Source organism: Dendrobates tinctorius, unplaced genomic scaffold (genome assembly GCF_039654945.1).
Source record: "Dendrobates tinctorius isolate UK_male_01 unplaced genomic scaffold, ASM3965494v1 ptg000258l, whole genome shotgun sequence".
In the NCBI taxonomy this organism is placed as follows: domain Eukaryota; kingdom Metazoa; phylum Chordata; class Amphibia; order Anura; family Dendrobatidae; genus Dendrobates; species Dendrobates tinctorius.
This window is the reverse complement of record NW_027361925.1, coordinates 534,954-671,643: the sequence shown is the minus strand read 5'-3', so window position 1 is coordinate 671,643 and position 136,690 is coordinate 534,954. Positions and strand designations below refer to the sequence as shown.

Below are 136,690 nucleotides of genomic sequence, written 5' to 3'. Positions count from 1 at the left end.
CTCTTGCGACTTTTCAAATTTGTGAACCTGAGCCTATGGCCCTGATTGATCAATGCTTTCACACTAGTATTCTGCTGTAAAAAGCTTTGAAAAGTCACATCATTTTGGCACAACTGGTGGCTGAGCTGGAATTAGGTGACTTCTGGCATTCTTACGCCATTTCTGCCCAACTCTGATAAAGTGGAATTTGGATGGGGTATGCTGACTGCCGCTCAACAAATTCATGACAAGTGGCAGCGTTGACTGGAGAAGGATTTATGGCTAAGCACACACAGAGGTGGAACCAAGTCTTCGTACACTCCTGACTCAAATGTCTCCCCATAAATCAGAAGCATCTGACTCCAGCACGCCCCTTCATCAAGACCGGTGTGAACAACTTGATGTTTCTAAACGCCAAGTGTTCTTGTTACAATGCACATTGACAGTGTGCTCTGCTGCCAACTCATTACTTCTGATCAGAGCCGGTGAGAGAGTGCACTGTCACTGTGCATATTGCACAGTGGCAAGAATCTACTGAGCATATGCTGGAATTGACAACCGATGCATGCTCACGAGAGCAGGGACTAGACCAGCCCCTGAAATGGAAGTCACTAGTGACACTTCATTTCAGGGTGAGGCCAGTGGCTGCAGCAGTGAACGCAAACTAGGCCCCCTGATGACACTTTTTGATGTAGAGCGAATTTTATGAACCAGGAAAGAATTTAGTGCAAAAGTGGCAATAAACAAGACAAAGAAAAGTGACTTTAACCCCTTCATAACATATGGCGTACATGTACATCATATGTCGTGCCCCTGATTTTCCCTGCACATGACGGGTGATTTAATCATCCCGATTACCGCCTGTGATTACCATCCTCCTGTGAACGCCGGCCTGTGACCGACGTTCATAGATCATGATATCAGCTACACAGAGCGGGACTGAAGAATGTACAGATGATCGCAACTTCAAGTCCCCTTAAGGGATTAAATACAGTAAAAAGTGAAAAAAAAGTTTTTAAAAATATAAATAAAAAAGTTAAAATTTCCTCTTTTAAAACTAAAACAATGTTAAAAAATAAAAAATACACATTTGGTATAAAAATATATAAAAAAATTAACCTGATCGGTAACTGGCATAAAAAGAGAAAATCAAAACACTAGAATTACTTTTTTTGGTCGCCGCAACTTTGAAATAAAATGCAATAACGGGCGATCAAAACATCGTATCTAGCCCAACATGGTATAAATAAAAACATCAGCTTTTTTTTCATCACTTAAATAAAAAAAATAAATGAATGAACATGTTTGGTATCTGCACACTCACACCGACCCGGGGAATAATTGTCGGCTCAGTTGCCGCATACTGAACATGGCAAATTAAAAACTATTGTGAAATCGCACTTTTTTTTGTAATTTCTCTGCACTTGGGAGTTTTTTTCCCATCTTCCAGTACACTATGTGGTGTAATGAATGGTGTCATTTAAAAGTGCAACTCGTGCCGCCAAAAACAAGACCTCACATGGATATATGGGTGAAAAAACAAAAAAAGTTATGGCTCTTGGAAGAAGGGGAGGAAAATTCGAACACGGAAAATTGCCTTGTCATGTAAAGGTTAAAAGCCCCGCAAAGAATGACAGGGACTTCCTGCAATTCATATGTGGAGAGCTGGCAGAAATCACTGTAACAGATCAGCTGCGTGTGAACAAGCCCTAAAGCTTTACCTACAATTTAAATAATGGAAGATGTGTGGAGAGAGCTGCGTACGTCACACAGGGGGAAACACAGGTATCACACCGGGGGGCTCAGGGGACGGTCTCATACTGAGGGGAATATATCCGCAGCACAGACCGGAATCGCTGCAGGCATGGGGTTGCACAGGGTGAGACGGAAGGAAGAGTCCATGGAGTCAGAAGTCACAGGACAGAGACATCTCTGATCTGCAGACGGGGAGATGGGAGCACGAACATCCCTATGTATCAGTCTGGGGTCCAACACAGAATGGGGGAGCCAGCAAATAGCGTGCGAGGGGACGGAGGTTAGAGACAGCATCACGCAGACCCAGGGCATCAGAGTTGTCAGATCTGGGCGCTGTATCCAGTCAGAGTTGTCAGATCTGGGCGCTGTATCCAGTCAAAGTTGTCAGATCTCGGCTCTATATCTGGCCAGAGTTGTCAGATCTGTGACATGTATCCGGTCAGAGTTGTCAGATTTTGGTGCTGTATCTGGTCAGAGTTGTCAGATCTGTGCGCTGTATCCGGTCAGAGTTGTCAGATTTTGGCGCTGTATCTGGTTAGAGTTGTCAGATCTGTGCGCTGTATCCGGTCAGTTGTCAGATCTGTGCGCTGTATCCAGTCAGAGTTGTCACATTTTGGCGCTGTATCTGGTCAGAGTTGTCAGATCTGGGCATTGTATCCGGTCAGAGTTGTCAGATCTGGGCATTGTATCCGGTCAGAGTTGTCAGATCTGCGAGCTGTATCCGGTTAGAGTTGTCAGATCTGTGCGTTGTATCTGGTCAGGGTTGTCAGATCTGTGCACTGTATCCTGTCAGATGTGTACTGTATCCGGTCAGAGTTGTCAGATCTGGGCCCTGTATCCAGTCAGAGTTGTCAGATTTTGGCGCTGTATCTGGTCAGAGTTGTCAGATCTGTGTGCTGTATCAAGTTAGAGTTGTTAGATGTGTGCGCTGTATCCGGTCAGGGTTGTCAGATCTGTGCGCTGTATCCGGTCAGCGTTCAGATTTGTGCTCTGTATCCAGTCAAAGTTGGCAGATCTGGGCCCTGTATCCAGTCAAGAGTTGCCAGATTTTGGCGCTGTATTTGGTCAGAGTTGTCAGATCTGGGCATTGTATCTGGTCAGAGTTGTCAGATTTTGGCGCTGTATCCGGTCATTTGTCAGATCTGGGCATTGTATCCGGTCAGAGTTGTCAGATCTGTGAGCTGTATCCGGTCAGAGTTGTCAGATCTGTGCGCTGTCGGTCTCTAGCACAGCACCATGTCTGCCTGTGAATATAAAGGATGGATAATCTGCAAATGATGGAAAAATGGAAAGAACATTTCCAAAACATCTCATTTTATTCAGTATTGAGCGAGAACACGCAAAGATCCCAGCACCTCACGAGCGAGGAGATTCCGGCACCTCCAGCCTCGGCTGCTATAAGTGAGGTCATTAATGGTCGTCTGAGGAAGGTTCTGCCGCTGATCATCGATAGGAGACCAGTGTTGAGACTCTGCAGCAATGGGAGCACGTATAAGCTATGCCGGCAGCTCACAGTAACATGAGCAATTTGCGGCTTGGTGTTAGGGTATGTGCACATGTTGAGTATTTGCTTGCAGAAATTTATGCTACGTTTCTGCATCTCTTAGCAGGAAAAACGCTGAGGCAAAAATGCACATTTTTGTTCAACAATGATTGCACACATTGTCACCAGCCTATGTAGGAGCATTAACAGAATGAACCTACATAGGCTGTAACCAGACAGAAACTGTTAATTTTAAAGAAAAAAAACATGAAATAAGAAATTGTGTTGGTTCCCACATAACTTTAATAACCAGCAGAGGGAAAGCCAACGGCTGATGTTAATATTCTGGGAAGGAGACAATAGCTATAACGGTTCCCAGGCTTTTAAACCCAGCTTACAGCTCTTTGCTTAGCCTTTACTCGATAGTTTACAGGGGGACCACAGAAAAAAATTGACATAGGGTCCCCCTATGAAATCTAACCAGAAAAGGTTAGGCAGACAGCTGTGGGCTGATATTAATAAACTAGGAAGGGGCCATGGATATTAGCCCCCTCCTAGACTAAAATCATCAGATCCCAGCCGCCCCAGAAAAGGTACATCTATTACCTTCGCCAAATCTGGTGCTTAGCCTCGCTCTTCCCACTTGCCCTGTAGCAGTGGCAAGTGTGGTTCATATTTGTGGGGTGGATGTTACCTTTGTATTGTCAGAAGAGAAAAGGGGGAGACAGGGCGCTTCCAATGCGTAGGTCTGTATGGAAAGTAGATGAGTGCACAGCAAGTGTTAGGCTCACCTGCGCTGCTGTGGTAGAATTCAAGGTATCTTGCCAACGCGTTTCCTGAGCCAGTCCCAGCTCACTTCATCAGGGCATGTTACAGAAGTTCATTGCAGGGGTATATATACACATAAAAAAAAAAAAAGGGGGAGGCGCCAAGAATAGTGAGGTGACACGTCAGCATGGATACATATACATGAATCATACAAAACAATAAAACTTTATTACAACCATATTAAAAACGATGTTTACAATGCCATAAAAAGAGTGTTGGTATAAAAAACGTGATTAAAAAATAAAAAGACACGGGGGGATCACGAGGTAAAAGATTAAAAAATGGCTCTCGAGTCCTGGGGTGGATTAGAACTTGCCTCAGAGGATATAACTCATAGTATTAGTCCACTATGCTACATGTGAAACTGGAAAGTAAGGAGAAAATGGTTAAAATCATGTGTAAATAGCTAAAACTAGTCTCAAATATCTTTTTTCTAGGTGGAGAAAAGAGAAGAACAACAAGAAGAAACTCTCTGGAATAGGTGATATAAAAATGGCTAAAAATTGAGTGTTAAGACATAATAAAAATTAAAAAAAAAAAATTTAAAGACAAAAAAAATAAAAAAAAAAGATTCATGGGTGAAAAAAAATGCAAAATTTTTTTTTTTTCTTTAAAAAACGAAGATGATATAAAGGAATTGAAAGGATAAGATATTAAAACACAGAGTCAAAATAAAATCAATAAAAAACATCATTGATGATATTAAGACCATTGGACTCAATAGATTTGAGTTTGTAGATCCAAAAAACTTCCTTTCTGCATAGTGATTGAAACCTATTGGGGATGTGGTCTGGTATGTGATCAATGGGATAAATGGTGGCTTTACTGAAATCTCTGGAATGTGTGGTGTCAAAGTGTCGTGAAAGTCCATATTTTTGGAAGCCTATTTTGATATTGTGACGGTGTGAATTCATGCGACAATGTAGTGCTTGTGTAGTGCGACCTCCATACAATCTGGGACAAGGACAGGAAATGACATATATAACATGAGAGGAATGACAAGTGAGGTGGAATTTGAGGGGAAATTTTTCAAGTGTAATGGGGTGGACAAACACAGACGTGCAGTGTGAAATGGTATGACAGCAAGCACAATTAGGACGGTGACACTTATAAATCCTTGGTGATGAAATGGTATGGGTAGAAGTCTACTTGGAGCCAGAATATTCTTTAATGACCTGGCCTTTCGGAAGGTGATAGCAGGTTTGTCTGGAAGGACCCCATTAAGTATCGGGTCCTTCTTAATGATGGGCCATAAATTATTTAGAACATCTCTTATCCTGTTCTATTGTGAACTGAATGTTGTAATAAAATCTGTTCTACAGAGTTCAGCATCATCTTTCTTTTGTTTAGCCAGAGATTTGCTGAGGAGAATATTCTGGTTAAAATTTTTAAAAACATTATCACATGTAGAACTAATGAGTTTTTTGGGATACCTCTGAGCAAGGAACCTTTCCCTCAGGACCTCGGATTGTGTGTTAAAATCCTCATCATTAGTGCAGTTCTTTCTTATCCTTTGGAACTGATTGTGAGGAATATTAAAAAGCCATTTTTTGTAGTGTCCACTGTCCACTCTTAAAATGTACCGTATATACTCGAGTATAAGCCGACCCGAGTATAAGCCGACCCCCCTAATTTTGCCACAAAAAACTGGGAGAACTTATTGACTCGAGTATAACCCTAGGGTGGGAAATGCTCCATAGATTATTCCCCCATATGGTGTCCTCAGAAGAAGCTCCATAGATTGTTCTCCCATATACTGCCCCCATAAGAAGCTCCATAGATTGTTCCCCCATATACTGCCCCCATAAGAAGCTCCATAGATTGTTCCCCCATATGCTGCCCCCATAAGAAGCTCCATAAAGTGTTACCCCATATGCTGACCCCAGAAGAAGCTCCATAGATTATTCCCCCATGTGCTGCTGCTGCATGTAAAAATAAAAAAAATGACATACTCACCTCTCCGTCGCTGGGTGTCAGATTCTCACCTGTCCTGCGTCCATGGCTGCTCACCGCTATCTGCCACGTCATCAGTCAGTGACGTTCAGACTGCAGGGGGCGCAGCGCGCACTAACCACGTCACCGCACCCTCTGCTGTCTGAAGTCACTGACCGATGACAGACAGCAGCAAGCAGCCATGGACGCAGGACAGGTGAGTATCGCTATACTTACCCGTCCTGATGCTGTCTTGAGCCCCCAGCTTCTCCGCGCTCTCTCTTCCTGCCTTCAGCGGTCCTGTGGTACCGCTCATTAAAACTCATGAATATGCGCATATTCATGAGTTTTAATGAGCGGCACCACGTGACCGCTGAAGGCAGGAAGAGAGAGCACGGGGAGAAGCTGGGGGCTCAAGACACAGCGTCAGGACGGCTAAGTATAACCTGACACATCCGCCCCCTCCGACCCCCTTTGTATATGACTCGAATATAAGACGAGAGGGGTTACTTTCAGCCCAATTTTTTGGGCTGAAAATCTCGACTTATATTCGAGTATATACGGTACATAACTATTAGAATCCACCTCTTTAAAAAACGTTTTACTGCAAATCTTGGAATCCCTGATGAAAAAATGTGATGTCTAAAAAATCCATGGACTGATTATTAACATGTGGGGTAAAAGTCAAGCCCCATGGATTATTCTGGATGGAACAAATAAGAGCACCCACATCTAAAACGTCATTGTCCCAGATTAAGAACAGGTCATCAATGTATCTTCTGTATAAAATGATGCCTTTATTAAAAGTCTCATTGGTGATAAAATTTTGTTCAAAGACCCCCATAAAAAGACTGGCATCCGTAGGTGCTACTCGTGATCCCATAGCGGTCCCACGTGTCTGGTGATTAAATTCCCCCAGAAAAGTAAAAAAGTTATTATGCAAAATAAAATCCATCCCTTTGTAGATAAAAGCTTTTTGTGCAACAGATAAGCGAATGTCTGATAAAATGAACCTGTTAAAACATTCAAGACCCAACTCATGTTCAATGTTTGTATATAAAGCAGATACATCAAATGAAATAAAATAATAAGAGTCTTTCCATAACACATCATGAACCAGATTAATCAATTCAGTGGAGTCCTTCAAGTGGCTGGGTAACAAGAGAACATGATGTTACATTATTCGGTCAATAAAAAAAGGACAAGTTACTTGTAAGGGACCCTATGCCAGAAATTATGGGTCTACCTGGGGGGTTGGTTGTAGATTTATGTATTTTAGGAAGATGATAAATGAAGGGAGTAGATGGATTTTTATTGACCAGAAATTTCTTCTCTTGATCATTGATGGTTCCTTCAGTAAAAGCTTCATTGATTAAAAGGTTATAAGCAATGGTGGCAGAAGGGATGGGATTGTGGGGGAGTTTTTCATAAAAATTGGTGTCAGATAAAATCCTGTAAGATTCCTGTACATAGTCTTTCCTGTCCTGTATTACAATACCACCGCCTTTATCAGCAGATTTGATGATAATATTGCAGTTTTTCTCAAGCTTAGTCAATGCTGCCTGCTCCCTATTAGAAAGATTTTTGTTGATAGAGGTATGCTCCTTATCTAGATCTTTTAACTGGTCTAGAAGTAGATCAGAGAAAGTTTCTAGATGGTGGCCTTTACTTTCCACAGGGTAAAAGGTGGATTTGCCTTTCACATCCAAGTGGAAGGAGGAATCAGTAGAATTAACCCCATTAGTGGGAGGAAGAGATTTTTTTTTATCTCAAAGTGTCTGAGGAGTGTGATTTTCCTGATAAATCTTTGGGTGTCCAAAAACAAATCCAATCCATCACTCCTGGACGTGGGGCAAAAAGACAAACCTTTATTCAGTAGACTGATTTCTTCAGAGGAAAGAACATGGGAGGAAAGGTTGAAGATATTAGATTTAGATTGTGTTAATGATCGTTTTTGCCTTTTTTTCTCAATTCCCTTTCCTCTGCATCCTCTGAAGGATTTTTTCGGTTTTGTTGGACCCTTTGAAAAAAATGGGTTATGTTGTTCTTTTTGGGTGTTTTCTGTGCAGGATTCAGTGCTGCAGGTAAAAAAGAGACAGCAACTGAAGATCCTGCAGTGGAGTTGTCTATTACAATTTTTTCAGGAATGGTAGAAGGTAAGGTCTCATCAGTGGGATGGATAGAGAGATCCAAGAGGTCTGGAGTGTCAGGAAAAACTTCAGGTTCCTGACAATCAAGGACTGTTAGAGCAGATATGGTAGGGGTAGGAGAGGAACAGGGAGAATTAAAGAAGGGGAGTGGGAAGGAAGCAGATTTCCTTCTATCATTGATAAGGTTCACCACTTCAGTAGTGCTGGTTAGATCCATAGTTGGGAAAAAAACATTATTAGAGGCAGTTTCTTGAAAGGAACTAATATTTGCACTCATTAAATTTTTTATACCAACACTCTTTTTATGGCATTTTAAACATCGTTTTTAATATGGTTGTAATAAAGTTTTATTGTTTTGTATGATTCATGTATATGAATCCATGCTGACGTGTCACCTCCCTATTCTTGGCGCCTCCCCCTTTTTTTTTTTTTTAATGTGTATATATACCCCTGCAATGAACCTTTGTATTGTCAGGTGACATCAAGCCCACAGGTTAGTAATGGAGAGGCGTCCATTACTAACCCCATAGTGATAGTGTTTAAAAAAAAAAAAAAAGGACACCAAGAATAACATCCTTCATTTGAAATAATGAGACTCCTTTATTGAATCTAAATTAAACCATACTCACCGAACGCCTAATCTGCCAAAGCCAGCATCTCCTGCAACAAAAATAAAATAAACCACAAGATTCCTCACCTGTCCGCAGAGAAGATAATCCATAATGTCCCATGATGATCCTGATTACTTTGACAGCAGTCACTGATGTGACTTCTCTCAAAGACAGCCAGCTATACACTGACAGGAGGTAACTGATCCCACAGTGCACTGAGCTACTGTGGGAAAGTTGTCATGCAGCGGTGGCACCATGAGAACCGGAGCTGATGAACTCCATTGAACTCCCTTACTGCATCAATACTGCGTGGGAATGTTCTCACACAGCAGTGCTATAAGTGAGAGCACCGGAGCTGATGAACTCAGGCGAACTCTCACGGCGGCTCAGTGATACACTGCGGGAGTGATACACTGACAATTTCACAATTTTCCAAATTTGACTTTTTATGCCTTTAAATCACAGAGATATGTCACACAAAATACTTAATGAGTAACATTTCCCACACGTTTACATCAGCACAATTTTGGAACCCAATTTTTTTTTTTTTTTTTTTAGGAAGTTAGGGTTAAAAGTTGAACAGCGATTTCTCATTTTTACAACACCAATTTTTTAGGTACCACATCACATTTAAAGCCACTTTGAGGGGTCTATATGAGCGAAAACACCAAACGTGACACCATTCTAAAAACTGCACCCCACAATGTACTCAAAACCACATTCAAGAAGTTTATTAACCCTTCAGGTGCTTCACAGGAATTTTTGGAATGTTAAAAAAAATAAGCATTTAATTTTTTTCACAAAAAAATTACTTCAGATCCAATTTTTTTATTTTACCAAGGGTAACAGGAGAAATTGGACCCCAAAAGTTGTTGTGCAATTTGTGCTGAGTACACTGATACCCCATACGTGAGGGTAAACCACTGTTTGGGCGCATGGCAGAGCACGAAAGGAGCGCCGTTTAACTTTTTCAACACAAAATTGCCTGGAATTGAGATCGGACGCCATGTCGCATTTTGAGAGCCCCTGATGTGCCTGATTAGTGAAAACCCCCAAGTGACCCCATTTTGGAAACTAGACCCCCTAAGGAACTTATCTAGATGTGTGGTGAGCACTTTGAACCCTCAAGTGCTTCACAAAACTTTATAAAGTAGAGATGTAAAAATAAAAAAATCATTTTTTCCACAAAAATGTTTTTGCCACCAATTTTTCATTTTACCCAAGGTCACAGGAGAAATTGGACCCCAATGGTTGTTGTGCAATTTCTCTTGATACCCCATATGTGGTGGAATACTACTTTTGAGGCACAGTGCAAATCTCAGAAGGGAAGAAGCGCCATATTGGAGTTGATTTTGCTGGAATGGATTGAGAGTGCCATATCACATTGGCAGAACCCCTGAGGTGCCAGAACAGAAACCCTCATATGTGAACTCATTTTACAGACTATATTCCCCAATTAATTCACTTAGTGATGGAGTGATCATATTGATGCCACATGTGCGTCACAGAATTTGAGCGGAGAAGAATAAATTACATTTTACCACTGAAATGTTGTTTTAGCCCCAAGTTTTTAATTTTTCTAACGGCTAACAGGAATTTTTTTTTTTTACAACAATCTGAGGTCCATTTTTTCCTGAGTGCGCCAATACCCTACATGTAATCGGGAAATATTTTTCAGGTACAGTCCAAAGCTCAGAAGGCAAGGAGCGCCAGATTTTACTGTTATGGATTGCAGATGCCATGACCCACTGGGAGAGCCCATGAGGTGCCAGAACAGCAGAACCCCCATAAGTGACCCCATTTTTTGATCTACACCTCTGACACCACAGATGTGTTAAAGAGTTTTATACAATTGGGCAGTGAGGGCAAAATAACTACATTTGTATCACAAAATTTTGTTTTAGCCAAAGATTTTACAATTTCACACAAAAAGTGGGTAAAAATGGCAAAAAAATTTGTCCCACAAATTCTACTGAATGTGGCAATACCCAATATGTGGCTGTACAGTACTACTTACCCATGAAGGGAGGCTCAGAGCGTTATTTGCCTATTCAAGTGAATGGGTCTGTGCACGTCAGTGTGTTTCCACGGACCGTGTGTCTGTGGGCTAAACACACTGACATATCCGTTTTTTAATGTCAGCACGGGCCACAAAACATCCAGCACACGTGCACACGCATAACACACATGGATGTCATCCATGTGACACGCATTGGCGCCGGGGAAGAAGCGTTAAAGTAAGCGCTGTTTCCCGGCGCCAGATGCGAAACACAGCTCTCATCATTCTCCCCTGCTCTGTCGGCGATCAGCGCGAGCAGGGGAGAATGATGATCGTTACATTTAAGTAATAAAAGATACAGCAGGCGGCGGCTGATGGGACTATTACTCCCATCAACCTACACCTGCTGCTGCTAATAACAGTGACAGGAGGAGCGGCTCATGAGAGTATTAGCTGGCAACCGCCCTATAAATAAATAAATGAGAACGGCGTGGGTTCCCCTGTGTTTTCTATAACCAGCCAGGCAAAACTCACAGCTGGGGGCTGCAACCATCAGCTGACAGCTTCAGCAAGGCTGGTTATCAATAATAGAGGGGTCCCCATGCTGTTTTTTTTAAATTAATTAAAAAAAAAAAAACGGAGTGGGGTCCCCATCGCATTTTTGACAACCAGTCTTGCTAAAGCTCACAACTGGGGGCTGGTATTCTCAGGCTGGAAAGGGGCCATGGATATTAGCCCCTTCAGCCTAGAAATAGCAGACTGCAATTGCCCAGAAAAAAAGCACATCTATTAGATGCACCAATTCTGGTGCTTTGCCTCGCTCTTTCCTCTTGCCCTGGTGGTGGCAAGTGGGGTTCATATTTGTAGGGCTGATGTCACCTTTGTATGTATTGAGAAGCATCTATAAGACACATCCATGACTAATCCTATAGTTACATGGTAAATAAAAACACAGCATGAATAAAGTCTTTTATTAGAAATAAAACAAAACACACTTTCCTTTTTTATTTAAACATAAAAAACACAGTTATACTCACCCAACACCTATTCCACCGAAGCCCTCGTTCTCCTGTAATACAAAAAAACAAAAACAAAAACACACTATAACATACCTAAGAAAAAGATCCACTGATACATACCAATATATGTCAATTAGCAAAAAGTGCCTATCATAAGGGACAAAATGCAAAAATCACTTGGACACTCCAAAAACACATAAGTACTCAGTTGCTCTTTGTAGGATTTATGTCCACAATTTAATAAAAATTGATTTATTAATCCAAATAAATAACATGTAGTAGACAGACTCAATAGAACAAAGCATATTACAAAAGCTCATGTGCTAGGAACAAAACAGCACTGTTATAACAGCATGGGAGCAACAGGCAAATGTCTATAAATTTTCTACTACCACAACTAATGTGCACAAAGTGCTAAGTGCATACAAGGTGCAAAAAGGGAAAGCGGGCTAATAACAATCCTCCACTATTCTTAATTTAGTTAGCGTTACCGACCCAATCCCAATGGAAACCAGATAGAGAGGTATACATGTCTTACCCATAATAAAGCTGCCAGTGTGTATGTCCTATAGCAGCCCCGACGCGCGTTTTGCGTGGGCTTCCTGGGCGGGGGCTCTGCATGTGTGTGGACAACTGACGTCTCTTATGACTGAGGAGCAGCTGTTTGTAATCAGCGCCATAATTGGCGCATGCGCATAACGTCACTGGCCCGTCTAGTGTGTCAAACTCCTGCGGCTCACGTGACTAAGAGGAGGAGGGAAATCCCTCCTGACGAGATCAACATCTATAGTCGGCGCCATGATCAGCACACACATACCACGTCATCAGCCCATCTAGTGTGTTCACTACTCTCGCCCACGTGACGTCACCCACAGTCAGTGACGCTGCGTTCCCAGCAACTTATTCCCCAGTGGTTCTCAGCCTGCATAGTCGCATTTTGCCACCGTCCAGGTTGAAAACTAATTATCCCCCAGAGATGGATTACGGCATGTGACAGAACGACAGACAGGTATGGTATATTGTGGTTTGAGTTTTTATCACAGGAGAATGAGGGCTTCGGTGAAATAAGCAATTGGTGAGTATAACTGTGTTTGTTATTTTTAACCCTTTAACGACAGCTGATACACCTTTTAATGGCAGCAGTTAAGGGTACTTATGCCTCAATGCTGCTTTTTAACAGCGCTGAGAAATAAGTGTATAGTGCCCCCCCCAGGTCAGAGTTTCTCCGGGGTCTCAGCTAGAGAACATGATTCGGGTCAGTTTTTACCGACCCCAGTGTTGCGGTTGCCATTATTAATGGAATAACACACATCAGAGGAGAGAGAAATGGGGTCCCTTGAGACCCCCTATCCCCCTGGTACCTCCGGAGTCCCTGCATCCCCCCTGTAAAATCCCCCGGGCCGCCGGCGTCTGCCTCTGGGAAGAAAATGGCGGGCACATGCGCAGTGCGCCAGCCAAGATCTGCTGGCTGTCAGCCAGCAATAGGACAGTTTTCCTATTGGTTCATTTTGATCACTGTGAGAATCTATCACAGTGATCAAAATAAAAAAAATAGTACGTCAAACACCCCTTTATCACCCCCATAGGCAGGGAAAAATAATAAAATAAAAATGTACCGTATTTATTTCCATTAGGGTTAGGGTTGTGGTTAGGATTATGGTTAGGGTTGGGATTAGGGGTGTGTTGGGACTAGGTTTGAGGTTAGGGTTGGGATTAGGGTTAGAATTGGGGGGTTCCAAATGCGACATGGTGCCACCATTGATTCCAGCCAATTATGCGTTCAAAAAGTCAAACAGTGCTCCCTCCATTCTGAGCCCTGCCATGCACCCAAACAGTGGTTTACCCCACATACGGGGCATTGACTTAGGAGAAATTACACAACAAATTTTGTGTTTCATTTCCTCCTGATATCCTTGTGAAAAAAACAAAAATGGTTCCAAAGTAAATGTCTTGTTAAATAAAGTAAAATGTTTAATTTTTCCTTCCACATTGCTTTAGTTCTCGTGAAGCAGCTGAAGGGGGAATAAACTTCTTGAATGTGGTTTTGAGCACCTTGAGGGGTACAGTTTTTAGAATGGTGTAACTTTTGGGTATTTTCTGTTATACTGACCCCCCAAACTCACTTCAAATGTGAGGTGGTCCCTTAAAAAAAAAATGGCTTTGTAAATTTTGTTGGTCAACTTTTAACCCTTTTAATGTCATAACCAAAATAAATTGTTTCCAAAATTGTGCTTATGTAAAGATGAAACGTGGGAAATATTAAGTATTTTGTGTGCCATATCTCTGATTTAAGGGCACAAAAATTTAAAGTTTGAAAATTGGAAAATTTTCAAAATTTTTTCCAAATTTCCTTTTTTTTTCCATAAACGCAAGTCATATCGAAGAAAATGTACCACTGTTATGACGTACAATATGTCTCAGAATCAGTGGGATCCATTGAAGCGTTCCAGATTTATAACCTCAAAGTGACACTGGTCAGAATTGTAAAAACTGGCTGTTAGCTCCGTACAAGGCAAGGCGGAATTCCCTGGAGTGGACCCTCTGGACCGTGGCACCGAGGGGCCCCGGACGAGCAACCAGGTGTGGCCGACCCCTATACAGGGACCGTTAGGCGCAGGTCCAGGGGTTCGAGTGCCACGGTAGCCGGGACCAAGAGGGGCAGCTCGGAATGGATCACTGAGCTGCAGACGAGAAGAACTGCGTAAGGACGGCTGGAAGAGACACCGGTGGACTAAACTAGAACAGGACAGCAGGTTGAAACCCGGGTAGGCAAGGCATGAGACAGACAGCAGGTATGGACTCGGGAAGGCAGGGCTGGAGCAGGTACGGAGACAGGACTGGAACAGGCACGGACACAGGACTGGAGCAGGTACGGACACAGGACTGGAGCAGGTACGGACACAGGACTGGAGCAGGTACGGACACAGGACTGGAGCAGGTACGGACACAGGACTGGAGCAGGTACGGACACAGGTAGCAGGACTGGAGCAGGTACGGACACAGGTAGCAGGACTGGAGCAGGTACGAAACACAGGTAGCAGGACTGGAGCAGGTACGAAACACAGGTAGCAGGACTGGAGCAGGTACGAAACACAGGTAGCAGGACTGGAGCAGGTACGAAACACAGGTAGCAGGACTGGAGCAGGTACGAAACACAGGTAGCAGGACTGGAGCAGGTACGAAACACAGATAGCAGGACTGGAGCAGGTACGAAACACAGATAGCAGGACTGGAGCAGGTACGAAACACAGATTAAGGCAAGGAGCCTGATGCCAGGCGAGAGCACGGAGCCTAAAGCGCTGCGTGAGAACAACAACGGTCAGGCGCCTCCACTAAGGGAGGGCGGCCTGATATAGCTGCCGCTGTGCCCCCATTGGTCCGGCGGCGCTATCGGGGCAGGGCACCGCCGGAGACCAGATCAGATCAGATGTGGAGAGCCGGCCGCGGCCTACGGCGCATGCGCGAGGCCTGCGGTGGCGTCACCAGCCGCGGGCCGGACAGAGGGACTCCGACGCCGTAGGGAGCGCGGCTGCCGAGCGAGGTGAGTATGGCCGCGCGCGCTGGGACACCTGGCGGGGAGCGTGACTTGGGGCCCAGGGGCCGTGACAGCAAGGCCAGGGACCGTGACATTTGCCTTAACTCGGGTTTTTAGGTTTGGCAGCTGTCACACGCTCCAAGACTTCTTATTGCAAAAACGCATCACCACATTTTGAGAGCTATAACTTTTCCATACTTTGATCCACAGAGTCATGTGAGGTCTTGTTTTTTTGCGCAATGAGCTGACATTTTTATTGGTACCATTTTTGGGCACATGACATTTTTCGATTGCTTTCTAGGAGGAAGAATGAACAAAAACCAGCAATTCATGAATTGTTTTTTTTTCCTACGGTCCGCGTGTGGTAAAACTGATAAAGCGGTTTTATTTTTTGGGTCAGTACAATTACAGCGATACCTATTTTTTTTATGTTTTGGCGCTTTTATATAACAACCTATTTTATAGAAAAAAATAATTATTTTTGCATCGCTTTATTCTGCGAGCTATAACTTTTGCGAGACAAGATGACGTTTTCAGCGGTACCATGTTTATTTATATCCGTCTTTTTGATCGCGTTATTCCACTTTTTGTTCGGCGGTATGATGATAAAGCATTGTTTTTTGCCTTGTTTTATATTTTTTTATTGTGTTCACTAAAGGGGTTAACTAGTGGGACAGTTTTATAGGTCAGGTCGTTGTGGATGCGGCGATACCAAATATGTGTATTTTTATTGTTTAGATTTTTTTCCATTCAAATATTTAGTGATAGAATATTGACTTTTAAAAAAAATATTTTTACAATTATTTAAACTTTTTTTTTTTTACTTAGTCCCACTATGGGACACTCATTCTGTGCAGGCTGATCGTTTCTATAGTATGTAGATGAAGCAGCATCTGCATGCCATATAAGCTGTCAGCGCTGCACTGACAGAGAAAGACTTGCTGATTATGCACTGCACATGATCAACAAGTTTCCTCGTTCTGGTCGACATCGGGTCACCATGGCAAAGATCAGGATCCCGTGTAGTGACACGGGCAAAGGGACTGTCAGCCCTCTGCCGGCTTCCAGAATGATGCGATCGTATTCGAGCGCAGTGTTTCGGGGGTTAAAGTGTCAGGAGCAGTCACTGCTCTTGGCACCTAGTGCCAGATGTCAGCTGTCAGAATCAATTGACATCCAGTGGCAAACGCCCACACACCCCCCGTGTGTGCGTAAGATCACGATGACGTAATAGTCCATACCTGTTCAAATAGGCCCAGGGACGGATCATTACGTCCGACGTCAGAAAGGGGTTAAATACTACACTGCATTATGCCACCAAATCCCAGAATCAGGAGTCAGACCAATCTCTGGGTATCAATGCATCCAAGCCAGAAGCAGGAGTCATCACGGAGGACTGCCCTCCAATCCAGCCTCCATCTGGAGACCATGAAGACAGCACCATGAAAAGGCCTTCATGAGGAAACATCACACCGGTCCTCCTCCCAGGATCATGGTGTGAGGTGGCGTACAGTCCAGTAGTAGGGCACCGACACACCTCATCCCAGGTACACGGGCAGCGAGCCATTGATTTGGTGGTGGACTCAGTAGTGCGGACATGTCACCAAAGTGTCTCAGGAGCCGTTTTTCATCACGACATTGCCAGGCCACATGTCCCTCATATTGCTGCGAGCGGCCCGTGGGGCCTAATCATGTTACCACACCCAGCAGCATCTCCGGACTCTCTCAGTGGAGCACATTGAGGACGTCACTGATTACACAGGAGCTACCGGCAGCATCTCCAGACTCATCTCCATGGTGCACATCGTGGACGTTGTTAGTTGGTGATTACGCAGGATCTTGGCAGCGGATCTTGATGATTTCCATCCTCAGTCGGCCATTAATGACCTCAGTGATAGTAGGAGGTGCCAGAGGAATCCAGATATGCAGAGAGGTAGTTTCCATTTTCCTATCAGTACTGTCCCCTGTGATCTCCAGCCCTCCTGCAATGCTCAGCGCTGTACCGGCAGCACGATACATGCAGGACTCCACACCGGCGCCGCTCACTCAGGTCCGATTCCTCCCTCACACACAGGCGCCTCCAGTTCTGTCCCTCGGAGCTCTTCATGCCGCTGACCCCCGTGCTCCCGGACAGCTACAGTTCTGGGGAGTCCCGGCTTTACCTCCCACCACAGCCAGGACAGAGCCGGAACCGTTTCCTGTAGGAGGCCGCGCACAGTCAGCTGACGCCCCTCCTGGTACTGAGTCACCTTTTAACCGTAGCAGGACGCCATTATTTCGAAGACCAAAACGTTTCTGACAAGTAAACATCACACAGAGGTCATAGAGACACAGTGACAGATGAGCCCTCTAGCGAGAGCCCTGGCAGCCGCTGCGGTGACGTAACCATGGGCGGAGCCTGGCAGCCTGACAGGGCTCAGCGTCTGGTTGGTGCGCGCAGATCACGTGCTGTCGTATCTTGCTCCTGCTGAGTGAGGTAAGCCTATGTGTGGGTATTATCCGCCCGGCCGTGGTGTAGCGCAGTGTGGTGCGTGCAGGGGGCGCTCTTCTCGCTGCGGGCAGTGCATACAGGCACAGTGTACGGGCAGGTGCAGGACTATGGCAGCTTCCTCCCCGGACTCCTCGTCTTCCTCCTGTCTCTGCAGGTCCGCGACATGATGAGTTACTGATCGGTCAGAACAGTGTCCTACAAGCCTTCAGGTAAGTGATGGACACCGAGAACTCTCCATGTCACCCAGCTTCCAAGCCCCAGATCTGCCCTGCTGGGGTTCCCACCAGCTCTCAGCACGCGGGGCTACCATGGGGCACAGGTTCCTGTTACCCCATCCTTAAAGGGGTTGTCCATTACAAAGGGAACCCCACGTTATGTCCTATATTCCCCAGTGTCACGAAACAATACTGACCTCAGGGAGACCAGTCAAAGAAAACACTGCGGCAGCCGGCAAAGGTGCTCAATCAGTGAAATCCTAGGTGCAATGCTCCCTGGGAAATACGAATATGCAAATAAAGTCCATGGTGCCTCATTTAAGAGTCTCAAACACGGGACTAGCCAGATCTTCCTCCAGGGAAGGACCCAGCCAAGGAGTGGCTCCTTTCGGAAACCACCATTACCACCATATTAAGTGGCCCTTTAAGTCAATATCCAGCTCTTTACGAGTTTACAGATATGACAAGGGAAATACCAAGGCCAGGTATCCATCCACAGACAGCTGTTTCGGGGTGTTGCCCCTCATCAGTGTGGAGTAGGATTCTGGCTAGGTGGGAGCAATGCCTAGTAGACCAACTTCATTGCTCCCACCTAGCCAGAATCCTACTCCACACTGATGAGGGGCAACACCCCGAAACAGCTGTCTGTGGATGGATACCTGGCCTTGGTATTTCCCTTGTCATATCTGTAAACTCGTAAAGAGCTGGATATTGACTTAAAGGGCCACTTAATATGGTGGTTTCCGAAAGGAGCCACTCCTTGGCTGGGTCCTTCCCTGGAGGAAGATCTGGCTAGTCCCGTGTTTCAGACTCTTACATGAGGCTCCACGGACTATATTTCCCAGTGTGGAATACTCCTGCCCCGGCGCCGGTCACCGGGGCACTGCCGAGCCCTGCAGCCTATTATTGGGCCGCAGCAGCCTGTGATCATCTGCAGTGCCCCGGTGACCTCCGGGGGGGGCGAGCACAGGTGTTTGTGTGGTGCACTGCTGTCTGAGAAGTGGAGTCGGAGCGGGTGGCTTGGCTTCCAGACTCCACAGCCCAGACCCGGTGACCTTCCCTCTCCATATGCCTGGGGCACATAGGAGCTCTCCTTATACACCGTGAGGCTTGGCCATATAACATGGTGCCCGGTGAAGGGATGGAGGCAGTGGAGACCTTGCCATCCTCACCATCTGTGTCCAATATGTGGGGTGGCAGAGGGACCTTGTGCCCGCTTGCTCTGGGTCTTTAGTGTGTGGTGATCACTCCTCCTCTTTGTATCTTTAGCAGGATATTTTAGACAGGGGTACCAGGGTGGTCTTCCGGTGGTAGAGACCGGCATTTATCCTGTAGACAAGCCATAGATTCCACCTGTGTGTGTCACAGGCCTCCGCATCGCCGCCACCGGCCTCTGCACAGGAAAGTGTGATTTGTATGGCGCCAACATGTTCTGCAGCACGGTACAATTAGCGGAGACATGCACAGACAATAGGAAGTGGCATGTATCTCACCAGGAGCGGTGGGGTCCGGCTGCAGTCTATGAGGAATTGGGGTTACGCAGTAGGTAGACATCCCAATGTTTCCTGGAATGTTTTTGCTCTATCAGGGTATGTTCCCACAGTCAGTATTAGGTAGCACTGCCGGCCTTTGATCGCGTCCTATACATTGTACGGGAGACTTTATCTTTCGGAGACTGAGCGTGTCCGCAGATAAATAGACATGCCGTGGTCTGGAGAGACGCCACGTGTGTGTGTGTAACCGGAGGCGTCCCTGCACGCGTGATGGAGATGGGAATTCATGAAAAATCCGCAACGTGTGCACATACCCTAAGGCTGCTTCTGCCCCATACCCCTCTGCTGTCCGGTGTAAATCAGGATTCCCAGGATCAGCTTCCCTGCAGCTTATTGCTTGTATAGCAGTGCCGCCATCATAGCAGCCCGTGCCTGTACACTTATTTCATCTCCTTCTGTCCTTGCGTGTGTCTTGTATTGCTCATGTTTATTGTACTTGTCTATATTTGCCCCTTTCACATGTAAAGCGCCGTGGAATAAATGGCACTATAAAAATGTATAATAATAATAATTTTTATAGGAAATGCTTGTCAATTAATTTTTTTTTTTATAAACTCAATCTGCAAACATTACAAAATAATCTTTTAGACTTGATGGGGCCGCTGTACTTAGAAAATCATGTCAGAATGGCTGTATATAGGTTCTTAATGCTAAAAATAACCACCATATGCAAATTGCCTCTTCAGAGACAAAGAGCACTTGAACTCTATAGCGCCACCTGTTGGTAGTAGCGATCCTATAAGTTACAATCGACCCTTTAACGCGTCTTGTAATATGACTTGGGATAAAAGCCAAATCAGAATCTCAATTTGCAGCCACGGTGTTTCGGGCTATTGGCTCTCGTCAGTGCAAAGTATGAGATCTGATTTGGCTAGGTGAGAGGCTCTGGACTGAGGTCTAAAGTAAAATAATGCCCATACGCTCTGTAGTGTCAGAACAACCTGTCTGCTGTGTGTTTAGTGTTTGAGCTTTCTGCCGACGTCTGGAAGACACTCACTAGTTTATAGAAAAGCCAAAGACTACGCTTCAAAATCTCTGTAAGATGCCGTGACGTGCGCTCAGTTCATCAGGATAATACAGCCGTCCTGGGGAGGGTTTTCACGGGAAGTACAGCAGCCTCATTAGGTCTACTTCATACTGCTTACAGTATGTATTGTGAGATCTCGTGACTATCCGATGAATGTAACATAAAATATAACCTACTATTGTGTAGAACCACAGATTCCAGACATCCCCACGTTCTGCCTGATTTACCATCCTATGAATTCTCACCTGGGCTCATGGGACTCAGCGCTCCCGAGTTAGTCCGGTCCTTCGAGGGCCTTCCCATCAATAACTACTCCCAGACCACTATGTTTCTGCGATCCTTACTACCTTGGTAAGAATACCCTACAGTCTAAGGTACATGTGGTAGTCTCTAATCAATATCTATTTAAAGGAATTCTATCATTCGGTGTTTGCTCCCCACCTGAGAGCAGTGGAATGTAGGGGCAGAGACCCTGATTCCAGCGATGTGTCACTTACTGGTTTGCTGGCTGCAATTTTGATAATACACCTACCGTATTTTATCTGCGGCACATGTAGCAGTTCTCTGAATGCTGAGTTGAGTATATCCCCGCCCACATCACTGTTTGGCAGCTTTCTGGGTACACTGTGCATAGGCAGGAAGCTGCCAATCAGTGGTGTCAGTGGAGTTATACAGGGTTCACAGATATGGAGGTCTACTTGACAGCAGGTTTTCTAGTCCTCAAGTCTCCTGCTGATAAAATTGATTTTATCAAAACTGCAGAAAGCAGCCCAGTAAGTGACAAATCACAGGAATCAAGGACTCTGTCTCTACTCACCAGTTGGTAAAAACCTGGTACCACATTCCCTTAAAGCTTTAGTAAGACTTCTCTCCCCCTTGCGTCCCTCACACAAGGCTTCTTATTTTTTAGTATCCTCAAGCACTTGGTGTACTTCAGGCTGCTGGGCGTTAGATTGGAAGACGGAAGGACTGAGGCCCCCTGCGCTGATTTTGTAGGGTGAACGATTGATCCTGACTCACAATACCAGGGCTCGTGTCTCTGCTGACATTTAGCCTTTTCTTTCTGGAGAGCCGTGTGCGTCAGCGATCTAGGACTCTGCAGGAAGCGGCTCTTCCTTCCTCTATGCACGGTCACTTCTGTGGTTTCTCCGCATTAATTCTTCCCTGGAATCAGCGGCATCATCTCATAAGGAGGGAGGTCGTTCTGCTGAGACTGGAGATGGCACCTTTACATAGCGTGACTGCATGTGGACAACAGGACTGTGCTCTGCACACCGCTATGCCCACACCATGGACTGCGCTTCAGGTGGCGCCCTGTCTGCAGGTGGCGCCCTGTCTGCAGGTGGCGCCCTGTCTGCAGGTGGCGCCCTGTCTGCGGCTGGCACCCTGTGCAGTTAGCATCCTCTCTTGTCTCTTTGCGTTTCTTGTTTTTTGAACAATGTAAATCTTCATTTTAGGTTCTTACTGCGATGGACAACAAGGGATTTCGCCGCTCCAGCCTGAACAGCTTTCACAGCAGTACGAGCGATGACGATATGGTAGAGATTGCAGACGCCACCTTGGATTTTACTATGTCTGATGATGTTCCTCCTATTGACCGAGAGATGGCGGAAGGTAAAAGTTGTGTGAGAACTGTAAAATGATAGGACAGGCACAATATCTTATCACCAGCATACACTTACCAGTGCAGCGCCTCCACATGGCCGCCTGTGTAATAACACTATTGATCTTTCCTCTGATGTGTAATCTAGCAATGATGGTCGGTGTAGTGTGTAGATGTCGTCTAGAGTTCTAGTCAACGATGAAGTACGGTAGTTGGGAATAGTGATGGGTGAAACCCTGGATATTTGGGTACAGTGGGCTCGAACCAACAGTTTAAAAAAAAAAAAAGTTTGGTTTGAGTACCAGAACAGTACCCAGATCCTTCAGATTAATAGGGGTCCCAACATTGTTTGCCATACTGTCATCTACATGACAATGCCAACGTGGCATACACTGGCACTGATCAGCAGTAAGATCATAACCACCAGTCAGACAGCCACTTTTCCCACGCTGTCAGATGACCGTGTGAGGCTGAAGCTGTGACTGGCGGTAAAAAGGTTATCTCCAGTCACAAGCTTTGGCTGACGGATGTACTACTCCCATCAGCCTACGCCTGCTGTCGCTGATAACAGTGAGAGCAGGTGCTGCTGATGGGACTATTCATCAGCCTGTGCTATAAATAAATAACAATTTTAAGGCTGTGTGCCCACGATGCGTTTTGTTAAGCGTTTCCGCAGCGTTTGAGCCGGCTCAGACGCTGCAGAAATGCTTAAAAGATGCATCAAATTAATTAGCATGCGTTTTTGGCTTTTTGTGCCGATGCATGCGTTTTTAACCGCTCAGGAATCGCTTGGCGGCTAAAAACGCAGCATGCTCATTAATTCCCACATTGCTGAGCGTTTTTAGCCATCCCCAATGATCCCAGAAATCACGTGTCAAAAACGCGTCATAAATCGCGCGGAAAAAGACGCGCGTTTTCTGGGAAGGGGATCCTTTTCCTGAGCGTTTAAAAACGCTAGCGTGGGCACATAGCCTAACTGTCTTGGGGGTTCTCCTCTATAATTTAACCCCTTTCTGTCATGTGACGTATTATCCCATCCATGTGCCCTGGGACTTAATTCCCAGGGACAGGATAGTACGTCACATCGATCAGCGGCGCCCCCGTGGTGAGCGCCACTGATCGCGGCCGGGTGTCAGCTGATTATCACAGCTGACACCCGCCACAATGTGTCAGGGGCAGTCACGGACCGCCCCGACACGTTAACCCCTTGCACACCGCAATCAAATACGATCGCGGTGTACCGGGGGTTAAAGGGAAGCATCGGCAGGGAGGGGGCTCTCTCTATGCTTCCCTGAGCCCCCCACAGCAGCGCAATGTGCAGCGCTGCTGCGGGGGGCAAGTCCCCGGATCCAAGATGGCGACGGGGACCTTCGGGGGCCTGCAGGGAGCTGGCTTCCTCAGTGCCTGCAAAGCGCAGGCAAGGATGAAACCTGCACACTGCCTGTGACAGATTGCTGATCTGTGATGTGACAGATCAGCGATCTGTCACAGGACAGTGATGTCCCACCTGAGACAATGTAATAAAGTTAAAAAAAAGTGTAAAAATAATTTTTAAAAAATCGCTAAATAAATTAAAAAAAAAAAAATTCCCTAATTCATTTTTTGGAAATAAAAAAACCAAAACAATAAAAGTACACATATTTGGTATCGCCGCGTCCGTAACGACCCACCCTATAACACTGTCCCATTAGTTAACCCCTTTAGTGAACTCCTTAAAAAATAAAAATAAAAAACGAAGCAAAAAATGATTTATTATCATACCGCCAAACAAAAAGTGCAATAACACGCAATCAAAAATACGCATATAAATATGCATGGTACCGCTGAAAACGTCATCTTGTCCCGCAAAAAAACAGCCACCATACAGCATCATCAGCAAAAAAATAAAAAAGTTATAGCTCGCAGAATAAAGTGATGCAAAAATAATTATTTTTTTTATAAAATTGTTTTCATTGCATAAAAGCGCCAAAACATAAAAAAAAGACCTAAATGAGGTATCGCTGTAACCGTACTGACCCGAAGAATAAAACCGCCTCATCAATTTTACCACAGGCGGAACGGTGTAAACGCACCTCCCAAAAGAAATTCATGAAACGCTGGTTTTTGTTCATTCTGCATCCCAAAAATCGGAATAAAAAGCGATCAAAAGATGTCACGTGCCCGAACATGATACCAATAAAAGCGTCAACTCGTCCCACAAAAAATAAGACCTCACATGACTCGGTGGGTCAAAATATGGAAAAATTATAGCTCTCAATATGTGGTGATGCAAAAACTATTTTTACAATAAAAAGCGTCTTTTAGCGTATGACAGCTGCCAAACATAAAAACCCGCTATAAATTGTAAATCAAACCCCCCCGTTATCACCCCCTTAGTTAGGGAAAAAAAATAAAATGAAAAAAATGTATTTATTTCCATTTTCCCGTTAGGGCTAGGGTTAGGGCTGAGATTAGGGTTATGGTTGGAGTTAGAATTGGGAGTTTCCACTGTTTGGGCACATCAGGTGCTCTCCAATGCAACATGGCGTCTGATCTCAATTCCAGCCAATTCTGCTTAGAAAAAGTCAAATGGTGCTCCTTCCCTTCCAAGCTCTCCCATGCGCCCAAACAGTGTTTTACCCCCACATGTAGGGTGTCAGCGTACTCAGGACAAATTGCAAAACAACTTTTGGGGTCCAATTTCTCCTGTTACCCTTAGGAAAATAAAAAATTGGGGGCAAAAATATCATTTTTGTGGAAAAAAATGATTTTTTTATTTTCACGCCCGAGCGTTATAAACTTCTGTGAAGCACTTGGGGGGGGTTCAAAGTGCTCACCACACATCTAGATAAGTTCCTTGGGGGGGTCTAGTTTCCTAAATGGGGTCACTTGGGCGTTTGAATAGTTTAGGCACATCAGAGGCTCTCCAAACGCGACATGACACCCGCAGACCATTCCATCAAAGTCCGCATTCCAAAACGTCACTACTTCCCTTCCGAGCCCCGACGTGTGCCCATACAGTAGTTTTCTCCCACATATGAGGTATCGGTGTACTCAGGACAAATTGGACAACAACTTTTGGGGTCCAATTTCTCCTTGTACCCTTGGGAAAATTTAAAAAAAAAATGGCGACTAAAAGATCATGTTTGTTGAAAAAATACGATTTTTTTTATTTTCACGCCCGGTCGTTATAAACTTCTGTGAAGCACTGGGGGGTTCAAAGTGCTCACCACACATCTAGATAAGTTCCTTGGGGGGTCTAGTTTCCAAAATGGGGTCATTTGTGGGGGGTTTCCACTGTTTTGGTACATCAGGGGTTTTCCAATCGCGACATGGTGTCCGATCTCAATTCCAGCCAAAAAAGTCAAATGGCTCTGCTTCCCTTCTGAGCTCTGCCATGCGCCCAAATAGTGGTTTACCCCCAGATGTGGGGTATCAGCGTACTCAGGACAAATTGCACAATAACTTTTAGGGTCCTGTTACCCTTGGGAAAATAAAAATTGGGGGTGAAAAGATCACTTTTGTGGAAAAAATATGATTTTTTAATTGTACCGCTGTACGTTATAAACTTCTGTGAAGCCCTTGTGGGTTCAAAGTTCTCACCACATATCTAGATAAGTTCCTTGGGGGTTCTAGTTTCCAAAATGGGGTCGCTTGTGGGAGGTTTCCATTGTTTAGGTACATCAGGGGCTCTCCAAATGTGACCTGGCGTCAGATCTGAATTCTAGCCAATTTTGCATTGAAAAAGTCAAACGGCGCTCCTTCCCTTCTGAGCTCTGCCATGCGCCGAAACAGTGGTTCCCCCCACATATCAGGTGTCAGCGTACTCAGGACAAACTGCACAATAACTTTTGCAGTCTAACTTCTCCTGTTACCCTTGGTAAAATAAAAAAAAATTGAACCTGAAGTATTTTTTTTGTGAAAAAAAGTTAAATGTTCATTTTTTTAAAATATTCAAAAAATTCCTGTGAAGCACCTGAAGGGTTAATAAACTTCTTGAAAGTGGTTTTGAGCACCTTAAGGGGTGCAGTTTTTAGAATGGTGTCACTTTTGGGTCACTTTTGGGTATTTTCTATCATATAGACCCCGCAAAGTGGCTTCAAATGTGATGTGGTCCGTAAAAATAAAATGGTGTTGCAAAAATGCGAAATCACTGGTCAACTTTTAACCCTTATAACTTCCTAAGAAAAAAAAAATTTGGGTTCCAAAATTGTGCTGATGTAAAGTAAACATGTGGGAAATGTTACTTATTAAGTTTTTTGTGTGCCATATCTCTGATTTAAGGGCATAAAAATTCAAAGTTGGAAAATTGAGAAATTTTAAAAATTTTTGCCAAATTTCCGTTTTTTTCACAAACGCAAGTTATATGAATGAAATTTTACCACTAGCATGAAGTCTAATATGTCACGAGAAAACAATGTCAGAATCACCGGGATCCATGGAAGCGTTCCAGAGTTATTACCTTATAAAGGGACATTGGTCAGAATTGTAAAAATTGGCCCGGTCATGAACGTGCAAACCACCCTTGGGGGTTAAGGGGTTAATAATCAGTAAGGCAAAACTGACATCTGTGGGCTGCAACCTTCAGGTGTCAGCTTCATCATGGCTGGTTATCAAGAATAGAGGGGTCCCCACCTCATTTTTTTAAATTATTTAACACCCTTTTTGAGGTTATAACTCTGGAACTTCAATAGATGCCACTGATTCTGAGATTTTTTTTTTCGTGACATATTGTACTTTATGATCGTGTTAACATTTATTCGATCTGACTTACATTTGTGAAAATAACAGAAATTTGAAGAAAATTTGGAAAATGTCGCAATTTTCAAAGTTTGAATTCTTATGCCCTTACATCACAGCGTTATGCCACACAAAATAGTTAATAAATAACATTTCTCACATGTCTACTTTACATCAGCACAGTTTTGGAGCCAAAATTTTTTTTTGTTGTTATAAGGCGATTTCTAATTTTCCCAGCAAAATTTACAAAACCATTTTTGTAAATGAAGTCATGTCATCCCCTGAGGAAGAAGTATTAGAAACTTCGAAACGCGTTGGGAAATAAACGTTTTAACCCCTTTATGGTGTATTACTGAACTTTGTCAAGCAGCGCACAGTAAGTCCGAAAAATATCTTATCCATAAGGATTCACATCAGAAATAAATGTATTAGTCCATGGATGAGAGTGCTAGACTCTGAAACAGTCTTTCATTACACAGACCAGGTATGTCAGGGCAGGTTTCGTATCCCCCTTCTGTAATACACTTAGCACCTTTTTTGCATCCTTCCTCTCTTTTCAGTTTGAGGGACCTCACCGGGAAAATGTTGGCCTGGTACAACATGGCCACTTTCAGTTCCAGAAGTATTGGGACCTGCTCCTTCCTCAGTATTAGGGCCTTGATCACTACCTCCTGGAACTGAAGGTACGATGTAGCGGTCTGGCCTGCACATCACAACAGCAGGAATGCATTGTGCATTGCCATCTGTGTGATGTGCACGGCCAACTTCTTGTACCACACCTTGGCCTTTCTCAGGGCATTGTACAGCTGGAGGACTTGATCTGAGAGATCAACTCCCAACATGTTCTTGTTGTACCCAGGGAACAGTCCGGTTTGCAGACCTGTGTAGAGGTACCTACTATGGTATGTTTTACTTTCCCTAACTAATATAATCCTATCAACTAAACTAAATGATTTCTTTACTTGATTCTCTTCACAAAAATCAAACAAGCAACCGTAGGCCGGTCAGTGATGTTTGTCACTGACCAGCACTTGACAGCTGTAAAATACGCACACGGATGTGGTGCAAAAAGGTGATAAAAAAATATGGGGGAAAAAAAAGCAAAAACGAGCATGGGTGCTAATCAGTGGTGTATGTCTGATCAGTGGCTGTAGGACGCATACTTGGAGTGGTGCAAAGTGGTAGATGGGGGGGGGGGGGGGGGGGATAGTTGGTGAAAAAAAACCAAAAAAAATTGTGGAAACAAGCTAGCACGTGTGCGGATCAGTGACTTTCATCACTGATCAACGCTCAGCAGCTGCAGGACGCACGCATGGAGGTGGGGTAAAGAGGGAGTGATGGTGGGAGAAAAATGAAACCAGTGAGCACGGGCATTAATTAGTGAACTGCGTCACTTATCAATGCTTGGCGGCTGCCAGATTCACGAAAAAGAAAAAAAAATGCCAAAAAACTAGTGATCAAGTACTGATCAGTGCTCCACAACAGGGTGGGGTTAGGGTGGATTAAGGAAAGATCAGGCAGAGATCAGAAACTCTTCTTTCTTCTTCAGCAGAAGCGCAGGCAAGCAGCAGCGGTTTCAGCATGGCACACAGACGGACAGAGTGACCACTCCGTACAATTCCAAAGCTAGACTGACAGCTAGACAGGGTGGTCACTTGCAGGTCACAGCATGTCTGTGCGCTCTGATTGGTGCAATCGACTGTGACAATCAGAGCTGGCCCTGGTGACGTCGTGGTTGCACCGATCCTGCCTGAAGCGCTAACAAACGCTGCGATTGGCTGTTTAATCCTGAACAGCCAATCACAGCAATCGTAGTTGGGGTGCGCCATGTTCCCTGCTGTGAGAAACAGCAAAGACAGTCATGCGATCCCCGCGCAATTGACATGATGTATCGGTCAGGAAGTTCTTCCCGATCATAACGTACATATACTGCAAATGTCAGGAAGAAATAATTTAAAGAAATGGCTTGTGGCTTCCCCCCCCCCCCCCCCCCCTATTTTTGAAAAGCTTAAGCAGACAGCTATTGTCCCCCTAACTCCTTTAGCTTAAAAATAGCCCGCAGCCGCCCCAGAAAAGGCACAGCTATTACATGCGCCAATTCCCACTTGCCCTGTAGCGGTGGCCAGTTGGTATTATTTGTTGGGTTGATGTCCCCTTTGTATTGTCTGGTGACCTCAAGCCCATGGGTTAGTAATGGAGAGGCTTCTGTAAGGCATCTATCTAATCTAATACTAATCCTATAGTTATATGGTAAATAAAGACACAGCCAGAATAAAGTCCTTTATTAAAAATAAAACAAAACACAGTTACTTTTTTAATTAAAAATAAAAAACAAAGTTATACTTCCATTGAAGCCCTTGTCTCCTGTAAAAATATAAAAAATAAAAACCCACTATATCCCTCACCTGTCTGACCTGTTATCAGCGACAGCAGACATAGGCTGATGAGCGTAGTATTCCTATCATCCAACACCTGTAACCAGCAGTAAACTTTTAACCGCCGGTGAAATCTGCGGGCTCACGCTGTCTTCTGACAGCGTGAGAACTGCAGCGCTTTGACCGGTGGTAATAATCTTACCGCCGATCAGATTTGCCGGTGTTTCTCGCACTGTCATGCAGATGATACCAGTGTTTGGGGTGATGAACCTGAACAGTAACAGACATTCTGGTGAAGTCTGTGTTTGGGTCCGTGCCCGAACAGTGGGTGTTTGGTACAGACCCTGAACTTTACTGTTAAATTCACAACTAGAGATTGGCGAATCCGATCTGTCACAACTTCTTACTAATGCGAAGTCAGTTGGCTGAACGTTGTTTGTTAATTTGTTGGGGATTTAAACATTCGCCTTCAGGAGAAAGTGCTGGACGCCCTCCATACGCTAAAATATACTTATTCGTCCATTTGGTTTTCAGCAATTTAAATTTTTTTTTTTTTTTTTTTTACAGGTTTAACAAAAATCTCAGTAATAGAATGCAGTGAGGAGCCCTGATGTGAATACTCCTAAAAGCATCTACAAAAATAATACCATGGGCATTAAAGTGGCACCAAAGGTGTCATTTAAAGGGTTAAATAACTTTGGGCCACTGACCTCACAATGCAGACACACAGATAGTGATGCCCCACATCAAATTCAGGTCACTCCAGCCTGGCCCAATTGGTTTCTGGGCATCAAAGTGGGCAAATGGCCCACTGGTTTGTTTTAAGGGTTAAAGGGGTTGTCGGGTCTTAAGCTACAAGTCTACAGTGTGACTCTGTGACTGCAGACTTGTGAATCCTCATCACGCATACTGCTCACAGTGAGCATTCTCCAGTGTCGGCGGTGACTTGCTTACTTACGGCCACATTCTGACATGACGTGTCCAGCCTCGCTCTACACACTTGCGTTGAGCGAGACCCTGGCCATGCATGTGGCATGTATGCAAATCACATACTTGCGGTCACACGCCCACTGCTCCTGGCGCCAGCATCAGAAAATGCTATTGTGAGCAGTGCGCATGATGTGAGGTTTCACAAGTTTGCAGTCGTATAGACTCTATACTATACTATAGTGTGACTGCAGACTTGTAGCTTAAAGCACCGCTCCACCGTGGCGTCTTCACCGTTTGTTAGCGCAACTTCGGTCCCCCTGCGTCATTTTGTGAGCGCAGCTTCTGACAGGCCGTAAGCTGAGTATCAGGCAGGGGGCTTACATTTGAAGCACCAGTCAAGCAGTGCAACAAAAAAAGACAAAAATGTTGGAGTGGTGTTCGAACACTAGACAACCCCTTTAACCCTGAAAACAAACCAATAGCTTATTCAAATGAGTACAAAGTTGCAACTTGCTCTCTCTGATGCATGTTTTTGATCAGTAACCTCTCCATCAACCTTAAAAACAAACCTGATTTTGATGTGGGTAATTCCTGTTTTGTGCTGTAAGATCAGTGGCTTAAGGTCATTTAACCCCTGAAAAACACCAGTTGCTTATTAAAATCTGTGATAATTGGCTATTTGCCTGTCTTGATGCCCAGCGCACATTTGTGCCTGGCTGGAGTGACCTGAATTTGATGCGGACCATCGCTATCTATGTAATCGTGCTGTAAAATCAGTGTCCCAAAGTCACTTAACCCTTTCACTAACGCCCTTTGTTCATACTCTGATGCCAGTTTTATTATTTTTGTAGCTGCTTTTAGGTGTATTCACATCAGGGCGCCTCGCTGCATTGTATTTCATTAGATTTTTGTTAAACCTGTATAATAAAAAAAAAACAAAAAAAAAAAACAGAAAAAATGTCGAATAAGAAACCAACATCAGCATTGTTCTGTGGAAACATATATCATTGATTGTTCAGCCCAGTAAGGAGTGGCTTCCCTGCCTACCTGGTTGGCTTCCCTGCTCGCCCTTTTGGGTTGTCCTAGATTAGGCCCAGCTTGATTAAGTGTGATGTTGAGTTGATATGAACATGAGACTCTCCTGTGCCCCCTGGTAGTAAACTCTTCAGAAAGCAGAACCGGACACGACACCATCGGATCTTTATTCAAGTATTTTGTTATTGGGAATGTGTTTCTGCAGCGCTCCACTCCCTTCCTCAGCTATAACATGTGCACATGTCAACTGCTATTCAAAGGGAAGACCTTATCAGACAATAACCTATTTAAATCAATTTTTGTTGTACATGTATTTAATTTTTTAGCAATTGGCTTTATCCTCTAACTTCTTATTGGTTCAAGAAATACACTTGTACATAGTCAAAGGTCACACTGACCCTGTGTTGTACTGAAGCATCTGAGTATGTGCAGAGATCATTGTGAAGGGAGGAGGAGGTGAGCTGTGTTCTCGCATACTGTGACTGATGGACCCTGTGTTATCAGTTGTGTACACAGGTGTCACCTGTCATTGTGAGGGGAGGAGGAGGTAAGCTGCCACATCGCCTACTGTGACTGATGGACCCTGTGTTATCAGCTGTGTACATAGGTGTCACCTGTCATTGTGAGGGGAGGAGCTGATGTGGTGGTGGGGGGGGGTAATGAGCATGCTCACACCACACTAATGGCCGTTTGGATGGGGCCCTACCATAACTTGTTATTGGTGGACCTTGTGCTATGTGTATATGTATTCTTGTTCATTGTGATTCTGTCTGATGATGAGAATGCTGAAAAGTCTTCGGTACAGAAGTATGAGCTTAGTATAAACCGAGTAGGAAGCTGCAAGAATTGTAGCTTTTTCATAGTGATATATAGTATGGAGACCCCCAGTTTGTGCTCTGTGGCATGAGCTGGGGAAGCATTGGCTGTGACCAGTTACACACTCAGGACAGTGACGGCTATGGCAGATGTCAGATGCTGGTGTTTGTAGCCTGACATGAAGCATCTTCTCCTGATGTGCCAAGTCCCCCCATACAGGGTCGGGGCCATTTTCCAGCATTGTTTGAATTGGGCTAGTTTTTGTAAAGCCACTGTTTTGTCAGCTCTGCTGTACTGTCAACTCTGCAGTTCTCTGAATGCTGAGCTCTGTATTACTCCACCCACACCTCTGATGGGGCATAAGCAGAAAGCTGCCAATCTCTGATGGGGGTGGGGTTTTTACTGGATGTCACTTTAATAACTTTACTGCCCATCATAAAATATACCTGTGCACCTTTCCTATTAATAAGTGCTTTATATTTTAACAGTTTCAAAACACAAGTCATAAGTAACAACGTTAACATTACAATAATTAAAGCAATATAAAACAACCCTGCTCATGAGAGCTTACAATCTACAATGAGGTGGGGGGGAAACAAAGTACAGGTGTATATTTACACTGATGGTCCAGCCATCTTGAGGGAGTGGGTGATACATAGAGATAGTTAGTGAATATGATGGGTCGCTCTGAACAAATGTGTTTTGAGGGAGCGCCTTACACTGTGCAAATTGTGGCTATTCCTAATTTCTTGGGGTAGAGCATTCCAGAGGATTGGTGCAGTGCGGGAGAAGTCTTGGAGTCGGGAGTGGGAGGTATGGATTAGTGCAGAGGTTAGTCAAAAGTCGTTTACAGAGCGCAGCAGTCGGTTAGGCTGATAGACAGAAATGAGGGAGGAGATGTAGGGGGTGCTGCAGGTATGGATTAGAGAGAGCTGGAGAGCTTTGTGGGTGAGAACAAGTATTTTGAATTGGATCCTATAATGAATGGGCAGCCAGTGTAGCTACTGGCGAAGAGCGGACGCGTCCGAGTACCGATTAGCCAGATGGGTGACCCTGGCTGCTGCCTTAAGGATGGACTGGAGAGGGGAAAGTCGTGTAACGGGGAGGCCAATTAATAGAGCGTTGCAGTAGTCCAGGCGGGACTGGATCAGGGCGACAGTGAGGTTTTTCGTTATTTCCATGGTGAGAAAAGGGTGGATTCTATAGATGTTCTTTAGATGTAAGCGGCAAGAGCGTGCAAGAGATTGTATATGGGATGTGAAGGAGAGATTGGTTTCAAACATAACACCTAGGCAGTGTGCCTGCTGCCGAGGTGTTATTATGGTGCCACCCACGGAGAGGGAAATGTCAGATTTAGGGTTAGTAGACGGCAGGAGCAGATGAAGTTTAGTTTTTGAGAGGTTAAGTTTCAAAGAGAGCGGACATGATGTTGGAGACTGCGGACAGACAGTCACTGGCGTTCTGTAGTACCGCGGGGCTAAGGTCGGGGGATGACGTGTATAGTTGTGTGTCATCAGCATAAAGATGGTACTGAAAGCCAAATCTGCTGATGGTCTGTCCAATTGGGGCCGTGTAGCGAGAGAAGAGAAGGGGGCCAAGGACTGAGCCCCTGAGGTACCCCGACAGCGAGAGGAAGAGGAGATGACGTAGAGCCAGCGAACAAAGCACTGAAGAAGAGGTCAGAAAGATAGGAAGAGAACCAGGAGAGAGTGGTGTCCTTAATGCCTAGTGACTAGCGCCTAGAGAGTAGGAGATGGTGGTCAACAGTGTTGAAAGCTGCAGAAAGGTCGAGAAGAATGAGCAGAGAGTGGTCACCGTTACATTTTGCTGTCCGAAGGTCATTGGTAACTTTGAGTTCAGTTTCAGTCGAATGTAGGGGGCGGAAGTCGGACTGTGAAGGGTCTAGGATGAAGTGAGTGGAGAAGTAATGGGTAAGGCGGGAGTAGACTAGGCACTCCAAGAGTTTATAGATAAAGTGTAGATTGGAGACTGGTCTGTAGTTGTTTGTGCAGGATGGGTCGAGAGCGGGTTTCTTTAGTAATGGAGTAACAATAGTGTTTGAAGGAGGATGGGAAAATGCTTGAGGAGAGGGAGAGATTAAAGATTGTAGTTAGGTAAGTTGTGATAACTGGAGAGAGAGAGACTGGAGGAGATGTGATGGATTGGAGTCAGTAGTGCATGTAGTCGGACGAGAAGAAGAGAGGAGTCTGGAGACTTCATCTGTGATGGGATCAAATGTGGAAAGTGAGCCATGGGAAATGCAGGGAGGGATGGGAGTCACAGCACTTGGTGGTTGGGAGAGAATATCCGTCAGAAAATCATCTATTTTCTCTATAAAGTGGGAGGCCAGGTCATCCGCTCAAATGTCTGTGATAGGGGCGTGTGCTTTTGGCCTGAGGAGGGAGTGAAAGGTGTCAAAAAGTTTCTTGGTTTTGTTGGTTAGTGAGGAGATCAGGGTGGTGAACTAGGTCAGTTTGGTGAGGTGAAGGGCAGAGTTATAGGTTCTTAACATAGATGTAAATACTTATGTCTCCAAAAAAATTGAGAAAAGTATTCAAGGAGTGATACCTTTATTGGCTAACCCTATGGTGAAGAACAAAGCCCCCTGTATCTGCGGGTCGGGTGACCTTTCAGTGACCTAGGTCACCCGACCCGGAGGGGGGCTTTAAAGTCATGACGCCACATAGGCGTCACTGGTCAGATTGGCACCAGTTTTCATGACGCCTATGTGGCGTCATTGGCAGTGAAGGGGTTAATCCAATTGTATTCTACTGCCTCAGGACTCATTCACATGGCTATGTGTAAACACGTATGGGATAAATGGGACAGAGGTATCTGTCTTAACATCAGTGTGTCAGTCAGCAAAACTTAAGGACGTTGCATCGTGATTTATTTTTTTTTGGGGGGGGGGGCACTAAACTTTATCAGCGTGCACAAGAGACAAAAAAAAAATGCAGCAAAACCTGCTTTTTTTATAAGCAGCTTTTTTTATTGCCAAGAGAGCATCAAAAGCGTAATGTGTGAACATACCTTTACACTGTAACTAAACCTGTCAGTCAGTTTGGCTGCAGGGAATGACCCCCAGGAGGGCGGTTCTCTGTGCTCCTGGGAACCTGCTGCCAGTAACGCCATTGTTTGGTTGGGAGCTGTGCTCTCGGCCCGCTCTCATCACTCGGGATTTGCATGTATAATTAGCTTTGTTTCATGTCTATTTTCTTTTGCTGATATATGGAACCAATAAAATATGACCAGTGTGAATTGCTCTTTGAAGATGGCTCTTAGGAGACAGCGATCCTGTGAGCTCATCATCTAACCTGTGTACAGTTGGGTACCTGTTTAATAAAAATGCCTTAAAAACATTTTCTCCCTCATTATTCCGGCATTTGGCAAATATTAATAATTATGGTAATCCTAATTGACCTAAACCTGGAGAGGTTTATTCTGATTTCATTTCAGATATTGAGAAAGACATGCAAATGTGTCGTTATATACAACCCCTGGCAAAAATTATGGAATCGCCGGCCTTGGAGGATGTTCATTCAGTTTTAGTAGAAAAAAAGCAGATCACAGACATGGCACAAAACTAAAGTCAATTCAAATGGCAAATTTCTGGCTTTAAGAAACACTAAAAGAAATCAAGAACAATAAAATGTGTTAGTCAGTAATGGTTACTCTTTTAAACCAAGCATAGGGGAAAAATTATGGAATCACTCAATTCTGAGGAAAAATTATGGAATCATGAAGAACAAACCAACAGAAAACTCTCCAACACATCACTAGTATTTTGTTGCACCACCTCTGGATTTTATAACAGCTTGCAGTCTGAGGCATAGACCTAATGAGTGTCAAACAGTACTCTTCATCAATCTGGCTCCAACTTTCTCTGATTGCTGTTGCCAGATCAGCTTTGCAGGTTGGAGTCTTGTCATGGACCATTTTCTGCAACTTCTACCACAGATTTTCAATTGGATTGAGATCCGGACTATTTGCAGGCCATGCCATTGACCTTATGTGTCTGTTTTCACAGTTTTTGCTCTATGGCAGGATGCAATATCATCTTGAAAAATGATTTCGTCATCCCCAAACATCCTTTCAATTGATGGGATAAGAAAAGTGTCCAAAATATCAACATAAACTTGTGCATTTATTGAAGATGTAATGACAGCCGTCTCCCCAGTGCCTTTACCTGACATGCAGCCTCATATCATCAATGACTGTGGAAATTTGCATGTTCTCTTTAGGCAGTCATCTTTATAAATCTCATTGGAATGGCACAAAACAAAAGTTCCGGCATCATCACCTTGCCCAATGCAGATTCGCGATTCATCACTGAATATGACTTTCATCCAGTCATCCACAGTCCAGGATTGCTTTTCCTTAGCCCATTGTAACCTTGTTTTTTTCTGTATAGGTGTTAATTATGGCTTTCGTTTAGCTTTTCTGTATATAAATACCATTTAGTTTAGCCGGTTTCTTACAGTTCAGTCACAGACGTTGACTCCAGTTTCCTCCCATTCATTCGTCATTTGTTTTGTTGTACGTTTCCTGTTTTGGAGACATATTGCTTTAAGTTTCCGGTCTTGACGCGTTGATGTCTTCCTTGGTCTGTTTGCCTTTAACAACCTTCCCATGTTGTTTGTATTTGGTCCAGATTTTAGACACAGCTGACTGTGAGGGTATGTGCACACGGTGCGGATTCTGCTGCACATCCGCAGCGTTTCTGCAGCTGCGGGTCCGCAGCAGATTTAGGTGCATTTTACAGTACCATTGTTTTCAATGGTAAACTGGAAAACGCTGTGCACATGCTGTGGATTTTTCTGCGCGGTTTTGCTGCGGTTTACAATCCGCAGCATGTCAATTCTTTAGTGCAGAAACGCTGCAGTTTCACACCTCATCCATTATGAGGTGCAAAACCGCAGGTCTTTAGTCCTGCGGATTTATCTGCGGTTTTTACTACAAAATCCGCAGAGCCAAAAAACTCCATGTGCACATAGCCTGAACAACCAACATCTTTTGCAACATTGTGTGATGATTTACCCTCTTTTAAGAGTTTGATAATCCTCTCCTTTGTTTCAATTGACATCTCTCGTGTTGGAGCCATGATTCCTGTCAGTCCACTTGGTGAAACAGCTCTCCAAGGTGTGCTCACTTCTTTTTAGATGAAGACTAACGAGCAGATCTAATTTGATGCATGTGTTAGTTTTGGGAATTAAAATTTTCAGGGTGATTCCATAATTTTTTCCTGAGAATTGAATGATTCCATAATTTTTTTTTTCCTATGCTTGGTTTAAAAAAGTAACCATTACTGTCTACCACATTTTTTGTTCTCGATTTCTTTTAGGGTGAGTGCACACAGTGCGGAATCACCTGCGGATTTATTCCGTGCGTATTTTCAGGTAAAACCGCAGGTAAAATGACCTGCAGTTTTCCCCTGCGGTTTGACACCTGGATAATGGAACAGGTGGCAAACCACTGTAGAATCCGCAGAAAGAATTGACATGGTGCGGATTTAAAACCGCAGCAAATCCGTGTAGAAAAATCCACAGCATGTGCACTGCAGTTTTGAAATCCCATTGGCTAACATGGTACTGTATATTGCTTGCGCATCTGCTGCAGATCCGCAGCGCCAAATCCACTGAGGATCCGCAGCAGAATCCGCAGCGTGTGCACATACCTTTAGTGTTTCTTAAAGCCAGAAAGTTGCCATTTGTAATGACTTTAGTTTTGTGCCATGTCTGTGATCTGCTTTTTTTCTACAAAATTAAACAACTGAATGCACATCCTCCAAGGCCGGTGATTCCATAAGTTGGCAGGAACTGCAGGGTGAAATATTCCTGTGGATTCCTATTTTTTGTTCAGCGGATTTGATGCAAGTTCTCGTGGAGAGAGAGGGAAAAAAAGCGAAAAATAAAACAAGTGACATGCTGCGGAAAATAAACCGCAGCGAATCTGTGCAGAATTTTCCGCAGCATTTGCACAGCGGATTTGGTTTTCCATAGGATTACATGGTACTGTAAGCCGCATGGAAACTGCTGCGGATCCGCAGGACCAAATCCGCTGCAGATCGCAGCAAAAACCGCAACGTGTGCACACACCAACGCTCTCCAAATAACACTCAGAAAGTCTCTATTTGTTAACAGGAATCAGATCAAATTGAGTAACTTGGATATAATAACATAAACCCAAGTATAAGTTAGTAGGTTCCTCAAGGAAAGACAGAGTATGAGCCAGGATCTGAGGATCATCCATAGTCATCAACTGCACCATCACGTGACACAGGCGCCATGGAGGTATTAGACCTCCCAACTGAAAGCCTAGATGTTGGCAAACAATCGGGAACATTTGTTCCTCTTGCTCCTGATATCTGCAGGTAAAGCAAATGTGAGTTATATTGGAGTAGAAAATAAGTAGCAGAAATAAGAAATTCTTGTAGATCCCAATCGCTGAGAACCAGGTGTAACTCCAGGTCCACTCACAAATGTAGTAAGGCTGATAATATGGAGCGTGCGCGGGATATAGCCTGGAACCGTGAGGGATGATAAACCGAGGCACAGGGAAAAACGCGCTCATGAAATATTGGGAGAAGGTTAGACTCGGGTGCTGGGTTTTGCTTTGTCTTCCCAAAGTCATTCGTAGTAATCTCAAGAGGTGCTCAGGATGCCAGGATCCAAGTGCCAGCCGAGGAATGTCTGTAGTGCCCGGGTGTAACTGGCACCGAATCTCAGCGTGGACTGTGGCTATTTGTACAACGTTAGACACCACTGCCGCGATTTGACCACTTTTGATGGTGGCCACTTTTGATGGTGTCCTCTTTGCCTCTCCTGGAACCTGCATCAAATTGTGCAGGGTTTTTCGGAGTGAAATATTTTAACTCTTTAAATAATGCTGACTTGTAGGTAGATTATTACCTAGAGCCACAAAGTATAATTGCAGGGATAGGAAGAGAATAATCAAGCTGCTGTGCTGAGCGCAGAGCGTCTCCAGGTATATGGCACTGATAGCTGAAACCAGCAGAAAATGAATAATTAGTCAAGCAAAGCGAGAAGGAGGAGAGGGCGAGAAGTAACCTTTAGTCAGACGGGAAGTGGCAGCCATCCGAACCATGGATACACACGGCCCAGGTGAGACTTGTAAAGAATCTACTGATCAGAACATAGAGAAGACCAAATGTATGTGTAAAAGAGAGCGTGCATGCTCAGTTACCGGGTGGACGAGGCGAGGGCTTGTCTGATTCTTATGTATTTAATTCTTAGATGCATACATTATAAAATAATGATTTGATACATATTTCTATCCTATTGGCTGTTTATGCATCTTTCTGTATAGACTATGTAGTGAGGGTGCAGGCGTTGCAGGGTCCTAGGAGACCCAGACAGCTCTGCTATACGAACAAAAAGACTGTGTATTATCTGTAACTGAGGCAAATGTGGGCTTAGTAACAGGGGGAATCTGGTACAAGAATAAATGGAGTTAAATCCCCCACCTTATTGGGGGGCACTATATGTAAATGAAAAATAAATAAAATAAATTGGAAAAAAGTCACTTTTAGTCCAAATTGCTGCTGCTGGCTCCTTGGCTCCACCCGAGTTTGTTCTTTGCATTTTTCATTATTTGCATATAAATACTCGACTATGCACCCTGTGATTTCCATCATTCCACAACTTTTCCTTCTTGGTGAAGCAATGTCCGTGTTGTGTTTATTACTGATGGTGGTTATTTCTGGGATTTGTATTACAAGCTGCTGCTTCCATAAGGTTACAGGGTACAAATATCGACAATGACAGCAAGGATCAGTTTCTGGTGAACAATGTGGCTCCTTTACTCTGTATATACTGGCTTGCAAAGTATTCACCCCCTTGGCTTTTTACCTATTTTGTTACATTGCAACCCGTGTTTTAAATATTTTTGTTATCTGATTTGTGTCTGATGCATCAGCACTAGAGATGGGTGAACCCGAAAGGTAAAGGACTTCTCACAGAATTCGGTGTTACTATTCAGGTTTGGCAGCCCAAGCAAAGATTGTTAAAAGGCTGTGTGAGCACTTCCAGCTCCATCACAGCCATGTTAAGTATTGACATGGCTGTGATAGGCCAACAAACCATGTGTAGTAAAAAAAAAAAAAAAAAAAAATGGGGTCCCCCACCCCTCATTTTTTGATAACCAGACAAGCTAAAGCAGATAGCTGGAAGGTTAGTATTCTTAAGTTGGCAAGGGGCCATGTATGCTAAAAATATCAGCATGCAGCCACCTCAGAAAAGGCACCTACATTAGATGTGCCAATTCTGGCACTTAGTCTCGCTAATCCCACTTGCCCTGGTGTGGTTACAAGTGGGGTAATAATTTGGGGTTGGTGTCAGCTGTGTAATGTGCACTGACATCAAGCCCATGTGGTAGTAATGGGGTGGTGTCTGTCACTCCCCCATTACTAACCCCATAAGTAAAAAAGAGAAAAGAACACAGAAAAAAAATCTTTACTTGGAAAAAATAAAAATAAAAACTCCCCAACAATTTCCCTCTTTCCCCCTTTTATTTAAAAATAAAATACACACCAGACCGCTGTAGTCCAAATGGAGGTCCAGCGATGATTCCAGTCTTCTTCATCCATTTGTTAGAGAACACAGCACCATAGACTGGAGTAGCAATTACTGCCGAGTCTTGCTCTCTGCTCCGAGAGAACCCGGCTGCTGTGAACTGAGGTGATGTCAGTAAGGTTATCTCAGTTTAATTTTGCTGGTTCTCAGAGGTTGCTCATCAGTCCGGTACTCGTGCTGCCCTTGTGAGAACCGGCGCCTGTAATGTGAAGTGACCTCTGTAAGATTCTATGTTCAGTGGCAGGTTCTCACTAGGGCAACACGAGTGCTGGACTAATAAGCGACCACGAGTTCGGCACTTGTACTGCCCTTGTTAGAATTGGCCGCTGTGATCTGAGGTAACCTTAATGATGTCACCTCAGTTCACAGCAACCGGGTGATCGATCTTCGGCGCAGGCATTGGCGAGTCACTGCGCAGTAGTACATGCCAACAAGACAATGACCCACAGCATGCTGCTAAAGTAACACTTGAGTGGTGTGAGGAGAAACGTGTAAATGTTCTGGAGTGGCCGAGTCAAAGCCAGACCTTAATCCAATGGAGAATCTGTGGTCAGATATGAAGATCGCTGTTCACCAGAGGAAGCCATCTAATGTGAAGGAGCTGGAGCAGATTTACATTGTTGAAAGGGCAAATGTCACGATGTGACCAAAGAGGTGTGAAGCGACCCCACAAAAGGTTGATCACCGGACGGCACAACACACAAGGGAACACCAGGGAAACTAACAACGATGGGCCCTGTCGATAGGGAACGGGGGAAATGGACACCTCCTGCACTCACCTGAGGAAGTGCCCTGATCTTACTAGTGTCCTTATATGGGTTCTTTCACCCCGTCGCCAACTGGATACCTAATCCCTCACTTGCTCTGCTCCTATCCATAAGTAGGGAACTGGCAAGTGAGAGCACTGGTCCCACCGCTCCACTAATACAACAAAAGGTAAGGACAGACCGACACCAAAAGGGACAGGGTAAACAAAAAATGCAACACTTAGCACTAGACAAGCGAACTCAGCAAAGCACCACTGCACCCAGAGAGCTACTTCCTGCAGCTTGGTCGCTGTAGAATGAACTAACACCAACAGTCAGATGATGCATCAGGTGACCTCTTGAAGGATGGTGGGAGTGGTCACCACCCACATCAGCTGAATCAGCAGCAATGCAATTACACCAGCAGGCCAGTGGGGGAAAAAAATCTGACATTAACCCCCAAAGGCCTGAAAGGAATAAAGTTTTAATCTGAGAACCAGATCTGTCACATCTCCAAAAATGGATTGTGACAGCAAATATCCCAGTGGCTAAATGTGGAAAGCTGATAAAGACTTATCGAAAGAGACTTGCAGCTGTATTTGCTGCAAAAGGAGGCTCTACAAAGTACAGACTTTAGGGGGTGAATAGTTATGCACACTGAAGTTTTCAATAATTTTGTCCTATTTGTTGTTTTACTTTACAAAAAAAAAAAAAAAAAAACAAATTTTCAAAGGTGTAGACATATTCTGTACATAAACTATGCAAACCCACAAAAACAGTGAAATTCCAGGTTGGAAAAAAACCCCAAAATACCAAGGAGGGGTGAATACTTTTGCAAGTCACTGTATGAACCCTTATAAGTACACTGTGGCTCCTTTCTGTTCTGTAATAGATTTATGCAATTTGGGCAATAAAAATGAAAAAAGCATATATAGAATGGGAGGAATAGGGCTAAGTGACAGCACATGTGAAAAAGACTTGTGTATACTAATAGATCACAGACTGAATATGAGTCAACAGTGTGATGCAGCAGCAAAAAAGGCAAATGCAATTCTAGGATGTATTAACAGAAGCATACAGTCTAGATCACGTGAAGTCATTATTTCCCTCTACTCCTCTTTGGTCAGACCTCATCTGGAATATTGTGTCCAGTTTTGGGCACCACATTTTAAAAAAGACATCAACAAACTGGAGCAAGTTCAGAAAAGAGCGACCAGAATGGTGACCGGTCTGCAAACCCTGTCTTATGAGGAAAGGTTGCAGGATTTGGGAATGTTTAGTTTGCAAAAGAGAAGACTGAGAGGAGACTTAATAGCTGTCTACAAATATCTAAAGGGCTGTCACATTGTAGAAGGATCAACTTTATTCTCATTTGCACAAGGAAAGACTAGAAGCAATGGGATGAAACTGAATGGGAGGAGACACAGATTAGATATTAGAAAAAACTTTTTGACAGAGTGATCAATGAGTGGAACAGGCTGCCACGAGAAGTGGTGAGTTCTCCTTCAATGGAAGTCTTCAAACAGAGGCTGGACAGACATCTGACTGGGATGATTTAGCGAATCCTGCTTTGAGCAGGGTGTTGGACCAGATGGCCCAGGAGGTCCCTTCCAACTCTACGATTCTATGATTCTATGCACATGGGGTTACACCGCTGTTCCTGTTTTTTAAGCTATGTGCACACATTGCGGATTTTGATGCGTTTCCGCAGCGTTTTTGGAAGTGCAGAATTGCATCAAATCTGCAGTGCACTACCAATGTAAGTCAATGTGAAATTGAGATTTGTTATACACATGCCATGGAAAAATACGCGCGGATTTTCAGAGTTTTGTTTTCCGCGGCATGTCAAATCTTTTTGCGGATCTGCAGCGTTGCTGCACCCATTGACTACCATTGAGTCAGGCAAATCCGCAGCAAAACCGTTGGTTTAAAAAGATCTGCGGCTTTGCTGCGGAGTTGCGTGCAAGAAACGCTGCAGATCCGGAGGAGGAAGAGTGTGCGGTGAATATGTGCGTGGGTCTGTGTGTAAGCAGGCATCGTCCGATGGGACTACTAGTCCCATCCGGATGTTGCTTTTAAGGCCGAGGTCACACTTGCAAGAAACTCGCACAAGTCTCGCACTTCAATACCCGGCGTTGCCTCCGGCACTCGGGACCAGAGTGTGCGGCTGCATGTATTTCTATGCAGCTAAATGCTTCTGTCCATGTGCCGGCGGCAGTGCCGGGTACTGAGACTTGTGCGAGTTTCTCGCAAGATTTTTTTTCTGCCAAGAGATGCAGAATCTGCACAGAAAATTCCACAGGCAAATTCCCAAGGTGTGCACATACCCCTTTAGTCTTTGTTAGAAGTAAGTCAGTGGGTGCTCCTGGAGTTCATGGTACAGACTGTCATGGCGGATAAGCCGAAGTACAGGAGATGTCACCTGACCACAGCAGATTTTAAAGTAATCGCTGCAGTAAACTATATGGCAGGGGCGGCTTCCTGTGACTACTTCAGCGCAGGCGACCACAGGTCATATTCTCTGGGGAGAAGGTTAGTGGAGATAATGCTGCACAACCCCCTATAAAGGGGGTCCGTCAGTAGGATGGTCCTCCTGAGCCGTCTAGAGGGGCACGCAGGTCATAAAAAGCTGAAGAATAGGACACCTTGATATCTGCATGCCCCTATACACTGCTCAGGAGGACGATCCTACTGACAATTACCCTTTAAGGTGTATGATTCCTCTCCCACCTGGCATTGGGTATGGAAGGAAACTACAGTACTGTGCCCACAATGGGGGCAAATGTGCCACTTCAGCTTCACAGCATGTCCGAAGATTTCGCCATGAAAAAATGTAGGATACTTGTAAATAAATCTTTTATAGAGGAAGGTCACTGTCCGATGTGCGACATCGCTGCTTAGCAATGACGCATTTTCCGGAATAATGGATTGCGTTTTCCAGGAGTTAAAAAAAAAGAAAAAAATCACCTCCCTCTCGTGTCAGTGCAGGCACACTCTGACCCCTCTGTCCTGTCTGCAGAGGCCGCTCGCTGCACACAGATCACACAGTGGTGGGAGGCTGATAGAGGGGATGAGATTGTGCAAGATCTGACACTGCAGAGGCCAAGCTCTCACACACAGTGTCAGTTTACGCACGTTCTCGTCCCACTCTTATGTCATATTTGCTCCCCTACTACTGTGCGATACTGTGTACTGCAGGCAACCTCTGCAGAGAGGAGACAGGGATCAAAGCACACGGGTGTTACTGACAGTGTGCGCTTCTGCAGTGTCAGTGCATGCAGGGCTGGGAGTTCATTTTGGACAGCGCTCTAAAGTAAGCGCTGTCAATCAGCATAATTCGAGGTGTGGAGGATGGTGGTTGAAAGGTGCGCTGAGCATTTGGCCATGCTAAGGGTGCGCTGAGCATTTGGCGACGCCGAGGGTGCGCTGAGCCACCCCTCATTGCATTAAAAAAGTGTTACAACGTGTTAAAATGAAACTACTGACATCTGTACTAAAAGTATGGTTTTATAGGGGTCCAATCCCCTTTCTGAGTGGTTTAATTACAGTTTTGGCGGATAAACTCACTTTAATTTTTTACATTTGAATCAAATGAAAAACAACAAAAGAACCTGTGTGAAGATTCTCGTATCCTTTTAAAGGGGGTCTCCACTTTTACCAAAGTGGGTCTCTAAAACTTACAGACATGTAAAATGACAAAGATGGTAGTCGCCCCGCTTCAAGTGCTGGCTCTCCACCGCTTCTTTGTGTCACATCGACAGCATGCATCACCACTGCAGCCGATCACTGAGCCCAGTCACTTTGTACCTGTGCAGATGGCACTATCCGCTGGTGGCGGCTGTGATGTGTGCTGTGGATATGACGTCAATGCTGCAACCAGGACACGGACTGGAGCGGCGGAGGGCGAGGACCATCTGGCTTAGTTTTTGTCCATTAAGTGTTTGGAGTATGCTTTGCTAAAAGTGAAAACCCTTGTGCAGTCCTTTATCGAGCCTCCATTGCTTAATTACCTCAGGGTCCAATATAACCTGACCACAATCTTAACTCCCCCCTCCCAGAGCAGCGATATAATAATAAATAGTAATAATATAATTATTATCTCTTTATATAGCGCCAACATATTCCGCAGCGCTTTACAGACATTGATATCAGTGCTGCTGCTATTCCTGACAGGTCACGTGATAAAATGTCTTGTGATCCGCTGGTTATAGCAGAGCTGGCATGAATAGAATGGTGCTGCTGCGGGACTTCAGTATACCTGGACTTGGGGCTTTGCAGTGATGACGCCAGAGATTGTCCTGTAGTGGACATCCCCTTTAAGCTTCCCTGACTACATGAATGTGAGTAAACTGTAGACTATTTCATATGCTTCTAGGATTTATCACGTATAATGGGAATGGCTTACATGGCACCGGCAATGTCATGGACTTCTTGGAGGTACCAGGAGTTGGGACTTATGAAGATTTCAACACTATTGACTGGGTCCGTGAGAAGTCGCGAGACCGAGACCGACACAGAGAGGTACAATCTGCACCCAGTGACACATGTGATTGCTTCTTCAGCTTTGTAAAATCTCATATCTCACTATGAGCCCCCCCATATGGGAATCTGCTGACCCCCACTTGTCTAAGTGAAGGACCTTAGTGTGCATGGTGGGTTGGTGAGTAGCGTGTTGTCGTCAGTCTGTCGGTGATCATTGTGGATGCAGGACCTGACTGTGCACATAGGGTTGGGGGGTGTAACGTGTTGTCATCAGTGTAGATGCAGGACCTTAGTGTCCACTGAAGATTGGTGGGTAACTTGTCATCAGTCTGTCGGTGATCATTGTGGTTGCAGGACCTGAGTGTGCACGGAGGGTTGGTGGGTAATGTGTTGTCATCAGTCTGTGGGTGATCAGTGTTGGATACAGGACCTGAGTGTGCACGGAGGGTTGGTGGGTAATGTGTTGTCATCAGTCTGTTGGTGATCAGTGTTGGATACAGGACCTGAGTGTGCATGGAGGGTTGGTGGGTAATGTGTTGTCATCAGTCTGTTGGTGATCAGTGTTGGATACAGGACCTGAGTGTGCACGGAGGGTTGGTGGGTAATGTGTTGTCATCAGTCTGTTGGTGATCAGTGTTGGATACAGGACCTGAGTGTGCACGGAGGGTTGGTGGGTAATGTGTTGTCATCAGTCTGTTGGTGATCAGTGTTGGATACAGGACCTGAGTGTGCACGGAGGGTTGGTGGGTAATGTGTTGTCATCAGTCTGTTGGTGATCAGTGTTGGATACAGGACCTGAGTGTGCATGGAGGGTTGGTGGGTAATGTGTTGTCATCAGTCTGTTGGTGATCAGTGTTGGATACAGGACCTGAGTGTGCATGGAGGGTTGGTGGGTAATGTGTTGTCATCAGTCTGTTGGTGATCAGTGTAGGATAGAGGACCTGAGTGTGCATGGAGGGTTGGTGGGTAATGTGTTGTCGTCAGTCTGTTGGTGATCAGTGTTGGATGCAGAACCTGAGTGTGCACGGAGGGTTGGTGGGTAATGTGTTGTCATCAGTCTGTTGGTGATCAGTGTAGGATGCAGGGCCTGAGTGTGCATTGAGGGTTGGTGGGTAACATTTTGTCATCAATCTATTGGTGATCAGTGTGGATGCAGGATCTGCCCCGCTCTCCTGCTCATACTTCAAAATCGTTACATTTCGACCCTGGATTTTAGTGATCACTTTCTTATACATATCGTAGTAATTACTATTACTCAAGATGAGCGTGAATGATATTATCCTGTTAATAACTGGCATTGTATTTTTTTTTTTTTTTTTTTTTCCCTCGCAACTTTTCCTTAGCCATAACTTTGTATATTATTGCTGATGTGGCTGTGAAAGGCTTTGTTTTATGGAGAACAAATTGCATTTCTTTTAACTCTGTTTTGGGGTACTTATGAATTACACACTAATTTGTTTCATTTTATTGCAGCGTAAATATAGCAAAAGCCTCCATAATGGAGTAAAATGGCCCACAACAGTGCCCGGTGTCCTGGGTACGGTGGTCTTTCAAGTTATACAGAAGCATCGGCAGTGTCAGCACTTCTATTCACTGACTGCTCATTGATAGAAGCGTAGGAAAGTGCAGTAGTCTCTTCTAAAGGGATCCTGACTTTGGTAACCATGTGTCCTGACCTTCCAGAGCTTTAGCCCTGATCTGTATATTTACAATGATGCGGGGTGAAAACTCAGTAACAAGTGCCACAAATTTGCAGATATTAGTTATAATCAAGGTTAAAGTTCCAACGCTCTGTGGCAATACTTACAGATTAAAGGATGTCATCTTTGGATAATTAGGAGCGTATCAAATTAGGGTTTAGTGTCTAGCTCCCATACTTCCCTGATGGTGCTCAGCTGCTCCTCCCCGGCGGTAATAATGCTGAATATCATTTTGGACTCAGTTTCTCAGCAGACGTACCGTGACATATGCTGCACCTGTGCTAAGCGCAGTGACCCCCTGTGCCTTTGATAACGTAGACGCAGCTGAAAGTGATGGGGAGGGGGGGAAGCTAATATGCACTGTGTTCTATTTCATGTTGCTCCCTGAGGTCTTGGTGTTTGTCCTCTCCATGCTGATATCTCTGTATCTCTGATATCCATGCAGTATTTCTGCCCAGGTTTCCGGCTCCGATTCCTGGTGCAGCTCTATTATAACTTCCTAAGCTTTCATTGTCGGCAACTTCTGTTTTTCAGATCCTCAGCAAAAGTAAAGAGTCTGCTTGGGCTCTGCTGCGCAGCGTCAGTGACGCCTTCTCCGGGTGGTTGTTAATGCTGCTGATTGGCCTTTCTGCAGGTAACTCTATTTTCTGACTTACTGTAGATTTAGTTAAATTCAGTTCTCCTATGTCAGTAAATCTATCTGATATCCCAAAGTGTGAAAATAACAGGAAAAAGCCGCTATTAAGGCGCATTCGGTGTTATTCTCAAGTTGTCTCTTGAGCAGCTCCTAGTTCTGCAGTCTCCTTATTTCCTACTTTCTGGTGGGGTGCGCTCTCCTCCCTAAGTAACTGTTCTCATTAGTAAGAGAGCTGTAGCTTCAGCAGAAGTTCTGCTGAGATTTCTAGTCGTAATGTAGCACTTTCAGCGGTCAGTGGTTTGTTCTAGATTGTTACGCTGCTATCACAGTATCCACACTTGGCAATAACAGGCCATTTGAGCAAGCACACAGCTCGGGAAAGTTAGAGCAGTGACTTAGAACTGCTCTGAAAGCTGCCATTGGGGGTTGCTGACGTTACAAGATTTGTAGCAGCAGCATGTCAGGATCTGAGAGGGCGATGACCAGCTAATGGCTGTATAGAAATCAGTGGCTGGAGAGAGATGACTTGTATGTTAGGATTTATCTCCTCTCCTGGAATGTAACTACTGCTCACTCTCAGCCTAGATGCTTCTTGGCATCAGGCTGTACAATATGTAAGATAAAAGCGCTCACAGCAGGAATGATGGCAGATAGAATGTACAAGTCAATTGCAAACTTGATCATTTTCATTCTTTCTAACTAGATAAACCTATTTACAGTTAGGTCTATATATATTTGGACAGAGACAACATTTTTCTAATTTTGGTTCTAGACATTACCACAATGAATTTTAAACAAAACAATTCAGATGCAGTTGAAGTTCAGACTTTCAGCTTTCATTTGAGGGTATTCACATTAAAATTGGATGAAGGGTTTAGGAGTTTCAGCTCCTTAACATGTGCCAGACGCTGTGTTTCCTCCTTTTTGATGCTCTGCCAGGCCTTCACTGCGGTGGTTTTCAGTTGCTGTTTGTTTGTGGGCCTTTCTGTCTGAAGTTTAGTCTTTAACAAGTGAAATGCATGCTCAATTGGGCTGAGATCAGGTGACTGACTTGGCCATTCAAGAATATTCCACTTGTTTGCTTTAATAAACTCCTGGGTTGCTTTGGCTTTATGTTTTGGGTCATTTTCCATCTGTAGTATGAAACGACGACCAATCAGTTTGGCTGCATTTGGCTGGCTCTGAGCACACAGTAAGGCTCTGAATACCTCAGAATTCATTCGGCTGCTTCTGTCCTGTGTCGCATCATCAATAAACACTAGTGACCCAGTGCCACTGGCAACCAGGCATGCCCAAGCCATCACACTGCCGCCGCCGTGTTTTACAGATGATGTGGTATGCTTTGGATCATGAGCTGTACCATGCCTTCGCCATACTTTTCTCTTTCCATCATTCTGATAGAGGTTGATCTTGGTTTCATCTGTCCTAAGAATGTTCTTCCAGAACTGTGCTGGCTTTTTTAGATGTTTGTTAGCAAAGTCCAGTCTAGCCTTTTGATTCTTGATGCTTATGAGTGGCTTGCACCGTGCAGTGAACCTTCTGTATTTACTTTCATGCAGTCTTCTCTTTATGGTAGATTTGGATATTGATACGTCTACCTCCTGGAGAGTGTTGTTCACTTGGTTGGCTGTTGTGAAGGGGTTTCTCTTCACCATGGAGATTATGCTGCGATCATCCACCACTGTTGTCTTCCGTTGGCGCCCAGGTCTTTTTGCATTAATGAGTTCACCAGTGCTTTCTCTCTTTCTCAGGATGTACCAAACTGTAGATTTTGCCACTCCTAATGTTGTAGCAATTTCTCGGATGGATTTTTTCTGTTTTTGCAGCTTAAGCATGGCTTGTTTCACCTGCATGGAGATCTCCTTTGACCGCGTGTTTCCTTCACAGCAAAACCTTCCAAGTGCAAGCACAACACCTCAAATCAACTCCAGGCCTTTTATCTGCTTAATTGAGAATGACATAACGAAGGGATTGCCCACACCTGTCCATGAAATAGCCATGGAGTCAATTCTCAAATTTCTTTTGGTCCCTTTAGGCTATGTGCACACACTGCAGATTCATCTGCGGGTTTTTTCCCCGCGGAACCGCAGGTAAAACCGCAAGTAAAGTGACCTGCGGTTTTACTGCGGTTTGGCCTGCTGTTTTGCCCTACGGTTTCACAACTCTACTATGTTAAAGGTGTGAAACCGCAGCAGAATCCGCAGAAATAATTGACATGCTGCGGAAAAAAAACCGCAGCGTGAGCACTGCGGTTTTGAAAACCCATAGGCTAACATGGTAAAGTACCATGTCTGCGGAACTGCTGCGGTTCCGCAGGGCCAAAACCGCAGCGGAACAGCAGCAAAAACCGCAGCGTCTGCACATACCCTTAAAAACAGGGTGGCACATGTTAAGGAGCTGAAACTCCTAAACCCTTCATCCAATTTTAATGTGGATACCCTCAAATGAAAGCTGAAAGTCTGAAATTCAACTGCAACTGAAATGTTTTGTTTAAAATTCATTGTGGTAATGTCTAGAACCAATATTAGAAAAATGTTGTCTCTGTCCAAATATATATGGACCTAACTGTAATTGCATGAGAATTCCTCTTTAAGAGATAGTACGTACACAATTTACAATCTCCTGGAAATCTCTGATATTACTCAAAACATAGCAATGGTAGAAGATGACGTCTGCTCCCATCTAAGTGACCCACAGGGTTGCCAGTGCACAGAACAGCCATGTAAAAGCCTAAATCATCAAACCTCCATATAAACTGCTGCTCTCCTAGAGCCGTAGTCAGACTACAGCATCTTTAAACTCTGGTGGAAACCGCCTGGGATCCGGCTGGTGACTTGTTTCCGGTCTGCGGTGATTCTCCGGTAATGCACATTAGTGTGTATTGTATAAGGAGCATTATGTACAGTTCTCCATGCAGCAGGTGTGGATGTGGATCAGGTAGGAAAGTGACCGTAGCCATCCTGACCCTCCACCATCAGTCAGGGGAACAACGGTGTCCTCTCAGCTCCTTCCAGCCGCTGCCAATTTCTATTTTTGTTTTTTTTTTCCTTCCCCTTCTTCCAAAAGTCATAACTTTTTACATTTTTCCTGGCCCCAAGGCCATATGAGGGCTTGTTTTTTTGCAGGACGGGTTGTACCATCCCTTTTCTCATGTGATGTATTGGAAAACAGGAAAAAAATCCAAGTGTGACAAAAAAGTGAGGGGAAAAAACACAACTCCACAATTGTATTTTTTGGGGCGTTTATTTTCAGCATTAATTTTGCGATAAAAAAAAATCACCTAACACTGACTCTTCAGGTTTTTTTTTTTTCCCCATTGTGCCATTTACCGATTTGGATTAATTTTTGTATTTTGATGGATCGTGTATGTTTTATGTGTCATAAGATGCAAATTGCCTCTTCAGAGAAAATGAGGGCTTGAACTCTATAGTGCCACCTGTTGGTAGTAGCGATCCTACAAGTCACAATCAGCCCTTTAACGAGTCTTGTAATATGACTTAGGATAAAAGCCAAATCAGAATCTCAATTTGCAGACGCGGTGTTTCGGGCTATTGGCTCTAGTCAGTACAAAGTATAAGAACGCTCTGGACTGAGGTCTAAGGGGTAAGGTTTCTCCTTGTGGAGAGTGACATGCCAGCTCTGGCTTGTTAAGGTAAGGAGGCTTATTCGCTGTGCAATGCTCCTCTGGGAAAATAATATGCAAATTGCCTCTTCAGAGAAGCCTTACCCCTTAGACCTGTGACGGACTCAGCTTCTGCTGAGCCGATTTTTTGAGTGGACCCTCTGGGTCGTGGCACCCACCGAGGGCGAGCTGACCTTGAGAGAAACCACCCCCTATACAGGAAGTGTCAGGGGCAAGACCAAGGGGGTGAGCCACCACGACTGCTGGGACCAGACGGCCGGCTCAGGGGGACACTATGTACGAGTGTCTGACGAAAAGGACGAGCAGGAAACAAGACAAGACGTAAGTTCAAGGTATCTTCATTAAGACAACTTCAGGATAACATTCAGTGCAAACGTGAGGACAAGCAAACACGGCAAGGTGCGTGCGTGGGCACGCCAAGGTCCCATAGCATGGTATGTGCCAGGAGGCACGCCTGGGTACAGGCAGAGGCACAATGGCATCGAAGTCTGGACAGCTGACAACGATCGACATGATCAGGCTGCGGACATCAGCTCTGGTCATCAGCTCCGGATATCAGGCCGCAGTTATCAGGCTTACGATCTCTGGCCGCGATCGGCAGGTTCCGGGCATCCGGCAGCCAGGCAGGCAAACCAGGGTTCAGGCAAGGAGGCACGACAGATCTCCAGGCATGGTGCGTGTTAGCGAACACGCCGAGGTCCAAGGCAGGATTCCAGGCAGGGTGCGTGCTAGGGGCACACCAGGGTCCAGGAAAAGGTGCAGGGTGGGTGTGTAGGAGACACGCCAGGGTTCAAAGCAAGGTGCAAGGTGCGTGTGTAGGGGACACGCCAGGGTTCAGAGTTCAACAAACAAGACAGGGTGTGTGTGTGTGTAGAGACACGCCAAGGTACAAGGCAGAGTCCTGCGCGTGCCAAGGGGCACGCCAGGGTCAGGTTCAACATACAAGACAGGGTCCTGCGCGTGCAGAGGGCCATGCCAGGGTCAGGCAGGATGCTTGCTAGGAGCCACACCAGTGTTCGAGGCAGGGTGCGTGCTAGGAGCCACGCCAGGGTTCGAGGCAGGGTTCAAGGCAGGAGACACACCTCACTGGCCAGTGCACACGACTGAGGCACAAGCACGGGGCACGACTAAGGCACAGGAGGCGGGCAAGGGGCAATCTGTCACGTATGCCTGTCCTGTGTGACAAGACCAACAGGTCGGTACTGAAACAACAAGACGACACGTGACACTGTCCTGTGTGATGCGACCAACAGGTCGGCACTGAAACAACAAGACGAGGGGAAGGGAAAACCAGACAGGGAAAGGAGAGGACAAAGCAAGGAACGCAACCTAGGCAGAAGCACAGAGTGGGGTCAGAGAGAGAACAGAGCTAGCAGCGGAGTGTAGGCCGTAGCCCAGAGCCGGGCCAAGGCAGAGCCTTGGGACTAGCCAGGAAACGAGACATAGAACTAGCAGTGGAGCGTAGGCTGAAGCCCAGAGCCGGGCCAAGGCAGAGCCTTGGGACTAGTCAGGGAGAGTGCTAGAGAGCATCAGAGGACAGAGTCTAGCAGGGCAGCGTAGGCCGAAGCCCAGAGCCAGACCAAGGCAGAGCCTTGAGACTAGACATAGAAATGTGCAAGAGAGCACAATAGGACAGAGTACGGAAAATCGGGCTGAGACAAGAAACATGAGAAGTACTACAAGGCTCAGAATAGCAAAGACCAGACATGGCGAAACAGGCAAGGCAGAGCAAGGGCACAACATGGCGAAAACAGGCTAAGGCAAAGAACAGCGGAAGTACTACAAGGCAAAGCAAGGCAAGGACAAACATGGCACGAGAGACAACACAAGACACGGCACGAGACAAGAGGCAGAGTACAAGCACAGAGCGTGTGCAGAGACGCAGGGCAGAGTGCAGGGGCACAGAATACAGGGAGCGACCAAGCAGCCATGCCGGGAAGCAGCACAATAATCAGGCCCTGACCATAGGGAGGGGCGGTCTGATATAGCACCAGTACTTCCGGGTCAGGACCAGGGAGGGACTTTGAGTTCAGATCCTCCAGGATCACAGAGAGCATTGCTAGAACAGCCTGGGTAGAACCATAGAGAAGGTCACATGATCAGGGAGTTCCAGGAATACAGCGGATTGCAGAACCAGAGCAGGGCTGGAACATAGGAAAGGTCACATGATCAAGGGTTTCCAGGAATACAGCGGATTGCAGAGTCAGACAGAGACGGATGATCACCCAGCAACAGCGTGCCGCCATGAGGTAAGGCGCGCGTGCACACTGCTCCAGGCATCTTGCGGCATGACAGACATGGCGGACATGACAAGACCTCAGTCCAGAGCCTCTCACCTAGCCAAATCAGTTCTCATACTTTGCACTGACGAGAGCCAATAGCTCAAAACACCATGTCTGCAAATTGAGATTCTGATTTGGCGTTTATCTTAAGTGATATTACAAGACTCGTTAAAGGGTTGATTGTGACTTGTAGGATCGCTACTACCAACAGGTGGCGCTATAGAGTTCAAGTCTTCTTTTTCTCTGAAGAGGCAATTTGCAAATTATTTTCCCAGAGGAGCACTGCACGGCGAATAAGCCTCCATACCTTGACAAGCCAGAGCTGGCATGTCACTCTCCACAAGGAGAAACCGTACCCCTTAGACCTTGTGTGTCATAACAATGCCATATTGCTGAATACAGCAAAAGTCACAATCTACTGTGATCGCTGGCCTCGGGCTAGTTTTCACAAGTGTGTCGTCCTGAGCAAACCACGCCTGTTATGGCCACTCATCAGTGCCCCGCCATCATGTCCCGTGCACGCTGGATACATAGACGCAGTCACGCTGTCGATTCCGCTGGCACAAATTGTGACCGTATAGTATGATTAGTACATCCTATGTCTGTAAGGGGTTAACCTTTATTGAGGATATCCAGGAGCGTTCCCATAAAAATTACTTTTTGGTGCCTTCATCCAGTGCTCACCGGGTGAACCTGATGAAGGTCGTGGTGCTCGGCCAAAACCCAGATCATGGGAGAATCCCACTACATTTCTGTAAAGATTAAAGGGAAATTTTCCTGTGTCCTTGTACAGATGACAGTGGGTGATCAGTCCTATGGGTTACGTCTTATCTTCTGTAAGTACACACACATGTGCAGACCATGGTAGATGCATATATTATAATAACCCTTCGCAGATGGTAACATATAAGTTGCTGCAGCTCCTGATACGAAACGTGACGACTTCATATATTACATGCTTCCTGACTGTTTGCTATGCCCGACAGGCTCGTTGGCGGGTCTGATTGACATCTCTTCTCACTGGATGACGGACCTGAAGGACGGCATTTGTGTGGAGTGGTTCTGGTTTAACCACGAGCAGTGCTGCTGGAAGTCTAATAATGTCACCTTTGATGACCGGAATAATTGTCCAGAATGGAGAAACTGGTCTCAGCTGATAATCGGCCGCTCTGAGGTAGGAGGTTTAATCCTAGCTCCGTCAGTGAATCCACCAACATACCTAAAGGGCATTGAATGCGCGGCGGCAGTGGGCCAGTCATGCCCCATGCCCATCTGCGCTCCCATGATATGACAGCAGGGGGTCTCCGGAAGACCTCCATACTTGTCATTACAGCGCTCCTTTGAACCTCTACCTGTGTCCAAGCTTCAAAGGAGATGGTGATTTGTGCGATATAAAGCAGTACTGTGGGACTGCTGCATATAACACAAATATGTATTAACAGTGAAAGTAAGAAAAAGTTTTTGATATTAAACATGTTCAAATTGCCTCTCTTTTCCCCCATTGAAAATAAAGATATTAAAAAAATACACACATGGCATCACTGCGTTAAGAAAAGTCAGACATATCAAAATATAAAAATAACCCAATTGGTAAAATAAAATTGAAAAATGGTAAAGCGTTAATTTTTTTTTTTTTTTGATCGCTGCAGTACCACAAGAAAATGCTGCAACAGGCAATCAAAATGTCACATCTATCCAAAAATGGTATCAATGAAACACATGGTCTTTTACTGCAAAAAAATAAACCGTCACACAGCTTCATCGATCAATAAATGAAAACGTTGCGGGTCTTGAAAGCGGCGTCTAATGAAAGAAACTGTATATGTTGTGTATCGCCATAATCGTACTGATGATCAGAATTGTAATGCGAGGTCATTGTTGCCACACGATGTACACTGTAAAAACAGTTCCAAAAAACATTGTCAGAATTGCAATTGTTTCATGATTTCGCCGCACTTGGGAGTTTTTCCAGTACACTATGTGGGAAAACGAATGGTGTCATTGAAATGTGCAGCTCGTCCCACAAAAAAAACAAACAACAAGCCCTTCTATGTCTGAGGATAGAAAAATAAATGTGGATGTAGGAAGAAGGGGAGGAAATGACAGAAACACAAAAAATGGAAATGTTCGCGTCGTGATGGCATTGACGTATGAGTATGTTGTGGTGAAGTGTTATTTACCACTCCGGTACGTTGCAGGGATGGAGTGGCTTGGCCCCGCTGCGGTGGCCGCTATCCCACCTGTTTGCAATCCTGGCAGGTAAATAAGAGCTGAAAACAGGAACAATGTCACCCAAAAGACCTTTGTAGGTACAGGAGGCGTCCAATAGCGATCCTCTTGCGGACTCTGAAGAAACCGTTATAACACTAGGTCTGCTCCCGCGAGTTTCCTCAATCCTGATTCAACAGCGGCTCAATAGTTTCAGATTACGATGACAACAAATAAACTAAAAACACATTATCATCCTAAAGATTTAGGTAGATTTGGGGAAAAAATGCTATAAAGTAAGAAGCTTCCAAAAATAATGTTGTTAGTTTTATTTATTTATTTTGTTATCAATTAACAAAATGCAAAGTAAATGAACAAATCAATATTTGGTGACCACCAAAAACACCATTTCTTCTGGGTACTTGCAGGTCGTTTTTGAAGGAACTCTGCAGGAGGTTGTTCCAAACATTTAGGAGATCCCTTATCTTCTGTGTATGAGGCTTGTGTAGATCCCTCTGTCCCTTCATATGGCCCCCGACAGACTGGATGATGTGAGATCAGGGCTCTGCTAGGGCCAGATCTTCACCTCCAGGACGCTGCCGCCGCCTTTGCACTGAAGATAAATTTTTATTCACCTTGGCTGGATGCTTGGGGTCGTTATTATGCTGCAGGAAAAATTTTGAGCCAGATGCCTTCTTATGGTATCGCATGATTTAGAAGTATAAATTTCCAAGAACATTAATTGCCTAGATAAGTGGCAACTTCCAAATGCAAACCATCACAAAAAGAGAGAATAGGAAGATATAATACCATAAAATTCCAAGATATTTTATTGAAAATCATTTTTTGGTGGGCGTGGCCTGAGCTCAGGACTATGATGGAAGTCTGAGCTGTGAGCTCCCACATGAATAACCACAAAAGTGACTACAACGCAAATTAACAGCAGCTATTTTTATAATATTTCTTACTAAAATCTATTATTGGCTTCCCAAGACTTCATTTCTACTCATTTCACAAGATTTGGTGCCTCAGTTTCCCTGTCCGACTAGTCTGTGACAAGCGACGGCTGCGGCCGCCATAATGGCGGGAACTGCTGATTCATAATTGCTAAAGAGTCCAGGAGTCCCTTCACTTAACTGTTACACCGCCGATATTGCTCCGGGACTGCTCTCTATTGAAGTCGGAGGGACGGAAGAATCACTGTGTAACGTCGCTTGGAGGAGCTGTAAAGACCGTGAGGCCTGTCACTGTAGTGAAGCTGAGTCTCAGCGCTGAGGTAATTCAAGCGCAGGAAACAGCTGTGAGGCGGCGCCATTGCTGTGCGGTGAAGGCAAGGCTGACAGGCTGAGGAGAAAAGGCGGGAAGAAGGCGCCGACATCATAGCTGGAGCACAGACAAAGATAAGAGGCGCAGAAGAGACGGCTGGAGAACAGAGCGGTGTTATCGGTAAGCTGCTGAAGACTACAGGGCGTCCATTAATCCTGCAGGAAGAGCCGACGGAGAAGAGAGAGCGGCTGGATGAGGTGAGGACCAGGCGATGCCGCAGGATACCGAGGACTTACAGCGGAGATGTGACAAGACATTCCTATGAGTGGGAGAAGCAAAAGACGCTATTCTAACCTAATACAAAAGCCCTGCTGGGGCTGTGGTCAGCAAAGCAGCTTTAATCTCTTTGCTATAATAGTTCAGTTCTGCTGCCAATTATTGTATTTTGGAGAAGGTGACTGTGCATTTGGTGGATCCTAGGGTGCCTTGATTTATGCTATATACATTATTCCAGGGCCGAGTGTGTGGAACTTAGCAGAGGAAATATTTGTGTGGGCGGATTTCTTTTTCTGAGACGTACTTACTTTTTCAGGCAGCACATTCTTTTTGGCTGCTGCAGTACTATAGGTGTACATTTTTTTTTTTTTTTTGTTTGTTTTTTTTATTATTAGTGGACCAGATACTGTTTTCAAGCTTCATATGATCCTACTTGTCTTTTGACTTTATAAGGTAGAGAATCTTCTACAGACGGGGGTGCGGACAACTCTGCCTCTTGCAAGCTACAGCAACAGAGCTTGGTTTCAAGTTTTGGTTAACAATCCTTACTATATCAAAGGATATACCAGTGAACTATAGATAGTTCCTTCGTGGTAAAGTGGATTACTTTCATTTATCTGTTTTACTTTTATATTTGAGGAGCATATTTTCTGTCTTATATACTATTAATTCTATAGGGTATAGTAAGCTACTTTAGAATACTGAAGATATACTGTTTGCTACTAACACTTATATTGTAATTTACTCATTCATGGGTGAACATTCAATGCTTAATGCTTGAGAGGTTATCTCATTCTTACATAATAGTCCTGCTGGATTGAGGGACATTCATTAGTTTTAAATCTCAAGTCATCACATTGCCGAAGGGTGAGGTGATCTGCAGGGTGTCTAAAGAGCCAACTGACGGCTGCTGATTGTTAGATATCAATCTACTGTGGTTTTCTCTGTGTAGATTTCAGAGATCTGGGTTGGGATTGTTCCATATTATATTTTGTTCAGATGGCGTTCAGCAATATAAAATATAAGGGACAACCTCGTAGAAATCAAACCGCTTGGGATATTCCCAAATCCAGACGGTTTCATGACTTATCCAATTTAAGTAGTCCGACTAATTCCAGATCTCCCATGAGGAATAAAACAGATGACAAAAACAAATCTTCAGTAAAATCCTCAACTGCCTGCCATGGTAAAATGTCACGTGGACAGGTGTCTCAGCGCGATTTGTCTCCTGAGTTTCATGATGTTGCGCATACGTCTAATGGGTCCACTGATAGGGGTGCTGAACCGGCTGCAAATCAAATACATGAAGACAAAATGGATATGTCTCTATCCAACAAACATAAAAATCAGGAGAGGGGGGACAAGAATAGAGATGTCTCTGCCTTAGACTCAGATAGTGCATCAGGAGATTCCTCTTTTACTGACAGTCCAAATAAGCCTCTCCAAAAAAAGGTTGCTCTGTGATATCGCGTTCTGTGACCCCTACACTAGACACGATTAACTATGAAAATTTTTTTTACATCCGATAAGCAGGTATCTGAAGGGATTCTTGCTAACTTTTGTAAAGCATTAAAGGACTCAATAGTGCAGGGTTTCGAATCGCAAAAAGCCCTTCTGCAGGAAGTTAGTGACAATTTCACTCACAGGTTCGAGGTTAATGAAAGTAAAATTTCAGAGTTGGAAAACAAGACAGATTCTCACTAAACAGAACTTAGACTTGAGGGATGAAGTTAAGTATTTGAAAACTAAAGTGACGGAACTGGAAGATAGGAGCCGTCGAAACAATCTTAAACTTAGAGGGGTCCCGGAGAACGTTTCACAAGATGGTCTTTCGGATTATACTAAATCTCTCTTTAAAAAGGCTATCCCCTCTTTATCGGACACTCAACTGACAATAGATAGAATTCACAGGCTTCCTCGTCCGAAAGGTATCTCACCAGACAAACCTAGGGACACCATTTTACGATTTGTTATTTTTTGAAACAAAAGAAAAAATTCGAAAATGCTTAAGAGAAAGGCACACTTTCCCGGCACCTTTTGACAGAATCAAAGTCTATTCTGATTTTTCAAAAAACACAATAGACGCCAGAAAATCGTTCAGGGAAATCACCTCTAAGTTGAGGGACATGGAAATTGTCTACAGATGGGGGTTTCCCACCAAACTCATAGTCTGGCACAAGGGTAAGAATGTTCCTTTATCTGTGGAGGAAGGGAGGGAATTGCTTGCCTTTCTACAAAGCGACATAAAAGATAAGGGTTGACCTGATTCTTTGCAGTTCAATTGAGGCTTCTTTCGACATTTTATCTCTTATTGTTACTGTGCTATTGATTTTCATGGTTCAACAGTGGTTGGTCATGTGGGACCTTAGCCATTTTTTTTTTTTACCCCCGACTTCAGGAGATAGCCACTACAGGTGGTTTCCTCCAGGGGATCTCCGTTTAGTTGCATTTACTTTTTTCTTTTTTTTCTTCTGTTTAGTTTAGTTCTTTCTTTACATTTACAGACTTTTTAGAGAGTTGCTTTCTGGAGTGAGTATTAATGGATATTAACATCCTTTCATATAACGTTAGAGGTTTTAACAGTCCCTATAAGAGGTATATTACATGGAAGGAAATCAGGATGTACCAGGCAGACATAATTTGCTTGCAAGAAGTGAAGCTGGCCAAAAATAACCATCCTCCCTTTCAACATAAAAATTACTCTAATATGTTTAAGTCGCTAAAATTGAACAAGAAAACGGGAGTAATTACTATTATTAGCAATAAAATCCCATTTCAATTGATTGAGGAAGAGATAGACCCAGAAGGAAGATTCCATATATTAATCTGTAATCTTAACGGCAATCCTTTCACGATTATTAATATTTATGCCCCGAATACACGACAATTTCCGTTTTTTAATAAATTGATCAAAAAAATTGAGAAGATGAAACGGGGCGAGTTGCTGCTGGTGGGGGATTTTAATATAGTGCCTAGTACTAGTATGGACTCATCTTCCAAGGCTCGTTTGAAATGTCCATCCCTAGATAACTGGATTTCTGCTAATGAACTGTATGATGTTTATCGGTGTCACAATACCTCTTCTAGAGAGTACTCTCATTACTCTACGGTTCACAAATCCTCTTCAAGAATAGACCTATTTCTTGCTAATATTTTTTCATTATCTAAATTTAAATCCATTGAAATTTTGAATAAATCGTTCTCAGACCATTCGCCAATCAGGGCAAAGTTTGCATTAGGCCCTCCGGCCAACAATACTTTCTTATGGAAGACCAATTTAACGATTCTTAGAACACAAAAGTATAGGGGCATCATAGAAGAGTCATTGAATAATTATTTTAAAGAAAATGCTACAGAAAATGTAGACCCATTTATATTGTGGAAAGCACACAAGGCGGTCATTAGGGGTTGTATTATACAGTTGTCCTCTCGGCTTAAGCGAGAAAAAAGGGACAAAATAAGGAATCTACAATCCCTAATTAACTCAAAGGAGGATCAGCAAAATAGGTTACCTATCCCATCGCATGATATTCACATGGAAATTCTAGAATTACGGCAACAATTAAAAACACAACTAATGTCCGACTATGATGCTGCCATACGAGCTTCTAAATTTAATTATTATGCATCTGCAAATAAGCCTACCCATTATATGATGAAAAAATTAAAAAGAGATAGACTTACCAGGAGAATAAATAGGATTAAAAGTTCGACAGGATGTCTCCATTCGCATCCACAGGACATTGCGAATGTCTTTGCTACATTTTTTGAAAAATTGTACAACTTACAAAAAGATCCCACGATTCAGTCTCCAGATCAAAATGCAATCAACTCCTTTTTAGCGGGCCTAAATCTTCCTCAAATAGATAAATTAGATTTGGAACAATTAAATAAACCCATTTCCATAGAAGAAATCAATAATATGATTCACAAACTTAAATCGTTGAAGTCTCCTGGTCCCGACGGGTTTGCTAACGAATACTATCAAATATTTTCTAAAACTCTCTCTCCTCAGTTAAAAAATTTTATTCGATCACGTAGCGAATCTAGGTTCATTTCCGGCAGACATGTTGGAGGCTACTATAATACTAATTCCTAAAGAGATGGGAGAATCAGAGTGTGTAAAGGATTATAGGCCTATTTCTCTGATCAATGGAGACATAAAATTATACTCAAAGATCTTAGTGGAAAGACTTAAGCATATTTTGCCACACCTGATCAGAGAGGATCAGGTGGGTTTTATTACTGGGAGGCAAGCGTCTGACGGTACCAGACGCGTTCTTAATCTACTTCATTTGGCCCAATCCACTAATGTTCCCTCTCTCTTTTTAACATTAGATGCGGAGAAAGCATTCGATACAACCAATTGATTCTATCTCAAGAATGTCCTGTTTAAATTTGGCTTTGACGACAAATTTGTCTCTTCCACCCTTTCATTATATTCTAATCCCAATGCCAAAATTTATATAAACAATCATTTATCCAAATCCTTTAACATTACTAATGGTACTAGGCAGGGATGTCCCCTGTCTCCCCTTCTTTTTGCATTGGCTATAGAGCCATTAGCCGAAAAAATAAGAACAAATCCTTCAATTTCGGGTTTCCATACTAAAAATCGTTCACACAAATTGAGCCTTTTCGCTGATGATTTATTTGTTTCAGTAACTAATCCTGTCAATTCTATGGTAAATTTAATGGAAGATTTGGGGCATTTCTCAAATATTTCCTTTTTCAAGATAAATACGCAAAAAACTAAAGTTTTCCCTTTCAATTTATCAAAAAGTCATATCAAGCTGATTTTAGATCAGACTAAGTTCCAAATGGAAACAAAAAGTTTAAAATATCTTGGTATTGAGATCACCAAAACTTTGAGTCACATTGTCCCTGCTAACTTTGAAAATCTTATAAATACCTTATCTAGGGATTTTCTTCACTTTGATCTCATAGATCTTACACTTATGGGCAGAGTTCTAGTTGTAAAATCGATTATATTGCCCAATATTTCTCTATATATTCAGGTCTATTCCTTTGAAATTTAATGCGAAGCTCTTGCATAAAATACAGACTTTGGTGAAATTGTTTGTTTGGAAAAACAAGAAACCTAGGGTTTCTCATAACATATTGTAAAGGGGTAAGAAGCATGGAGGTTTGGCGTTGCCAAACATTGAGGCTTACTATCAGGCGACTCTTGTTAAAAATAGTGTGCATTGGTTCACAAAAGGGGTTTCTCCTATGTGGTTAGATCTGGAGCTTGCAGGTAATAATTATAAGCCTCTGCAGGATACTTTCTTTAGTTTCCTTTTAGAGACTAAGAACAGAAATCATACGCACCCGATTCTGGATGCTATCTTAGGAATATGGTTGAAATTCTCTAAATTAAAAAGAAAAGAAAATAGAACTTCCTCCTTCAAAAATTTTCCTTTTAAATTGCTAGCTGATATATGCCAATTCTCTCTGCCCAGTGTCTGGTCTGATCGGAAAGTAACAAAAATAGGGGATATATGGGATGGTTCTCAGGTCATTTCATTTTCCGAGATAAAGGAAAAGTTTCACATACCCTCTGACGAGTTTATGTCTTATCAGATTTTAAAAGATATTCTCCATAAATTATTACGCAAAAAGTCTTTGAATCTAGATGTCGTAGTCTTTTTGCTTGGTAACATTAACTCTAGGACTAAATGGTCTCTTAGAAACATTTACTCTCGACTCAATGGAGACATTACTTTCTCCAAACATACCTATATGGAACGGTGGGAGGCGGACTTAAGGATGACTTTTAGTCTAGAGCAATGGGAATATGCTATAGATCACTCATATAGATCTACTGCATCCATGGCCTTGATGGAAACCTATTACAAGGTATTAGTCAGATGGTACTATACCCCAGCGAGATTAGCCCATATAAGTCAGGATGCTTCTTTATGTTGGAGGGATTGCCATTTACCAGGGAACCTTTATCATATTTTTTGGACTTGTCCTAAGCTAAAATTGTTATGGTTAGAGGTTAAAGCTCATGTGGCAAAGCTATCACCAGTTAACATTATTGTTACGCCCCAGATGGTACTGTTATCAATGGACATGGAACAGGTGGATGCTTCAATAAAATATGTGCTGTTACACTTGTTTATTACGGTTAAAAACATAATAGCTCTTTGGTGGAGGAAACCTGATGCACCACCTTTTTCCACCGTTGTTGACAATTTACGATTGCATAGCCAGATGGAGGAAAGAATTGCTCTCAATAACAATGGCTTGTTTAAATACCATCTCAAATGGGCTGTCTGGAATTCTATCTTTATGTAAACTTGTTCTCAATCTGGAAACAGTATTATTTTATGCATTAAGTCTGGACTGTATATTGTATCTATTTCTGTATCAATGTGGAGTTCTCTATTTTTTATTTCATTTCCTTTCCCTTACCCCTTGTTACCCCTTCTTTCCCTTATGAATTAAAAATTAATAAAATATTATTTGAAAAGAAAATCATTTTAAAAAAAAATTTTTTTTTTTACACCAATATGATAAAAAATGGGGAAATAGAATGCAAAAAACGGTCACTAGAACCGTTACAGGAAGCCTGATTGGGCATATAAGAATCAAATATTGGGCATATATACCCGCAAAACACAAGTGGATATATATTCTATATTAACAAATAAATAGTTGGTCCATAACGGCTTCAATGAGATCAAAAATACAAAAAGTGCTTTATATAATGCATAAAGTGTAAAATAGCGGGTTTGAATCACCCATATATAGTCCACATTCAGGTGAAGCAGCTGATTAGTATAGCAAGTCTAATATCCCCAAAGGTGTAGCCCCAAAAATAAATGCCACTATGAAAGTATGCAAGAGAGAGATCACGAGGAACGATTGGTACACAGTTATGACAGCTGAGTGAAATACTCTGTACCTCTAGTGAGCCATGGCATCCCGACGCGCGTTCTGCTTCTTCCAAGGGAGCATGCGTGTTTCATTGCTCCTATGTGTGGGTATTTATAGGGCGTAGATGTCATTGCTGACAGCGGTATAATGACGGCGCTTCCGTTCACGTGACCTGTCCGGGGTCAGCACAGGTCAGCGTCATGTGTCCAGCCCATCCCCGGCCTGACGCGTCAGAGCGGGGGGAGGGCTGAGGCGCCAGCAGAGACGCGTTGCCGTGACGACGGCTGTAACGGGAAGTGAGCGGAAGCGCTCATCACTGCAGCTAGCAAGTATAACATTGCCTTGGTAGCGGCATATCCGAAAAATGAAGACAAACGTTCACCAGTGAAGACTGGAAATGTGGCGTTTAAGCTGTAATGGACCTCTCAATGTAAAATATAATATGGGTGATTATTTAATCCCTCAAACATATATGCTCTGGAAGACTTATGCACTTTAAAACTTGAAGTAAATTAGTATACTTAAAAAAAGGTGTGCCAAAACCTAGTGAACAATAATATAAAAATACCATAGAGAATAGTGTATTACAAAATATAGATATATTTTTAATAAAGTGCAAATACTGTGCCGATATTATGCCATACAAATATATATATACATACAAATATATATATTTACAAAAAGTGAAAATATTAGTGATAAAAAAATGAATAAAAATAAAGTGACAAAATAATATATTCATATAATTTTGAATACTATAGTTTCAACACCACATTACAGTAAGAATATTTTTTTTATCATATTGGTGTCTAAAAATTTTAAAAAAATGATTTTCAATAAAATATCTTGGAATTTTATGGTATTATAGCTTCAAATTCTCTCTTTTTATGATGATTTATAAGTATCTGCATGTATTTTTTGGCATTGAGGAAATGTCAGTGTTAAGGGTTATAGACGCAGTGTTTGTCCATTTGAAACTTAGTGCAGCAGTTGAATGACACACTATACTTACTTTCTCTTCGAAAATGAAATATGTCCAGCAGTGCCATCAACTCCGAAATGCTTAGCAGAGAGCAGACACAGCTAAGCACACTGTTTAAGGGGACAGAGCGCGGGAGCGCTGCCCGGGACTTCCACTTTCTAGGACCACTCAGGCATTTCCCATCATAAGGCGGCATATTGAATAAGACTGGAGATCAGTCGAAACGTCAAAATTGAATATAGTCCCTCAAATACGTTTTTTTCTTCTCTGCTCTACGAATATTATATGTGACCACATAAATTACTTCTTTGGCATCACCTTACGAATAGTGTGCGGTGAATTCTCTTCGTTATTATCAACTCCGAACTGGCAGGATTCAATAGGACCCAGTACAGCCACCTACTATTAAGAGAAGTCTGGCCAGAAATGGTCATAATTTTTCCATGAAGACCAAAAGCCATATCTATGACTTAGAAATGAGACCAAGTGACGCAATTAAGCATGACAACATAGGAACTGGGGTGCAGAAAAATGGAAGCAGATACTCAGGACCCGAGGAGTCAAATTCAGAAATATTTGGCTGAAACAGAAAGCAATTTACTGAAGGGTTTGTTAGCAATGGATGGCGGTGGAGGGTCCTGCAAATTTGGGGTTGCATTTGAGCAAATGGAGTTGAGTATTTTGTCAGGATTAACCCCTTGGTGACTGAGCTAATTTTGACCTTATTAACCAGGCCAAATTTTTTAAATCTGATCAGTGTCACTTTGTGATAATAACTCTGGAACAATTCAACTGATGCAAGTGATTCTGAGATTGTTGTATCATGACACTGTACTGTTGTACTTCATGTTAGTGGTAAATTTTGGTCGATATGATTTGCATGTCTGTGCCTTGCCACAATTCTGTCTCTGAGATCCTTGGCCAGTTCCTTTGACCTCATGATTCTCATTTGGTCTGACATGCACTGTGATGTCTTATATAGACAGGTGTGTGCCTTTACAAATCAAGTATTATCAGTTTAACTAAACACAGCTGGACTCCAATGAAGGAGAAGAACCATCTCAAGGAGGACCACAAGGAAATGGACAGCATGTGACTTGTATATGAGTGTCTGAGCAAAGGGTCTGAATACTTATGACCATGTGATATTTCAGTTTCTCTTTTTTTAATTTGCAAAAATTTCTATATTTGTTTTTTTTCCAGGCAATATGGGGTGCAGAGTATGGGGTACATTAATGAGAAAAAAAATGAACTTTTTTGAATTTACCAAATGGCTGCAATGAAAGAGTGAAAAATTTAAAGGGGTTTGAATACTTTCCTTACCCACTGTACTTCTCCATCATGTAATACCATCAGTAGGTGTGTCTCCAAATTTATTCTACTGCCGGACAACAACCCCAAACATCCAGCCAATGTCATAAAGAACGAGGAGTCCTGGAGGTGATGATCTGGCCCCTGCAAAGCCCTGATCTTGCATCATCCCATCTGTCTGGTGTCACATGAAGAGACAGAAGGATCCGCACAAGACTCATACAAAGAAGATCTGCGATCAGGTCTCCAAGATGTTTGCAACATCCTCCTGCTGAGATCCTTCTATTTTTGAAGCATTTTTACTTTTCATCGTTTTTCCTACCTTAAACTCTTACAACAGTATGTGTGTATAGATTGCACTGACCCTCTTCCCAGGCCAATTATACAGCACCATGAATGCTATAAAAAATATTTCCAGAATCTTATACAAAATTGATATCTACCGATGAAAATTACAATTTATCTGGGAAGCAGACAGTCATTACACAACTATTTATAGAGAAAAATAAGTTGTGGGTGTCAAGAAAATATTTAGAAATAGCAAGTGATATACCAGCCAAAATGTACTTAGATAGCCGCAAGCTAGTAAAGGGTATAAAACTAATCTACTTTAGTTCTACATTTAAAAAGGGAACAGCAGTCCCTGGTAAAAGTGCACGTGAGACAAAGACAGACCAACAAAAAAAATCCTGCACATAATCAATTTCTATGCGGTAATAAGGACACCAAAGCTCTTCCTTAACAAAGGTGGTTAGATATGACAATGCTCAGAGATATCACTCATCAATCCCTCTCACACAAAGCTGCTCAATATTTTGAGCAATTGGAGCCTCTAGCAGCATTCCTCTCATTTCTGAGTCATGGAAAACAAACTGGAATGCTGCAGGTAGTCCATGGTGTAGAGAAAGCTCCACAAGAACAGTATAATGTCCAACCTATAGCTACCAAAATTAGACGCACATAGGTCCCACAGACAAAATAGCAGCAAATAAATCTCTGAATATAGATAGGTGGCAGAACAAAGCAAACTGGGGTTCACTCTCGATATATGTAATTCATTTCCCACCAAGGCATCTATCAGTCATACTCTACAATCCCCTTCTACAGCTCCCCTGATGAGCTTGGTTACAGTGAAACGCGTCGGGAGAGGGGAGGTGTGTATTTATGGAGGAACCCATCACTGGCATAGGAATGGGTGAGATCCTTCCTTGATGTATGCCGTTTATATGCAAACTTGAAAAAGAAGGGGATTTGTTGTGAGTTCATTTTTCCCTTCACTATTGAGGTCTGATGAACTCCCTCCTCTGGTGAAGGAAGGTAGTGAGGCTGATTATCAGACACCTGGGCAGCTAGATGATGACTGGGTGGCTGGAATTGAGGACTGGATATAAGGCTGCCGATGCCCTTCTTCCTGGCTGGTGATTTTCCTGCTGGATTCTTGGAGACCAGTCTGATTCCTGCATCTCAAAGCTAAGTTTTTCTGCTCTGCTTTGTACTCTTCTGTTTTGTTTTGTTTTGCCTTGTTTTTTGGGAGTTCTGCCATCCCCGGCCGGGGGTGAGCTGAATTCCATTTTTGTCTCTAATCTGTTGATCTTTTGCTCTGTCTTCAGAATATACCTGAGTGCTGATATAGTCTTTTGAAGCCTAGCGACTTCAGGGCCTGTTTTTCCTATCAGTCGGTTGGCTCATTTTGATAGGGTTTTTGCGGATGGCAGACAGCAGCTTTCCTATCCTGTCCTATGTAGTTAGCTTGGGCCCCATCATTTGCTCAACCTATCTTTCTATCTGTGTTAGTGTGTTCATCTTGCTTCACCGTCATTATATGTTGGGGGCTGCCTATTGCTTTGGGGTCTGCTCTGGGGCAGTTTAGTTTTTCCCCTTTCTGTCTTTAGGCTATCTAGTTCTCCGGCTGTGATCGAGGGGTCTAGGGCACCGTAGGAACCCCCCCCACGGCTACTGCTAGTTGTTGTGGATAGGTCCAGGGGTCTGCAATCCGATAGCTGCCAACCTCTCTGGTTTTTCTGGACTTAGCTGGTATTTTGTTTTTTCCTCCTTCGGTGACTCATCATAACAGGGATTGTAGAATATGACTGATATATGCCTTGGTGGGAAATGAATTACATACAGGGGTTGGACAAAATAATGGAAACACCTAACGTTTTGGCATTATAATCTTCGAACATGTTATAAACGTGCAAACCGTGACATATGGTAATGTTTTGTAGTTGATTATTTGTGATGTGTATGTAAATTAACTATTTGTTTTGCAGAATTGTAAGAACATTGATGAAAACCTGATACCAATGGCAGACCTCTCGGATTTTCAAAGAGGCCAAATTGTTGGTGCTCGTATTGCAGGCGCTAGTGTAACAAAGTGCCCGAATGCTTGGCGTGTCAAGAGTTACTGTCTCCAAAGTAATGACTGCGTTTGAAAGAGAAGGAAAAACATCAGCAGCAAAGCACAGGTCCGGCCGACAGTCGAATTTGACTGAGAGAGACAGTCAGACTCTAAAGCGAATTGTGAGAGAGGATCGCATGACCACGGCTCCGAAAATCACTGAGCTTAATGAACACCTCCAGAACCCAGTTTCCACGAAAACTGTTCGTCAGGAGCTGCACAAATCTGGATTCCACGGAAGAGCTGCAATTCAAAAACTGCTGCTCTCAATGACAAATGTTTCCAAGCGTTTAGAGTGGTGTAGAAACCTCTAGAATTGGTTCCTCGGGCAGTGGAAACATGTGATATTCTCAGACGAATCATCGGTAACCCGATTTCCGACCTCCGGCCGAGTGTACGTTTTGAGACAGCTGAAAGAAGCATTCCATCCAGACTGCCTTCTCCCAACCGTAAAACTTGGCGGAGATTCTGTGATGATCTGGGGTGCTATTTCGTGGAGATCCCCCGGGCCAATGATATCCCTTAATTGTAGCGGTAACAGCCGCGATTATTTAGGCAATTTGGGCGAACCAAGTGCATCCTATGGTTCAAACACTGTTCCTGGAGGGGAACTCCATCTTTCAGGATGATAATGCACCAATTCATACAGCTAGAATCGTTAAAGCTTGGCACGAGGAACATTGAATGAAGTTGAGCATCTCATCTTGCCCCCACAATCCCCAGACCTCAACATTATTGCGCATTTATGGTCTATTTTAGAGATTCAAGTTAGACGTCGCTTTCTGCCGCTATCGTCGCTCAAAGAACAGGAGGGTGTTTTAACTGAAGAATGAGCTACAATTCCTTTGGAAACAATTCACACCTTGTATGAATCCATACCTCGGATAATTGAGGCTGTAATCGCCACAAAAGGTGGATCTACACCATATTAAACTAACTTTTGTTGATGTTTCCAGGTGTTTCCATTATTTTGTCCAACCCCTGTATATCGAGAGTGAACCCCAGTTTGCTTTGTTCTGCCACCTATCTATATTCAGAGATTTATTTGCTGCTATTTTGTCTGTGGGACCTATGTGCGTCTAATTTTGGTAGCTATAGGTTGGACATTATACTGTTCTTGTGGAGCTTTCTCTACACCATGGACTACCTGCAGCATTCCAGTTTGTTTTCCATGACTCAGAAATGAGAGGAATGCTGCTAGAGGCTCCAATTGCTCAAAATATTGAGCAGCTTTGTGTGAGAGGGATTGATGAGTGATATCTCTGAGCATTGTCATATCTAACCACCTTTGTTAAGGAAGAGCTTTGATGTCCTTATTACCGCTTAGAAATTGATTATGTGCGGGATTTTTCTGTTTGTCTGTCTTCGTCTCACGTGCACTTTTACCAGGGACTGCTGTTCCCTTTTTAAATGTTGAAATAAAGTAGATTAGTTTTATTCTATTATACCCATCAGAAAATATTTACCAAACAATTTTTATTTTTTCTTAATATCTGTAAAAAAAAAAAAATATATAAAATTGGTATGTCAGGAATGAAAACTAATGTAATGAAGAAAATGACAAATATACCGAATGAGCACGAGTGTTTAAAAAAACAGTCTTTCTGTACAAAATCTTGTATGATGGTAGGTCTATCTATGTCACAATCTATATTTGTGAATGTACAGTGGCTTGCGGAAGTATTCACCTCCTTGGCTTTTTGCCTATTTTGTTACATTACAACGTGTGTGTGAATCTTTTTGTGATCCGATTTATGTGTGATGTTTCAGCACTAAAATAGTCTAAGTTGGTGAAGTGAGAAAAAATATAGGTAGAAATTAAATTTATAGGATAAAAAAACTAAAAATTGGCATGTGCATATGTATTCACTGTTTTTGCTATGAATTCCTAAAAATTTGTGGTGCAAATAATTCCCTTCTTAACTCCCATGCTTAGTGACAGATCGCATACAGGAGGACGTCATAAGTGTCACATGTCTGTCACCATATATGTCTCTGAAAGGCCACAGAGGCTGCAACATCATTAACAAGAGGCACAACTAACCCAACACCACCACGAAGACCAAAAAAATCTCCAAAACACCACCACGAAGACCAAGGAGATCTCCAAACAAGTCAGGGACAAAGTGATTGAGAAATACAAGTCAGGGTTGGATTACAAAAAAAAAATCTCAATTTCTGATTATCCCCAGGAGCACCATCAAATCCATTATCATCAAATGGAAAGTCCAAGGTACCATAACAAACCTGCTCACGAGAGAGGGCGCCCACCTAAACTCTCAGCCGGGGCAAGGAGGGCATTAATCATAGAGGCATCACAAAGACCAAATGTAACCCTGAAGCAGCTGCAGAGTTTCCAAGCAGAGACTGGAGTATCTGTCCATATGACCACAATAAATCGAACACTTCATAGAAGTGGCCTTTATGGAACAGTGGACAGAAAAAAGCCTTTTACTTACAATTTTTGTGTGTAAGGCTTGTTTTGACTTTGCCGAAAGACATGTGTGAGACTCCCCAAATGTATGGAGGAAGGTGCTGTGGTCAGAGGAGACCAAAATTGAACTTTTTGGCCACCAAGGTAAAATGCTTTGCCAGCGCTTAATCCAACACAGCTCACCACCCCAAGAATACCATGCCCACAGTGAAACGTGGTGGCAGCAGCATCATGCTATGGGGATGTTTTTCAGCAGCAGGGACAGGGAAAATGGCCATAGTCAAGGGGAAGATAATGTGAAATACAGGGATATTGGTGAGCAAAACCTGTTTGTCAGTGATTTGATACAGGGACAGAGGTTCACCTTCCAACGAGACTATGCTTTGAGGGGAAACGTGTAAGTGTTTTGGAGTGGCCTAGTCAGAGCCCAGACCTTAATCCAATGGAGAATCTGTGGTCAGACTTGGAAGATTGCTGTTCACCAGAGGAAAACATCTAATGTGAAGGAGCCGAAGCAGTTTTACCTTCAGGAATGGGCAAAAATCGCAGTGGCCAGATTTGGAAAGCTCATAGAGTCTTATCCAAAGAGACTTGTAGCTGTAATTACCACAAAAGGAGGCTCTGCAAAGTACTGACTTTAGGGGATGAATAGTTATGCACTATTACGTTTTCAGTAATATTGTCCAGTTTGTTTGCATCACAAAAAAAAAAGAAAACCAAATGTTCACAGGTGTCAGCATGTTCTGTACATGAACTGATGCAAGCTTGCAAAAAAAAGTGAAATCCCAGGGGTTGTGAAGTAGCAAAGCACGGAAAATGCCAAGGTTGAATACTTTTGTAAGCCACTGTGTAAGTATTGTGTGTATGATACAGATGGATTTATCACAAAATAATATGATACATAATCATTTTTTTCTCAATATTTTACGCGTTTGCCTGGAGATGGTGTCTGTAGTATTCAGATTTGTGACCTGGGTGTTAGAGGTTGCAATTTAGTAGTCATTTATTTTCTGTCTGACTTGTATTTGCAGGGTGCGTTCCCCTACATCTTGGATTACATCATGTATATACTGTGGGCTCTGCTTTTTTCTCTCCTTGCCGTCCTGTTGGTTCGCAACTTTGCTCCCTATGCCTGTGGTTCTGGTATCCCGGAGGTAAGACGTCCATTCACACTCCTCAGTGTATGAGATGATTTGGGCCACGTGGTGATTGTGGGCTTTATTGCTGCTTTGCATTGTTTTATCATACAGCTGCACAATGCAGAGCCCTCCAAAAAGTGCAGCGTTGAGCCTGGCGATGAGCCGGACCAGCGTTGGATCAGCAGAGGTGCTGACAGGTAGCAAGTTGTGATGGGACATTTCAGCTCTGCATCTTTCAGAATTATCAGTACACCTAATTCTGTATGTTGAATGGTTGTCAGATGTTGACATGTGTTTTACAGCGCTGGACTCATTTATTTTTATAATTGAATATTTTTTGTATGGAATAGAACTTTTTTTGTGTAGAACTCCAAATCTAATGAGTGGACAGATTTACAGCACCACATTCTGGAACGCTGCCTGCTCGCTTCCCAGCCAGGAGGCTTTCTAATAGAAAATTGCCAAACAGCAGGAAGTTTGATGGCAAGAAAATAACTGTTATGCGCACGTCTGTCTGCACACTAATACAGACGGCGATCATGTCACAATGCTCGGACTGGCCGGTGGCTCTCCCGACTTTGCATAGAAATACATGCGGTCATGCCCAGGCCAGAAGAGCCACCGGCCAGTCCGATCATTGTGATGTGATCGTCGTCCGTGTTATACGTCCGTCTGTCTGCGCCCTCACTCTCCGTCTCGGTGTTCCCACAGTTCTGTATGGTCTTTTTACACAGTGTGGTTATGATCTACAGCTACAGCCTCGCTGGCCTCGATGTCTGCGTGGCACCGGATCACTGAGACCAGTGATTGGCTGCAGCGGTAACCTGGATGGATGGGAAAGACTGGCAGGACTTCTGAGTGACAGGACTTAACCAGAAAAGTAGTAATAACTTTATTTTCTAACTGTATAAGTCCGTCCTCGTCATACAGTCATCATGTTGTCTTCACAGACTAATCAATATGAACATAGGAGGCAAGGTAGGAAGGTGGCATGAGCATGATGATACCAGTGTCATTATAGGACCCAAATGTCTGTGTGGTCAGTTGCAGCATGCACGAGTCAGTCCCACATTTCAGATGAGACTCGCCCATTCAGGCCTATGGGTGTGCACATGGTTGATTCATCCAGCACCTGATGCAGTGCCATTATTGGCATGGGAACTATTCACTGCTGATGTGTAAGGACCACGTGAGCAATCCTCCGTTATTTTATGGAGGAAAATCATCTGTATTGTTTTTAGTCTCGGGTGAGCTTCAACAATTCTACGCTTAAAGCTTGGCTGCAGATAAGTAACACAAAGATCACCATGTCACAAAATTTAAAAAAAATAAAAATAAACACCTTGTTGTATTTCTCAGGTTGTTTTTGTCTTTTCAGTCCTTGTGTCTGCAGTTTCCCATCCAAATATGTTATTATCGGGGAGGAGAGCCATTATTGGGGACATAGCGGTGGTTTCCCAGCCTAGTCTGTGCATGACCGCGGGCTGCTCCTTTTGGATCGATTGTGTCATGTCTGATGAGCATTCTTCTGTTATGACTGTCTGATGTTTTTCTCCTATAGATTAAAACCATACTCAGCGGATTTATTATCCGTGGATACCTGGGAAAGTGGACGTTGATGATCAAGACTATGACGCTGGTACTTGCTGTGTCCTCCGGCCTCAGTTTAGGAAAAGAAGGCCCTCTGATTCACGTGGCATGCTGCTGTGGTAATATCTTGTGCCATCTTTTCACCAAGTATCGTAAGAATGAAGCCAAGAGGCGAGAGGTAAGTGTATGCGGTGATAGGGGGATCGTTCGTTTCCTCCTCCACTTAATCATTTACTAGTCACAGTGGTCTGTGAATAACCGGTGAGGAGTATTGGTCCTGTGAAGACCTCATCTGTGTTCCTCCACAGTTTTCAATCCAAGGACTGTTCCACTTAGCCTACTCACATCTTCCAGTCCAATATTGGCTATGCAGACCCTCATTTAGGGAGTGTACTGCTTCACCTTTGTATCAGACATGGGATTATACACGCATAAAACCACTGCGCACGATCTGTGCAGCCCAACATCAAAGGGACATGATCACAAGTAATTTTACATTTAAGGGAATGTCACCCCATTTTTCAAGTATCAGCTGCCGGCACCGCCATCAGGGGCTTATCTAGAACCTTCTGTAATGCTGTAAATAAGCCCCCGATGTAACCTGAAAGATAAGAAAAATGAGTTATATTATACTCGCCCAGGGGCGGTCTGGGTCCGGTCTTGGTCCGATGGGTGTAGCGGTCCAGTCCGGCGCCTCCCATCTTCTAACAGTGACATCCTCTTCTTTGCTTCCCGTCGGGGCTCCTGCGCAGGCGCACTCTGTTCTACCCTGTTGAGGGCAGAGCAGAGTACTGCAGTGCGCAGGCGCCGGACCAGGTTAGAGACGATGGGATGCTGTAGATAAGGCCCTGATGGCGGTGCTGGAAGCTGATAGTTCAAAAATGGGGTGACAGATTCCCTTTAAGTCTTAAAAAGAACTTTTACTCCAAATCCCATACCACTCACAAAGGGAGGGATGCAGCAAAAAGGAGAGCAATAAACACTCCTGGTGGTGTAACAAAACAATAGAATATGTACAGTCGTGAACAAAAGTCAAGCAAGTGCCAGGACCATCTCCTAAAGAGGAGTCAGCTACTGGATCTTTTCAACACCAGAGCAGAGCTTGATCCGGAGTGGGACCAGGCAGATATCTGTGCATCTGTACATAGAGAGTCAGAGACTAAGAAACACACGAAAACAAGCAATGGAGCCTAAAGTCCATAATAAAGAGTCTGCATAATCTCATAAAGTATGAAAAATCTTTTTAATTCTATAAATACACATAAACAGACTACAATTATTTAATTCATGTAAGAACCAAAACGCGTACTCATTCATGGACTCCAGCACGGGTAATTGACCATCAGATCTCTTCTATCCCTTTTACTTTTTTTACACCGTGGGCAGTTTTCAGCAGCAGAAATTCCTGATGGGAGTCGATACCTTGTTATGAGCTATAAAATGGAATTATTTTGGTAGGGATGACGTGTAGTGTGGTCTCCCCCCCCCCCCCCCCCCCCTATTTATTCCTCCCGTTTTCTAATCGGTATGTTCAAAATGGCACTGGCATTATATAGGATATGAACTTACCATGATGTACTTATACTGTAGGGTGGGGATTTTTTGCCCGTGCTGTGAGGCTATGTAACAGTATGCTTTGTTATTAACCGGTGCACCTTGATCTATACCATCTCATCTCTGTTTTGGTTCTTACATGAATTAAATAATTGTAGTCTGTGTATTTATAGAATTAAAAAGATTTTTCATACTTTATGAGATTATGCAGACTCTTTATTATGGACTTTAGGCTCCATTGCTTGTTTTCGTGTGTTTCTTAGGAGGAGCTCCATAGGTTATGTACCCAATCCTAGGTAGTGAAGACTAGGAATTTGCCATTTATCATGTGTTCTGTGCTCGTGTTTCTGTTTCATAGTCAGAGACTGCCTGGTGCCAAAAAGAGCAGCAAAAAAGCCACTTCTGTCCAAGACGAGCATCAAAAACACCATGTTGTGTATAATAGAGTGCAGACACAGAAACACAAAGACGAAAAATACCTACAAAACTAAAATGAAAATAATGACTAATGTAAATGTCGTCGCAACTAGACCCCATAAATCTATAAGAAAATAGAAAAAGAAAACTGAACACTGCAGCAAGCAGCCCAGTAAGTGACATCACTAAAATCCGGATCTCTGCTGCTACATCATGCTGCTCACAGATGGATTCGCAAAACCCTGTGACAGATTCCCTTTAACAGTTGCCTTTAACATTGTTTTGCGGTGTGCCTAATGTAGTGTAGAGTCTTACTGCCTCTCAAAAATGAGTTATTGAAAAACTTTATGGTTCTTGTCACTTGCGATAGTAGTATGTTTGTTTTTTTCCTCCTCACAGTGTGAACATCCGACTGAGCTTGGCCGACGTTAATATTTTAGTCTGCCAACCTAGGGGTGTTTTATTTGTCTTTTTGTCAATTTTTTATTCTGACATTGATTTTGTGATTGTGCTTAAGAAGCCGCATTGGAGTTTAGGCCCCGTCTCACATAGCGAGATCGCTGAAACGTCACAGATTTTGTGACGCAACAGGGACCTCGCCAGCGATCTCGTTACGTATGACACATAGCGGCGACCGGGCCCCCGCCGCGATCTCGCTGATCGTGCTCGAATGTCCTTGGCCATTTTTTGATCGCTGGTGTCCCGCTGGCCAGCATGCATTTTTGTGTTTGAGGTCTCTCGTCGGCGACTCAGGGACACAGGCGGGAGTCGTCTGAATAGCTGCTGTGTGACAAGGTCCCAACGACCGCCAAGGTCGTTATACGGATCGCCGGATCGTTGCTGCGCCGTTGAGTAAATCTGTCTGTTTGACAGCTTACTTGCGACCATTTAGCGAAGTACCAGCGATCCTTACCAGGTCGTATCGTTGTCGGGATCGCTGGTGCGTCACGTAGTGTAACGGTGCCCTAAGTAACGTTTACTGACGATTACTGAATTGTTGAATTAGTTGCCTAAAACATAGATAATTTATTTCTGCAGATGACTGCAGCACTATTCCCCACTGACTATGGTTTGGTACATTTCCAGAAAATGAGCCTTTTCCCTTCACCCATGACAGCACACCTGAGAGAGGGATCCGCCCTGCCAGGACAGGAACCTACTGAGATATAAGGGGCGGCACCTCTCCCCTGCTCCAGTTGGGTTCCTGTCCTGGAGGGAATCCCACTGTCGGTGGTGCCTATCATGGCGAAAAAGGAAAAAAAGAAAGAAAAAAAAAAAGCCCAGGCCCGTCCCGGCGCGGGAAGAACAGGGGTCTCACCTGTAGCGCCGGACGTCGGGTGCAGGAGGCACAGTCCCCGGTGACCCCTTGGGCTCCGGGTTCGTGTGGGTGCAGGTGGGATCCCGGTGGCTCTGGGAGGCTCCACCGCACCGCCCTCCCCTTGCGCGCGATCTCGATCCCCGAGGCAACTAGCAGGGGAGAGCCCCGGGCGTCTTCCGGCCACTGACGGCGGCGCAGAGGATCATGGGTGCGCCAGCTGACGTCAGCAAAAGGCGACGGTGTCATGGCGCCGGGTGCGAAGCCGGCCGGCTTTCTGAAGCGGTCGGCCGGCGGTCGCAGGGGGGAGGGGAGGAGACACCCACCAGGACGGAGGCGCAGCATTTAAACGAGGAACAGCGGCATGGCAGACGGTGCAAGATGGAGTCAGAACAGAAACGATCATTTTCTCTGCCTCCCTCACAACCCTCCGGCCGCAAACATGGAAGCCATTCAAGCAGCAGTCGCCCCAGCCGCAGGTCGGGGGGCTCCTCAAGGTCCAAAGAGCACAGGTCACATGCTCCGGCGCAGCCTCCAAGTCCGGTACCCTTGATTACGGGTGGTGAGTGATCTTCGTGAATGCTAGCATTATGTTAATAGGGGTTCCCTGTTGTATGTTTCACCCCATAGGAAAAGCTTAAAAAAAGCGGGAAGTAAGAAGAATAATAGGGACTGTGCCATATGTAAAACTCACCTAGCAAGAGACTGGCAGAAAGACCTCTGCGCCAGTTGCATTCAGCGAACCATGGCAGAAGAAGCGCCTAGTTTTGCAGCTATCCTGATATCGGCCCTTAGGTCAGAAATGGAGGTTTCAATTAAGACCTTGTTGAAGAAAGGGAGGAAAGGTAGAAAGAATCCACCTAGTTCTCCCTCAAACTCCTTTTCGGCCTCATCTCAGACCGAACAGCCATCCTCCTCAGACTCCTGTAGAAGACTCGGATGCTCTCCTAAAGGCCGTTAGAACAGCAATGGGCCTACAGGAAGAGAAAGCGGCTAAATCCCTGGAGGATGTCATGTTTGGGGGACTTCAAGAGAGGAAAAAAACGGACCTTTCCAGTGAATGAAAAGATCCAAGCGCTTATTGAGAGAGAATGGAGGAAACCCGAGAAATCAGGGGCCCTTCCCTCCGCCTCTAAAAGACGATACCCCTTTGAGCACAAAAATTCAGAAATATGGGACAAAGTCCCAAAGATTGACGCATCGGTGTCCAGGTCTTCCAAAAAATTGGCCCTGCCTCTGGAAGACTCGGGGGTTCTTAGGGACCCGCTAGACAAAAAAGCTGATTCCTATTTAAGGCATGCATGGAAGCAACAGCTGGAGGACTAAAGCCGGCAATAGCAGGCACCTGCATGGCGCATTCCCTGATGAATTGGCTGCAGCAGTTAGAGGACAGGCTAGCGTCAAAAGTCCCAAGAAAAAAGATATTGGCAGATATGTACCTTCTGCATGGGGCAGCAGCTTTTTTGGCAGACACCTCGGCGGACTCTGAGGTTGACAGCTAGGGCGGCAGAATTATCAAATGCTGCCAGACGCGCATTGTGTCTTAAAGGCTGTTCAGGTGACCTGCAGTCTAAAGCTAAACTGTGCTCTCTCCCCTGTGATGGTCAGTTTTTATTCGGGAAGAACTTAGATGATATCCTGGAAAAGGCGAGCGATAGGAAGAAGGGCTTCCCCAGGTTCCCGACAGATCAGAGAAGACAGCCCTTTCGGAGGGGAAGATTCAATAGGGTTCGTCCTCCGGCCGATAGAAGATGGGAAGATAGAAGGAAAAAGGAGTCGGGATTTATGTTTGGTGGAGGCACCTCCACTTGAAAGAAATCTCCACAATGACGCCAGCATTCCAGTGTGGGGTGGGGGGGGGGATTGGCACTCTTTTCCCAGGCCTGGGGAAAGATCTCTTCAAATACCTGGATCCTAGGCATCTTAAGAGAAGGCCTGAGAATCCCCTTTGTTCGCCAGCCAAAAACAGTGTTTGTCATTACCCATATCAGGAAGGCGATCGAAGAACAGTTGGCCTTGGAATCAGTGATCCTGAGCCTGATAGACAAGCAGGTCCTTTCCGAAGTCCCAAACACACAGGAAGGAAGGGGGTTCTATTCCCCCCTTTTTCTGATAAAAAAACCAGATCAATCATAAACCTCAGAGGTCTCAATTGGTGGATAAAGAATCAGACCTTCAAGATGGAATCGGTGGCTACGGCCATAAAGCTGCTACATCAAGATTGTTTTATGGTCGTAGTCGATCTAAAGGCTACATATTATCACATCCCTATCCATCCAGGTTACCAAAAATACTTGAGTGGCCTTCTATATTCAGGGCACACTCAGACATTTCCAATTCAGAGCTCTTCCATTTGGCATATCCATAGCCCCAAGGGTTTTTACCAAGGTCATAGCTGAGGTAACAGCCTTCCTCCGAATTCACGATACGGTCATAATACCCTACTTGGACGATTTCCTTATAGTGGGCAGCTCAGAGGACCACTCTACGGCACAGTTGAGCGGGTGATCGACACCTTACCGGAATTAGGGTGGATAATAAATTTCAAAAAATCAAAACTACAGCCCCTAAGAAAACAGACCTTCCTGGGGTTTATCCTGGATTCAGGACAGCAAGCGTGCCTGCTTCCGGATACCAAAATAGAGAAGGTACAGAACATGACTTTGGCTGCCCGAGACCAACCTTATATGACATTGAGAAACGCGATGTCTCTACTAGGTACCCTGACAGCCTGTATTCCGGCGGTCAGGTGGGCTCAATTTCACACCCGACAGCTCCAGGGAGAGATACTATCAGCACAAAGATCGCTGAAAAGGCGTTTAGAAGGAAGACTGGAGCTTTCATTAGAGACCAGAGATTCTCTCAACTGGTGGCTGGACAATACAAACCTGGCTTCGGGAATGCCTTGGGACAGACAGACGTCCGACGTAATACTGACAGATGCAAGCTGCTTGGGGTGCGGGGCACACCTAAGGCCTGTTTCACACATCCGTTTTTTGGCGTCCGCCAAAGTGTGAAAAAAAAACGGATCCGTTTCCGTTTTGCCACAAACTGATGCTAACGGATCTGTTTTTTGGACGGATCCGCTTTAGCCACTAATGCAAGTCTATGGGAAAAAAAAACGGATCTGCCCAAAAACATGGCGGATCCGTTTTTTTTCCAAACTGGTGGATTTTGACGGACATCAAAAAATGTATGTGTGAAACAGGCCTTAAGGGTCATGTAGCCCAGGGTTCCTGGAGGCCTCAAGAAATGGGGGCATCTTCCAACCTGAGAGAACTGTGGGCAGTGAACAAAGCCCTGAGCCACTTCATTCCCATACTCAGGGGTCGCGATGAAAGTAACGGCGTACATCAACCACCAAGGGGGGACAAGATCACACTCCCTAATGAAGGCAGCGGGCAACATTCTTGGCAGAGCGGAGCAACACCTACATTCCTTAACAGCCTTGCACATAAAAGGGGCATAAAACATAGAGGCCGATTTCCTGAGCCGCAATACTTTGAGGCAAGGAGAATGGGCACTAAATCGGTCCATTTTTCAAAAAATAACACAACTTTGGGGGAAACCGGTGATAGACCTCTTTTCCAACAAGTACAACAGGCAAACAGAGAGGCTTTGCTCACTAAACCCGAGGGAAAAACCATGGGCAGTAGACTCATTACAGATTCCGTGGGACTTCGGGCTAGCCTATGCGTTCCCACCCCCACCCCCCCCAGTGGCCCTGATCCCAACAGTTGTCAAGAAGATCAGGAACGATCAAGCCAAGGTTATTCTAATAGCTCCATTTTGGCCAAAAAGGCCCTGGTTCGCTCTGTTACGAATGATGTCCCTCTCCGATCCATGGGTTCTGCCAGAAATCCCGGACCTTCTCGCTCGGGGTCCAATATTCCACGCTCAGGTTAAAGGATTCCATCTGACGGCGTGGAATTTGAAAGGTCGCTTTTAATGGATAGAGGGCTCTCTCCCTGGTTGGTGGCCACCCTGCTAAAGAGTAGGAAACCTGTAACAACCAATATCTACGGCAGAACATGGAATAAATTCCTGCAGTTCCTAGGTAAGCCGTTAGAACAAGAACCCCCCGATTAGTGCCATCTTGGAGTTTTTACAATCAGGGTTGCAGCTGGGGTTAGCCGTAAACACTCTTAAAGTTCAGGTATCTGCACTAGGAGCACTCTATAACTGCAACTTGGCAGCAAATAGATGGGTATCCCGATTTATCAAATCCTGCCATAGGTCTAGGCCTATTCCAATACCTAGAATAGCCCTGTGGGATTTAAACCTGGTGCTAGAGGCCCTTACAAAAGAACCATACGAGCCTTTACATCAGCTACCCATAAAATATCTGACCCTAAAAACGATCATTTAAGGGGCCCTTACATCGGCCCGTAGAGTAAGCGACTTGCAGACACTCTCGGTAAATCCACCCTATACACAAGTTTTTCAGGACAGGGTGATATTAAGAACAGACCCCGCTTATCTGCCTAAGGCATCAGATTTCCATCGAGGTCAGTAGATTATACTCCCATCCTTCTGCGATAATCCAAAGAATTCAGGGGAGGAAAAATTCCATAGATTGGACGTTAAGAGAGCCCTGCTAGAATCCATATCTCACTAGCCAGTGGAGGAGGTCCCAGTCCCTGTTCGTGGCCTTTCAGGGTGCCAGGAAAGGCTATGGGGTTTCAAAAGGGACTATTGCCAGATGGATTAGGGAGGCCATTAGTGTAGCCTACTGAGCTAGTGGTGTTCCGATTCCTGACGGCATCAAGGCTCATTCCACCAGAGCCGTGGCGACCTCCTGGGCTGAAAAGGCAGAGGTATCGATTGAACAAATTTGTAAGGCCGCTACCTGGGCCTCACCTTCAACCTTCTTTAAACACTATAGATTAAACCTATCCTCCTCTGCTGACTTAACCTTTGGAAGAAGGGTGCTGCAAGCGGTGGTCCCTCACTAAGGTGTTTCGAAGTCTCCAAAAATCTCTCAGGTGTGCTGTCATGGGTGAAGGGAAAACCACCATGGTTACTTACCGGTAGCCGGTTTTTCCGGAACCCATGACAGCACCTGTATATTCCCCCCCCCCCCCCCCCCCCCCCCCTTTTCACCTTATGGTTGTGCACGTTTAGTAGGGTGCTCTTGTGTGATGTGGTTTTGGATTAACATGTAACTAACCGGGAAGTCCTCTCAATGCTCTGTAACCAACTGGAGGGGGGGAGAGGTGCCGCCCCTTATATCTCAGTAGGTTCCTGTCCCTCTCTCAGGTGTGCTGTCATGGGTTCCAGAAAAACCGGCTACCGGTAAGTAACCATCGTGGTTTCCTGAAGTTAATAATAACATTTTTTGGGAATATAGAACTACATTGGTTGATCCAGGAATGAAGTTCATATGGCCTTGTAGTTCTCCAACATTGGGTAGCTTAGTGTGTCACATTAGCTGACAAAGTGCTCTTCATCAAGGGTAAAACATTGCTGGATATAGGTGTGTTGGTGCACTGTGCTGTATGAAGAAAATAACTTCACTTTTGCATTAATAGTTTCTTTAAAAATGTAAATAAATGGGCCCCATCCTGTAATTTAAACTGCAGTTAGTCCTAGTCATGTTTCAGGAAGGATTTCAGCAGTGTGAATAAACCGCTCCCAAGACATTTCTCTATACTGACAGAGGAGCTGTATTGTAAGCATACATACTGGTGAGCTGAGGATAAGGGCTGTGATGTGAGATGAAATACATCTTTTCCTTGGCTCATTGCGCACAGAGGACTAAGGCAGTAGGAAAAAAATACTTTGTTTTCAGTCCTTCGCAAAGAAGAGAATTCTTTTAGCTGACTTAAAGTATATCTGCTTAAAATACAGCTCCTTTGTTAGTTGAGACACCATTTTCAGGAGCTGTATTTCTTCAGGTTGCTTCAGCTTGTCTTGACCCATGACTAGGACAGGTTGAAGTTTGAAGGGGCCAATTTAACACATTCCTGGTCATCCCCTTTCACTAATTGAGTACTGTTCATTATACAAAATAAATGGTCTAAAACGTAGCCAATATTACTTTACCTCTACTCAGAGCCACTGTGCTCTTTCATTCAGTCGTGCTTTTTTTGTCGGAGATAACAGCCTCAGTATGGCTACTCTGCCTGGCCTCAGTATAGAGAGGTGACTGCCTCCATTCAGAGGAGTGTCCAGGGGGTTCTTTTTGCACTGATGACCGTCATAGCAGCCCTTATGCCATCGGGAAGAACGATGTATGCCAGTTTCTAGAGACGAGACCATTGTAATTTTTTTTTATAAATAAATAGTACTAGAGAAATCTGATTCTTTCTCCTTCTGACCATCATTCATTTTCAATATTCTCGGTTGAGGGGCGTTAGATGTCTGCAGTGAATACAGATTTTTCCATTGCTGAGATAGGATATGACAGTTCTATAGAGACCTTTGTCATTTCAAGAGCTCCTCCCACCTCAGGAGAACTTTCATCAGAATGTCTGCCCTCTAGCTCCTCCCACCTCAGTAGAACTTGTAGCAGAAAGTCTTTATCTGACTGTAGCTCCTCCCACCCCAGAAGAACTTGCAGCAGAATGTGTCACTCTCCATCTCCTCCCTCCTCAGGAGCACTTGTAGGAGAATGTCTGTGTCTGTCTCCAGCTCTTCCCACCTCAAGAGAACTTGCAACAGAATGTGTCTGCCTCTAGCTCCTCATACCTCAGGAGAACTTGCAGCAGAATGTGTCAGCCTCTAGCTCCTCCCACCTCAGGAGATCTTGCAGCAGAATGCCTGTCTGCCTCTAGCTCCTCCCACCTCAGGAGAGCTTTCAGCAGAATGTCTGTGTCTATCTCCAGCTCTTCCCACTTCCCTTTTCATTGATTTTTAAAAGAATCAACTGTCATCTCCTTTCTCGGTAACAGTGAAAATCTGTCTTCACTGAAAATTTACCTGATTTTACCCATGAACTGAGAAAAAAAAAAATCAGTCCAGCAGATGAAAGAAGCAAATATGTGTTATAAGATGCGTTACATAGTCTGTGGGCCAAAATCTGCCCACGTAAATCTTTTTAGGTAAGTATATCAAGGAATTTATGACAATAGAATTTGTTATAGCGTATTTTGTGAGCTTTAAAAAAGTATCCTAAATTATAATACCAGACGTCGTCAGTTTGGGCATTGCCAATGAACTATCTGTACCCTTGTTACTGTATGTCTTGTGGTTTTCTTTGTTGTTTTTTATACAAATGTGATATCCCTTTAAAGGATTACAGGGTGAGCTTTATAGAGATGTTGGACATATAACAGCCACTTCTGAGAATCTTGGCTCATAAAAAAGGAACCTGTCACCAGGAATAACGCTGTTAACTTGCAGATATGGAGTTCATCTGCAGGTTAACAGCGTTATGATGCTGTCCTGTGCCTGCACGCAGCCGAATGCAGCGGGCAGAAAATGATCTTTATTCTACCAACCAGCATTTGGTATTGAGTCATGGGGGAGGTGCCGACACGGGGTAAGTCACCGCTCTGAGTATACAAAGCGGCTGCTGTAACCTCACCCCAATGTAGAGCCAGTGTCAGTCAGTGCTGGGGGTGCGGTTACAGCAGGCGCTCTGTATACTCAGAGCGATGACTGATCCTGTTCCCCCGCCCCCATGACTGAATACCGAATGTTGGCGGGGAGAATAAAGCTGATTTTCTCCCTGCTGCATTCGGCTATGTGCAGGCGCTGGACAGCATCCTAACGCTGTTAACCTGCAGATTAACCTTGTATCTGCAGGTTAACAGAGCTATTCCTGGCGACAGGTTCCCTTTAACTGAGCTGACAGATCCTCAGAAGTGGCAGTAATATGTCCAACATCTCTATAAAGCTCAGCCCTGTAACCCTCTGACAATGTGTCCCCAAAACCCAGCAAAGTGATCCTCTGCAGCAACACACAGAGTCCGTTAATCAGGGTCTGTCTGAACCATTGTGTGTAGGTGGAAGCAGAAAAGACTGGAAGATGGAGGACAAGGGATCACAGGTGACGTGAAGGTAGCTCTATAGCTCTATGACCATCATCTGTTCTCCTGGGGGAGATACACCTACTGTAGTGAGTCAGTAGAAACCTCCGTCCATGTTCTCTGAAATGACTGTGTGTTCTTGAAATTAGGTGCTTTCTGCAGCAGCTGCTGCCGGAGTGTCTGTGGCGTTCGGTGCCCCCATCGGAGGAGTCCTTTTCAGCCTGGAAGAGGTAATTAGACAGTCCTGATGTTTTTATTCTTCTTTCTACGGTCACCACGTTTTTGTCACCTAATCTGAGACCGCATAATGTAGAGACCGATACCGGACTAGTAATCCTGCTACCATGTATTCTGCCATATTTATGAGCTCTGCATAACCCCACCACTGATTGGCAGCTTTCTGCCTATGCACAGTATAAACAGTTACCAATTGGTGATGGGTCAGGTTATTCAGAGCTCAGCATTGAGAGAACTGTGATGCCTACAGTAGAGTTTACAGTGCTGTGAGAGGATGAGAGGTAGTAGAAGTTTGTGACGCCGCTAAACTCAGCTTCATCCTCCCTCCTCACACACTTGCTCATGCAGGAGGCTAGACCAGGAGATAACAGCTGTATCATTACATCCAACACACTGAGAAATCTGATCTGAGCTATTGGAGCGGGGGGGGGGTGTTCTTTCTCCAGTGTGGTGATGCCTTCTTATCTTATTATTGGTCAGCATCATACAGGGGGCAGAAGTACACGCCCCCCTTCGCCCAGTGAAAACTTTGAGATAGCTTTTGTTGAGTCCAAGTTCATGTATACTACTCAGTACTACTTTCCGCAACCGAGGGTATGTGCCCACGATTGGGAATAGCAACATTTTGGATGTTGGTCACGTGCCATGTATTCAAACCTCTGCGTTCTACATTAGAAGCACAGTTTATGGATTCATAGATATCCCATGCCCACTGTTCTTCTATTTAGCACCGTGTACACCCCCGCGGTGCAGGATTAGGAGCCGCAGCATGTCCATTATCTGCAGTGGAGATGCTAGTGTCCACAACAGAAATTTCCACAGTAGAAATTAATTGGATGCAGTTAATCCACATTATTCAGTGAACGCATGCGGATTAGAACGCAACGCTTTGTATGTAGCGAAAATACCTTGCATCCAAAGCGCTGCTATATCCTTATTGTGAGCACAGGGAAAAAAAAAAAGTTTTATTCTACTGTGCATCAATGATTACATCCAGAGCCCAGTTCAACATGGAAAAATTGGTGAAAAGTCCACTTTAAAATGGCTAAAAATCCTTCCCATGAATGCATGAAGCTTTCTAACACTCAGTTCCAGCCATGTCATGCCCTCAGGGGAACTATTGCGTTCATTTAGGCAAAGTCCAAAACATGGTACTGTGGACACTTTTAGGCAATGTGTTTGTGATCGTCTAAAAAGACAAAAACTCCAGGAAATAAAGGTAAATGAAGTGTACATTACATGACTTGGTCTCTGTTTGCCAATTTGAAGTAAGCGACTACTTCAAGGATATGTTTCTACCCTAGTTTTTGGCTTTCAAGCAGGAGACCCCACCTTTTGAGGTCAACAACTGGGGCACAGATGTAGTCGGAAGCAAGTAGCAATGGAAACCAGATAAAGTGCAATGAAATGGTGAAGAACAGAAAATCAGTTTCACCATTGCTGTTTAGGTTTTGTGCTTATGCCGTTAATTGTGCAGTAAAAATGACCTGAACCTATAATTCTCTAGATTTAAAGGGAATCTGTCACCCTTTTTTGCCCTATGAGCTGTCGGCATTGACATCAGGGGCTTATCTACAGCATTCTGTAATGCTGTAGATAAGCCCCCGATGTAACCTGAAAGATAAGAAAAACATGTTATATTATACTCATCGGAGGGGAGTGGTCTGGTCCGGCTCCTCCCATCTTCATATGATGCCGTCCTCTTCTTCCCTTCCTGTAGTGGCTCCGGCGCAGGCGCACTGCTCTGCCCTGTTGAGGGCAGAGCAGGGTGCTGCAGTGTGCAGGCGCCGGGAGAGGTCAGAGAGGTCCGACGCCTGCGCACTGCAGTATTCTGCTGTGCCCTCAAAAGGGCAGAGCAGTGCGCCTGCGCCGGAGCCACTACTGGAAGGGAAGAAGAGGACGGCATCGTATGAAGATGGGAGGAGCTGGACCAGACCGCGACACCCATCGGAACGGACCGCCCCCTCCGGTAAGTATAATCTAACATGTTTTTCTTATCTTTCAGGTTACATTACAGAATGCTGTAGATAAGCCCCTGATGTCAATGCCAGCAGCTCATAGGGCAAAAAAAGGGTGACAGATTCCCTTTAACTACTACAGCAACACCAAACTTATAAAGGTATTTAAAGGGGATATTTGGGACTCTTTTTTTTTTTATTTTTTTATTTTATTTTATTTTTTTTACTATGGGCTAAAGAACTAGTAGGCAAGGAGTTGCTAACTACCTGCGTGTTCTGTCCGTCGCCGATCTCTGAGAACTCAGAGTGGTCATACACCCCCTCATGACAACGATTCTGCAGCTTCCACTGATGTCACTTCGGCAGAGCAGCTGCTTCTCTTCCACTCTTCTCTGTCGACAGGGCGTCTCTGCTGATGTCATGCTGATATCAACAGTTGGCTCCCCCTACCTAATTATGGGCAGCTGGCTGTGATTCAGCATGACCCTGGCTTTCACGCCCCATCGACAATGAAGAGCTGCTCTGTTGACGTGAAGGAGCAGTCTGTCACCCCTCTGAGCCTAAATGAGACCGTACATAACACGGGCACAATAATAGGTTTCTGTGCGGAGATAATCTTTTCTATATACTATCTTTCTCATATTTCATAATATGAAATTATCACCTTTTCCATTTTTTTTTTTTTTGCTTCATTTTTTAGCACTTCACTTGACATGTTCATGATCATCCTGTGATTGTCTTACCACCTGAATACTGTAATTGCACAGTATTGCAGTATATAGGGAAACTGCTTGTCTTCACAGGAGTACCGATATGATAGCCATACGGGGCATTTAGAACGGTCCTGGCTGCCACAGTGATGTTACCATGTTATTACAGTAATTTTGTTATTACAAATTATCGCTTATTTATGAAGGAGATGGGGTTGGAGTGTGGAAACGTAGAGGAGTTGTAACCGTGGCTTACTGACTCCACCGCCCCGCATTTTGCATATATTGCACAGTACCCTGAAAATCAGCAAGTCTTCAAAGTCTGAATATAACCTAAGACTATGCAGCTTTTCTTACCAGAGGCCTGCGCTCGGTTATTATACAGTATTTGTATTCTATTTTAGTTATTTTCGCATATATATTTGTTTATTCACCTTGGTAAACATTTTGCTGCCTGCGTCCTTTCTTGTTCTCCAGTGTCTTTCTTCTGACCAGACTGGTGTCCTGACCTGAGATGATGTGTGATGACCTTGTGCTCATGGACGCCCTGTTTGCTGTCCTTGTTTCCTCTAGGTGAGCTATTACTTCCCGCTGAAGACTCTGTGGAGGTCCTTCTTTGCTGCGTTAGTGGCAGCTTTTACATTACGTTCCATTAACCCTTTTGGAAACAGCCGCTTGGTCCTCTTTTATGTTGAGTTTCACGCTCCGTGGCATCTTTTAGAGCTCGTCCCATTCATTCTCCTGGGAATATTCGGAGGACTATGGGGTGCATTCTTCATTCGAGGGAACATCGCTTGGTGCCACAGAAGAAAGACCACTAAGCTGGGCCGGTATCCTGTTGTAGAGGTCCTAGTTGTCACTGCCATTACTGCCGTGATAGCATTCCCTAATGAATACACGCGAACAAGCTCTAGTGAACTGATATCGGAGCTTTTCAACGACTGCGGATTGCTTGATTCATCCAAGCTATGCGACTATAATAACGATTTCAACAGCACAAATGTGGGCAACGTGCCTGATCGCTCAGCCCGTAGTGGGGTCTACACCGCATTGTGGCAGCTGTCCTTAGCGCTAATCTTCAAAGCGGTCATCACCATCTTCACATTTGGCATGAAGGTAAGATGTTGGATGGTTTTATTGCCTGCATTGTTTGTCTAATATGTACAGATTTTGTATTATTGTGCTTCACACTGTGATTACATCTCCGTATGCCATGACCAAAAATGCCGAAAATTCTCAGCCAATCAGAAGCTGTGTTACATTGCTCCCAGGTTGGCTTCCATCGTCAATTATAGAAGCTTTTCCTGGTGCAAACCAAGTTTCCCATTGATTCATTCAATCATTGAACCTTATTTTCGGTTCTGACTACTAAGTAGAATAGAATGTAGGTGAGAAGGTTTAGTTGGAACTCGTAAGTGAGAAGGTTTAGTTGGAACTCGTAGGTGAGAAGGTTTAGTTGGAATTCGTAGGTGAGAAGGTTTAGTTGGAATTCGTAGGTGTGAAGGTTTAGTTGGATCTCGTAGGTGTGAAGGTTTAGTTGGATCTCGTAGGTGAGGAGGTTTAGTTGGATCTCGTGGGTGAGAAGGTTTAGTTGGATCTCGTAGGTGCGAAGGTTTAGTTGGATCTTGTAGGTGAGAAGGTTTAGTTGGATCTCGTAGGTGAGAAGGTTTAGGTGGATCTTGTAGGTGAGAAAATTTAGGTGGATCTCGTAGGTGCAAAGGTTTTGCTAGATCTGGGATGATGGTCTCTGTCTGATTTCAGTAGACCCAAACCCCCATGGCTTGTGGTGAGCTGATCCTTATCCACACAGTCATGGCTGTATCTGCTGCCAGGAGACAAAACAGCTGGACCAGGAGTGAGCGTTGTCCATACAGAATATGTAAAAGCAGCATGTTTACTACAGAACATAAAAAGTGCATTCACTCCATTCTTCACATTTCACTGTGTAAAATAAAAAAAACAAACAAACAATTGCCTCATCTGTCTCTGCTCCTCATTTAGTATGTGCGAACTATAGACACAATATCCAGACCATTATAATTCTTCGTTTTGCCTTTCCCTCATTGCTTCCCATACAGCACCGTTTGCCTGCCGGATGGGCACAAACATCACTGGACTGCAGTTTTTGCTTTTAACAAGAATTACCCCATACAGTCATTACCATCTAACAAAAAACCTAGTTATCAGTATTTAAAGGGCAACTGTCATGTGCAAAAAAACACTATTTATCTGCGCTATATAGGGTTAGTCTGCAGGTAATTAGCATTGCGGTGCTGCACGGCCCCCTTATGGAAAGCTCCACTATGGGAGAAAATGAATACGTCTATCACTGGCTTTCAGTCACAAGGCGTGCATGGTTACAGCCATCACTGTCACTCCATGGTACAGTCAGTGACAGCTCGCTCTGCAGCATGTGTATGTGTTTGTGTGCTTGTCTGTAGTTTGTATACAGTATATCACAAAAGTGAGTACACCCCTGACACCTTTATAAATATTTTATATCTTTTTCTGGGACATCACTGAAGATCTGACGCTGTGATACAATGTATAGTAGTCGGTGTACATCTTCTGTAACAGTGTCAATTTGGTGCCCTCTACATAACTCAACACACACTCATTAATGTGTAAACCACTAGCAACAAAAGTGAGTACACCCCTAAGTGAATGACCAAATTGTGCTCAATTAGTCATGTGATCATGTGTGAATGGGAAGCAGGGGTGGTAAATATGGTGTTATCGCTCTCTTGCTATGAAAACAAGCAGACTAAGGACATGGATTACTGGAACCATGTCCTGTGGTCTGATGAGACCAATATAAACTTATTTGGTTCAGATGGTGTAAATCGTTTGTGGCGACAACCATGTGACGAGGGGCCCCGTTCCCCCCTTTGCTAAAAATAGCACCCCAGAAAAGGCTCGTCCCGCTAGCCCTGTGACAAGTGGTGTAATATTTGTGGGGTTGATGTCACCTTCGTATTGTCCGGCGACATCAAGCCCACAGGTTACTAATGGAGAAGCGTCTGTTAGATGCCTATCAATTACTAACCTCATAGTCATATTGTAAATAAAAACTCCCAGAATAAAGTTCTTTATTTGAAATAAAAATCCACGCCATGTTTTACAAATTCATTTAAAAATAACGTTATACTCATCTTACATCCATTCCATTGAAGCCCTTGTCCCCTGTAAAAAAACAGAAAATAATGAACAACAAAAATACTCGCCTATCATCTGATCCACCGATGTCCATGACCCATGTAAAAAGAGAAAAATAATAAACAACCATATCCCTCGCCTGTCCAAAGTATGACGATTCAGATGATTTGGAGAGCGATCACACAGACAGGAGTGTAGACGCTCATGTCGGTGTCAAGCGCTGAGCTCCTGCAGGGAGAAAATTCACCGGAGTTCATAGCTGAACCCCTGGTGCTGTGAGTTCATCGGGAATCGGCTATGAACTCCGGTGAACTTTCTCACTGCGGGAGCTCAGCGCTAGACACGGAGAGGAGTCACTATACTCTTGTCTGTGTGCCGGCTGGCGAGGAGAGCAGTCACTAATGTGACTGCTCTCCATATCATTCGAATTGTTGTAGCTGCATTTCGGACAGGTGAGGGATATGTTTGTGTATTTTTCTTTTTTTACAAGGGACATGGGCTTCGGTGGATAAGGTGTTAGGTGAGTATTTTTGTTTTCTGTTTTTTACAGGGGGTAAGGGCTTCAATGCAGTGGGTGAGCGTAAGTTGAGTATAACTTCTGTTGTTTTTAAATAAATGTGTAAGTTTGTGTGGATTTTTATTTAAAATAAAATACTTCATTCTGGTTGCAGTATCCATGGCCCCTTACCAGCCTGAGAATAACAACTCCCAGCTGTCTGCTTTAGTTTGGCTGGTTGTCACAAATGTTGGGGGGACCACACCTCGTTATTTATTAACATTATTTATTTAAATTGTTTAAAAAAAATGGTGTGCGGACTTCTCCATTTTTGATAACCAGTCATGATAACGCTAACACCTGAGGGTTGCAGCCTGCAGCTATCAGTTTTGCCTGGCTAGTTATCAAAAATAGAAGAAACCCCATGTTATTTTTTAAAAAAATTTATAGTGAAGGCGCCAGCTGATGAATACCCCCATCAGCGGGTCATACAGATGACAGCGTTGCAAACAATGGATGTTCAGGCCCCCAATTCATCTGTCCTGTCCTGTACTGTTCTGGTCCCCGAACCAAACTTTTAAAATTTTTGGCCGGACTCGAACATTCAGGGGTTTGTCCATCACCAGTAGTCACACACAATATTGACACTTTGGCACAATTTCTCCATTTTCACTTAGGGGTGTACTCCCTTTTGTTGCCAGTGGTTTAGACATTAATGACTGTGTGTTGAGGTATTAAGAGGGCACCAAATTTACACTGTTATACAAGCTGCACACTGACTACTGTTCATTGTATCAGTGTCAGATCTTCAGTGGTGTCCCAGAAAAAGATATAAAATGGTTATAAAAATGTCAGGCGTGTACTCACTTTTTTGTGATATAATAAATATATTCGTGTATATACGTGCACGTGTGTGTGTGTGTAGAGCAGACTGTCAATTTACTGAGACACAGCGGTATCACAGTACATAGTACAAGCGTTCAGATGATTGCAGGTTCAAGATCCTTAAAGGGCCTAATGAAGTAAAAAAATAAAAATTTAAAATGAAAAAATAAAATTTAGATTACACCACTTTTTCCCAATTGAAAATAAAATAAAGAATTTCAATAAAAGTAAAAAATACACACATTTGGTTTTGCCGCGTTCATAAATGTTTGATCTATCAAAATGTAAACTTAATTAACCCGATAGGTAAACGCCTTTACGAGAGAAAAAAATCAAACACTGGCAATTTGGTGTTTTGTGTTTTCTTTTTTTTTTGGTCACTACTCCTCCTTTAAAAAAATAAAAAACAGATCAAAACGTTGTCAGTAGTCAATAATATTTTCGCTAAATCAGTCAGCTCCTCATGCAAAAATAGAAGCCCTCGCCCAGCTCAGTTGATGGAAAAATGAAAATGCTGTGGGTCTAGGAAAATTGCAAACATTTTTATTTTTTAAATTTCTTAAGTAAATTAAATAAACTACTGGTATAAGTTTGGTATTGCTATGATCATACTGACCTTTTGTACGGGAAAATAAAAAAATAGTAAATTATGGCTCTTGGAAGAAGGGGAGAAAAAATGTACAGTAAGTGCAGAAACAAAAATGACTGCAGATGAAAGGGATTAAAAGGAATCTGTTAGCATGAAAATACAGTCCAGTCTGTAGGCCCTATATTGTAGAGCAGCGGGAGCAGAGCAGATGGATATGTAGTTTGAGATGTTTTCATAATGTGATCCTCAGCTCAGTCTGGGATTTTGGGTTCAGTGGGCGGGTCGGATCAGTGACTGACGACTACCTATGTGTGCTCACTTCTACAATCACTGCTAGGGCCACCCACTAGACCCAAAATCCCAGAAAGAGCCGAAGATTAAATAGGTTCCATGCGTATTCTCATGCTCCAATAATGCTGTATTTCTATGTAGGTACCTTCCGGACTCTTCATACCAAGCATGGCAGTGGGTGCAATCATGGGAAGACTCATGGGAGTGTGCATGGAGCAGTTGGCCTTCTATCACCATGACTGGCCTATCTTCAAGGAATGGTGCAGTCAGGGGGCTGACTGCATTACTCCAGGCCTTTATGCCATGGTAGGAGCCGCTGCTTGTCTTGGTAAGTATGCAAAGTGCGAAGCACTACTGGCCCAGTGGTTTGTAACTGTGGCTGTCAAAACTGTAGCTCCTAGCCTTGCAGACCCTGTGTATTAAATGATAGGCCAAAAAAAGGTCCCTTTTTGGACATTGAGCATCAGATCTGGACTATTGTGTGAATGAATAAGACATTTGCATAATATACAATTCCGTTACAATAACCCTTTTATGCACCATGTACATGTATGCCTTGGGCAGAGTGTGCTTATACCGGGCAGGTGTTGGCTGTGATACGTAACCAGTAAAGTAATTTATTCCGAACACAGATCATGTCTCCTCACATTGGGAAATTCATCACTGCTCACGTTACATTATATAACTCAAGTAGTTTTAGATCTGCAGTATATACAATGCATAGGAGACACAGAGACTGCTGTATATACATAACATAGGAGACACCGAGACTACTGTGTATATATCACAATGGAGGCCATGAGACTGCTGTATATACATCACATGGGAAACACCAAGGCTGCTGTCTGTAGATCACAGGAGACACAGAGACTGCTATGTACACATTACATAGGGACACTGGAACTGCTCTATATACAGTGAATTGCATAAGATGCACATGGACTGCTGTATTACGTCTCATAGGAGACACTGAGACTGCTGTATATGCATCACATAGACACCAAGACTGCTGTCTGTATATCAAAAAAGTCAGAGACTGCTGTATACACATCACATAGAGACACAGGAACTGCTGTATATGCATCACAAAGGAGACATCGAGACTACTGTGTATACATCATATAGAAGACGCTTAGACTGCCACTTACATGTGGCCACTTACCCCCTGAGACAAAGCTAACACGAAACGCGCGTCGGGGACCGGGATACTGCAAGGTCATATGTTTTTTTTTTACTACTGGGACTTGTTTCATATGCACTAGGAGTGGTAGCTGTATATTATATGGGTCCTATGGACTATTTACTCAGGCACTAATGCCGATATCAGTAAGCTGACCACTCCTGGTTGTGTATGTGCCATTATTGCCATGTTGCAAGCAGTATTAGCCCTACATGAACGTTGCTCTTTTCACATATTTAACGATTTGCCATGCTGTAGGCACTATTAGCTGTATGATTATCTCCAACTTATGGAATAATATGTTTATACCTTTTGGGAATGGTGGCATTATGGCATTTTTTTCTGGCGCTGTTTATAATCCTTGGTATATACTATTGTGCCTAATTTTTTGGCAGTGCTTTTTTGGACTGTGTTGCGGAACCAACTATGCTACTATTTTTAATCAATAGCGATGTTCCCGGTTTATAGTACTGAGTACATTACTCTTATATTTCATGATTGATTAACATATGTACTTTGCATTATCATATTGGACATGTATCTCATTTTTACTATTGTCTATGTGTTTTTGTGTATTAATTCTAATAAAGCTATGTAATTTTATGGCATCACGCTTCCTAGACCTCCTTGGATGTTATGTTAGTTGGGAAGTGCCATTTTTCTAGGCCATATATCTAGGATTTATCATGTGAGAGAATAGTTGACTCCCATCTTCATTTTAGTAGGACATAGGGGTGATAAAATCTAGTAATATTTCCAATGACTTTTGTTTTTACAGGAGGCGCCACTCGCATGACTGTCTCACTTGTAGTCATCATGTTTGAGCTGACTGGGGGACTGGAGTACATTGTGCCTTTAATGGCTGCGGCCATGACCAGCAAGTGGGTGGCCGATGCCTTAGGAAGGGAAAGCATCTACGATGCTCATATCCGCTTGAATGGTTACCCTTTTCTGGAGGCCAAAGAGGAGTTCAGCCATAAAACTCTTGCAATGGATGTAATGCGACCACGGCGTAATGACCCAACACTAACAGTCATCACTCAAGACACCATGACCGTGGCGGACATCGAGGCGGCAATTACCGAAACAACATATAGTGGCTTCCCTGTTGTGGTTTCCCGAGAGTCTCAGAGGCTTGTGGGTTTTGTGTTGAGACGAGACCTTATCATCTCCATCGGTAAGAGAATAGCTGGAAATTGTTTTCTAGAATAAAATTCTGCTGTGAAATCTGACAGTTCAGTAAGGTCCTCCGAGTTAATGTACGCAAATCCCAAAAATGTGCTGTTCAAGAAAGTGTTAGGCAGCAATGGCTGTATATCCACTATCCACATTACAGGTGATAAATGTCTTCTTGTTGGTCATACGTGCACATTGCTGCTCCAATTTATATCTGTGGGAAAAACCTGTAAATATTCTTACTTTTAGGCTAAGTGCACACGTTGCAGAAAATTTCTGCTCAAAAACCTGAATCCCTTCCCAGAAACCGCACCTATTTTTCCGCAGCGGCTTTTGCGCGTTTTTTTGCACGTTTTTGATGCATTTTTTTTCCGCAGCTGTTTCAAACCGCATGGAAGAAGCCAAAACCGCGGAAAAATCCGCAAAATTAATGAGCATGCTGCGTTTTTTACCGCGATGCGTTTTTTTTCGCGGTAAAAAATGCATCAATGTGCACAAAAAGTGCAAAATGCATAGAAATGACTGGGAAGCTTATTTTTAGTGGTTTTATAGTGAAACAGGGATTTTTGTGAGTACTCACCGTAAAATCCTTTTCTCCGAGACGCTCATTGGGGGACACAGAGACTGTGGGGTGTGTGCTACTGCCGTCTGGAGGCCGACACTAAGTATACAAAAAAACAAGTTAGCTCCTCCTCCGCCGCATACACCCTCGCCCTGATAGCGGGCGGAAACCAGTTTAGTGCCAAAGCAGTCGGAAAAGCTGACAGCAATTTAGCTCTACCGCAAAAAATCATATGTTTGAAAAAAAAAAGGACCACCGTACAAATAAGGGTTTATACCCATCAAAAAATAAACAAAAGCCAACTGGCTATTAGGGTGGGTGCTGTGTCCCGCAATGAGCGTCTCGGAGAAAAGGATTTTACGGTGAGTACTCACAAAAATCCCTGATTCTCCTTCGCCTCATTGGGGGACACAGAGACTGTGGGACGTCCCAAAGCAGTCCCTGGGTGGGAGCAACTCATCAATCTACACCGCATGCCTACCTGTTCAAAGGTGTGCCACTGCTGCCTGGAGAATCCTCCTACCCAGGCTCGCATCCGACGACGCCTGCGTATGTACGTTGTAATTTTTAGCGAACGTGTGCAGGCTTGACCACGTTGCCGCCTTGCATACCTGCTCTGCCGAAGCCTGATGCCGAAGCGCTCAAGAGGCGCCCACTGCCCGAGTCGAGTGCGCCCTGATTCCAGGTGGAACCGGTGTGCCTCTAATACGGTAAGCCTCTTGAATAGTAAGGCGAATCCATCTGGCTATGGTCGACCGTGAGGCCGCGAGCCCCTTCCTGCGCCCTTCAGGAATCACAAACAACGAATCTGTTTGGCGAAAAGGCGCTGTCCTCGACACATACCTCCTGAGGGCCCTCACCAGGTCCAGCGTGTGGAGCGCCTTCTCAACTCTATGTACTGGAGCTGGACAAAATGAAGGCAAAACGATGTCCTCATTAATATGGAACGAGGACACCACCTTCGGCAGGAACGGCGGAGGTGGTCTCAAGACTACTTTATCCTTAAAAAAGGTCAGAAACGGGGCTCTACAGGATAGGGCTGCCAGCTCCGAGACCCGCCTAATAGAGGTTATTGCTACCAAAAACACGACCTTCCTGGTAAGGTATGGCAATCCGACCTCCTGCAATGGCTCAAAAGGAGCTTCCTGCAGGGCCCCCAGCACCAGATTAAGGTCCCATGCGTCTACGGGAGCTCTAAAGGGGGGCACTAGATGCGAGACTCCCTGAATTGAAAGTCTTGACCTGCATAATACTAGCGATCTTTCGCTGGAACAAAACAGACAAGGCCGAGATCTGTCTCCTCAGGGAACTCGGAGCCAAACCTGCCTCCAGGCCTGACTGCAGAAAGGCCAGAATGTTGGGAACCGAGAAGGCCAAAGGCGCAACCCCGTGCTCTCGACACCAGAAAAAGAAAACTTTCCAAGTACCATGATAGATTCTCGCCGAGCCGGCTTCCTGGCGTTAATCATCGTGGCTACCACCTCACGCCCAAACCCTGCCTGGGTCAGGACCCAGGACTCAACGGCCATGCCGTCAAACACCGGTCCCCTAAGTTCGGGTGGTAGATCGGCCCCTGGGACAGTAAGTCTGGCCGTTCCGGTAGACGCCATGGCACGTCTGCGAGGAGCTGTACTAGATCCGCGTACCAGGCTCGACGGGGCCAGCAGAATTGCCGGAACCCTCTCCCTCTTGATCTTCCTGATTACCCTCGGGAGAAGAGGCAGAGGGGGAAAAAGGTACGGGAGCCGAAACTGGCTCTATGGAAGAACCAATGCATCCGCTGCAATCGCTCGCGGGTCCTGAGACCGGGCAACAAACCTGTCTAACTTGGCGTTCTCTCTGGAAGCCATCAGATCCACGTCCGGAGTTCCCCCACCGCTGGCAAATCTGCCGGAAAACCTCGGGGTGCAGGGACCATTCTCCGGCCGCGACCTCCTGCCGACTCAGGAAATCTGCTGCCCAATTTTCCACGCCTGGTATATGGACCGCTGAAATTACTGAGTGGTGCCTCTCGTCCCAACGAAGTACGTGTTCTATCTCGCGCATGGCTGCCCTGCTGCGCGTGCCTCCCTGGTGATTCACATACGCCACTGCCGTGGCGTTGTCTGACTGGACCCGGACTGGGCGACCCACTAGCCAGTGCTGAAAATGCTGCAACGCCAACCACACTGCTCGAATCTCCAACAAGTTGATCGGCAGAAGGGCCTCCTGGGGAGACCACTGCCCCTGTGCTGTGTGATGACGAAACACTGCTCCCCAACCGAGAAGACTCGCGTCGGTTGTGACCACCAACCACTGATCTGGAGGAAAGGGTTTCCCCTGAAGGAGAGAGGAGTCACGCGTCCACCATTGCAGTGCCTGCCGGACCTGAAAGGACAACCTGCACTGATGATCCAGGGAGAAAGGACTCCTGTCCCATGCTGCCAAAAGAGCATGCTGCAGGGGGCGAAGGGGATGAAACTGCGCAAACGGGATTGCTTCTATTGCTGCTACCATCCTTCCTAGCACCCTCATCCCAAATCGAATCGTGTGAGGGCCTGGCCGCTGAAGACTCCGAACTTCTCACCGGAGCGCCTGGGCCTTGTCTCGAGGGAGAATCACCAACCCTTGGGAAGTGTCGAAAATCATCCCCAGGAATGGAATCCTCTGAGCCGGGGTAAGTCATGACTTCTTCCCATTGACTAACCATCCCAGGCGGGATAGGGTATCCAGCGTAATGCCGACATTCTCCTCGCACGCCTGAAAAGACTATCCTTTCACTAACAGGTCGTCCAAGTATGGCAGCACTACTATGCCCCGAGAATGAAGAATGGCCATAACGACCGCCATCACTTTCGTGAAAACCCTGGGTGCCGTGGCCAACCCAAACGGCAGAGCCACAAACTGGAAATGCCGGCCATTTATCGCAAAACGAAGGAACTTCTGATGCGGAGGAAAAATAGGGATGTACAGGTAGGCATCCTGGACATCGATTGAGGCCAAATACTCTCCCTGCTCCATGGCCGATATCACCGACCGGAGGGATTCCATCCAAAAGTGCCTGACCTTGATGAATCTGTTTAGGAGCTTTAGGTCCAAAACCGGTCTTACTGTTCCGTCCTTCTTGGGGACTGCGAACAGGTTGGAATAAAATCCCTGGGCCTCTTCGCCCTCTGGTACCCGTATAATGACCCTGTTGTGCAGAAGAATCCTGATGGCCCCTAGCAATGCCTCTGCCTGGGATTGCAATTTGGGAAGACGGGATTGAAAAAATCTCCTTGGAGGGTGTCCGATAAACTCTATTTTGTACCCGAATGACACCAATTCCGCCACCCATGCGTCGTGTGCCACCTTGACCCAGACGTGGCGGAACTTGAGCAGACGACCGCCTACTCTGGTGTCCTCGGGTACCTGATGCCTCAAGTCATTTTGTAGAGGGCCTCTGAGACTTAGCTCCCCTTGACCTGGGTGGACGGCCCCGCATCCTCCCCAGCGGGTTGGCTCTATACGTGACTTGGCGCTCTGTCTTGGTTGTAACGAGCCGGGGCAGTAGAACCGGGCGCTGATGCCCATCCTGGGGCGCGAAATGCCCGAAAGCGCGCCTGTGGTTGACGAAAGGGCGGCCTGCTCTTCTGCTGTGGGAGAAAGCTACTCTTTCCCCCCGTGGCATCTGAAATAAGCTTGTCTAGCTTCTCCCCAAAAAGCCGATTACCCTGATAAGGCAGAGATGTTAACGACTTTTTAGAAATCGAATCGGCCCGCCATAGCCTTAGCCACAAGGCTCTCCTAATGGCGATAGCGTTTGCTGCGGCTAGCGCCGCGCAATTAGCCGCATCCAAGGATGCATTAATTAGATAGTCTCCTGCCATCGAGATCTGATTTGCTATCTCAGACACCTCTACCGGCAAATCTCTGTCCTGCAGGACTTTGTTCAAAGACTCCGACCACGACATCATGGCCTTGGCCACCCATGTAGCTGCGAAGGAAGGCAAAAGCACTGACCCCGATGCCTCATACACCGATCGGGCTAGACCCTCTATGAGCCGATCCGTGGGGTCCTTAATGGAAGACTCAATAGGCACCGACAACAATGATCTTGAAGCCAGGCGCGACACTGGGGGATCCACAATCGGAGATTCCGCCCACTCTTTACAGAATTCTGGTGCAAACGGGTACCTTGTCTCTAGCGTTTTCTGCCCTGAAAAACGCTTGTCTGGGCGTTCCCTGTGCCGCTGTACCGTGTCCTCGAATTCAGGATGGGTGCTAAACACCCTATGTGGGCGCCTGGCCTTTTTAAAAGATATCTTATGTCCTGCGGCTAGGGAGACGTCCTACTCGATACCAAGAGTCTGATTGACGGCCTCAATGAGTCTGTCCACTGTCTCCCGACACCCGGGAATATCCAGATCCAAGGCTTCCTGCCTATCCTCATCCGAACTCTGCTCGCTCTCAGACAATGGTGATGGAGAGCGAGATGCCGCACTCACAGATGCCGAAGCACCGGAGGGGCCCGGAGACGCCATATGGGTTCTTTCCCTGTACGTTTCTTTAGAGAGGGTACGGCCCCTGCAGGCCGGCGGCTCAAGTGAGGTGGATGAACCTTCCCAAACCGGAGAGCCGTTGTTTCTACCCCTATCCGGGGCCTGAAGGGTCTCGATCGCCTTCGTAAGTGAAGCCATAGACCGAGATAGCGATAACGCCCATTCCGGTGGCTCCGACCCCCTGGGCTCCGTTGGCGGGGAGGGCTCCTGGGCGCGTTCGGAACTACAGGCCTCACATATCTTAATGGTCTGCGCTCGCGTGAACACAGCCCCACAGGAAATGCATGCGGTATAAAGGAAGGTGTGCTTCTTCCCTTTTCCAGACATACTGCGGAAAAAACCTTTTCCTATATATTATGTCCTTTTTTTTTTTTTTTTTTTTTTTTTTGGCATCCAGGGGTATGAGGAGAAAGAGGACAACCTGCCCTAGTGTGGCCAAGACGGGGTCGCACTTACCCGAGCTCCGGCTGCCTCCCCGTGCTCCTGTGCTGCTGCTGGCGCTCGACTGCCGTCTGGAGGCTCCCAGCTGCTGTCTCCCTGGGTAGGCTGCGATGCTTCCTGACCGCGGCCTACCCTATTCTGACGCCGGGGCCTCCATTTTGTCCAGGGGCGGCGCTGGATCTGACGTCGTTGGGGGGCGGGCGCCGGACCCGACGTCACGCTGGGGGGCGGACCTTTCCCCTGCGTCCTAGGCCAACGCCGCAGCCCAAATTTCGGCCCTGCCCCCCGCCGCACCGGGGGGCGGTCCTTCCCCGCGGCCTAGGCCACAAGCCGCGGGCTAAATTTCGGCCCCGCCCGCCGCATCGGGGGGCGGGCCTTCCCCGCGGCCTAGGCCGCAAGCCGAGGGCTAAATTTCGGCCCCGCCCACCGCACCGGGGCCTTCTACTCAGCCCGGCGTGCTCCTTCCCCCGCCCGGCCACCGAGCGCCGTGGCGAAGGAGAAGGGGAACACGCCGCTGCCCCTGCTGCGCCGAAGAAGCCCTCCTGCTCTGCCTGCAGGCAGGAGAGGGGAGCCGCTCCAGCCCCTGGAAAGTACGCTGCCCAGGAGCCCTGCTTACCCTGAGGTAAACCGCATCTTTGGACGGTGCAGGCACCCTAGCTCCGTCCGCCTTTGCTTGGGCGAGGAGAGGGACCGTCCGCCACCACGCAGTACCCGATTGGCGTAGCCGTGGGGCCGCACAGACTAGTCTTGTGCCTCTGTGTAAGCCCATGGTTTCGCTACCTAGGGGTGGACAGGGCTAAGTCTGGCATACTGTCCCACGTCGCGGGAGAGGGAACGTGGAGGGACACTCGCACGTGGTCGCCCGTTGATGGTTTGGGGAAATCGGATCCTTTCAATAGGATGCGTTGCCCCTGTCATATCTTCTTTAAAATAAAAAAGAAAAATAGATGTCTGGGGAAAAGTCCCAGAGATGTCCCTCGGTGCGGGAAAGGATACGCGGAGGGATACTCGCACGTGCTCGCCCGTTGATGTTTGGGGGGAGATCGGACCCTTTCAATAGGGTCCGTCGCCCCAGTCTCCTCTTCATAGCAAGAAAATGTTAAAAAAAAAAAAAAAAAAAAGTCTGGAGAGACCCAGACTGTGTGCCTCCATCAGACACTAAGCAAAAAACTGGTTTCCGCCTGCTATCGGGGCGAGGGTGTATGCGGCGGAGGAGGAGCTAACTTGTTTTTTTGTATACTTAGTGTCGGCCTCCAGACGGCAGTAGCACACACCCCACAGTCTGTGTCCCCCAATGAGGCGAAGGAGAAAACCGCGGTAAAAAACGCTAAAAAAACGCTGTGTGTGAACACAGCCTTAGACTTGTGCTCCTGACCACCAGTCTTCTGTTGTAAGTCCATCATAGCAACTTGATGCCCGTAGGAATGGCACATCATTATTCCAACCCACAGAGTGCTGCAGCAGCGGTGGAGAACGTAGACTAACCGTTTATTTTACATTTTCTTTTCTAGATCAATAGTACATATAAAAATGAGAAACTTTGTAATGTACATTATTGGAGAAATCTGCTTCTTTCCCTTCATGGACTGGTCTTTTTACTCTCAAAATTCTCCATTCACAGTTAATTTCAGTCTTCAATGAATACAGAGTCTCCAATTACGGAGATAGGATAAGAACGTTGGTGCTCTTAAAGGGCGATGGGGAACTGTAACTGTCATTGCAGGAGAACTTGCAGCAGAATGTGTGTCTCCAGTTCCTCACACCTCAGGAGAACTTGCAGCAGAATGTCTGCCTATAGCTCCTACCACTTCAGGAGAACTTGCAGCAGTATGCCTGTCTGCCTCTAGCTCATCCTACCTCAGAAGAACTTGCAGCAGAATGCCTGTCTGCCTTTCACTTTTCCCACCTCAGGAGAACTTGCAGCAGAATGACTGTCAGCCTATAGCTCCTCCCCCTCGCTGTAAAATGTTATAAGCACCAACTGACATCTTCTATCTTAATATTGGTTAAAATCTGTATTCAGTGAAGACGGTAAATATTTTCCCATGAATTGAGGGGAAGAAAACAGGAGAAAGAGAAGCAGATTTCCCTGATCAGATACAGTACATCACAAAGTTTCTTATTTTCATGTGTATTAATGAAATTGTAATTAAAACAACAATTAGTGGGGGCTGATACACGTTTATAATAATGTCGGCCAAACATTCCCTTACACTTTTGTCATATAGACTGGTTTGGCCGGCCAACTGATAAATGAGATGTTTTGAACAGGCATGTCCAATTTCAGACTGCTGATCGCTGTCCTTCCAGAGGTCATCTGCTGGGAAAAATATTTGTTGGCTGTGCCACAGATAATTGGGGGAGGGGGACGGTCATGTGTATGGGGGGATTTAGTCTTTAAAACTTCAAAAAAATTGCCTTTCATTATTTTTCTACCTTGGTTTCACACCAGGTTTTCTGCATGCCTTCTCATTGGAAAAGTCTAAGATTGTTGTTTAATGACTTTTTCTGTGGGTTTCCTTCTTCAGAGAGTGCCAGGAAGAAACAAGATGGCATCGTCAGCTCATCCAGGATCTCCTTCACAGAGCACACCCCGCCACAGCCGCCGACGGCAGCGCCCAGCCTGAAGCTGCGCAGTATTATGGACCTGAGTCCTTTCACAATCACAGACCAAACTCCAATGGAGATTGTGGTTGACATTTTCCGCAAGCTCGGGCTCCGCCAGTGTCTGGTGACACACAACGGGTGAGTGTCCGCCATCTGCAGCCTTGCTAACACATTCCTGGCTGCGTGTCGGTATATTGTAGGGCTGCACCACATGCGTGTCGGTATATTGTAGGGCTGCACCACATGCGTGTCGGTATATTGTAGGGCTGCACCACATGCGTGTTGATATATTTTAGGGCTACATCACATGTGTCGGTATATTGTAGGCCTGCACCACACTTGTGTCGATATATTGTAGGGCTACATCACATGCGTGTCGGTATATTGTAGGGCTGCACCACATGCGTGTCGGTATATTGTAGGGCTGCACCACATGCGTGTCGGTATATTGTAGGGCTGCACCACATACGTGTCGGTATATTGTAGGGCTGCACCACATGCGTGTCGGTATATTGTAGGGCTGCACCACATGCGTGTCGATATATTGTAGGGCTACATCACGTGTGTCGGTATATTGTAGGCCTGCACCACACTTGTGTCGATATATTGTAGGGCTACATCACATGCGTGTCGGTATATTGTAGGGCTGCTCCACATGCGTGTCGGTATATTGTAGGGCTGCACCACGTGCGTGTCGATATATTGTAGGGCTACATCACGTGTGTCGGTATATTGTAGGCCTGCACCACACTTGTGTCGGTATATTGTAGGGCTGCACCACATGCGTGTCGATATATTGTAGGGCTACATCACGTGTGTCGGTATATTGTAGGCCTGCACCACACTTGTGTCGATATATTGTAGGGCTACATCACATGCGTGTCGGTATATTGTAGGGCTGCTCCACATGCGTGTCGGTATATTGTAGGGCTGCACCACGTGCGTGTCGATATATTGTAGGGCTACATCACGTGTGTCGGTATATTGTAGGCCTGCACCACACTTGTGTCGGTATATTGTAGGGCTGCACCACATACGTGTCGGTATATTGTAGGGCTGCACCACGTGCGTGTCGGTATATTGTAGGGCTGCACCACGTGCGTGTCGGTATATTGTAGGGCTGCACCACATGCGTGTCGGTATATTGTAGGGCTGCACCACGTGCGTGTCGGTATATTGTAGGGCTGCACCACGTGCGTGTCGGTATATATAGGGCTGCACCACGTGCGTGTCGGTATATTGTAGGGCTGCACCACGTGCGTGTCGGTATATTGTAGGGCTGCACCACGTGCGTGTCGGTGTATTGTAGGGCTGCACCACGTGCGTGTCGGTATATTGTAGGGCTGCACCACGTGCGTGTCGGTATATTGTAGGGCTGCACCACATGCGTGCCGGTATATTGTAGGGCTGCATCACACTCGTGAACTCAAAACCCAGAACCCAAATGTTACAGTTGGCTAATTAGCTGACACATGTGACACGATCCCCAGTGTATGATTAGGGCGAGGTGATGATAGGTCACATTGTCGCATCACATCTTGTAAAGAATCGAAGGTCCCAACTCTGCCAGAGCTTTACTTAGAGTCCACAAGGTACAACCAGTTTTGCGCACATGTCCTCCCGCATTCAGCCACGTGTCCTCCCACACAGAGCATGCAAGGGAGTCGTAATAGAGAGCGCATCTCACACTGTCACAATTCTACAATCTGCAGCCACATTGCAGAATTTTCTTCTCAGAATGAATATCCCCTTTAACGGAGAATGGGAAAAGCCTTGAGATACAAGAACACAATGATTATTATTGTTATTTCATAAAGAATAAAAGTATACAATAACATTCTCACTAAAGCAGGGGGACGGCTGCACATAAAGATGATTGCCTGCTCAAGGAATGCATTTGGGGACCAGCGGCAGCCATGGTGGCTCTCGTTACTTGTAAATCTAGAGATCAAGAAGTTCAAATCTACCAACTTTGGTGTCTTTAGAGAACGTACAGGGAGTCTGTCAATAAGATCGCCAAACCCCCTCCCCAAACTGCATATGTGGGCATGCAGGTCTTTGCAATGAAAATCCATCAACATCTTTTATGTGTTGCTGCATTCCCTGAGTAATTAGTCTAATCATTCATATGCAAATGAGGCTTTAAGTGATCTTGACATAGCAGAGCACCTGAGCTACTACCTCCCTGGGTTGTTTCCACAACCATTACCAGCTTCCTGATGGCTAGCTCACTGTATGAGCAAGTCAGGCGGCATCAGACAAAGGAATCAGACAGTAATTTAGCCATCAAGCTAAAGAGGCCGGTGCTGGGCGGGGACACAGTGTGTGGAGGCAGAGCATCGTTAAGTGTTCTGTGATGCCTAGAGCACTTAGTATCTCATTTGCTATGAATGAAAACAATATCTTAGGAATGCAGCAACAGAAGATATAAAGGTGGCCAAGGATCTTCTTTTCGGACTCCTGCATGGTCATACTCTTATAGGTTTATTATTTTTGGGTGATGGGGCTAATCTTGCAGACTGGTTCAGTCCCTGCATGCAGATTGGTTGGGGCAGTGGTGGACACCACGGTTGACTCTGCAGACGGTTTCTCTAAATGCTGACAGTAGTGATTACGTTACGGACGCTCCAGACGATCTAACACTTCTTCCTGATTTCCCTGCAGGAGATTATTGGGGATCATCACAAAGAAGGATGTCCTGAAGCACATAGCGCAGATGGCCAACCAAGACCCAGACTCCATACTGTTCAACTGAGCGTGTCTCCGTGTCCCCCCCGGGCTCTGGGAAGCCAGACTCCTCTACTTTATGGTGTATTTTACACCTTCGGACAGTGAACAGAGTCTTACTTCAAGCTTTGGAGCTACTGGCACTTTATTTGGGATGTCTCCTTGAGATGACAGCAGATTACCTCCCGTGCAGCTGTCTGGACGCTGTCTCCTGCATCGAGTCGGCACCATGGCATTTCGCTGCAGCTCTTTTGTATGCTGTCTAGATAGAGGGCGAAACAGAAAAAGCAAAGCCCATTGGCAGACAGCGCATCTTCGGTTATAATCTATATTTATTCATCTTTATCTGTAAAGGTCAATTAATATCACTGTATGCTACAATGAAGTAAGACTTCATACAAGTATTGTGTGCCAAGAAATGTGGCGCTGACACCACTGACCCAGCCTTATCCTGCTGTCCCACCTACGGTGGCAGCCGGCCATATTAATCTTCATGTATCATGTCTTCTGAATCCTGCGCGTACGATGTAAGCTTCTGCCTTGGAGGCTCTCGGCTCGTAATGGTGATTGCTGTGTATTGTAGCCTTACTATGTGCTGCAGTGGACGTGGCTCTAAATCTACGGTTCGTGCATAGTGAGGGAGAAGGGAGGATCTCTCCTGATATCCACTGATAAACCATCAATTTTCCATCAGTTGATACTGTCGATTAATAAAATTTTTTGTAAAACACAATTTGATCTTGTAATCTCATACGACTTACAAACTGTTCTGTGTCTCCTCCAAATGGAGCGGACATACTAATAAGAGGATGGCTGATACACGCCCTTTATTCCCTGATCTCCTGACTCCTGAGATGGTCGGGGCAAGATTACTAAACCTCTGAGCATTCGTCCAGGTCAGGAGAGTCCACACTCACTTGCTTTGCTTGCAGAATTCACATCATGTAGAGTTTTGTATTTTTCTGGTGCAGTTTTGTTCATTTTTGTGGTGTTACTTGTAAGATTTTCAGAAATCCCACTTTTTTTTTTTTTTTTTTTTTTTGTATTGTGGACTTTTACACTCACTGGCCACTTTATTAGGTACACCATGCTAGTAACGGGTTGGACCCCCTTTTGCCTTCAGAACTGCCTCAATTCTTCGTGGCAGAGATTCAACAAGGTGCTGGAAGCATTTCTCAGAGATTTTGGACCATATTGACATGATGGCATCACACAGTTGGCGCAGATTTGTCGGCTGCACATCCCTGATGCGAATCTCCCGTTCCACCACATCCCAAAGATGCTCTATTGGATTGAGATCTGGTGACTGAGGAGGCCATTTGAGTACAGTGAACTCATTGTCATGTTCAAGAAACCAATCTGAGATGATTCGAGCTTTATGACATGGCGCATTATCCTGCTGAAAGTAGCCATCAGATGTTGGGTACATTGTGGTCATAAAGGGATGGACATGGTCAGCAGCAATACTCAGGTAGGCTGTGGCGTTGCAACGATGCTCAATTGGTACCAAGGGGCCCAAAGAGTGCCAAGAAAAAATTCCCCACACCATGACACCACCACCACCAGCCTGAACCGTTGATACAAGGCAGGATGGATCCATGCTTTCATGTTGTTTACGCCAAATTCTGACCCTACCATCCGAATGTCGCAGCAGAAATCGAGACTCATCAGACCAGGCAACGTTTTTCCAATCTTCTACTGTCCAATTTCGATGAGCTTGTGCAAATTGTAGCCTCAGTTTCCTGTTCTTAGCTGAGAGGAGTGGTACCCAGTGTGGTCTTCTGCTGCTGTAGCCCATCTGCCTCAAAGTTCGACGCACTGTGCGTTCAGAGATGCTCTTCTGCCTACCTTGGTTGTAACGGGTGGCAATTTGAGTCACTGTTGCCTTTCTATCAGCTCGAACCAGTCTGCCCATTCTCCTCTGACCTCTGGCATCAACAAGGCATTTCCGGCCACAGAACTGCCGCTCACTTGATTTTTTTTCTTTTTCGGACCATTCTCTGTAAACCCTAGAGATGGTTGTGCGTGAAAATCCCAGTAGATCAGCAGTTTCTGTAATACTCAGACCAGCCCTTCTGGCACCAACAATCATGCCACGTTCAAAGGCACTCAAATCACCTTTCTTCCCCATACTGATGCTCGGTTTGAACTGCAGGAGATTGTCTTGACCATGTCTACATGCCTAAATGCACTGAGTTGCCGCCATGTGATTGGCTGATTAGAAATTAAGTCTTAACACACAGTTGGACAGGTGTACCTAATAAAGTGGCCAGTGAGTGTAGGTTTACGGAGTTCAGTAGGGAAATGACAGTATCTAACAATCCTGGCTGTTCTGTTTTTATATGTTTAGCCCCTTAATGACCGAGCCAATTTTTACAATTCTGACCACTGTCACTTTATGAAGTTATAACTCTGGAACGCGTCAACAGATCCCACTGATCGTGAGATTTATTTCGTGACATATTGTACTTTATGGTGGTGGTAAAATTTATTTGTTATAACTTGTGTTTATTTGTGAAGAAAATGGAAATTTGGCAAAAATTTTGAACATTTTGCAATTTTCAGACTTTTAATGCATCAAGGCGGTCTTCACTGTGATGCCCTGTTCAGCCCAGCCAATAATGGGGGAGTACCACAGCCAGTATAAAAGTCTGAGCACAGGCCCGCAGCGCCATTTCATGCTTTTACACTGTAGAGATTGGAGGTCAGAGCACACAGCTCATTCTACACAGGGACAGAAAAAGGCACTATGAACATTCACTAGCATCAATATGGAGATATACAGTGGCATGTAAAAGTTTGGGCACCCCTGGTCAAAATTACGGTTATTGTGATCAGTTAAACACAGAGATGAAATGGTCTCTAAAATGCCTAAAGTTAAAGGTTACACATTTCCTTTTGTATTTTAGGCAACAACAAAAAATAAAATATATAAAAATTACGAAAGGAAAATGCTTGCGTAACTGTTCACAATAGCAAAATTTGTCTTTCTTTCCGATCTCCCTTAACTTATTCTTCCCCAGTGTCTAGTAACATAGTTTTGAAGGCTGAAGGAAGACCTTATGTCCATCTAGTTCAGCCTATTTTTAGTGCAGCTGTTCTGCATTATTGATCCTGGGGAAGGCAAAAAACCCACAGAGAAGAAACCAATTTTCTCCATAGGGAAAAAAATTCCTTCCCCTAAGCTGGGTCAACCATCTACCTATAATATTCTGTTATTCGTAACCTTCTATACTGTTACAAGAAAAGCATCCATTCCTTTCTTAAATTCATTCAGTGAGTAGGCCATCACCACTTCCTCAGGAAGAGAATTCCAGAGCCTCACTGCTCTTACCATGAAGAACCCTCTTCTATGCTGGTGCAGAAATTGTCTTTCCTCCAAACGAAGAGCATGCCCCCTTGTTCTTGTCACAGTCCTTGGTACAAACAGTTCATTGGAGAGATCTCTGTTTTGCCCTCTGATATACTTGTACATATATATTAAGTCTCCCCTAAGTCTTCTCCTTTCTAGAGTAAATAGGCCTAACTTTGATAACCTTTCTGGGTCTATATTGACAATAAAAACTTTTTGTTGTTCCCTATCTCTTTTTTACCCACCGTTCCCAGGCAACTGGACTACTAGAGATTTATGTTGTATGTACAGTGTGTGTGTGTGTGTGTGTGTGTGTGTGTGTGTGTGTAAATTTTATATATATATATATATATATATATATATATATATATACACACACACACACACACACACACACACACACACACACACACACACACACACCATGCAGATCGATGGGGTTCTGGGTCATTAGGCACCAACCTATCGCCCAGAAAGGCGCTATTAGCTCCGCACACAGTCATGTATGGGCTTGTAAACGTTCCTCTGGACCCATACTCCGCTCTTTGCTCTCACTCTCAGCACAACACCTCAGAGCAGTTTGTTTTTTTATTTGGTGATCGTGGAGGTCACTACAGGAAGTGTTATAGGCAATGGTCAGAGGGTCCGATTCATCAAGGCTGACGGAGTGCACAGTCTATAGAAGGGTGTCAGATTCATTAAGAGGCTCACGTCATGTAGAAGAATCAGTAAGTGGAGAGCACCTCCGTGCGTTGCGCCAGGAATGCTGCAGTAATCGATGACTGGCATTTTTTATTAATATGGTTAGGTGTGGCCGTACAAAGCCATGACTCGGGTCAGTTTTTGCAGAGCCTAATTAAAGCTATGAAAAGTCACAATGTTTCTGTGAAACTCCCCGTTGCACAAATATTTTTTGACTTTTTAAAGCTTTTGCGCCAGTTTTCTGACGTACAAAGCTTTGATAAATCATCCCTAGAGTGTTTTGCTGCAGTTTTCACACAAGTCACCAAGATACAGTTATGGAATCTGCATTGCTGACATAATATCATGTTTTCACATGGAAATAACTTGAAATCTGCTCCATAACGTGCAAGTATTAATGCGGATTAACCACTGATAGACCGCTATAATGCGAATATTTACTGGTGCAGGTCTGCAATCTTGTAAAACCCTATTCACATGCATTTTTTTGGCTAAAATTCCCACGGGTGTCAGCTGTACATGACAGCTGACACCCTGCAGTATCAGACCCAGCCAGTTTTGAAGCCAATCGGGCCAATTAACCCCTTATCTACCTCTTATCAATCGCAACATCAGTATTTAATTGGTTACAGGAGGGCTGCAACACCCCCTTTGTAACCATGGGACCCCTGCGATGAGAATTGCGGGTGCCGATGGTTAACATTGTACTCTGAGGTCATTGGATGTGGCCTGTGAGATCCAGCTCTAAGCTCTCAGGCACTGCTGTACACGAGTATAGCAGTGTATGAGACTAGTCATCAAACTCAAAATTATACATGTGCCACTGTGGGATTAAGTAAAAAAAAAAAGTGCACACAAATTACTAAAAGCTGTTTCGCCACACAAAACGCGTGTAAAAAGAGCAAAGCACAAAAAAGCCAATATAAATCTGGTATCGTAATCGTACTGACCCAACGAACAAATCATTCTGATCACTTTTACCGCATTGTGAACACAAAAAATGAAAACAATAACTGAATTGCTGTTTTTTTTGTTTATTCTAGGTCTGAAAAAGTGATAAAATATGTACTCCAAAATGGTACCAAAAAAATCTGTAACTCGTTCCTCAAAAAAGAAGCCCTCATATAGGTCTGTTCGCCAAAAATTTAAAGAGTTACAGCTCTCAGAATATGGCGGTGAAAAAGCTATTTTTTTTTTTATAAAAAAGCATAAAAATATTGGATTTATGTTTTGCTGCTATCACACAGTAAAAACTGTGTGATAGCAGCAAAACATAAATCCAATATCAATATGATATCGCTGTAAACGCAGCGACCCGAAGAATAAATCCGCCTTAACACTTATAACGCACAGTGCACCACGCAAAAATAAAAATAAGAACTATTCTTGTACTACTGTCTGTTTGTTCATTTTACTTGTCAAAAATCGGGACAATGCTCGGGTCACATTTATCCTGCGCGCACTGGTGATAGCTTACGTTGGGATTTCCGTGTAAATTCTCTGAAACCGCGATTCAGACAAAACCTCTGATGGAAACACTCACTTATGAGGCAGATGCAGTCACTTTGGGCTGGTCTGTGTTCTGGTAGTGTCCCATCATTTTAGGCATCTTTTTAGTGCACAAGTGTGGACGACTTCAGATCTGTGCATGCCTAAAAAGATGAAGACCGCCGGAGTAGATGCCAAATGTATTCTCTATCTGCCTCATTATGATGGGTGGTTCCATTGGGGATCTCGTCTGAATCGCATTTTTGTGAGATTTATACTGAAACTCCGACATAAGTGCTCAGCGTAGAACACAAGAATTATGGAAGCAATCAAAAAATGTTATGTACCCCAAAATGATACCTATATAACCGCTAATTTTTATTCGGTCGTCCATGACAGCACCACCTAAGAGAGGGGATCCGCCCTTCAGGAACAGGAAACCTACAGATACAAAAGGTGGCACCTCTCCCACGCATCAGTTAGTTTCCTGTTCCTAGAGGACGGGACTTTCCTTCAGATCGTCCATCATGGAGTCGAGGGATTCCCAGGCCGGCTGACCGACCCAGGTAGCGGGGGGATCTCCTACCTCTGTCAAGCTCGGGGTCCCTGGAAGCGCCACGGTGGGGCCGGGTAGGTCGCCACGGCAGTGGTTGGAGCAGAGGGTCCGGTGGACAGCCGCCCCCAGAGTGCCGGCACCAAGGAGGTATGTATGCCCCGGGCCCCTCCTGGTGCACTCCCCCCGGGGTCCGGTCTCCCTTTCCGTCCGGGCCGGCGGTTGCGCCCGGTCGGCGGGCGCAGGGCGGCGCACGTGGGGGCTGTGGGCATGTCTGAGCCGGGGGGGCCTTGCCAGCTCCTTTCCGCGCGGTCTCAGACGAGCGGCGGAAGTGACGCGGTGGAAGGAGCGGGGCCGAGAACGCCGAAACCGGAAGTCGGGTGCCGGCTGGCTTTCCGGTGTGTGCCGCGTGGCTGTTCAGGGTGGCGCGCGGTGCCTGGGGCGGGGAGGGGGGCCAGAGCATGGGCGGGGGGGTCCCGGGTGGGAGGTGCCGTGGCCAGAACCCTGCTGACCCGGACACCGGGAGGCCTTATAAGGCAGGAGGTGACTGCTGGGGTGCTTCTGAAGGCCCAGCAATGGATACGACAGAAGCCCCCCCATAGAGCAGCAGGACAAGGTGCAGGAGTGCCCACAGAAACAGGTCACGGTGAAGCCTCATGCGAGTGGCCAGCAGAAGAAACAGACGAATGAGCGGACAGAGCCGCAGTTCCTCCAGACTAAAGGACCCTTCTGCCTCCCTCCGTGATCCGGTACCTGCCTCATCTGCATGGGTAAGAGATCTCCGTAAATCTACCCTGATGCAGTGTTCCCTTATGTTTTTTCACAGGGGAGGAAAGCTATGGGAAAACAGAAGCACAGGGAATGTGCCCTCTGTAGTTGCCCCTTACCAGATGGCCATAAAAAGTTGTGTCAGCCATGCGTGTGACAAACGGTAGGGGTTGAAAGGGGACGTTGGCCCAGGGGTAGATTGACAGGCCCTTACACTCTCCCCCGTCCATACAGGTAGCGGAAGAAACACAGACTTCACTACAAGCCTGAGGGAGATAATCAGGACAGAGATGAAGGCCCTATCTAAAGGGGATTCTTCTAGGAGGAGAGAAATTAGTTTCTCGGGTTCGAAGTCCTCGGCCGCCCCTAGGAACGATGACTCCTCAGATTCCCCGGCATCCACTTCGTCTTCTTCGGAGGAAGACTCGAGCCGATTCTGCTTCCCCTTAGACCAAATGGATAGGCTAGTCAAAGCTATAAGGTCCACCATGGGGGTAGCAGATGCAAAGCCAGAACTTTCGGCACAGGACATGATGTTCGGGGGTCTAGATCCCAGAAAGCGCAGGGCCTTTCCATTAAATGACAAAGTCCAGAGCCTGATAGATAGGGAATGGAAAAGACCTGAAAAAAGGGGCTCCTTGCCACCTGCCTTTAAGCGGAGATACCTTTCGACGACGTGGCCTCCTTAAAAGACCCACTGGATAAAAAGGCGGATTCTTTTCTAAAGGGAACATGGGAGATGTCAGCAGGCGCTCTAAGACCAGCGATAGCTGCCACATGTACGGCCAGATCCATGATGGTCTGGCTGGATCAACTGGATTCCCAGCTGAAGGACGGAGCCTCAAGAGCATCCATTCGAAAAACTCTACCGATCATCCAAAGTGCTGCTGCTTTTTTGGCTGATGCTTCGGCAGACTCTGCGAGGATGGCGGCTAGGACAGCGGGTTTATCCAACGCAGCTCGAAGGGCTCTCTGGTTAAAATGCTGGCCTGGAGATATCGAGGCCAGGTCACGACTCTGCTCCATTCCGTGTGAGGGGGAATATCTGTTTGGCCCCATCCTGGATGAACTTTTAGAGAAAGCCGGGGATGATAAAAAGAAGTTCCCCTTCTTATAGACGTCCCTTTACCAGGAAAGGATATTTCCGTAGAAGGCCGTCCAGGGATCAGGGCAGATGGGATGACAAAATAAGAAAAGGTACAGGATTCATGTTCGGAGGAGGGGGGCGCCAGGAAGGTCCAGGACGTGACACTAAAAAGCCGCCCCAATGACTAGTTGCTCCGGTAGGGGGGAGACTAGCTGCCTTCTACCCAGCCTGGTCCATGATTTCTAGTAGTATCTGGATACTGGGGGTGATAGCTGCGGGTCTACAACTAGAATACGCCGGGTTCCCCAAGATCGATTTAAGGTCACCCCACTCAGGTCTTCCACATCAGAACAAACTGCCCTGGAGGCCGAAGTGCATGATCTTTGCCGCAAGAAGGTCCTAACTATGGTTCCAAAGGGGGAAAGGTTTCTACTCCCCTCTGTTCCTGGTCCGCAATCCAGACAGCTCCTTTAGGACTATAATAAATCTTAAGTCCCTCAACGAATTCCTGGTCATACGTCCGTTTAAGATGGAGACAATTAATTCAACAAAAAAATTGCTGTTTCAAAATTGCTTTATGGTGGTGTTAGATTTAAAAGATGCCTACTACCATATACCCATTCATGCAGCTCATCAGCGTTTCCTAAGAGTGGCGGTTCAGTTAGATGGGTCAGTTCAACATTTCCAATATGCGGCCCTCCCCTTTGGGGTGGCAGTCGCTCCCCGTGTGTTTACTAAAGTGGTAGCAGAAGTTATGGCCCATCTACGTGAATCAGACATTCTAGTAGTCCCCTACTTAGATGACTTCCTGATTGTAGGGAAAACGGCAAAACATTGTTTGGAACAGCTACAAAGGGCAATGTCTGCCCTAGAGGGGTTAGGATGGCTGCTTAACATCAAAAAAATCTCGGTTACAGTCGAGGAGAGTCCAACAATTCTTGGGCCTGATCCTGGATTCTGAGAAACAGGAATGCCGTCTGCCTCCAGAGAAGCTTGTTCGCCTACATTATCAGGTTCTGAACGCTTCCAATAACCCTACCATGTCGATCAGGAAAGCCATGTCCCTTCTGGGTTCTCTTTCGTCCTGTATCCCGGCGGTCCAGTGGGCCCAGTTTCATGCAAGAACACTACAGGTTGAGGTTTTAGTGCATCAAAGAATCCTTGGGGGTTACTTAGAGGGCCAGCTAACCTTGTCCCGAAACACAAGGGAGTCCCTAGAGTGGTGGCTAGACAAGGATAATTTATCCAGAGGGGTTCCCTGGGAGTATGACATATCCCGCATAGTCACCACGGATGCCAGCCCTTCTGGTTGGGGGGCTCATATGGGTGAGATCCTGGTCCAGGGCCTATGGGAGCATCATCAGATAGAAATGTCATCTAACCTGAAAGAGTTGACAGCAGTAGAGCAGGCAGCTAAGAAGCTACTTGTGTATCTACAGGGCCATCATGTGCGAGTGTTCTCCGACAATCAAGTCACCGTGGCTTATATCAACCACCAAGGCGGGACTCGTTCCAAACCCCTGATGAATGTGGCAGAACGGTTGTTCCGGCTAGCAGAGCAACATTTTCTATCTTTAACAGCTCTACATATAAAAGGGAAAGAAAACATCACGGCAGACTTCTTAAGCCGCAATCTGCTAAAGCAAGGAGAATGGTCCCTAAAAAACTCCATCTTCAACCTGATTGTACAAAAGTGGGGACAACCAGAGGTAGATCTCTTCGCCACCATGGAAAACAGAAAATTAAGACAATTCTGCTCCCTAAATCCCAGAGAAAACCCCCTGGCGGTAGATGCCTTTCTGATAAAGTTGGACTTCAGGCTAGCCTACGCCTTCCCTCCCCTATTGCTACTACCCCTGGTGATGAGGAAAATCAGGAGAGACAGAGCAAGGGTTATAGTTATCGCTCCATTTTGGCCCAGGAGGGCATGATTATCATGCCTCAGGACCATGTCGGTGTCCGATCCTTGGGTTCTTCCGGACATCCCGGATCTCCTATCCCAGGGCCCAGTCTTCCATCCTCAGGTGGCTGGCCTACATCTGACGGCGTGGAGTTTGAACGGACACTGCTAAAAGATAAAGGCTTCTCCCCAGACCTGATTAGCACCCTACTTAAAAGTAGGAAAACCATTACTACCAAAATTTGTCAGAATTTGGAAGAAATTCCTTCGGAACTCTGGGATAATCGCTGGGGGTTCAGCGCCTATAAATCAAATCTTAGAGTTTCTACAGAAAGGTCTGGACATGGGGCTTTCCACTAGTACCCTTAAAGTACAAGTATCAGCCTTGGGGGCCCTCTTTAGGTGCAACATCGCTGGTAATTACTGGGTCAGTAGATTCATTAAGGCAGCAGGTAGATCCAGGCCAATAGTGAAGGATAGGTTCAGGCCGTGGGACATGAACCTAGTCCTCACGGCTATGACAGAAGCTCCATTTGAACCCATCTCATCAGCTTCCATAAAAAACCTGTCCCTCAAAATAGCCTTCCTGGTAGCTCTAACCTCAGCTCATAGAGTAAGTGACATCCAGGCATTATCTAGGCGTCCTCCTTATATACAGTTCAAGGACGATCGGGTAATACTCAGACCTGATCCAGCGTACTTACCTAAGGTAGTTTCTAGCTTTCACAGGAAATAGTCCTTCCATCCTTCCTCCCTAATCCAACTAACGAGAAGGAGGAGAAACTACATACCCTAGATGTTAAGAGATGTCTCATAGAATATCTTGCAGTTACTGATCCCTGGAAGAAAGATAATGCCCTGTTTGTCTCCCATCAAGGCCCTAGGAAAGGGGTTAGAGTGTCAAAAAATACACTAGCCAGGTGGATTAGAGAAGCGATTTCAATAGCATACACCTCAAAAGGCAGACCGGCATCTGGGAAGCTGAGGGCGCATTCCACCAGAGCCATGGCGACCTCGTGGGCAGAGAGATCAGAAGTCTCCATTGACCAGATATGTATGGCGGCTACTTGGTCCTCTCCGAGCACCTTTTATAGTCATTATAGGCTAGACTTGGGTGCTTCCACAGACCTCTCTTTTGGTATAAGGGTGCTGAAGGCTGTAGTCCCTCCCTAAAGTAGTTATTACTCTCTGTAATTCTCTCAGGTGGTGCTGTCATGGACGACCGAATAAAGTCTTAGTTACTCACCGGTTAACGGTATTTTTCGGAGTCCATGACAGCACCCGTATATTCCCTCCCTTTAGTTTAATTTGGGTGTGCACGTCTTCCTCTTGTATATACCCTCTGGTGATAAATAATTAAGTAGTGATAGCATTGTACATAAATCATGCCATTAACCTTGGAGGTCCTCTTGTGCTCTGTAATCCAACTGATGCGTGGGAGAGGTGCCGCCCTTTTTGTATCTGTAGGTTTCCTGTTCCTGAAGGGCGGATCCCCTCTCTCAGGTGGTGCTGTCATGGACTCCGAAAAATACCGTTAACCGGTGAGTAACTAAGACTACCCGCACAAACCCAGCCCCCACTCTGGTCCGTCATCTGTCACTGGAACTATAGGGGGTTCCCGCGTTACTGGTAGAACAAAGACTCTGGAAAAGTGACATGAGACTCAAATAAAATCTAGTGTTTTCTGTGCTCCCAAATCTAAAGACCCCTCCTGAGCCCCACTGTTCCTAAACCTCAGTGAGCAGCTACATGTTTGGCATTATTGTAATGGAGAGATGGCACTTATCTATTTTCTAGTGCGTATCGCCAGAAGCACAAGCTGGGCACACTGCATTGGAGTGCGATAATATATGCGGGCTCTACACTGTATGGAGGCACTTCAATATATGAGGGGTCCACACTGTATGGTGGCAGTACAATATATGGGGGCTCTACAGTGTATGGGGGAACAATGTATGGGGGTGCTACAATATTTGGGGGCTCTACACTGTATGGGGACACAATGTATGGGCTCTAAACTGGGAGATTTGCAATTCTCCAGAATAAAGTCTGGTGTGGATGTTACAAAATAGTCACTGCAGCCTTAGATAAATTCACTGAGAGGTGCAGTTTCTACAATGAGGTCACTTTTGTGGTTTTCTTGCTGTTCTGGCACCTCAGGGGCTCTACAAATGTCGCCCGCAAACTATTCTAGAAAAATCTGTGCCCCAAAAGCCAAATAACCCTCCTTCCTTCTCAGCCCTTACATGTGGCCTAACAGTAATTTCTGGCAACATACATTATGTGGCATCACTGTGTTCGGGAGAAATTGCACAATAAATTTTGAGGTTTAGTTTCACCATTGTGTACCTGACAAATTTGCAGCAAATACAAAAATTACATTTCTACCACTGAAATGTCATATTTACACATATTGATGTTATAAATTTATTATGTGAGGCAAAAATACTCCCTACTCCCCTAGATAAATTCCTTAGACAGGGAAGTTTGCAATATGGGATTTCTGCTGTTCTGGCACCTCAGGGGCTCTGCTAATGGAGCACACAGTCTATTCACACGGAATCTGTGTCCTAAAAGCCAAGTAGTGCTCCTTCCCATCCGATCCCTGCCGTGTACTTAAAAGTAGTGTGCAACCACATATCTGGTACTGCCACATTTGGTAGAAATTGCATTACAAATTGTGGGGTCTAATTTTTCATATTACTACTCGTGTAAATTAAATTTTTGTTCTCACATCTAAATTTGATATAGTTTTGAGAATCACCTGTAGGTTAAAAAAACTCTTTATACCCCCAGATGAATTACTTGAGGGATCTAGTTTCCAAAATGGAGTCACTTGTGGGGGTTTCTGCTGTTTTTGCATGTCAAGTGCCCTTAAAATATGACATGGCATTTACAATCTATTCCAGATAAACAGCGCTCTTTCCTTTCCTAGCCCTGCCATGTGTCCAGAAATTTTTGACCATATGTGGGGTCTTCTAGCATTCAGGAGAAATTGCATAACAAATTATGGGATCCATTTTTACCTATTATCCATGGTGAAAATTACAAATTTGGGACTAAAGTAACATTTTCATGTAAAAAGTGAAAATTTTCAATATGACAACCTCTTGTTGTCAAATTAAGTGTAGCACACGTGGGTTAAAAATGCTCATTTATACCCCTGGATTAAATCTTTGAGGGTTCTACTTTCCAAAATGTCCTTGTGGGGGTTTCTACTCTTTAGGTACATCAGGGGCTCTCCTAAAGTGACATGGCGTCCTCTCTTAATTCCAGTCATTTTTGCGTTCAAAAAATCAAATGGTGCTTCTTCCCTTTCGAACACTACCGTGCACTCAAACGGTGGTTCCCCCCCCCCCCCACATATGTGAAAAAAGTAAAATAGCACTGTTTGACTTTTTCAACTCAGAATTGGCTGGAATTGAGATCAGACGCCATGTCGCGTTTGGAGAGCACCTGATGTGCCCAAACAGTGGAAACCCCCCAATTCTAACTCTAACCCCAACACACCCTTAACCTTAATCTTAACCCTAACCCTAATGGGAAAATGGAAATAAATACATTTTTTTGTTTTCCTAACTAAGGGGGTGATAAAGGGGGGTTTGATTTATTATTTATAGCAGGTTTTTATGTTTGGCAGCTGTCATATATGCTAAAAGACGCTTTTTATTGCAAAAAATATTTTCTGCATCACCACATTTGGAGAGCTATAATTTTTCCATATTTTGGCCCACAGAGTCATGTGAGGTCTTTTTGCGGGACGAGTTGACGTTTTTATTGGTACCATTTTCGGGCACATGACTCTTTTTTTTTGTCGCTTTTTATTCAGATTTTTGGGACTAAGAATGAGCAAAAACCAGCGTTTCATTAATTTTTTTTTTTTTTCTTGGGGGGTGTTTACACCGTTCCACATGTGGTAAAGTTGATAAAGTAGTTTTATTCTTCGGGTCAGTACGATTACAGCGATACCTCATTTACATCTTTTTTTATGTTTGGCGCTTTTATACAATAAAAACAATTTTTTTTATAAAAAAAAAAATTATATAAAAAAAAAATTATTTTTCGCTGATGACGCTATATGGAGGCTTGTTTTTTCCGGGACAAGATGACGTTTTCAGCGGTACCATGATTATTTGTAACCGTCTTTTTGATCGCGTGTTATTGCACTTTTTGTTCGGCGGTATGATAAAGCATTGTTTTTTGCCTTTTTTTTTGAAGGGGTTCACTAAAGGGTTAGCAGAGTTTTCAACCTTTCTATTTATTTTGAACAAAAAAATGGTCAATTGTGAAATTATAAGCATTATCAGCTTATTACAAAATGAAATCAAACAGTTTTCAAGTCAACACTTTTTTCTAGGTGCTATTACATTTGCACATAGGACCCCTTGTTGGAAAGAAGCTTCTGAACTCTCTCGTCCATTGAATTTGTCAGTTTTTGGATGGTTTGTGCTTCAATTGTTTTGCATGTGGACAGAATACCCTCTCAGAGCTATTGCTTAGATGTGAACTGCCACCCGCCATCATAGACACTCCTTTTGATGATGCTCCAGAGGTTCTCAATGGGGTTGAGGTCAGGGGAAGATGGTGGCCATAAGTTTGTCCTCTTTTATGCCCATAGCAGCCAGAGATGCAGATGTGTTATTTGCAGCATGAGACGGTGCATTAACATGCATGAAAATGATCTTGCTGCGGAAAGCACAGTTCTTCCTCTTGAACCATGGCAGGAAGTGCTGTTTTAGAAACTCCACATAGATTATGGAGTTCATCTTTACCCCTTCAGGGATCCTAAAGGGGCTGACAAGCTCTCTCCCCATGATTCCAGCCCAAAACATTACTCCCCCTCCTCCTTGTTGTTGCCTTAGCCGTGTTTTCATGGGGTGTCCTTTAATCAGCCATCCTCCACTCCATCCATCTGGACCATCGAGCGTTGCACGGCACTCATCGGTGAACAAAACAGTTTGGAAGTCGGTCTTCATCTATCATTTGGCCCACTGGAGCCGTTTCTGCTTGTGTGCAATGGATAGAGGTGGTCGACAGGATGGCTTACGCACAGCTGCAAACCTCTGAAGGACCCTGCATCTTGTTGTTCGCGGGGCGTTGGAGGCACCAGCAGCTTCAAAAACTTGTCTGCTGCTATGACAAGGCATTTTTGCAGCTGCTCTTTTAACCTGACGCAATTGCCTGTTGGAAAGAGTCCTCAATTTTTCCTTATCAGCACGCACACGTGTGTGCTGGGAATCAGCTACATACTTCTTGATTGTGCGATGATCACGATGAAGTGTCTTGGCAATGTTGATTGTAGTCATGCCTTGACCTAAATGCTCCACAATTTGTTGCTTCTCAGCAGCCGACACATCCTTTTTCTTTCACATTTTAGCAAAAAATGTAGGCTGCTTAATAATGTGGAACAGCCTTCTTAAGTAGTCTTGCCTTTATTTGGACACACCTGCCAAACTAATTTGCACAGGTATCTGCAATTGCTTTCAGTGATATAAAGAGCCCTGACACACATCACCATCAATGAGTTTAAATGTCAAACAAAAAAATTCTAACCTTATCACTCCTAAACTCTTTTTGCATAATAATTTGGAACACAGTTTATATAGGAAAGGATTCTTTACAGTTAGAGCAGTCAGACTGTGGAATGCCGACAAGAGGTAGTAATGGCCGACACTAACAGCTTTTATACAAGGGTCGGATGATTTCCTCAATACATATAACATTGCGTATTACAGTTAAATTAGTGACAACATGGATAATTACTGGAGAACGAGGGAACTTGATGAACCGGGGTCTTTTTTCCACCTGTGTAACTATGTAACTTTTAGCCCTTGTAACGTCTTAGGCCTGTTTCACACTTCAGTTTTTTGTGTCAGTTAAAATCCGCCAAAATGGCGGAAATCGGATCCGTTGCAAAACTGATGTGAACGGATGGCACCGGACCGTTTTTTTTTTTTAACGGATCCGATGAATGAAGAATTTTAAAGGAAACGTAGCCCGGGGAGGAGAGAGAGAGAGTGAATTTTTTTCTGTCCGCCAGAAATGATTTCAGGGTTAAATTTCCTGCTGACTTAATTCCTCTGGGCATGCGCACTATAAAATGCGGATCCTGCAGCAAAAAAAAGTTGCATGGTCCGTCCGGGCATGTCGGCGGACGCAAAAAATTTGACGGATCCGCAAAAAAATGGATCCAACGGATGGCATCCATCAAGATCCGCCGGTAATGCAAATCAATGGGGAAAAAAAACGGATCTGCCAAAAAAATGGCGGATCCGTTTTTTTTGCAAAATGGCGGATTTTGACTGATGGTCAAAAACGGAAGGGAAAAAGTCATTTCCTGTTTGCAGATATATTGGGGTATGTTCTCATGTTCAGTTAGCGCTGCGGGTTGGATGCTGCGTACATCGGCAATGTCCAACCTGCAGCATCCAGCTGTTACAGCATAGTGGATGGGATTTCAATAAATCCCATGCCCACTATGCGCGCACCGATGCCCGCGCCTCACCCACAGAGACGGACAAGCGGCACCTCTTTCCAGACAGCAGCATGTCACTATATGTTGTGGAAGTGCTCAGTCTCCGCTGCGTAAATTACCCATACACTTTCATTATATATGGTAAAATCGCATTAGCTTCCTAGTCACACCTGTATTAAGTTTGGGAACGCAGCTTACTACGCATGTGTACTAATTTAAATAATGGGAACATACCCTTAAAAATAGTTTTATGCTAAATTTTATGCCAAATTTTCACAATATGTCACGAGAAAACATTCTCAGAATTACTGGGATCCGTTGAAGCATTCCAGAGTTATTACCTCAACGTGACACTGATCAGAGTTTATTAGAAAAGTGAATGAAAAAAAATAAATCTAACAATAGTAGTGTTACTGACCTTTGCTTTCAAACCGGCATCAAAGCATCCCTTCTTCTTGGTCACTTGCAAACAGCCTATGGGGGAACTCGGCAGGAGGTTGTTCCAGACAAGACTGACATGAGACCGGCCGAAGGATGTTGTGCAGCCTGAATAGAATCGGAGACTTCAGTTATGCTCTCCCTGTATTCAACTGTATTTATCTATTAAATGAGGTCTTAACGCCACGCTGTTACCTCATCATACTGCTGCGGTCGCTGTTGCGGCAGCACAGAGGAGGCAAGGATATGGCAGGAAACAGTAAGCGCTCCAGGGGAAGCTGATGATTAAGTATACTTTAATAGGAATGAGGATGGCGTTTGGTGTTACTAAGAGGGGGAGATAATAGACATAGGCAGTGTGGTGGGGTACAGTACAAAGAGGGGCAGTGTGGGGAATTACAGTACAGAGAGGGGCAGTGTGGTGGAGTGTAGTATGTTAATGTTTCCTGTTCTAAGAAATCATGCTGCAATAACTTAGTTTGGCCACTAGAGGTCACCTTTGAGAAAGAGAAAGAAAGCTCTGGAAGCAAAAAGTAGCAGAGTCTGGCTTTCGTGAGTTAAATTGAGAGGAGAAGCCTTGCCTGAGAGACTCAGAAGGATCGAGAGCCTGAAGTGATCCAGATTGTATGGTATGAGAGGGAGCGGCTCCCGTGAGTAAACCGAGATGTGTGACCGGTCACCGACTGTTTAGTTAGGGAGAGTTAGATAGTCTCAGCATATTCAAGAACATTATTGTTACTGAGACTACCCATGGACTTATGGAGATTGTGTGAGCTCCTGTATATTGATGCTCTGATAAAAACGTGAATACCATAGAAGACCTATGTGAAATACTACTGGGACTGATCTAAATCTTCACCTGCACTTGTATTAGAGAATTTGGTGAGCAAGAAAGCTGATTAACCACTTATCGACTGCCGATACGCCTTTTCACATAGGCAGTTAAGGGTACTTAAACCTCAGCACCGCTGTTTAACGGCACTGTGGTTTAAGTGTATAGCGCCCCTCAGAGTCGGATTTTCTCCAGGGTCTCAGCTACCGGGAGTAGTCGAGACCACAGAGAACATGATTCGAGTCGGCTTTTACCAACCCTGGTTTTGCGATCACCGTTATTAACCGTATAACAGCGACCACACAAAAAAGTCTGATGTGCCATTTAATTTCTCTCCTCTGATGTGATCGCACATCAGAGTAGAGAGAAATAGGGTCCCCGATCCCACTGGCACCCGGCAACAATAGGAAGATTTTTCCTATTGGTTCATTTTGGTCACTGTGATAGACCCTATCACAGTGATCAAAATAAAAAAAATAGTAATAAACCCCCCCTTTATCACCCCCTTAGTTACTGAAAAATAATGAAATAAAATATATTTATTTCCATTTCTCAATTAGGGTTAGAGTTAGGCTAAAGTGAGTTGGGCTAAAGGTAGGGTTAGGGTAGGGCTGGGATTAGGGTTGGGATTATGGTTAGGGGTGTATTGGGGTTAGGGTTATGGTTGGGATTAAGGTTAGGGGTGTTTTGGGGTTAGGGTTATGGTAAGGGTTGGGATTAGGGTTAGGGGTGTTTTGGGGTTAGGGTTATGGTAAGGGTTGGGATTAGGGTTAGGGGTGTGTTGGGGTTAGGTTGTGATTAGGGTTATTGTTTAGGTACATCAGGGGGTCTCCAAACATGACATGGTGACACCATTGATTCGAGCCAATTTTGCGTTCAAAAAGTCAAATGGTGCTCCCTCCCTTTTGAGCTCTGCCGTGCGCCCAAACAGTGGTTTACCCCCAGATTTAGGGCATCAGCGTACTCAAGACAAATTGCACAACTTTGGAGTTCTAATTTTTTCCTGTTACCCTTTGGAAAATAAAAAATTGGGGGCTAAAAAATCATTTTTGTGGAAAAAAAATGATTTTTTATTTTCACGGCTCTGCGTTATAAACTTCTGTGAAGCACTTGGGGGTTCAAAGTGCTCACCACACATCTAGATAAGCTGCTTGAAGGGTCTAGTTTCCAAAATGGGGTTACTTGGGGGTTTCTACAGTTTAGGCACATCAAGGGTTCTGCAAACATAGCATGAAGGCCCACAGATCATTGCATCAAAGTCTGCATTCCAAAACAGCACTCCTTCCCTTCCAAGCTCTGCCATGCACCCAAACAGTGGTTTCTCCCCACATATGGAGTATCATCGTACTCAGGACAAATTGCACAACAACTTTTGTGGTCCAATTTCTCTTGTTACCCTTGTGAAAGTAAAAATTTGGGGGTGAAAAATCATTTTTGTTGAAAAAATGATTTTTTATTTTCACGGCTCTACGTTATAAACTTCTGTGAAGCACTTGGGGATTCAAAGTGCTCACCACACATCTAGATAAGCTCCTTGGGGAGTATTTTTTCCAAAATGGGGTCAATTGTGGGGGTTTTCAACTGTTTAGGCACATCTGGGGCTCTGCAAACGCAACATGATGCCCGCAGACCATTCCATCAAAGTCTGCATTTCAAAACGTCACTACTTCCCTTCCGAACCCTGACCTGTGTCCAAACAGTGGTTCCCCATATATGGGTTACCAGCGTACTCAGGACAAGCTGAACAACTTTTGGGATCGAATTTCTCCTGTTACCCTTGTGAAAATAAAATATTGTGGGCTAAAAAGAATCATTTTTGAGGAAAAAATTTTTTTTTTCTATTTTCACGTCTCTGCGTTATAAACTTCTGTGAAGCACTTGGGGGTTCAAACTGCTCACCGCATATCTAGATAAGTTTCCACTGGTTTAGGCACATCAGGGGCTCTTCAAATGCAACATGGCATTCGATCTCAATTCCTGCCAATTCTGCATTGAAAAAGTCAAACGGCACGCCTTCCCTTCCGAGCTCTGCCGTGCACCCAAACAGTGGTTTACCCCAACATATGTGGTATCGGCATACTCGGGACAAATTGCACAACAACTTTGGAGGTATAATTTCTCCTGTTACCCTTGTGAAAAATAAATTGGGGGCAAAAATATCATTTTGGTGGAAAAAATATGATTTTTTAATTTCACGGCTCTACATTATAAACTTCTGTGAAGCACTTGGGGGTTCCAAGTGCTCACCATACATCTAGATAAGTTCCTTGGGGGGGTCTAGTTTCCATAATGGTGTCACTTGTGGGGGGTTTCCACTGTTTAGGCACATCAGGGGCTCTGCAAACACGACATGGCGTCCAATCTCATTTCCAGCCAATTCTGCATTGAAAATGTCAAACGGCGCTCCTTCCGCTTCAAGCCCTGCCGTGCGCCAAAACAGTGGTTTACCGCAACATATGAGGTATCGGCGTATTAGGGAGAAATTGCACAACAAATTCTGTGGTTCATTTTCTCTTTTTACACTTGTGAAAATAAAAAAATTGGTTCAGAAATAAAATGTTTGTAAAAAAAAAAAGTTAAATGTTAATTTTTTTCCTTCCACATTGCTTCAGTTCCTGTGAAGCACGTAAAAGGATAATAAACTTCTTGAATGTGGTTTTGAGCACCTTGAGGGGTGCAGTTTTTAGAATGGTGTCACTTTTGGTATTTTCTGCCATGTACGCCCCTCAAAGTGAGTTCAAATGTGAGGTGGTCCCTAAAAAAATGGTTTTGTAAATTTTGTTGTAAAAATGTGAAATCGCTGGTCAAATTGAACCCTTATAAGTTCCTAACAAAAAAAAAAAAATTGTTTCCAAAATTGTGCTGATGTAAAGTATACATGTGGGAAATATTATTTATTAAGTATTTTATGTGACATGTCTCTCTGATTTAAGGGCATAAAATAGTTTGAAAATAGCAAAATTTAAATTTTTTTTGCCATTTTTCTTTTTTTTCATATATAAATGCAAGTCATATCAAATAAATTTTACCACTAACATGAAGTACAATATGTCACGAAAAAACAGTCACAGAATAAGTAGGATCCGTTGAAGCATTCCAGAGTTAGTACCTCATAAAGGAACAGTGGTCAGAATTGAAAAAATTGGCCTGGTCATTAAGCTGCAAATTGGCTCTGTCATTAAGGGGTTAAATCCAGTGGCCGACCATCAGAATAACAAGTCCAGTTGTTTTCCGTTTGAGGATATTCTGTCAGGGCGTCCACTCTGAGCGCTCACAAGGAGGACAGTGCACTTTATACAAGTTGTGATGGTTTAAGTGACTAGTCGTGTAAATATATATACATACTGTATATCAAGTGGAAAACAGGGTACCCGGAATCTATGGTAATTATGGCGGGTGTAAGATTGTATACCAGAGAGGACAACGTGTCACGGCTATGGTAGGACCCCGGATAGGCCCTGTATCGGACAAGGGAGGGAGTGCCATAGTTTTGGGGTAGTCTTGCTCCTTTCTGTAAAGTTGGCACTTGGGATCTCAAGCTGTATAACTTGTATTCTGTGGATTGTGGCTGTTGTGGACCATATTTTGTTGAGAAATAGATTCCTGTTATTCTTTGCAGAAATTATAAAGAATAGTTGGTTTAGTATCATTTTGTGGTCAGAATCGTTCATAGCAGTGCTGTATCCCATTCTCGAACAACGACCGGCGTACCGGTTGTTACAGAGTACAGTGCAGAAAGGGGCAGTGTAGGGGGGTACAGTACAGAGAGGAGCAGTGTGGTCGAGTAGAGTACTGAAAATGGCAGTGTAGGGGGTAAGAAAGGAGCAATGTGGGGTAATATCATGGAGAGAGTCAGTGTGAAGGGGATACTTTTGCAAGAAGCGCAGCGAAGGGCAATTATTCAGGGGCACAGCATGAGATATTTATGGGTCAGTATAATGATACTTTGAGGTTTTAAGGGCACTATGTCAGGATCTGCTGCTGAACACTGAGAAGAGGGAAGTATGGAGAGATGAGTTCTTGGTGTCAAATCTCACCATGACGTCTGTGCTATATGGAGACAAAAGGGATGGAAACAACTCCAATAGGAGAAGAGGTCACCTATAAGGTCCCGCGATGTCAATGTTTATCTGTGATACTGACTATGTTTCATCAGTACTGTGGTTCCTGTATGATAAAGACCGGTATAAACGCCCAACATCTCCTTACCATTGTTAAGGGCATGCTGAGAGTTGCAGGTTTACGTGATTAAAGTGTATATGGGGCTGACATGACACTGCGAATAATCACTGTATTGAGCTTGGTGATGTATTCCTGCACTGATGGTGGTCCTGACGCTGTATTCATGTGTTGATGGTGGTCCTGGGTCTGCATTTATGTGCTGACTGTGCTACTGGCCCTACAGTCATGTGCTGACCATGGTCCTGGCTCTGCATTCAAGTGCTGACGGTGGTCCTTGCTCTGCATTCACATACTTATAGTGGTTCTGATCATGTAGCAATTCATAGCGTTCTTGCTGTTAAGACTGAAAAATCCTCCAAACTTTGTTTTGAGACTATGAGACAGATTTGGTTGAGTTTCTGGTACAAAAACGCAATCTATGTTTGGGTGTGTTCACACTGATTTTTTGGAGCAGGATGTCTCCAAATCCTTCTCAAAACTATCCTTTACAATTTTTTGTGGTATTCAAATTGGTTCAACATGACCATGCACTGCAGGACTGTGCTCTGCCCTCAACAGGGCAGAGCAGTGCGCCTGCGCAGGAGCAGCGACGGGAAGCAAAGAAGAGGACGTCACAGTTAGTAGATGGGAGGCACTGGACCGCGACACCCATCGGACCAAAACCGGACCCGGACCGCCCCTTGGGTGAGTATAATATAATATAGCTCATTTTTCTTATCTTTCAGGTTACATCGGGGGCTTATCTACAGCATTACAGAATGCTGTAGATAAGCCCCTGATGTCGGTGCCGGCAGCTGAAAAAAATAGGTGACAGATTCCCTTTAAACATGGAAATAAGACCAAGTGACTCAACTGAGCATGAAAGCAGGATCTGGGCAGAAGAAACATGGCAGCAGGAAGAGAATACAGGTTGTTGCTCAATAATGAGTGTCTGCAGGCAACACTGACGGACGGTGGGGGGTCCTTGCAAGTTTGTTTCTGGTAGATTTGATTCAGATTAATGGGTGTCCTTAGTGCTAAGAAATATGAGCAGATATGTCTCCATCATGTAATACCACCAGAGAGGTATTTGATTTGCTCCACATTAATTCTGCAGCCGGACAATGACAACAAACATCCAGCCAATGTCATAAAGAACAAAGAGTCCGGGAGGTGATGATCTGACCCCCACGGAGCCCTGATCTCACATCATCCCATCTGTCTGGGGGCACATGAACTGTAAAGAAATGCAAGAGCATAATAGTGTCTTATACAGGTTAAAAGTTTGATGAATGAAAGGTAAAACTGCTCACCTTGTACGGTTGTGAGACACAACACTTAAAGAGTGTAGAGACCAGATGCCGCAGATTCCATAGAATATCAATAAAAGTAACTGGATTTGAAGTGTTTCTGTGCTCTCTGGAAATATGACATGAATTATAGTAGATAAAATCGGAGGTTTATTGTCAACGTGTTTCAGAGACCACTAATTCCTTCTTCAGGAAATTTATACAAAAATAGTCACTAGTGACTGTCTACCTTGTGTGGTTTATATTTGCACATACTTTAGTTGTTTAGTTGTGAAGTGTTTGGAATGATCTTACATTTATATAATCTCTGTATTCTATTATATATCTGGATACTTTGGCCTGACATCTGCCCAATTGCTCTTGGTTGTTCCCCTTTTCATTATTTTGCACCTACAGTTCATATAGTGCCTCAGCTACTTTGCCCACTTGATGGCTTTGTAGAGACAATTACATGTAAATTAGTTTGTAGGTAGAGATGAGCAAACCCGAACAGTAAAGTTCGGCGTCCATACCGAACACCTTTTGTTCGGGCACGGACACCGAACATGGACTTCATCAAGAAGTCTGTGTTACTGTTTGGGTTCAGCTGCCTGAACACCGGGTGTTTGTCGTGCTGTCATGCACATGACAGCGCAGCAAACACCGCATCTGATCAGCAGGGAATTCCTCCCCGCCGATCAGAGAATGACAGTGCTCAGCTGTGATCTGAGATATAAAATTTACCTCCGGTCACTGGTGTCAGCTGTTGAGACTACCACTCCCATCATCCGACACCTGCAGCCGCTAGCAGTGAGAGCAGGAGCAACGGATAGAAGTATTCATTAGCCGCTCCTGTGCTGTAAAAAGGTCATTTAAAAAAAAAAAACAGTGTGGGTCCCCCTGTAATTTTTATAACCAGGGAAGCAAAACTCACAGCTGGGGGCTGCAACCCCCAGCTGTCAGCTTTAACAAGGCTGCTGATCAAGAATAGAGGGGTCCCCATACTGTTTTTTTACAGTAAATTATTTAAATAAATAATTAAAAAACATCATGGGGTCCCCCCCATTTTTGACAACCAGCCTTGCTAAAGCAGACAGCTGGGGGCTGGTATTCTTAGGCTTGTAAGGGGCCATGGATATTGCCCCCCCAGCTTAAAAATAGCAGCTCACAGCTGCCCAGAAAAGGCACATCTATTAGATGCGCCAATTCTGGTGCTTTGCCTGGCTCTTCCCACTTGCCCTGTAGTGTGCCAAGTGGGATTAATATTTGTGGGGTTGATGTCACTTTTATATTGTCAGGTGGCTAATCCCATGGATTAGTAATGGAGAGACTTCTGTAAGATACCTATCCATTACTAATCCTATAGTTGTATTGTAAATAAACACACAGCCAGAATAAAGTCCTTTATTAGAAATAAAACAGAACATAGTTTTCCATTTTTATTTAAAAATAACAAACACAGTTATTGTTGCATCTTGACACCGTCCAGGTTGAAAACGTTATCCCCAAGATATTGATTACGGCATGGGACAGAACGACTGACAGGTATGGTATATAGTTGTTTTTTATTTTGATTTATTACAGGGGATCGAGGGCTTCTCTGGATTTAGGCGTTAGGGGAGTATAACTGTGTTTGTTATTTTTAAATAACTAAATCAATAATAAATAATTAAAAAAAACAGTATGTGGATCCCTCTATTCTTGATAACCAGCCTTGTTGAAGCTGACAGCTGAGGGTTGCAGCCCCCAGCTGTGAGTTTTGCCTGGCTGGTTATCAAAAATACAGGGGGACCCATGCTGTTTTTTTTTTTAATTATTTATTTAAAGCGCAGGAGCGGCTGATGAATACTCTCCTTCCACTGCTCCTGCTCCCACTGTTATTAGCGGATGCAGGTGTCGGATGATGGGATCAGTAGTCCTATCAGCTAACACCAGTGACTGGAGGTAAACTTTATACCTCCGATCACAGCTGATCACTCACGCTGTCTTCTGACAACGTGGGAACCAGACCGGTGGGGATGATTTCACCGCCGATCAGTAGCGGTGTTTGCCCTGCTGTCATGCACATGACGCGTGGTAAACACTGGATGTTCGGGCCCTTTATTCAAATGAATGGAGTCCCGTTTTGGGTTCAGCTATTTTGGTGCCCGAACCCGAACTTTTTGTAACTGTTCGGCCGAACCCGCCGCACCTGAACATCCTGGAGTCCATCCATCTCTATTTGTTGGTTCTCCATAATCTATAGACATGTATTTATGATGCCTGCACTTACCTAGGCCGCACTGCAAATATTTCCATTTATTAACTTTATTGATTTTAAACATGAATTGAATAAATATTTACTAGTTATATTATCTGGGGTTGTTGGCTTCCCTTTTAGGGTGTTGTTTCACTCCTATTTATGGACACATTCTTACTTTTCTGCATTTCTTCCACACCTGCCTAAGCATTTTACGGATCTGTATGTGCCCACAAATAGACAAACTGTCCTGCGGTTAATGTGGCCGCATAAGATTCATGTAGAAAGAAACTTTTTATTTTATTTCTGTAGAGGCTGAATCTGCTCCTTACTTGGGAGCAGCTGCAGTCCCCAAACCAGGTTCAGGACAGGAGGCACGGTGGTAAGGGGGGGGGACATTTTAATTTTTTATTTCACCCCTTCCACAATTTTTTATACTAGTGAAAACTGTGAAAAGTTGTTCAGAATTGGCATTGTTACATCTATAATGACCAATACGGTAAAATCAGCACATATAAGAAAATAGTTATGTTCATCTCGCTTTGTTCAAACAAGAGTAAAGTTTTATGTGCCCAAAGGGGACCAATTAAAAGGTAAAATCAGTCAGTATAAAAGAGAAAATGTTGGTCTCTGAAAGTGACAACACAAAGTGGTAAAAGATAAAAAAAACAATATACTTGGTCTAAGTTGACATGTACATGGGGAATTGCTGATTTTTCAGCTTTACGCTCCCTCTCTACAAAACAGTGGATTCAAGTCATCTCTTAAATGTTACCTAAAATGGTGCAATTAAGAATAACATTCAGACTGTGCACACGGCATCTGAAATGGCGCAATGTGTTGGCAAAGCGACATTGCTGTTAGTTGTAATGTCAATTGTTCTAACCACTTCAGTGCTTGGACAGTGTGAAGCCATTAGAAGAAGTTACGTTCATGTTTCAGGCTTCGATTGGTAGCAGCATGCTCTTCATATTTGGAAGTATAACCCCTTACTTGGACATCATATGTCAGCTTCCTGCCTTCGATGTGGACTCACAAGCCGAACCCGCATGTTTCCTGACAGATGATGGCGTAGCGTAGCCGAGACGTCATTGCGGGACGCCGATGGGTTGCCATGACTGCCTGTGGTCTGCTGATGTCCCCCATGCCTATCATCACCAATCTCCAGTGAAAGCATTTATCTAGCGTTCACAGGAGATCGTGATTTTTCTCTATGCACTGCTATGTATATGTCACGACTTGGTTGTCAGGTGGCCCAGGACCAGGGGCTCTTTCCCTGTCTATAACACTAGGGGGTGCCCGAGCTCGCCCTATTCACTGGGATACTTCTGAAGGGGAAAATGCTTGGGCCACATACCTTGCCTTATCTCCTGATTCAGCCCTTCATCTGTTCCCTTCCCCCACCCAGGGATGCGGGGCGCTACTGTGCACCGCAGAATACCAAAGAGACGAACAAGGCAACATGAATAAGGGCAACTGAAAATACCAGGCATACAAATATTCACTCACATATAACAGCAATGCATCGTGGACTGGAGGATGGGGAAAAACCAAAGAAAGGGGGAAAGTGAATTATCACATTTACAAACTCTAGCAACAGTCACAGATAAACCCACCAAACTCCTTCTCATATAGCGACCAAACAACTCTTCTCCAAGCCATTCAGCATAAGCTAGCTCTGATGATGTGTTTCAGACTCCCAGAGCTCCCAAGATGGCCGATTAACCCTTGTACTGCCAAAAGAAATTAGCACCATTTAAAAAGAAGGTAAAGTGCTTCTTTTCAGCACAGGAGTAGAAGCAATCGGACGCTGTGGTCTTCTGGCTCCTCTCTGTTGTGGTAACCCCATGACAGTACACCCCCTTCTACGAAGGACCTCCAGAACAGCAGGACTGGGCTTATCAGGGTGTGCCACGTGAAGAGACCGGATCAGTCTGGCAGCATGATGTCAGATACTGGCACACACATCCTCTCCTCAGGACTGAATCCTCTCCAATGTACCAGATACTTAGATGACCGACAAACTAAATGAGAATCCATGATTTTCGCTATCTGAAATTCTAAGTTTCCATCCATAATGACAGGAGATAGTGGTAGCGGTGATGGCACCGAAGATGCAATGTATTTTTTGAGGAGAGATGGATGAAACACATTATGGATCCTAGGTAGGTGGCAAAGCAAGCTGAAATGCCAAAGGATTGACATTGGCAATGGCTACAATCTTATAAGGACTGATCAACCTGGGACCCAGCCTCCAAGATGGAACCTTCAAGTTAATGTTCCTAGAGGACAACCACACCAAATTGTAAAGGGAAGCCAAGTCTATAGACGTGGCAAGAGACACTGACGCATCTGTGTCCCGACCTTCCATCACAGAAAACTGTAATCCGCTGCTCGGCATACCTGCGTCTTCAGGTTCGGGTCCTCCTGAGCACTTCTAAAGCGGTGATGGCCCTTCCAGGTGACCCCCAGTAATGGAGACACAGTCCAGAGTAACTTGAACAATTTTTTTACTTATGACTTCACACATTATATCCACAGTTGGCACATCATGGGATACACATTCAACTTCACTTGTTTCCTCAGCTCTTCCTACTTTGCTGAGACTTCTGTACAGTTCACGTCCAGACCGGACTCTCTTAGACTGCTTCCCAGCTTGCTTCTTCCTGGCCTAACCTCGCCATGATGACAACTCCTTCTGCCTGTTTTGCCCCAGACTTGAAATCATCCGCCACCCAGTTTAGTTGCCTCTGGAAAAGCATCCAGCCCATCTGTAACATTCCCTGCAAAGCTTCAACTTCCTTCTGTTCCTCACTCCAACCGAGTCATGCACTAAAGGCGTTCACCCAGGCTATGAGTCGCCACATCGTCCTTCTACTGTACTGGTCAACTGCAATGATTTCCAGTGGCCGTGGATATCGTGGGCTGTCGCTGCTTAACGTTGCGTGGCTGCCGAGCTATCCTGGGCATATAGCCCATGTGGACACTTCGGGCATCCTGGCCCCATCTGAACCAACTTCCCTTCTCGTCTAACCTTTACTCCCGGCAGCCCCTCCTATTATGATAACCCTACACTAAACCTATCTACTGCCTACAACTAGTGTGTGCTAGGATGCTCCCATCTAGTGGCCATTACCCGCATTACACTTGCCCAACACTTATATTATGCAAAGCAATGAGCATACAACATTAATGGTAATACATTTAAGATGTAGCAGTACCAATTGCGTATACAGTGGTAATACACTAGAAGTGTAGCAGTACCACAAAATAACATATTTACATACAAAGAGCAACAACATTTCTCTATCCCCTTACAAAGTCACCATCACACAGGCTCGGACTCACCAAACATCTCCAATCAGCCACACTCTTGTATTTGGACCCCATCTTCCTCAAATTATTAGCAACCCCCTGACACACGGATGTAATAGATGATGAAAACCGTTCCTCTTCAGGTAATCAAAAAGAATGATTCTTATTAAAGGAAACTGTGCCCGCTGTACTGTGACGCGGCCGGCAGCAAAGCCGCCGCATCACAGTGTACCATGCCGGCCGCCAGCCGGGAGCTGTGCACCGCCGTCACCTTGATGGCTGCACAGCTCCCGGGCCACTGCCATTGCCTGCATCTGCAGTCCCACTCCCTCCCTCTCCAGTTCAGGGTCAGGAGTGCGCGATGATGTCATCGCGCGCGCCGACATGTACCAGAGTCCGGACCCTGGAAGCAGAGAGGCGCTGCTGGGGAGCGGGTGGCTGTGAGGTAAGTATGGCAAACTTTTTTTTTCTTTATGACATGAATTACATGTGTGAGGGGTTGTGGGGGCTGCAAATGATGAATGGGGAGTGAGTGGGGCCGCACATGATGAAGGGGGGTGAGTGGAGCCGCACATGATGAAGGGGAGGTAAGTGGGGCCGCACATGATGAAGGGGAGTGCGGGGGTTGCAAATGATGAAGGGGAGGTGAGTGGGGCTGCAAATGATGAAGTG

The 136,690-nt window shown here is 44.7% G+C and overlaps 1 protein-coding gene across 2 annotated transcripts; it reads left to right on the top strand.

The window, feature by feature from the left end:
• Positions 1-17,618: 17,618 nt before the first annotated feature.
• On the top strand, positions 17,619-108,152 carry CLCN5 (chloride voltage-gated channel 5). Of its 2 annotated transcripts, XM_073558759.1 has the most exons (15): positions 17,619-17,767; positions 17,937-17,991; positions 20,764-20,928; positions 22,035-22,191; positions 45,768-45,913; positions 48,109-48,208; positions 55,123-55,310; positions 72,928-73,050; positions 74,597-74,803; positions 86,034-86,114; positions 89,363-89,905; positions 94,348-94,534; positions 96,165-96,563; positions 104,614-104,830; positions 107,357-108,152. In XM_073558759.1, the coding sequence occupies exons 4-15, from the start codon at positions 22,047-22,049 to the stop codon at positions 107,445-107,447; spliced, it is 2,427 nt and encodes an 808-aa protein (XP_073414860.1). In that variant the 5' UTR covers positions 17,619-17,767; positions 17,937-17,991; positions 20,764-20,928; positions 22,035-22,046; the 3' UTR covers positions 107,448-108,152. The 2 variants fall into 2 exon arrangements, with proteins under 2 accessions (XP_073414860.1, XP_073414859.1); XM_073558758.1 differs by lacking the exon at positions 20,764-20,928.
• Positions 108,153-136,690: the final 28,538 nt, after the last annotated feature.

What these genes read in the sequence shown, in the direction of transcription:
- CLCN5 (XM_073558758.1), top strand. Translation starts at nt 22,047, where the DNA reads ATGGACAACAAGGGATTTCGCCGCTCCAGCCTGAACAGCTTTCACAGC. An exon ending in TCCTTTTCAGCCTGGAAGAG is followed by an intron (nt 86,115 to 89,362) that starts GTAATTAGACAG and finishes TGTTTCCTCTAG; the next exon opens with GTGAGCTATTACTTCCCGCT. An exon ending in AGACCTTATCATCTCCATCG is followed by an intron (nt 96,564 to 104,613) that starts GTAAGAGAATAG and finishes TTCCTTCTTCAG; the next exon opens with AGAGTGCCAGGAAGAAACAA.